This window comes from Sycon ciliatum, chromosome 1, assembly GCF_964019385.1.
Source record: "Sycon ciliatum chromosome 1, ocSycCili1.1, whole genome shotgun sequence".
NCBI lineage: Eukaryota > Metazoa > Porifera > Calcarea > Leucosolenida > Sycettidae > Sycon > Sycon ciliatum.
In genome coordinates, this window is record NC_088643.1 from 22,207,854 (window position 1) to 22,347,853 (window position 140,000).

General features: G+C 48.0%; 8 protein-coding genes and 1 pseudogene across 9 annotated transcripts in view; 6 read left to right on the forward strand and 3 right to left on the reverse strand.

Moving 5' to 3' along the window:
- Positions 1-3,832, forward strand: part of LOC135818139 (protein phosphatase methylesterase 1-like) — a 12,814-nt gene extending 8,982 nt beyond the window's left edge. The window contains exons 11-15 of the mRNA XM_065331478.1: positions 49-112; positions 425-490; positions 1,598-1,642; positions 2,245-2,309; positions 2,905-3,832. Coding sequence (XP_065187550.1) covers positions 49-112; positions 425-490; positions 1,598-1,642; positions 2,245-2,309; positions 2,905-3,003 — 339 coding nt within the window. The 3' untranslated portion in view covers positions 3,004-3,832. The remainder of the gene's footprint in view (positions 1-48; positions 113-424; positions 491-1,597; positions 1,643-2,244; positions 2,310-2,904) is intronic.
- Positions 3,833-5,690: 1,858 nt separating this feature from the next.
- Positions 5,691-13,273, reverse strand: LOC135818147 (cornifelin homolog A-like). Its single transcript, XM_065331489.1, has 3 exons — positions 12,856-13,273; positions 12,238-12,401; positions 5,691-6,707 (listed from the first exon to the last, which is right to left on the reverse strand). Exons 1-3 carry the CDS (start codon positions 12,923-12,925, stop codon positions 6,567-6,569), a joined length of 375 nt encoding a protein of 124 aa, XP_065187561.1. The 5' UTR covers positions 12,926-13,273; the 3' UTR covers positions 5,691-6,566.
- Positions 13,274-14,390: 1,117 nt separating this feature from the next.
- On the forward strand, positions 14,391-24,769 carry LOC135818156 (uncharacterized). Its single transcript, XM_065331501.1, has 5 exons — positions 14,391-15,232; positions 17,142-17,272; positions 17,939-18,020; positions 18,830-18,958; positions 23,132-24,769. Exons 1-5 carry the CDS (start codon positions 14,833-14,835, stop codon positions 23,626-23,628), a joined length of 1,239 nt encoding a protein of 412 aa, XP_065187573.1. The 5' UTR covers positions 14,391-14,832; the 3' UTR covers positions 23,629-24,769.
- A 4,940-nt stretch (positions 24,770-29,709) lies between these two features.
- LOC135818195 (A disintegrin and metalloproteinase with thrombospondin motifs 18-like) lies at positions 29,710-63,993 on the forward strand. Its single transcript, XM_065331547.1, has 23 exons — positions 29,710-30,513; positions 33,336-33,703; positions 34,568-34,736; positions 35,081-35,322; positions 36,415-36,623; positions 36,974-37,038; positions 37,484-37,589; positions 37,981-38,115; positions 38,478-38,646; positions 46,537-46,644; positions 52,356-52,495; positions 53,493-53,562; positions 53,861-53,939; positions 57,754-57,896; positions 58,447-58,600; positions 59,193-59,282; positions 59,765-59,937; positions 60,288-60,426; positions 60,738-60,873; positions 61,290-61,497; positions 61,770-61,970; positions 62,520-62,658; positions 63,225-63,993. The coding sequence occupies exons 1-23, from the start codon at positions 30,372-30,374 to the stop codon at positions 63,359-63,361; spliced, it is 3,522 nt and encodes a 1,173-aa protein (XP_065187619.1). The 5' UTR covers positions 29,710-30,371; the 3' UTR covers positions 63,362-63,993.
- LOC135806711 (pre-mRNA-processing factor 17-like) lies at positions 49,898-51,749 on the forward strand (annotated as a pseudogene).
- On the reverse strand, positions 63,529-94,863 carry LOC135818205 (E3 ubiquitin-protein ligase RNF14-like). Of its 2 annotated transcripts, none has more exons than XM_065331558.1 (12): positions 94,491-94,863; positions 90,829-90,903; positions 86,205-86,301; positions 85,703-85,930; positions 84,519-84,823; positions 84,223-84,350; positions 83,514-83,613; positions 77,027-77,167; positions 76,048-76,138; positions 73,966-74,116; positions 65,987-66,143; positions 63,529-64,490 (listed from the first exon to the last, which is right to left on the reverse strand). In XM_065331558.1, exons 1-12 carry the CDS (start codon positions 94,533-94,535, stop codon positions 64,269-64,271), a joined length of 1,740 nt encoding a protein of 579 aa, XP_065187630.1. In that variant the 5' UTR covers positions 94,536-94,863; the 3' UTR covers positions 63,529-64,268. The 2 variants fall into 2 exon arrangements, with proteins under 2 accessions (XP_065187630.1, XP_065187638.1); XM_065331566.1 differs by having other exon boundaries at positions 94,768-94,833.
- On the forward strand, positions 78,886-80,524 carry LOC135818218 (E3 SUMO-protein ligase ZBED1-like). The gene has a single exon (XM_065331578.1). It carries the CDS (start codon positions 78,940-78,942, stop codon positions 80,191-80,193), a length of 1,254 nt encoding a protein of 417 aa, XP_065187650.1. The 5' UTR covers positions 78,886-78,939; the 3' UTR covers positions 80,194-80,524.
- Positions 94,864-95,044: 181 nt separating the features above from the next.
- LOC135818239 (26S proteasome non-ATPase regulatory subunit 13-like) lies at positions 95,045-98,018 on the forward strand. The gene is made up of 2 exons (XM_065331601.1): positions 95,045-96,144; positions 97,348-98,018. The coding sequence occupies exons 1-2, from the start codon at positions 95,170-95,172 to the stop codon at positions 97,498-97,500; spliced, it is 1,128 nt and encodes a 375-aa protein (XP_065187673.1). The 5' UTR covers positions 95,045-95,169; the 3' UTR covers positions 97,501-98,018.
- Positions 98,019-100,655: 2,637 nt separating this feature from the next.
- Positions 100,656-103,313, reverse strand: LOC135818249 (uncharacterized). The gene is made up of 2 exons (XM_065331611.1): positions 102,225-103,313; positions 100,656-101,204 (listed from the first exon to the last, which is right to left on the reverse strand). The coding sequence occupies exons 1-2, from the start codon at positions 103,206-103,208 to the stop codon at positions 101,031-101,033; spliced, it is 1,158 nt and encodes a 385-aa protein (XP_065187683.1). The 5' UTR covers positions 103,209-103,313; the 3' UTR covers positions 100,656-101,030.
- Positions 103,314-140,000: the final 36,687 nt, after the last annotated feature.

Consider the following 140,000-nt stretch of genomic DNA (forward strand, 5'->3'; position numbering starts at 1 on the left):
TGCATGCGTGCGTGTGTGTGTGTGTGTGTGTTTGTTGGCGACCTGCAGAGTGTTCCGCCTAGTAGCTATGTGTGGCGAATCGACTTGACCAAAACTGAACCATATTGGCAAGGTAAATCACGCTTCTTAGTTTTTAGTACTTTTTACTTCACAATATAGGCCATAAACCCACCCTGCGGCTTATATCCAACCAGAGCATTCATTTGGTACAAAGATAGTTTAAGATTCATGAACTGGGATGTGATATTGCGCCTATGAAGGATCTACCTTATGCACCAGTTTGCCAGAAAATACGATATTGCCGTGTTGAGGATCACTCACTCACTCACTCACGCACGCACACAGCAAGGCATCACGTGCCAGTGTTTTCTGGCAGCCAAATATGCTCACAACAGTTGCCTGGCGTGTTCTGTGTGTCGAACAGGCTGGTTCAAGGGACTGTCATCGTATTTCCTCGACTCGGGTGTGCCATCCTTCCTTCTCCTCGCAGGTGAGCACACTTATTCTGCCGACTGTCTTTCTGTAGTATCTCATCACAATAGTGGGGGAATTCCCAGATTGCTGCTAGAGTGCTCAACACCACAAGGATGGAGCAATACCACAAAGGCAGATGAGAACAGTGACAACCGGTTAAATAACTTAAATCATAGTTGTAAGTTGTAAGTAATGTTCCGTTTCATGCACATAGCATGGCTAAGGTAACCCAGACAACGCATCGGGCATCACTGTTCTCTTCTGTCGTTATCTCATTTTATGTGTTCAGTATTCAGGGAGGAATGAAGATGTCACGATACTGGTGTGTTGTACGCAGCAGAAGTCGTTAGATGATTGGCCTTTGTGCCCGTGGAACTCTTTTTGACGACGAAGCAGCCTTGTTAACATTGCTGCCTTTTGGCGTGCAGCTTAGACTCGCCGCAGCTCGCCGCATTGTCCCAGCACCGCATGTGTTGGTAACTGTTATAGTTCAAGATGTTCTACATCACCCTAGCAATAGGCTGAAGGCCCACTTATTATACGAGTTACCTGAGTGCCGGGTAGCTGCCGTCAAAGTCAGTTCAGTCACAGAGTTGTAGCACACGGTAGTAACTAAGTTGTACTCGGTTGAAAAGTACGGGAGAGGGGGGGGGGGGGGGGGGTTCCGGCCCGATCCGCAAAAAAACAAACAGTATCACCGTTCCCTTTCTTTTATTTTCAACATAATCTTACTTCTTATCAATGTACTTCCCCCAGTGATGCTCCAGTCTCATCAATCCACCTCTGTAGAAGGTTTCATCTTGCTCATCCAAAAAGCTCGTATCCTGCAAGCCAATCTGAAACCAGTCATTTTGGGCAGTTTGAGTCGACTTTTTATGCATTCAATTGTGCATACCCTGAAATTGTACTGAAGCTGGCCTCCCTGGCCGGGGTGGGGTGGAGTATTTGTATGGCATTTTCATACTATGTTTTTTGCCCAGCTGATCATGTTCAAAATTTTATAAACATTCAGCTGCGAAAGGTACCCAGCCAGCACACATGGTGAAATGCCAGGCGAAATCACTTGTGTAAATGGACCCCCAATGTGTGCTACCCCTGCCTGCCTGTCTCCTTCCTTGTTCAGGTGTCGACCGTCTTGATAAGGAGATGACCATAGCCCACATGCAAGGTATGATGCACCATGGTTACCGTGGTTACCATGGTTTCTGCAGTATAGTGTGCACTGCGCTGTGCAAGTGCTCACATTGTCTCAGGATCAGTACCGGTATCCTGTGTGACTGTGCTCTATACTCCAGATACCGGTATGCAGCGCATGCTGTGAACATGTACTTGTATGATTTTCGATCGCAACCAGTGCAGCTTATTTCGTTTGCCTTCTGACACGAATGACTCCTGCCTTGCTGTAGGGTTGCTATTGCTCGCAACCACCTATATGCTAAGACCAACATTTGCATGTACTTCACCGAAGTATGTTATCTGATGACGATGTCGAGGCATTTGAGAACAAACTGAGGGGGGGGGGGCTATGTCAGCAAGGGAAAGGCAGTCTGTCCATAGATATACAGCCGCTATACATGTGAGCGCATGCAGAGAGGCAGAAGGGGTCCTGATGCCTTGTAATGCATGGTTGGAGACTACCGTATTTTCCGGAGTATAAGTCGCACTGTGCGGCTTATACTCCGAAAAAATCCCAGTAGTTATTCAGTTGTCTCGGTCTGTTTCTTTCTTGACGACTTTCTTGTGGCCATGTGTTGCGATGGTGTGTTGCAGGGAAGTTTCAGATGCAAGTGTTACCCGAGGTTGGGCATTGCGTTCATGAGGATGCTCCAGATAAGGTGAGAGGTGTGCTTTGCTCAGCATGCTGCATGATGTCACTACTGCAGTCTGGTAGAGTAAAACCTGTCAAGGCGACCACTCAGATCAGGTGACCACCTGTCCAAGAAGACCACTGAAATCAGGACCCAGGCATGCTATTTCCAGTCAAATGACCCTGTATAAGGAGACCACGTGGTAACATAGACCACGTTTTGGAGGTCCCTTTAGCGATCGTCTTAGACCGGTTTCACTGTACTAATATCAAGCCTACTGTGTGTGCTTTTCCCGTTATACGTCGACCTTATATTGCCTCAACACCGAATTAAACAGAGTTAGTCGATTTACGACCGAGGATTTACCACTATCGATCGTATTGATATTGAACCAGCAAGTCGAGGCCCCGTGTATTGGGGATTGACTTATAACAGGGGTTGGCTTATATAAACCTGTAAACTACGGTGTGCAACTGCACAGAGCTCTAGGTCACTGTGTGCGTGGTGTTGATTATGCCTGTGAAAAAGTGACTCCAATGTGTAGTAAGTCGATCAAGGACTCGGCCGATGAATTCCTTTCAGGATGCCGTGACGATGTGCCATGCGATGGTGTTGTGTTCAGGTTGCTGATGCAGTCGCCACTTTTCTCGTGCGCTACAAGCTGGCTGCAAGGGGCGAGAACTCCCGCGTCCCGGAGCAACGTTCGCCGTTTCGTATGTAGCCCACTCGCCTCCTCCATAACTGCTTCTCTTCGTCATGTCTGCCGTCTGTCTGGCCTTGCTACCCTAAGCTCTGCAAGTGGAACTTCACTCGCCTGGTTTTGCTGCCCTAAGAGACAAGTGGGACTTCACTCGTTGGCGGAAGTGTCCTTGTGCCGTTAATAGGCTCGTTATCGTAGTGCCTTTCCTGTCTTGTCCGTAACCACCATTGTCCCATTGACTGCCTTTTAACCATGCGTTGTACTTCATTTGTGCTGTCTCTTCTATTCTAGAATTATTCATGCTGTGAACAACCGTCGTCGCATAGCTTTTATAAAGATACTACTGATTCCGATCTTATTACTGACATTATGCAACACGTACATGAACACCCAATTCAGGTAGGTAGAGAAAGAAAGGGAGAGGGAGAGAGAGAGTCATATGTCCTATACACGATTTGCACTGCTAACGCATTTGCATCCATGCCCGGTTTTTTATTTTGTAATAATATTATTTGCCAACGTTTGCCAACGGGCAACGGCATACGAAATGTCTTATTATCTGTACAGAGCATACATGTCCAGTTCTCAAGTGCATGTCCTTGCTCTTCAGAGATTATTGTTATCAAAGAACTCCCCTTGTCCGGGCACGCTTGCACCGGGTACTACCTATAACTGGGAACTTCCCGTAACTCGGAACACACAAGGCACGGCATAAAAGTCGTTGCTTGACATACTGATTGCATGCAAGTAACGACTTTTATGCCAATCGATCTTTTTTTGATGCGATTTTTTCTGCCGAAAAGACTACTTTTGCCACAACATTTTTTGTAGGCTCCTGCCTGGATTTCAACTAGTGGTGTGCAAGGGTAGTCAGGTACCTGTGCTAACCGTGAGGACCTCGGGTAGACAGGTAGAGGATAGAGAGGTTAAGTTTCACGTAAAATTCTTACGTCCGTGCACTTTTACGTCGAAAAGTCAAAAAACTCACGTAAAATTTGACGTGTTTTACGTGAGTTGACTGTCCCGCACGTAAGTTCATGACGTGGGTTTTTGGAAGTTTCGCTTGGTTATCCCGATCGAATTTGTGTGAGTTTCCGGAGTTGTATCGAGTTTGTTGGAAAATTTGATGTGCGAACTAAACCCGAATCCTGCCAGGAAAAATTTCACGTCACGTCGCACGTGTAACTTAACCTCTAAAAATTACACGTAACGGGAGATTTGCACCGCGTTTTGAAAAAGGGCAAAAAACGTGCAACTTAACCTCTCTAATAGTACCCGAAAACCCGAAGTCGCAGATGACATCATGTGCAATGCACGTGTGCAAATAGTTCATGTAATACTCCGCATGTCGACCCAGTGTGTAAGGGAAGGGTGCATTGTGGTGTGAACATGGAAACATTTCCCGATCGGGTACCCGTGCTACCCGAACCCGATACCCGAAGAAAATGCTACGCGGCTCGGCCCTAATTTCAACTGCCCCTTCTGCATGGCATGGCAGACTGGCAGTGCATTTAGCTGTCCCTCCAGGAAATCGCGATTCCACGGATGCAACAAATTTCGCGATTTTCGCCCAAACCCGCGATTTTCAGCAAAATCCGGGATTTCCCGCGTTTTTTGTTGTTTTCTGCACTATATCTCACATTTTCTGCACTTTTCACGCAGTGCTTTCCATGATCCTGTAGGTTATTTGCACTCGTACTACTCCCGAGTAGATATACGATGCAACAAATTGCGTGATTTGGCCCAAATCTGCAATTTTCTGTAAATAATTCCGCGAATTCCTGGCAAGTTCTGCATCGTTCCGCACTTTTCGTCGCATTTTTTGTTGTTTTCTGCCGCAATTTCTTGCGCAAGTTTTCGAGAGTTTTTTCCGCAAATTCCCGCAGGGACAGATTTAATCAGGGAACAAATTATATACAAACCAGTACAGTAATAATGTCTGGTTCGCTGGCACTTCTAGAATTCTGGCGTATGCAGTGCATAAACCTGACAAGGCGCATGCAGGGTACGTCCGCCGACACTTTCTCATCGATTGCCAAATGCCCACAAACTACTGCCCCGTGGCCATGCAGCGTTGCAGACCGGGATGCACCGAGAATGTACACGCATGACAGGAAAGCACTGAGCATGGCGTATTGTGTACACACTGTATACAGTCAACTTCGTTTATAACGACACTCGGCGGGGCATCAAAAAAGTGTCGTTATTCGCGAAGTGTCGTTATACCCGAAGTCTCATTATATGTATTACAGTTGGATGGAACTTTGCTCTGGGCATGGACATTCTGTCGTTATTCGCGAATTGTCGTTATATCCGCAGTCGTTATTAGCGAAGTTGACCGTAGTGTATACTAGACTCACTCACAAACACCTCCCTGACAACTACAGTACTCTCACGAGATTTGTCACTCAAGTTTGAAGTCCTGATCAAGTGAATGACACGTGCAAGTAGCCAGCGATAACACAAACTTCAAGTTCACTACTGGTATTATTAATGAGGTAAATGAGTAAGCAACGCGGAGACAATAGTTTTATTCATGCGATGAATAATATCAGTGAGGCGAACATTATGAAAAAAACCCAAGGATATGGTGAATCTACATGAAAGTAGATTCAACATAATTATTCTGTTTTTTTTTTGTCGTAATGTCCGCCTCACTGATACTATTAGTATTCATCACATTAATTGAATATTATTGAAGCCTGAAATTGAATTGAATTTTGTACACCAGCAAGAGAAACACCACAGGAAAACTCATGAAAGCTGAGCAGGATATTATGATATTCGACAGTGAGGCCGTGCATATAGAAACCAGCAAGACGCAACACTAGCTGAACTTGGTTATTGAGTGACATTGCACTGTCGGCAAGCAGCCTTCACAGGCCTTCCTGAACGATTTGCATGTTGCCATTCTGGTGGGCGATTCCCTGCAAGCGCTACCTTCTCACATGGCTGTTTACATGATTCATCCCAATCTGGTTGGGGGTGGCGGTGGCGGTGGTGTTAGCACTGGTTACCATGTGCTGGTGTGTCATGTAGCATGTTCGTTATGACACCCAGTGGCACGATTGGAGCTCAGATGGACGCATGTACCCCGTAGCAGGTCCAGGAGCTCAGATGGACTCATTTACCCCGTAGCAGGTCCAGGAGCACAGATGGACTGGACTCATGTACCCCGTAGCCGGTCCAGGAGCTCAGATGGACTCATTTACTCCGTAGCAGGTCCAGGAGCTCAGATGCGTGATGCGACCCGTAGCTGATCCAGGAGCTCAGATGGCACGTGCACCCCGTAGCAGGTCCATAACATTCTGAACTGGGCATCAATAGTGTGCCGAGCTGAGCCAAGCTGAGCACCATCACGGATAGCAGCTGGAGCACACTTCCAGATATTATCACACTGTTCTACATTATAATATCTGACGTGTACAGCATTTGTCCAAGTCTGATGTTGTGATGAGGTTGCGAAGCCAGCTTGCATGCCATACCATACACAATGAGGTGTGCTCCACCTCATGCTCACTCAATGGGGATCAACGCATCACTTAGTATTGTCGTGTCGCCGTTGTGTTTTGCCGTGTGGCTATCTATCTCCGTTGCATCTGCGCCGTGGTTGCTGGTTGTGATGTTACGACCATGGGCACCGGTTGGCGCACCTGTCGCGCTTCCTGGCATGCGGCACACAGCGGGCAGCAGGTGATCGACCACATGTCCGACATGATGCTTCCCTGCAGTTAAGTGAACCCACACATCACACCCACACATCACACACACACACACATACACACACACACACACACACACACACACACACACACACACACACACACACACACACACACACACACACACACACACACACACACACACACACACACATAATACACACACACACAGTCATAGCATACACTGTACAATTTCAAACGAGAGAGCTTGGAAGCTCAGGGCCCTGCGCTACAGTAAGATCGGGCGCCGAAGAACACCTCGCCGAAGAACACCCAGGCTGGAAAACCGGCAAAATTTAAGAACAGCCCGGGCTAGAATTATCAGATTTAAGAATACTAGATCTACATTGTACGTAGATCTACATTGTACATGTATGGGAGGTGAGTACATGTCATGTACACGTGTAAACAGTAACTGCTACATGTACAGTCATTCCCATTTACGACACCCACTAGTTTAGAAGTACAGGTCGTCCCCCGTTAATACGAGTCCGGTTAGTACATAAACCCCGTTAATACATAAGAAATCTCAAGTCCCGGACGAAATGTGGTCACTTCCATACAAATTTTGTCAGTTAGTACATAATTCGTTAGTACATAAACCCCGTTAGTACATAACATTTCTCCGTACCCGCATGTCATCTACCTCAATAGTACATAATTTGTTGGTCTTTTGGCCTTCCAGTGGAGGCACATCGTGTTCTAGTTTCTACTTGTGGACGCAATTAACTCAGAAACCAGAGCGCACATCACAAACTGACAAAGCTCTGTTTTTTCCGAGTGACTGTACAGGCGCGGCTGGGCATGTATCATGTAAACTGTAGAATCTTCGCTAACTGTGACTGTTATAACATAATTTTTATGTTATATGGAGGGAATCAAGAATATCTCGCTGCCTAGTCGAGGTAGCAAGAAACACTCAGAAAAGTTGAAAAAAGTGAAAAATTCCGGTACACAAGCAAGTTATGTACACTTTTCACTCACAAAGCGACTGTTCAGTACATGGGGTAGTGGTCTACCAGAGCAATCACACTCAAGTGGTCTACCAGAGCAATCACACTCACCACCGTGGTGGTTTTCCAGAAATGAGTAGAAGCAAAAAACCACACTCGCAGCCACAGAATAGATAAATAGCCGAAAAACATCTAAATCCATCAAAGAACCGCCAGCAAGCGGGAGAAAAGGCCGTGAAATCAAGTGAAACAGCATGGCCAGTGGTGAGCATGGGTGACTGGGCAGCAGGGGAGCGCCTGAAAAACAATGACTCCCTACATTCCTAGCCGCGACCGCTCAACCGGGCTAGAGGAAAAACACGCCTTTCGGCCAAAAAACCTTTCTATTTTCATTAATTCCTGCCCCGCTGCCAGTCAGACCCAAGAATAGAGATAGCAAGAAATGGTATGTAATAACCGGTGTATGTCATAATCATAAGCCACACACATAGGCATAGATTGTCAAGAAGAACAGCGGACGACTCCCATGAAACCAGGGTGGGTGGGCGGGCAACTTCAACTACCACGAGGAAAAACAAAGACCACGATGGCAGGTTCAACGGAGTTGCGCAGAACAAGAGCAAATGCACGAAAATATTTGTGAGTGAAAAATACGTTTTTTGCACTCTTTCGCTACGCTCAGCCGTGAAAAAACAAAACTTTTCACTCACAAAGCGACTGTTCAGTACATGGGGTAGTGGTCTACCAGAGCAATCACACTCACGATGTAAAGGATAGTGAGGCCGATAGGAGAGCAGCACACATAGATTTGGACAAGGAAAACGAGCAGTTTGGCGCATAGCGCCAGTGTGCCAAAGTCTTGGGCACTGTGACCACCATCTGTGGCCAAGTGTATAGTTACTACGAACATTATGGAGACCCGGCCAGACCTGCCCTGGGATGCTCACTAGTAGGCCAGGTTGGGTCCGGTGGCAACCGGGCGAGCACACATCAGCCAGGATAACATGATCAGCAGTGCACTCCGAGCAGACAAAATCTCTGCGAAATGCCCGAAAGTTCCCGTGCTAGGTTGCGAGTGCTACATCCTGGAGTAGTACTGCCAGTAAATTCAATGTGAGGTGCTGTACTTCCGTAATTGGGCTGGACGTCCGTTCAGTTCCTGCAAGAGAAGGAATCCTGTATCGAATGCACACGTCCGCCCCTCACACATTTACTGCACACACATGCACCCTTACGCACATTCACTGTACACACACACACACACACATTCACTGTACACACACACACACACACGTACTGTACACACACACACACACGTACTGTACACACACTCACTGTACCCACACGTACTGCACACACACGTACTGTACACACACACACACGTACTGTACACACACATACTGTACACACACGTACTGCCAGTGCACGTACACTCCTCCGCGTGCCCCGACAAAAAACGGGGTGAAAAGCCGGTACCGAGACATAAAAACCCACATACCTCTATGTAAATCTCACTCTCTCTCTCTCTCTCTCTCTCTCTCTCTCTCTCTCTCTCTCTCTCACTCGGTTTCAACATATCTGTAATCATTCATAACCACATGATCGTTCATCAAGTCATACACCATCATGTGTCATCACTGACCATCGGGCTTCTCTCTCATCATAGCATCAAGCCATACACAACCATGTGCCATCACTGCCCATCGGGCTTCTCCCTCATCATGGCATCAAGCCATACACAACCATGTGTCATCACTGCCCATCGGGCTTCTCTCTCATCATGGCATTAAGCCATACACAACCATGTGTCATCACTGCCCATCGGGCTTCTCCCTCATCATGGCATCAAGCCATACACAACCATGTGTCATCACTGCCCATCGGGCTTCTCCCTCATCATGGCACCAAGCCATACTCATCACTGCCCATCGGGCTTCTCCCTCCCCCTCATCATGGCATCTAGCCATACACAATCATGTGTCATCACGGCCCATCGGGCTTCTCCCTCATCATGGCATCAAGCCATACACAATATTGTGTCCTCACTGCCCATTGGGCTTCTCCGTGATTATTGCATCAAGCCCTACGCAATCATGTGTCATCACTGCCCATCGGGCTTCTTACTCACTCCGTCATCACTCACATACACACTAAATAATGGCAAGCCGGGTTACCCATTTATACACCACACAAGGCCGTTCCCAATCGCTTGCATCATGTCCAGTCGTGGGTGATCCAGTGTCTGTTCCACGGCCTAGGTACTGGCTTGCTTTTCTCTCCGGTCCATGTGCGGTGCGAAAACTGGCTGGCTGTCCCAGTGAACTCCGGTTGGTGTTGTCAACAGACAGCTACGAACTTGCTGCCCTTCGCCACGATATCAGACAACTACTTCAGTATGACTGCGGTGTCAGCTCTGCCAGGAGCTTCGCCACCATTTGGGACACGATGTTGTGATCGACAGCGCTCATCACCGACTCCGTAGACTCTCGATCTCATCACTGCGCCCACGGAAAACTCTCAAGGACTCGCTGAAGCCTTTGAGGGGTATGGTTGCGGTAGAGGTAGGTGTCGACTCGACATGTCGGAACTGAGTGACCAATTGTTTTGTCAACTAAATTTTACTTCCACAATCTTTGCTGGTCGTCCGAAACGCCCTGATTTGTGTAGCTGTCAACGGTGACTCTGCTCCGCCTGGTACCAAACTTACTTGCTTGTGTGTGGCGGATTGCGCTCAGCTCGTTTTAGCTGTTTCCGCCTTTCGCAGATCGATCTGCAGCTCCCAAAAACGTCAGGTTACTGGTACATCAGCTTGCAGGCCCAATCAGGCGATGTGGACCTTTTGTAGGCTGGACCGATTCATTATAGACGGTGCACGGCACTGTCGTTTCTTTCTTCTGGACTATTACACTGTAGATCTACTCTGAAAAAATAATAAGATGAGTTGTGGTGTTGTGTGGCTGCGAGTGGAAACTAAAAACTGGAGCACTTGAAAACTTCAACTACCACGAGGAAAAACAAAGACCACGATGGCAGGTTCAACGGAGTTGCGCAGAACAAGAGCAAATGCACGAAAATATTTGTGAGTGAAAAATACGTTTTTTGCACTCTTTCGCTACGCTCAGCCGTGAAAAAACAAAACTTTCGTTTAGTACATAAACCCCGTTAATACATAACATTTGTCAAGTCCCAGAGATTATGTATTAACGAGGGACGACCTGTACTACATTGCACTACGTGTCATGTACATGTACATGACAAACGTCATGACGTCACTCGACTCGCCGCGCGCGTGTGAATAAGAACGGTCTGGCTAGAATCAAAAATTTAAGAACTTTCCTAGGCTGCGCTCGAGCCCCTGCGTTCTTCGGCGCCCGATCTTACTGTATGCTTTGTTTCCTAGCTCATCGTGTATGTTGTTAGAACTGATGGAAATGCTTTTTTCCTTTGATTAGCTACATCATTGTATTGCAAAAACGTTTCAATGAGATACTGAAGTAACGTCTTCTGCATAGCTATGGGACCGGCGCTGACTCTGCCGATCACGGGCGTTCTGGAGTCGACGGGATGTCTGTCCTGACGTTTCCTGGGACCGGCGCTGACTCTGCCGATCACGGGCGTTCTTCTTCTTCTTATTATTATACTGACGGCAACTAACATCCATTCTGGTTGCATTTACTCGTCTCCCTACTTCGTATTTCTTTCCAGAAAATCTCCCCATACAGCAGGGAGTCGTTTACATAATATGACACCCTGCTATACATCTACATGACTGTATATACGTTATAATTATTATGCTATCGGCCTACATGCGATTCCCGGGCTGGTTGACAGGCGGCCCAGCCAGCCAGCTAGTGGGATCTCGGCCTCGCACACAAATCCACACAAAATGTTACTGCACTGAATGCATTCCCCCGATACACTTTGCATATATACTCATTCTCTTGATGGTACCGTACTCTTGATGGTACGGGACAGGTACGGGATAGCGCCAGGCATGTCGATGGCACAAACAAACAAAAATATTGTGGCCAGCTGTCTTTGCTGGTACGGTACAGTACGGGACAGATACGGGATAGCGCCAGGCGTGACACAAACAAACAAACAAACACCAAATTAAAGCTGTGTGGACCCTGGCTAGCGCCAGACGTTACTGAAGTAACGTCTTCTGCATAGCTACGGGAATAAATAGTAAATACCGTGGAATTGCACACAAGCTTCGCAGAACCAGGGAAATCATTTAGTCCAGTTGGAGTCTTCTGTATGGCTGTAAGGTCCAAGAACCAACATAAATCGTGTCGCATAACTTTGACTGATCCGTGCAATTATGTAACACTGAGGTGGAGCATTCTGCTTGCTTATAATGTATTGCACATACTTATACACACACTGCAGTGAAGTACATGGACATGAAACAACTGGAACTACATGCACACTGGAACAATCTGCACGCCGTACAATGGTGATTTCACGAATGCGCTCCCAAAATCATCGCATTTTTTGCATGCAGAACCAAATAGCCGGGAACCCCTTCAAATGTATCTGGCCCCAGACTTGTTCCCAGCAACAGTACTTCAGCTCACCTGGATGTTGTATGTGTTGCGTATCGCCGTCCGTGTGGCCATGTGCGCCAGGCAGCACGTGATTGGTATGCAGAACGGCACGGCACAGCACGAGCACTTCTTCTCGCCCAGGTTGCGAGCCGTGTCGTCCAGCAGCAGTGGGTAGCAGAAGAGCCCAAACGTACCTGCCACCGCCGGGGTGCACGTATACACACATACACACACACACACCAGTCCATGTTGCTATTTGCCGGGTCGGGTTTCGCTTACCACCACTTTTCCAGGGGCGGATCCGGGGGGGGGGGGGGGGGCTGGGACCCCCTAAATTTTGCAAATATACTACTGGAAACCATATGCAATGCCATGTACATGACAGCTATTCAGTTCTGGCTAAGCTGGAATGAACTTAAGAGATCTTAGGATCCGCAGTTGTATTCTGTACATGGCCTGAGGTAGCTGCTGTCCTGGCAGAGCTGGTATTTACAGCAGTGGCTACCAGTGTACAATGTGGCATTCTAGTGCCATCTTTATCTTACCAGCAGAAAGTGAATATCATTTTAGTGATTGTCGTACTAGATATGTGAGGATGACCCCCCCCCCCCCCCCACACACACACACACACTGCGCTGAAGTTCTTACAGATTGACACATTGTCCGTGAAGTCGAATAATCCAGAGCTCCAGTATTCGCTGGACACCGGCTTGGCCATCTGTAGAACAGCTGCTTACCGCCGCTGCAGTCTACTAGTATTGTAGTCGGTTGTTGACTGAGAATGTGCTCTAGCTGAGGGTATGATACTGCGCTACGTAGCGATTACTTGCAGTACATGGCGAACGTTACGTTGTACTAACACTGGAAACTTCGTTCGCTGACTTTCCTCTGGCCAAGTTGTGTTATTCTTATTGTCTACACTACCTCGTCCCCTTCATTTATCGACTACAATGCAGTGCTGGTCATTTGCTTCAGTAGAAAAACAACTGAGCAGCTTCGGCTAGCTACAGACTCTCTTCAATAATAGTCTGATAGTGGTGTGCTGCCTTGGAGTTTGCTGTTTGGCCTTTCGGCCCTTCGGGTCCATTCAATCAGTCAAGACAAGAAAGAGCCTTGAAGTAACCATGGTAACTAATTACTTGAAGAGGGGATTTCGTTTCATTTGGATTCTCGTTGGCAGGGTTACTGTGGTTATGCCACCGTGTACCATGGACTGCGCAGCTGGTGTAGATCTTCCACCATGACCTGATGACCATGATGACTAGACTCAAGTCAAGAAAAGTCATCAATCAAGCTGCAAGACAAGACTCAAGAGTACAGGAAACCCGAGTTAGTGTCATGACATGATGACTCATGAGTCCTTGCCGCGCCGTTGTCCTAGCCTTGGCCTGTATCCAGGTACATGTATCCATGGCGATGTTACCTGCGGACGCCGCAGACTACAGAGTCAGTCTCCCAGAGTCCAGATGCATGATAACAAGAGTACATAACCCCCCAAGAGTGTGCAACTCCCACATACCCTGCTGTCCCGACAGAATTTCAAGTTGACGTCATTATTTATGACGCAATGCTCCTTGCACCAGTGATTTACAACATGTGTACGGGTGTCAACGCATCACACGTTTTTCTTTGTAATAATTTGTACAGGATCGATCGGCTTCGGTCAACCACAGGTTCCGGATTCGTCTGATAATCTGTGTACAGTGCGCATTGCATCATCAAAATGACGTCAACTTGAAATTCTGTCGGGACAGCACCCATAGTGGAGTTGCACACTCTGGGGGGTTATGTACTCTTGATGATAATGATGATGACTACGACTTACGAGTGCGAGTAGATCTACGACAGTACGAGGGAACCGGTATGGAGGTATGACTCGAGAACGCTGTCGTGTGGTGGCCGTGGGTATGTCACTTGTCAGTTTTGATACTCTCCACCTACTTTTTTTGTTTATCACGTGCATGCGATGCGGTAGACCAAGCAGCATGCACTGCACTGATGCAGTCACCACTAGCACTCTCAAGTCAAGATGTACCGGTACTGCGGTAGTCTAGCTAGCGATGATGATTATTGATACGAACTAAACTCATAGATCATGTCGATCTACAGCTGATCACGTTCTGCAACATTCCAGCCAGGTCCGTTCATCTGCTTGTTTTACTTTTACTTTTACTAAGTTTTAGGAATAAGTAAGTTTAGTTACTTCTCCACCCAAAAGCAGCAGCAGCAGCTAGCAGCGCCTACGCGCGTGACTGGTAACTCATGCTCTCAATCTCAACTCAAGTCGCCGTCGGGTCATCAGGCAGTAAAGTCGAATGAAGAGTTGAAGACGCAATGCGCGACAGCGGCAAGATCGCCAATCCTCAAGTACAGGTTGCATCAGCAGCGAAACGTTTTGGCTGCAAAGATTTTCGAGTGCCCAGCGGAGCCAAAGAGAGGATCTAGGAAGAACTACGGGTAAGGAGCCCGTCTTCCAGCTCCTACCGACCACCGAGCTCTCCAATATTGAACCCGCAGAGCTCTCTGACAGACGAGAAACAGAATCGACTTTCTCAGCAGCATCGTTTGACGATTCAGGTTAGGTGGAAGTCGACATTCAGCGAACAGCAACACCCAGGAAGGACTATGAGTATGTATAGTAAGGAGCTGGGCAAGACGACGCTCAAACCGCGTGGCATCCTGGACCATGAGGTGGGACCAACGTCGCTTCCAGGCTCGTATTATTCCTATTCGTACGCTCGTGAGCGTGGCGCTCGTCAACCGGACCGCGCGACACCAGCGCCGCCGCAAGGCCAGATGGTGTTCTTCAGAAACAACCCGCACCCGGTTCGAGTGAAGCACTTCAAGGGCCTGTGCGACGCGCCCATCTGTATGGTCCAGGACGCACGCACGGAGGGCCACAGGGTGCTGATGTCCGCACCGAGTGGCGACCAGCGACTGAAGCAGCCGCCGGCACGCGTCAGCTCCGGCCCGACCACTCGCTACGGTGCAAACACCAGCAAGATGACGCCCGCCGTCGGTGCTGGTGAGTCGTGCATAGCCATTGGGCGGTTCTTCATCGGGGCTACAGCTAGGGAAGTCATAGTCATTGCTACCCTGCTTTACGATAGAACGTCCCCTCCACCCAAAAATTGGCTATAATTATAAAGGTATTTACGTAAAGAGAAAAGGACCAATATGATTGTATAAGTTACAGTTGTGACTAACAGTTCACCAAGGTAAGACACAAGCTTTCCAACGGCCGAAGAGAGTTGGAAAGCTTGTGTCTTTGCGGATAACTCGAAACAATTTGCGCTAAGACGCTGCAAAATCGCTCCGATTTTGGCTTTCATTCCACAGAATGTGGTACATTGCCGAGCCACCGCGCTCTCAGCAGTGACTTCTGTGTGTTGGTGTTGTGAGAGTGTACCACAAAGACCGATACAGTCAGATAGTGCGACCACGAGGCACAACACTGACAAGGATTTCGAGATATTCGACAACCTGACACCTAGCTCCAACACATCTCCGAAACGCAAACCAACAACCTTCCAACTAACTTGGAAGGCTCAGGTGCAGAAAGTTCAAGTGAGGGGAAGGGATGCGCCACGAAGATGTGCACGAGCTATGCCCCTCGGCAACAAAGAATGTCGAACACTACGGGATGATACATAAAGAGGGGAAGCCAAGCGAAGACGAGCTGTCTCGTCATCATCATTCCGTAGTGTTCGACATTCTTTGTTGCCGAGGGACAAAGCTCGTGCACATCTTCGTGGCGCATCCCTTCCCCTCATTGGAACTTTCCGCATCTGAGCCTTCCAAGTTGGAAGGTTGTTGGTTTGCGCTTTGTAGATGTGTTGGAGCTAGGTGTCAGGTCGTCGAATGTATCAATATCCTTGTCAGTTTTGTGCCTTGTTGTCGCACTATCTGACTGTATATTATCTCGTTACTTGGTGGACTGTTAGTCTTAACTAGTAACTTATAGGTCCTTTTCTCTTTACATATTACTATTGGCTCAACATCCGAGTTTTTATAAAGGCATTTACATGACTTATTTTTCTGAAGTTAGTTGGATATCGACTAGACGATAAAAAGTAGGGCTGAGCCGGGTAGCATATTTCTTCGGATATCCGGTTCGGGTAGTTTTCCACGGGTAGCATGGGTACCCTATCCGTGATGTTTCCATGGTAACACCACAATGCACCCCTTCCCTTACACACTGGGTAGACATGTGGAGTATTACATGAATTTGTGCACGTGCACTATACATGATGTCATCTACGACTTTGGGTAAGTAAGTAAGTAAATTATCGTATCCGTTCCCGAAGGGAACTCAGGGAACGACTTTGGGTGGGGGTCAAGTAATCAGGTTAAAATAACAGCACATGAAGCTGATACCAGGGGCCCAAAACTTACTGTGCTATGCACTGCACATTGGCTTCCCTGATCCGGCCGTCAGGCAGGACACATCTGCCAACTAGCCTCCGAGTCACCGACGCTGTGGTGTGCATGTCTGCACTAGTGGCAGTAGTGTGTTCTCAAGCGGTCTCACACATGTGCTCTGTGCTCATGGCCATGGCTGCACCGGCGTGTGGCAGTGCATGTATGCCATGCCAGGTACTGAGCACACTATGATGAACAGGATGGGAACCGTCTACCAGTGTAAGGTGTCAATGCATGCTGTACGAGTACTGAGTCACACACAGCTAACTGTTACTGGTAGCTGCCAGTCACAGACACGGGGAAATGGGAGTTCGAGCACGTCTCGACGTGCTGGTAGATGCACCATACGTTGGCCCATCTTATGTTTGGTTACAATTAGTGACTTCTGCTCACAATGTAATAGTCACAGCAAGCGATTCCTTGGCAGACACCACTGCTTGTACTCCTAAATTTGAAGTTCATTGCATGGTCCCAGGTCTGAACTGCATGTCTTCTTTCCTCCACTGTCTCAGTTCCGGTCACATACGCATGGAAGGACGAACTGGAAAACATGGCAAAGGGCATAGTGGACAAGGCTGCATCCAACGAGCTTGACAAAGAGGACACTCTCAGAATGGTGTACGGCGAAGTGGATGAGTATAAGGTGAGTTTGGAATCTCGAGGCATGCTTGAACGGCACTTCCGGAGTTTCCAGATCTGTGGTTACCCCCCTGCAGGCACCATGTACTGTGTACCATAGCAACGATAGCGGATCTGATTCTGAATGAAACCGATCAAGACTAGCGCCAGATAACTGTCTAATCCACACAACTGGTGAAGCCATGTGCACGCACCCATCCACACACACACACACACACACACACACACACACACACACACACACACACACACACACACACACACACACCCATAGACACATGCTCCTGCATGACTATCCTTGCTTTATGGTTGCTGTATGCAGCTCAGTCTAGTCCAATAGAATTTACCCCTACTGGTTACCAGGTGCCTGCTAAATGATGAATGCACTCTCAGTCTCATGTCACCCAACATCAGTAGCATTGAAAGAAAAGCTCAGTTACTGAGTTAGCCTAACAAGGAAAGCACCTAAAAAATGGGTTGAAGTTTTTAAAAATGTTCCACACACACATGCTATATAATTATTTTACTTCAAGTAGCAGAATCCATCAACCAGTGTTCAGTGCGTACCTGTGGCACATGTAACTGACTGGCTATTTCCCCAAGGCTACACTTCATTGAGTTATATGTATACCTGTCGTCTTCATCATCTTCTTTGCCTGAATGCGTACAGATTTTGGCGATGCTGTGTCGCATTCTGCAAACGGACTCCATTCCCACGGTGCAAGAATGGCTGAAGGGCGCTTCGGAGACGGGTACGCCAGCATTGTCAGCATATTCTCTGTCTTTCCTTCCTCAGCGCAGTGTCTAGCTTGCTATGTACAGTGTGGATGTCACATGAAACAAGCACAGTAAAACCTGTGACTAAAGACCACCCCCTGGAGCCAGAGAAAGCGGTCTTAAGTGGCAGGTGGTCCTTAGTTAGAGGTTTGCCCCGCATAACCATAATATGAATGTGAGACCATCCGTGCCTGGCGAAGTGGTCGGTAGTAGCGGGCTGGTCGCTAATCACGCTGGTCTTTTGTTACATGTTTTACTCTGCATGTACTGGAGAGAGGCATGGTTCCGTTGCAACAGTCCAAGTGTTACATGTGTGCCTCAGTGCCGCCTAGAGTAGTCTTCAAGCAATGATCACTGTGCTTGTTGATAGTCCGGTTGGTCCGACTCTGGTCAGGCCAACTCTTTGGCCACCAGGGTGTGTTTAGTGCTGAGGAGGTCTGTGCACTCACCATCTAAAACACAACGTATGAAAGGCCAATGAGGCTGTGGTATGGCCGGTCGAACCAAAAATTGCTTCTGCCAGTCTTGGGTACTGTGTGTAGCTAACATACACTGCTGGAAACTGAAATCCGACCCCCTTGCCGGCGCACCCCCTTGCCGGCGACCCCCTTGCCGGCGACCCCCTTGCCAACGCACCGTGCCGGCAAGGGGGTCGGATTTCAGTTGCCAGCACTGTACTTAGAATATAATGTGATCTGTCTTGGATCATGTTCTTCGCAAGGTGCCCTGATACGAGTACTTATTGCGCAGTACAATATCCGCTGTTTGTGGTTGCTTGGTGCAGAGAAAGGCATCGTCCTGAACATGATTCGCATGGCTGCAACTGGAGAGGTGCGAATTGGTGACCTCAGAGCAAACCCGCAGATGACGTCAAGCGGTTCGTCACGGAAAAACTACAAGGAGGAATGTATTGGTAAGTATGGTCCCTCCTTCAACGTGGCAAATATTTTGAATTTGATAAGGAAAAGTTCAATGTTCATTAGTTGAGGGAATGGAAAAGGGAAAAAGTCTGAAGAAAAATTGATTGTCACTACCAAGACTTGAACCAGGGACCTTTTTCTTGAGCGAAGTTGAGGCCAGTGATGTCCTAACCACTGAGCTATGGTGTAGCTATGGTGTAGCTGTCATTTAATTCTCTGAGTTTTGTAACAATCTCTTAGCCTGTTACCAGGAACTCCTACAAAGGGTTTGACATAACGCTACACATAAGGACCCTATACATAGGATCAGGACCCCTAAACGAAGGGTTTGATCGGTCCTCACATCTGGGCACACAGTCCACACAGTTTGACTTGTTTTTTTTTGGTGTTGGTATTTTCATTGATGTCAGCAGGAGCGCTCCTATGAATTGCGCAAGTGTCGCCGCGCTTAATTTTAAAGATGGTTGTGCTACACACAGCTGTGAAATTCAGCACAAGATAATGAATAATAGATGAGAAACACGCATTCATACCCATAATTATTGGGAAAAAAGCAAGAATACAGACCAGAGAAGAAGTCAGGAATACAACGGGGGAGGGGAAGAGAGAGGACACTTACAATGTCCAGAGCTGGTCTGCAACATCGACCCCGTCCATAAAATGGTTGCAGTCGTTGACGGCGTTTAATCGTGTTGTAGGTGTTTCTATAGTCGTCCACTGGCGAGAAGCAGCATCATAGGCGGGGTGCTTCCGGCTGTACTCAACACTTTGTAGGGCGTGGTGGCAAGTTGTTATCATGTTGACGGGCTTGCTGTCAAAGCCGCTCAGTCCGACTACGTCTCCATGGGCCGTCCACTTCACCCCTCTGGGCAGTACGAGCTTGCGACTTGGCTGTGTCTTGCTTTACTTGATCACGCAGTCTGTTTGATCTTGCAGTGCAGGTGTATGCGTGGCCTCTGTTGGAGAGCTCTTGGGCAAGAGCAACACTCGAGTACAGGTTGTCCGCAAAGATATGGTAGCCAGCAGAAGGAAGCTTGGATGAAAGACAGAGCACGGCATTTAACGTCTTTGCCAAACCATGCTTCATTTCGGGTATGAACGGGTCGAATTGGAACACTGTTAAATACGCATATCCTTTCGCGGGATCACATATTGAAAAAGGTGAAGAAGCCGTCTCCAGCTCGCTTGAACTTGACACGTGATTTCAGAGACGACTGGCCTTTAAATGGAGTGTCCATTTCATCCATGGACACCATTCTTCTTCGTTGGTAAAGAGATGTCAAGTTGTTTTGCACTGCGTCCAGCAGAGGACCGTCGGAACCTTGTACAGTGGGTCATGATTTGGAGATCCCGAGGCACTTTCTTAGTCCGGTCAGCTAGATGCAAAAACCATTTGATTTGCTCAAACCTCGTGAGACTCATTGTTTCTCGCATCTGAGGCATGCTGTGAGCGAAGCTGTCCTTGTAATAGTGTTTCATGTATGGGTATGGATGCAGAGAGTTGCACACAATCATACACAATCATACCCAGGCAAGCGCACAGTTCTTGCGAAGTCAGTGGTAGCCATGGTCCTACATGCTCCGCAGCACTTTCTACAGCTAGCTGGCTCTGGTGGAGATTGGTTTGCTTGGCAATCTCTATTACCTTTTCTAATCGTCCGCAAACTCCGAAAATTTGGTGTAATGTAAATCTTAATTTGAATTTGAATTGCAGTGAAGAGACCGTTTTGGAGTTGAGAAGTGAAGTCTCCTAATGTCTATTACCATTTTATCTGTCACAAACAATTTGAATAGCCAAGAGGATTCATTAGCTCTTCAACCGACAAATATTTTCTTAGACTTGGCGACTGGCTCGCGACTGCTGGAGAAGCGCTGGCCGGAATTTCCTGCTTCCAGCCAGAATTGATCAAACCCATGAGTGGTCGATCAGCTGACCCGGAAACGGCAATGGTGAGAGCGGCAGCTGTGACAGCCACTGTCGATGTTTCGCTGCCTTCTTCAGGAGCATCCGACGCTGCTGGAACATCGACATCATCATCCTGAGTCGTCGCCGGGAACATTCTCATCGCCCGAGTTCGTCTCCACTAACTCAAGTTGCTGTTCCTCCATCGTGAAAAAAGCAAACCCTAGATATAGATCAATTGTGCACTCATAACAACAGCAAAAAAATGAAGAAAGTTAAGTTGCGAAGTCTGAAGAAAATGTTGAACGGTCTCTGCTGGGATGACGACTACACCATAGCTCAGTGGTAGCGCATCGCTGGCTACAAGCGAGGGTCCCTGGTTCGAGTCCTGGTGGCGACAGTCAATTTTTTCTTCAGACTTTTCCCGTTTGTGTCTTTCCCTCAAACCAGTGAAAAGTCAAGTTCCATAATGTTGTCTCGTGACTTTCATCAGTGGAACGCCGTCACATAAAAATGTAATACTAAAACACACACGTATATACATGTAGCTAATATGGTTGCAGGAAGAAATACAGCAGCCAGGAAGTACAAAAAGCGAAGTTTACACCTTTCCAGTGTGTCTTCTAGTGTGTGTGAGAAAGGTAGTAGCAGATGAATGTGATACTGTGTGGATGAACGTGATGCTGCGTGCGTATTGCTTGAAGACCGGCCCTAGATATAGGGTCTAGAAATTTTACGACGGCGCTGCACTAAAACTAACCTTACTCAAAGAAGACAACAACAATATGAACACTGTCTTCAGCAAGAGAACCTCTTGTACATTCCACGTACGTGGGCACAGGTGTCTAGTTGCTATAGCAGCCAAGTGCGCTCTCAAGAGAGCTCAAGATAGAACGCGTGGGTGAAACCCCTATAAATAGGGTTTGACAGGCTAAGAGATATACGTTAAGTTGACATCCAAGTACAAGTATGGTGCTGCTCAATGCAATCTGGTGTCAGATGATACATTAGTGCAGCTAATGTTTGACGGTCTAGGACTGAACAGCATGCGATACTTGCGCAATCGGATTTTATAGAGCACCGGTGTAGTTGAGGAGTTTCCGATGGCATGCCTGGCTGACTGGTTAGCGTTGTTCTTCTTGTGATAATACCTGGCAGTATCGTGACGGAACGCGAAATCGGACCAGGCGAATGGAGCAGACTTTTGACTGCGAAAGCCATTGCGCTTGTATGAATACATCACAACTTGAAGTGTGTTCTGTGGAGTGACATGCCAAGCACGGGTTTATCACACCGTACCAAGATTGTAAGAGATCCGGTTTATGAGGGATGCACCTCGTGCGCAAAGAGTGCTCGAAATGCCGGCGAGGCAGAGAGCGTAGAACAGTCAGACAGGTGATTGCACTGTGGCGCATGAGACTCTGAGTTACGAAAACCACACAGCCTTTCTGTCCACTTTTTGACTTTAAAAGAGATCATTTATACAAGCTATGTTGCTTAATACCTGCAAAAGTGTTCTATGCCGTGAGGGCAGAGCCAAATGACACAAGTCTGCGATGGAGCAAAACTACTAACATGTCAGTCTTGTTCCATTGCAAAATCATGTAAGTGCTCAAGTGTGTACCCTCAACTAGTATTCAAGGCAGGGTTCCTTCATTTCCCAAGATACTACACAGTAAAACCTGTCAAGGCGACCACTCGGATAAGGCGACCACCTGTCCCAGAAGACCATTGCAACCAGGACCAAGGAGGATGCTATTTCCAGGCAAATGACCCTGGATAAGGAGACCACCTGGTAACAGAGACCACGTTTTGAAGGTCCCTTGAGCGGTCGTATTAGACAGGTTTCACTGTAGTTATCCGGCTGACTATGATGTGTATGTGGGTATGTACATGGTTGCTTGAACTGGGACGCTGCTCTGAAAACTGGCTGCGACTATCTCAGGGCTTGTGCAGCACTCACTGACAACTGAGCTTCGCGAAGTAAAGAGTTCGAAGGGGTTGTCAACTCGTCACTGTCACTATTCAACCATGTAGGGAAATGTTTCCACCTTTCCATGTCATGGTCAAATCAAGGAAACACGTTCACTGCTTCCTTACCTCCGCATGGTAGTCTGCGGGCTCGGGTGGACACAACTTCCCTTAAATTGTGGTGGGGACAGTGTTTGGAGTTTTCCAGTGCTGAGGAAGGAGCCCACCAGAACATGAAGATTGTCTTTCACTCATCAAACCTCTGTCATTGTATATGGTTCTGTCCGTGCAGATGACGATGATCGCGACGAGGCACACCTCGCAAGAGTCGGTCTACGACCACAGGTGAAGCTCGGGTCGAGCAGAGTCCGCAGCCGCCACACTCTTCCTGGTGCAATGCCAGTCGGAGAGCTACGCCAGCGCAGCCAGCCAGGAATGATAAGGACGGCAATGGACGAGCGCGCTTATCTCGACAGTTCACATGCTCGTGGATTATCATTGCCAGTTGTAAACATGGATGGCCAATTGTCTATGCTGCCGACGATAAATAATGGCCTGTCACGAAAGCAGCAACGGTCAAGGCAGAAAATCGTCGATGCTCCGCGTAATGGCCATAGTGTTCCTAAAGCACAGCAAGTAGCTGGTGGTCATCTTTCTGTAAGCAACCACAGCGCCAATAGGAAGAGCAAGCGTCATGAAGACGAAGCAAGGAAGCGAGCGCAGGAGGCCAAGGCCAAGGCACAGAAAGTTGGTCGCATCGCCTATCCCGAGTACTGGACTCCGCAGTAAGATGCTCGAGATCTGCGGGCAGTGCTTGTGTGTGTGTGTGTGTGTGTGTGTGTGTGTGTGTGTGTATGTGTGTGTGTATGTGTGTGTGTGTACGAGATAGAGGGTGTGTGTGTGTGTGTGTGTGTGTGTGTGTGTGTGTGTATGTGCATGTGGATGTATATGAGTTTGTGTATGTGTCCACGCGTGCACTGCACACATGCACACGAGCGTGGAATATGGAACACATAATTGGAACAACCCCCACCTCACCCCCCCCCCCCCACACACACACAGCAATGGTGCTTCAGATTCTTCCTGCTTTGGATCCAGGCCACGGTCAGGTGAGCATCTTACGCTGGCTCCCGTATCAGGGCTGGGCTGGACCAAACATCATTCAAAGACCGCTATCTCATCGCTGGCTCCCCTATCAGGGCTGGGCTGGACCAAACATCATTCAAAGACCGCTATCTCATCGCTGGCTCCCGTATCAGGGCTGGGCTGGACCAAACATCATTCAAAGACCGCTATCTCATCAGACATCCCGTGCATAGTCTGCGATGTAAATTGAAAACCCAGTCACATGCTTGCATTTCAGCATTTTTTGGAACGCCTAGAAAAACGGATTCTGTCCATCGCCCGTCCATGCAATACATCGCCCGTCCATGCAATACCCAGTGCAGTGCCGTATCCCAATGTCTGATTCCCATCCACCTCCGTACTGCCTGTACACCTAGTGTATACGTACTGTACACTGCATGAATTGTCAGATGCGTTCATGTATATAGCAGCTCCGTTCTACCGACATGTACATGCAGGACGTCGTAGTTCGTTTTCAGGTACTTTGATCTAGTAATCAGCCATTTTTATCCTGCCTGTACACTGCCTGTATACGTACTGTACACTGCATGAATTGTCAGATGTGTTCATGTATATAGCAGCTCCGTTCTACGCACATGCACATGCAGGACGTCGTAGTTTGTTTTTCGGGTACCGTTTGAAGTGCAAATCTAGTATTCAGCTATCACTCTCGCTACACGTACAGTTCATTCTGTTCGTCTGGCTGCTGTCCAGTATGTATCGTAAGCCAGCCAGTAGCGCACATCGTCTGGCCTTCATTGAACTCGGCGTATTCTGCACAAAGATGAAGTTAAGTTTGCCGGTATTTTGCGCTGCGTGCTTGCGTCACTGCTTGCTGCGCACGTGTGAGCGTGTTTGCGTTCCAACCGCGAGCGCATGCTTTCTCTGTGCAAAGGAAGGGGGGGGGGGGCAATTATGAGCCATGGAAGTCCCTTGGCGGTCTCTGTGATGTGAGCGCCACCATGGTCACTGTGTTACGTGCTGCACCACTCTTTGCCTGTAATCTGCACTGCTCTGTTTACATCTAATAAGTAATCTGACCCTTGCCATCTTCAGGGCTATGCACGGAGAAGTAGTTACTAAAATTGCCCGCATTGTCGGGATTTGAGCTTTCCTTCCTCTGCGCTCAAGTGCTAGTCGTTCCCCATGTCCCTGGAACAGTGTGTACTCCAGGCTCGGTGTATGTGGTTCACTTAGTGGTGGTCATCGGACCTAGAGCACCGAGCCTCTAGCTGATGATCAGGTACAATGCGTGCTGAGCACATACACTGTACAAACATGCAGATCTTGTTGGCGCCATTTCCTGTGAAGCCTAGCGCTGACAAAGGCGATCGTTGATCAGTGTAGGCTGCTGGTAGCGCTACTAATTGGGCGAGCAGTATTCCTTCCTGGCCTGAAGTGTTGGCTCGGTTGTGTTTGCCCGGGATTAGGAGAATGCCTGCACTTGGCACTCGGTTCAGGTTACACACCCGGGGCTATGGTATTACAATACACACAGCCACTGACAAGGTACACTGGTCGACCAATGTTCTGTCAGTTATTAAAAATCATTTCAATCAGTGGCTTGTAACACTCATACACACAGTGTACTGTGAATTGTTGTCCGGTGAATGCGTGTTGACGTACATGTACATCAAAGTAAAACTAGATTGTAACAGTTACCCCTGGTTCCACTTTACCCACAGTGTTCACACCAGGGAGTAGTATTGTACTACTCCCTGATGTGCAAATCACCCACTTACATGCATGGCATTTTGTTACTGCTGCCTGTTGCAAATCACCCACATGCATGGCATTTTGTTACTGCTGCCTGATTTCGAAAGAGATTACTGAGTACTGTCACAGCTGGCCTAGGTGTAGCCGAGGCCACTGCCCAGGGGGGGGCATGGGATCACAACTAGTGGCATACTTCATGCATGATGGTACACATAGTTATGTCCATAGACAGTGGTATGGTATGCCTGCATAACAGCTTACATTGAATGTTAACAGTTAGTACATGGATGTACTACAGTGCTGGCAACTGAAATCCGACCCCTGAGCGGTGGGTTCACATTCTAGCGGTCTCTGTTTCGTAGTTTTACCATCCCGTGTTGGGTCTTTGCGATGTGAGCGCACCGCTCAGGGGGTCGGATTTCAGTTGCCAGTACTGTACATGCTGAAACACATACAGGTACTATCATTCAATGTAGGCTGTTGTGTAGATTGAATAGACCTTGAAATAAATAAAAACTCTTGTTCACTATCTCTTCCGGAGACATATTTTTCTAGATGATATCTGCAGGGGAGAGCTAGTGACAGTGTGCGCTGAGTGTGAGCTGAGGTGTCCACATTGCGTTGGTCCCCACCTTGTCTTGTTCCCTGGACCCTGGCACACATATTTGTCAACAGATTCTTATGTTTGCACAGCTTCCTGGTTGAGGCCGCGGGGCTCCAGGTTGGGCTCATTACCCGATCACCCCCAGGCTCTCCGTCTATGCATCATGGTTCTGAGCTTGACACACAGGAAGCAGTGCATTGTCTATAAAAATGACCTACAATGAGGCTTAGTACATGCGCATTGCATTGTTGTGTTGTGGCCCAGTCGTCCACTTGCAGTTGACTTGTGCTTTGTAGCCCAAATCTCCAGGTATTTGTAGTCGCATTCCGCAGATCTAGACACTGTGACATCAATTGCAATCTTCCGCACGCAGGGGAAATTTGCAACCCTAGTGAGTATAATCAGAGTGACTACAATGTCGCTCAGACGCAGAAGCAATCTTTTTGTCAACACATGCTGCACAAGCCAACAAGTGGTCGTCTCGGCTACAGCATAAACCTTGTCATTGGAGTTCTGCTGCAAGTACATGTACGAGCGAATGGTCATCCCCCAGACCCAGGCCATGGTCTGACTCTTCGTCGACGTGACCAAGACACGCGTCTCCGACAATATGCTTCCTTGCACGATTGCGGTCAGGCGCAGTCTTGAAGGACGCCTTCATCCCAGACACCATCATGGTTATCTAGTGCTCAGACAGGCCTACTCGCACTCGCACGTCAATTACACAAACTATTTCATTGGACCTGACTCAGCACAAGGTTCAGCGTGGATCTCAACGACCATCAGATCATGTACATCATGTACGAGACAATACGCAGAACTGACCTCTCCGTGATCGTGCATGTACATTGTACATCATATCAGGGAGCCCTATATATACAATGTACATGACTTGTACACACACACAACAACGGCGAAAGGCTGTATACTGCTCTGTACATTTGTGCATTGAGCACTTTACCTCGAGCTGCCTAGACCGGCCTTGTTTGTACATGACTTGTATATTATTATGATTGTGTAGGGCTCCCTGATCCCTGATGTACATAATTACAATCATGTGCATTCAGTGGCCTCTCTCATCAGGCTTGTACGGGCGATAATGGGCGATTTCCTTGGTAGTTATAACAAACTACCTTGCTAGCTCGATGGATAGGAAACCTGCTGCGCTTTAGCAGGTAATTGCTGCTACATTACAGAACGTCCGGCCGATGAAAATTCCATCGCCACACCGACAAGAACAAGAGCAAGAACAAGAACAAGAGAGTTCAAGCTGGACGTCTGCAGGACTGGGTTCGCGGCACTACAACTGTCCTGTGAACTGGTGGTACATTTCTACAACGATCATGTACTGTAGATTCTTATAATGCCTGTAGTGCCCTGTACTGGTCGACACAGACGTGCAGCTAGCTCTGCGGTGCAATCAGCCTCAATCAAGGAAAGCACCTCTGCATTCAGCAAATCTGTCCCGACAATTCTGAAAACCTGGTAGGTATCAAACATGCAAACAGAAATAGTCGCAATGGAAACCTGCCGATCACTTATTAGTGGATCAGCAATATGATCCGTTGCATCTGAACGGCGGCTATGGTCCTCTCCGAAGCTGTCGATGACATGTCGACAGGGTGGTTAGATGGTGGAGTTGTTGAGCTCCAAATCCAATGCTACATAAATACAACTCCTGCACTGGGCGCGAATGGTGGTGTTGGGCGTGCGTGTGTATGTGTGGGTGGGGGGGGGGGCGGGGGGGGGGGGGATGGGTAAAGAAATCTAATCCCGTTCAGAGTGTAGCGTCCAGCCTCCACGGCTCCAGGCGCTAGGCATGCTAGGCTGCAGGTAAGACCCTCAAACAGCAGCCATGGCAACAGCCTATAATAGGCTACATGCGTGTCCCCATAATTTGCATAAAGCGTCCTCTCACTTCATATTTTGTGCACGTGAGCGCATGGCGTAGTGATCGGATTTCGTTGGCCCAACAATACACGTGCAACGTAACCGTTACGTCTTACATGTAGATCAGGAATACCATATACGTAGTCTACTTCTGTTCTGATCGCCTGCTGTGCATGTGCGCGTAATTGAAAATCATTTGACTAGCAATCATAGTCAAGGTAAAGAGAACAGACATCAGTCGACGAACTCGATCTTTTCCCGGCTGTCCATCTCGTCATGTGATTAATCTAATCATTGGCCACAGTGACAGTGCAATGGGGAAACGGGGAGGCCAAGCAATATGCCATATGGACACCTGTGATGGTTCAAGGTTGGTTGGGGTATCTTGCTCGGTGTCTACAGCTACTCTGGAAGGGAATCACGACGGGCAATATGAATACCAGTAGCTAGGCTGTAGCTCTGATTACGGCGTACATCGCCATCAAGCATATGATTAGGTTTTAGGGTTATTGCTCAAACTCAAGCCACGGTCTTCGCAGTCTCGGTCGTACACGGCCATTTCCCGTCGTACTGCTGGACGTCGCTGCGCGTCCACTGTCAATCTCTTTTCGTATCCTGAAGGGATACGCAGCCGTTTCCAGTGGACCATCGGAGGAAACAAGGCCAGCACACGGCTGCACTGGGCAGTTCGCAGCACTAGACATGCTGGCACCCAAACAGGAAGACGAGGGAGTGTCCGCGTTGCATTTTCGCGTGCTGGCTAGCTGTGTCCTCTCGCTGTTAACATGTTGTTGGCGATCTGTACTGCCACAGCCAATCTAGCTAGCAAAACACGCAAACATGGCATGAGTGTGCTCCTGGCAGTGACTTGGCATTGGATCTATTGCTTGTGTGTTATTGCAGGTAGACCTACACAGTAACATTCCGGTAGTAGATCTACCAGTCGTGACTCTCCACAGACAAACAATGCTATCACAGCCTACGACCGTAGAGCATTCTATCGCAACTGCTGAGCGAATGGCCGTGGGACAAACGCCTCTGTGATACAGTAAAGACAAGCTGCAGGGCCGCACAGTGCAAAAGAAACGCGCACAGTTGCTCGGCTTCATCACCGGGTCAGGAATGTGGAGCTGCGGGCATTGCACCAGGGCTCGTTCAACACTGCGCTTCCAAGCCAACTCGCGCCATCACACCAGACCTGCGAAGAGGACGCTCGCCACTGAGAATTTCTCGGGATCAAGCAGCCCTCACTGCACTGCCTCAGTGCCGAATAGATCATGTATACATGTATGGTCCTGATGAACCTAGTACGAAGCAAAGGAGGCATGGCGCGAAGCGTGTCGTTTTCCGCGCTGGCATGTATGGCGGTCTCTCTCTTCCGGCCCCCATCCAGCCTATTTCAGGCTCTCAGCGGGGCTGCGAAAGGGTGAGAAGTAAAGTCTGACGCCTCTTTTTCTCTACCCTGGCGTGAACAGTCTCGGCCAACCGCCTCATCACATGCAAAGCGCGGCAAAGAATTCATCTCTGCTTATCTCGCCTATGAATCGGCTGGGTACGGAACGCAGACGGTTCATTTGTCCCCTCTCCATATCTCGCTCGGGTAAAAAATAGGAAGTTTCTTCGTTCAGTTTCTAAGTGCACCTGCTTTCTCCGTGGTTCAGTGGCGTTGTGGCGCTCAGCTTATCGAGACTATAACTACCTTTTGACTAACCCAAGAAGGACTGTTGACACACACACACAGAAAGCAAAAGTCGAAGCGGCGGTGAATGACATTATGTCAAATGGACCAGAGGACGTTCTGAAGAGCCCTGCGTCAGGTATCCAGTTCGCCTCGCTTGCTGGAGTACGAGTGCACCGTCCGCCCGTCCTGCCGCTCAAGTCTATGTATGTACCACAGCCAGTGGACCTGTATACTTAGCCGTTCCCCAAGCACTTTGTACCTTTGACTGCGTCCTGTTGTACCGTGTCATTTCTGAGTAGTTGTGTGGCCACCTAGCCATTTGACACCAGAGCGACCAATACGTCGTTATCAGTTGTCGCATCTCTGTAGTGTGAGCGAGGCGGATCCACCAGTTGACTATCCGACGAAACAGAGTGGCCGAGCAGATACAGGACGGCACGGACTAACACAGTAACAGTAGCGCCTGGTGACAGGAAGGACAAGTCCGTGCCAGTACTGGCCCCGTTGGCGGGAAAGATGACGTCTCGTTTCGACTCGGGTTCGAGGTTCGAAAGGAACTCGGTGCAGCTGGTCGCAAGAGAGTCGTCTGTGCGGGTTTGTGTTTTGCTGGCGGCGTGCCTGCTCAGTTTCTGTCAAGCCTTGGAGGAGCAACGGATAGGTAAGCTGGTGTGGATGTGCTATATTGTGCAGCCCAATAACTAATAATTTAGGATTGCGAGTACATGCTACATTCCAAGTCTTGAAGAAGGTACAGTTTTGTTCCAGGGAACGAGCAGTGATGAGAGATATGGAGCAGCCGGCGAAACTACATGATCTGCGCCAGACCCAGCGCTCTTTTGGAACGACTCGAGGCGCGCGGCGCAGCACAATGTACTCCAGAACAGCTGCTGAAGATGTCCACCCCTTTGTAGCAATAGACCTGCAGTGCTCGTGGTGTGCTTGGCTTGCGAGGGGTGCGGAGAGCAGAATCTTAGGCTATGACCCACAAACCCCCAACGGCCCAAGGCACGGAACAGGTACTGGACGATCGACGCAGCCATCACAGTCGGCATATTGTTCCACCGCAGAGGTCCCCATCAAAATGCAATGCAAAACTATAGTATGGGTGAACGTTAGCTTCACGTGAGTTGGTCGACTCACTGTTAGGATGCATAACTACAAAGGGCCACGCCACTTGACCAGGGAATGCATTTTGGTTAAATTCCTTTATGTCACCCCCGCTGCACTTGCAGCTCGAACGCAAACAAAGCGAAGGTTTGGCGTGTGCGGATGACTGAGGGAGCGAACTCCCCAAAAGCGACGTTCTCGTTTCCTCTGCAGACATACCTTATACAGCTTGTGCTACTAGTGTTTGCTGTCCAGCTAGGCGCGTGACGAGGAAGTTGATGTTGTAGCTGTGTAGGCAGCAGAGAGTTTCTGGAACGGAGCCTCGGAGGGTACCGATTGGTACAGTCTCGCAGGTCGCGACTCGACGAACAACGGAAAAAGCTCGACCAAAACGTCAACGTGTTGTAGAACAACAGTTGGGTGAATGATGGGAGTGTTGTGGGGCACTTTGGCAGCTGGGATACTGGTAACCTCTTTCGTGTAGACCGGTGGTACGGTGGAGGAGTGGCGAAGCTGCTTGAAATACTTCTGCCAGTTCAGTTTCTGGAGGCAGTTCTTGCCTTACAAGTTACATGCTCGGCTGACCAAACTACAGGGGTTAGAGAGGCACTCGTGCTGGAGCATTGCGGCGGACAGACAGTGATGATGATTGACAGTTACGAAGCCTTGGCAATGGCAGCGTATACATGTACATGTACATGCAATGGTCGACCGCCGTTGGGTGTCGGGTTGTTCTGTTGTACACGAAAACTGCGTATACCAGACTTCCTGTTCGCCCTGGGAGAAGCTCGTTCGCAACGCGTGACTGGAAAATGACGCTCGGTGATGGCGTTACATCGACGTCTGTTTGCGCCCACTCGCGTTGTATTAGAAACGGTCGGAACCAAGAATATTGTCTTGTAAGTTGTAGTTGTAGAAAAACTCAATTTTCTAACAATAACATGCATGTTTCATGCCACTCTTGGCACTGAGCTTCGCTGTGATTGTGTTTTTCGTGACACACCTCTCATTATTATGGTAATCCAGAAGGCAGTCGCGTCAGCTCACCGAGTTCTAATACTTGGTTATAGTATGAGTCGCAGACTCGCACTACCCAACATTGTATCAGGACCCAAACAGCTGGTGCCCTGAACTGTCTAGAAGTAGAACATCCCGGTATCATGTGTTGGAGAAAACCACACTATGAACACCAGAGGCGTCGGATGGTATAGGGCTTGAAAGTGATGACGTCAAAAACGGCCTGGGAGTAGTAAATTGACATCAGATTTCTATTTTGGATCCACTAAGGTGTGACTTTGCTATTGCCTCAGTATGTGGGTGCATAGCAACCCACTCGTGTCGTATGCAGGTGCAACTTTTACTTCGCCACCAGTTGTCACCCCGCCCGCACTAGCCAAATCAGTCAGTTTCACTGGCAACATCACCTTGCTGTGAGTGAGACCGCTTGAAATGTGCTTGGATCCATACAAAAACTGGATCCAGGTGGATCCAGTTTTCGAATTTTTCAAATTGTTGCTATGCCATTGCTATGGAGTGACGTAGCACTTTCAAGCCCTATTTAGTGTGGTACGGTCAGCCATTTGAAGTACAATAATTATTTACTCGTGGGGAGGGGTTGCTGAGCCGACATTTTTGGCAATTTAGAGCCCAGATCAGTGTGTATCCTATTGATTCCCGGGGTACCTGGGGCAAAAAGTGGTACGGTCAATACCGTAGTGACCGTACCATGTCCGACGCCCCTGATGAACACGATTTGATGCGAACTAAATCAATACTGAAGCAGCTACCCTACTGATAGTTATAGTGTACACTCCCAATCGGCCAATGTACAATGCTGCTCCATCATGATACAGTCCACATTCGGATATTGAAATGCTGGGCATTCAAAAAAAAAAAAAAAACTCTAGATGCAGCATTAGCACTGGCAAACAAGGAGACCGTGACTAGCTGAAATACAATTGAATTGTGATCTGCAGCTGACTATACCAGCAACATTCACCTGTCAGTGCTATTAATAGAGTCCATAGCCCCAAGAGTGTGCAACTGCCTGCGCTATCTCTGTCCATTGCTGCAACGGCAGATTTCACATCATGTCTTAACATGGTTCAATAGATTACGCTTTCAAACATTGCCACATGCCCACCAGAGAGTTGCAGCCGACGCAGCCCTGTAGGCATAGCTATCCTGCATGGTGTTGCAGACTGATGGGTTAGTGTATCATATTATGACTGCAGTGGGAACTCACTGTCGCATCACGGTTACCATGAATGGTCATGGGCGCTCCCGTGTCAATCGGAACGTATCCTTGACGCAATCCTATCCACCGTTACAAATCGATTGTATGTGTGTCTGTATGTCCTCATGATGCTGTAGCCACAGTTGAAGCCCATGCAAGATACGAGGAACTGGACAGATTTGTTCCGCGGCGAGTGGAACTGCCATCAGCTGACGACTCGAGTCTCACGCCGGAAGCTGCTCGCCAACTTCTCCACCACAAACTACGAAGAGCTGGAGCAGGAGAGCAATGGCAGGAGCCAACTCACGATCCCGTCATTCATTACCAATTCCGTGCGGTGAACACAACCTTCAGACTCCTGCTATGGCAACAGGATGAGCTACATGCACACATTGGCGACGGCGGAGAGCAACGGAATAATGTCAATGGCAACTGCCATTATGTTGGCATAGCAACCAGTCATCCTGGCTCCACTGCCACGCTTAGCACATGTGGTGGGGCATTGGTGAGGGATTCAGTGTGCATCATTGCAGCGCACTATACACACACAGCATAATTATGTATTCAGCCAATTCCACTTATAACAAACTGGCATTATAGCGAATCTCGTAGTATCGCGAACCGTTGTCCGTATCCCAGTTTGAACCCACTGGTGTAAGTGCATTTCTGTTACAACGAGCTTCGGCTATAAAGAACTAATTCTCCTGCACAATGGTGTTCGTTATATCAGGACTCGACTGGACAGTCAACTTCGCTAGTACCGACTGCGGATATAACGACAATTCACGAATAACGACAGAATTTCCATGCCCAGAGCAAAGTCCCTTCCAACTGTAATACATATAGTGAGACTTTGGGTATAAGGACACTTTTTGATGCCCCGCCGAGTGTCGTTATAAGCGAAGTTGACTGTATAATTATGAAAACAGAAGCCATACAGTTCATGTGAATTCGGATCGTTTTGGACATTGCCTAGTACCAAGGACATGCATGGATAGCTATTGTGAACTGTTATGACGGTGCCTTATAGCGCCATGGAATCTTTATGGGCTAGCATCAGTGACAGTAGCACCACCGCCTAGCCTTCAAATAGTCAAGACATGGTTTTTGGAAGAGCACAGTAAAGTCAGTGCAGTGAGCAGCAAGCAAATTATACAAAACGCATCGCGGTACTGAGAATGCACCCAATCTTGGGCAATGCGCCAGGTGAATACGTCTCCAGTATATTATTGTACACAGTACCACAGTGGAGAAAGGTGACGATAGTTTGTTCTCACCCCAAGCCTGTTGTAGTGTATGAAGCTAAAGAAGTACTATTGGCAATCTTGTCTCTTAGGGAATGTGTTGTGATGGATGTGTTCCAATACAGCAAGGCCGCATGCGGACAGCCACTGGTGATTTTCTGCTGGAGGCCAGCGCAGATCATGTTGGAGCCGAGCCCGTCCACAGGCTGTTGCGTCGGTCAGCAGCTCCACGTCTGGGCGGGCAAGAGCGTGCTGAGCAACGCCAGCAATCCGAGCGCTTCTGCGGCGTACCAGGTAGGCCGTGCAAAGCTGATCGTATCGCACATATACTGCATGTACAGTGAAAAGTGAAATCCAACCTCGTGAATACAACAGGTGCGGGGGCTGCACAGCCCTAGCACTGCGAATAATAGGCTATGCAGTGAATGTGACTTTAAAATGCACTCATGGGGTTGGATTTCATTTGCCACCACCGTACTTAAAACATTCTGGAAATGTGAGTGTGCTGTGTGTAGAAGAACATCCTGCTAGTGGTGTTGAACGATTGCCGTTGAACCAATGTGTGCTATACGTAACGATGCTACAAGTGTACCAAGCATGTTTTGAATTGTTTTCCATTGATTGATATTTTTGTGTAGATACTGTACCTCTCCGTGAAGGCACACAGCAGCAGGAGGATCAACAGCGTGAGCGGAGAGCTGCCGAAAGTCAGTTTGGTGACCTGGACAGTCAGCGTCACTGTGCCAAGATCCTGGTCGTCGTCGATCAGGAAATGATGCAGAGGCATGTGAAATCCTTGCCACGCAATTCTGGGGGCAGAGACGGGACTATGTCAGACATGCAACGGACACTGGATGTCACGGGCACAATTATGAATGTCGTAAGCTAAGTCAAGAGATTGTTGTTTGTAATCATCAAGAATTAGTAACGTTTGGATAACAACACTGTGCATCAGTGTGAACCTTTGACTTACAATAGAAAACTTGGTCTTGTTGTACTGTAGCGGACATGGAAATCCAGTCGATTGACCGGGGCCGGCGCCCTCAGCGCGTACAGAACGCTGCGCGCAGTGCACATGGTGATCTGGTGATCCGATGCGACCAGCGCCCTGCAGCGCATAAATGCATGACGATGTACATGTGTGTACCGCTTATCCACGGCTGCATGGCCAGCGCCCTGGGGCCACTAGACGTGCGACCTGATTTCCATGTCCACAACAGTATAACCACATTTGCAAGAGCAGTTCAGGACATTGAGCAAGCTTGCAGCGACAGTGCCTTCCTTTCTGTATGGTAACACTGGAAACCCTGGATCTCAGTACCGCATGGGAAACTTCCCTAAATTCACACTCTGTGCATCGTGGACCCTGAAGACTGTCTAGAGGAACCGCCCAATTATGCATAGCTAAGTCGTTTTTCTACCCAAGTCTGACTCAAGGATAAAGCATGGTTTTGGGCGTGGTAAGCTTGGTCTCTGAAGATAGGTGTTCTGTCACTGTACTGGTTGCTAAAGGCAGGTTTTACTCCAGTACAGCTATCGTTGGCAGCCACTATGCCAGGGTGCACAGGAAGCTGGTCTTTGGAGACAGGTGATATTTCTACACAAGTTTGACTGTAGGATAAAGCGTGGTATTGGGCCAGGCACGAGCGCCTTTCATGACAGGTGTGAGTGGTCTTTAGAGTCGTGCGGTCTCTCAGACAGGTCTTAGTGATAGTTGAAGCCTGGTCTCAGTGATAGTTGAAGCCTGGTCTTAGTGATAGTTCAAGTGAAGCCTGGTCTTAGTGATAGTTCAAGTGAAGCCCGGTCTTAGTGATTGTTGAAGCCTGCTCTTAGGCCTGAGGTCTGGCCTAAAGGCAGGTGTCTAGCAGGTTTCCTGCCACTGTAGGGGTTGCTAAAAGCAAGTTTTACTTTGTATCCCATTCCTGTACTCACCAATGCTCTCCTTGTGACCATTTTGTACTGTTGTGTACAGGTCAAGGGGTTGTTCCACGACAAGAGCCTTGGCAGCACGGTGGATTTCCACGTGATGAACATTGTGATCACAAACAGCAGCGGTCCCCATCGCCTGCACCTCTCCTCATCCATGTCTGCCTTCACCATGCTGGACACGTTCTGTGGCTGGCAGGACAGCTTGCCGATGCGGGTGCGCCGGGGAGCGGACCATGCCGTCTTGCTGACCGGGTATGTCCACCTTTTGTGTGCATTCTAAGCTGCTAAGGTGTGAATGAAAGCCAAACCTCCATCAGGGTAAAGGGAATGAGGCTTGTGAGGTGAGAGGATCTATGGATAGCAAACTTGTGGGTCTAATTCCGTGTAGCCTTGCCACAGAGGCATTGGATATAAAATTTAAATGGCTGCAAACATTGAGTTGTCGAGCTACCGGTGTTGTGTTTTGACTTCAGTATCCTCTGGTTATAAGCCACGTCCCGGCGGTCTGTGCATTTCCTGAGCTTGTGTCATCCTGTGTCTTTCTCATGAGTTCACTGTGTCTTTGTCATCCCATGTCTTTCTCTCAATTTCACTGGCTACAGGCTTGATTTGTGCTCAATGGAAGCTGACAATCGCCGACGAACGGACCGCAAATGCAACATTTTAGGTAAACGTGACTCTTGAGTAGTTGAACTTGCTCAGAACTTGCTCAGTCCCACGGCTGTGAGGATACTGTCATGTCTGCAGACAGTATGTATTGGCAGAAGACTGCACTGGGCATATGCGTCGGGAACGTACCCTTTCAATACGGTGTATGTTTACCATTCACTCCTCGTGTGCACACAGCTGGTAGGCATATCAATCGCCCGGGTGCGGTTCCTTTCACAGTGAACGGATTTGCGACTAGGAGCACTATCTATGTTGAGGCTGAGGCTCAGAATTTGTTGTAATGCTCCATAGTGCCTAGCTCTTGTGAGTTCTTCTGTCTGACTTCTCACTGCGTAGACCTCTGGTGATGGACCGGTATGTATCATGCATACCTAGCAACCAACAGACCTACTCCTCATTCTAATGCTCCCTTCTCCTTCTCCTCATCCTTCTACAATTGGCAGGTATGGCTGGAAGAGAGACGTGGTGTGATCGCAGTGATTCGTGCAGCATTGCCGAGTACAACGGGTTGGCCAGCGCCTTCACCGTGGCCCACGAGATTGGCCATGGGTAAGTCCGAAGTGTCATGCATGCCCTGAAGTTCTATTTTAGAGCAAACATATCTATGTACGCATGGGTTTTACTCACTGAACGAACACGCAGACTAGCAGTAGCAGCTATAGATAATAGTAGTAGTTATGAAGCCGGTCAGTTTGTGGTAGATACACGCCCCTACCCTCAAAAGTGTAGGTTTGCAGCGTACAGCAAACCGTAGTAAGGGATCCGCCACTTCCAGAGACCAGCGTTGACCGCAACAGGTTGGTTCCATTGGAAGTTGTGAGGAGCAAGTTACCCTGCACCATGGTTACCCTGCACCATGGTTACCCTGCACCATGGCCTTGTGCTCACTAATGTGGATGCTAGCGTCTGTCTTGCGCTCTGTTTTTTTGTCTACTTTTAGGCTTGCCATGAATCATGATGACGAGGCGTCTCGGTGCTCTGACAACCGTGGCATCATGGCGCCCAGTGCAACGGCGAGTACTGACTTCTTCCGCTGGTCTCAATGCAGTGCTGCGCATCTCCGGACCTTTCTAAGGTAGGCAGCACCATGGCTGAGACTGGGGAGAGAGTGACATAGGTAAACCCAGATGTCGATAAGGGAGACACCGGGCAGTTTTACAAGTTTCATCCACGTGTCTGCATCTGGACTCCCAAGACCTACATTTTTGGTATTGTATTGCATTATTTCTACTTTGGCATTCCAAACTAACCCTGCAGTCTTCCTCACATGACAGGGTGCCCCGAGGTGCAGTTCATGGAACCTGTGATTCTGCACCAGTGCTACCGGTATCCACGCACAGGCGTTCATTCCGTGTGTGTGTGTGTGTGTGTGTGTATACGTGTACGTATATGTGTGCATGTGGGCGTTTATGCGTGTATGTGTCCCCGTGTTTTCAGAATAAAGCGCCACTTGCCCAAGTTCTGCATGCTGAACTGCCCACGCCGGTCACCAGAGCAGCACGACATCCTGCCAGGAAGGGACTTCAACGTGGACGAGCAGTGTCAGATGCTGAGAGGCAACACCAGCAGATTCTGCAGAGTGCCTTCGCGAAGGGCGTTGAAGCAAGTAAGGGAACAAGTCGCAATGCTTTTTCAAAACGTATAGCAGTTTTGGCTCGGGAACGAGTGCTTTCTTTCTTTCATGCAGTTATCTACGTCGAATAGTAAGGAGGCTAACACGGAGCCGATGTGAGCAGTGTCGTGATTTCTTGAATTCCTTCATCATGCTGTCTAGTCCAATGCCACTGCGGCTTTGGATCATTCGGATCAGACTCTTATATATATTTATTACAACATCTCAAGACTCGGTGGAAACACCGGCCAATGTTAAGAGAGTGGGTGATTGCCAACCACGGCGATAAATAAAAGTAAGGGGAGGGAAAAGAAAGAGTAGCAAAATGAACAGCAACAACAACTCCGTAAAGAAAGATAATGTCAAATAAAAAACAGTGAAAAACACAGAGACGCAAAGGACATGTGGATAATGAGCTATTTATTTCGTAGTAAATAAGGGGCGGCACGGATCTAACCCTTTATGGACGGATTACTAGCACAGTATGCACCAGAATTACAAAATGTCAGTACAATTTTCAACTTTTCCATGTCATAACTTTGGTGTCCTTCACTTGATTTTCACAATCAAGGGCTCATTGGAAAGCTCTTGGCGAGAGCTACGTCAGGGTACCAATCTCCATTATCCGGCCGCCACAAATCAGTTGCGGTAACACAGCAAAGTCGTCTCCAAGCCTGATATGCAAGCGAATTCGTCCCATCAACGCCATTCCGCTCTCCTTCATCGCAGAACGCTCAAATCTGTTTGAGACGATTCAAACTTCAGCCGGCTACGTCATTATCATGTGCTCAGTCGCTCAAAGAGCACACGAAAAGGGATTTTCCCCCAAAATGGCGAAATGATCGATCAAAAATTTGAATTTGCCGAGGTAAGAATACGGGGTGCGGTATCTCTGGCGTCCGACATTGTAACTCTTCGGCAATTGTTGCATTGGACAGCTTGGAGTTCCAGCTACCACGTAGACCCTTCGATTGTGGAATTTGCTCAAGAAACGATGGAGTTACGAAGTTTCGATCTTATTAGATCGAAACTCGTACAGTCCGTCCACAAAGGGTTAAACAGGCGGAGTGAGGTCAGATCCTTAACTTCTCTGGGTAGAGTGAGCCAAAGAGAATAAGCAATGAAGAGAGGGGAGCGCAAAAGAGTGGATGAGTCACACTTAGGGAGTAAGAGCGAGTTTCTAGTTCTTAGAGAAGAGAACCAATTAAAACACATGAGATGAGGTGGGCACAACTCAAGCTTAATAGAATGGACAAGAGAAGCCAGGTGTGCACTGCGTCCATGTGATAACGGGGTTGTGTGAGCGATTTTATGAAGGGCGGATGATGAGAGCATGCGGGGTTGACGGAGGAGAATTTTAAGGATTTTCTTGTGGTGTATTTCAAGCTTTGCAGCAGGAAGAGGATAATCCAACCCAAGACGTATCGGCATAATCAGATATTGGGCGAAGGTAGGCTCTTCTGACGCAAAGAAGAGTGGTAATATGTTCTCCCTGTTAAGAATATAATGTGAGAAGCTGACTGATGCATAGTCTGTTTCCAGACCAAGCTCAACAATGAGCCGCCAATTGATTGCTGGGCTCCATGGCCTTTGGAAAGAGGCTCCTTGCTGCCATCTTACTAACTCCGTCACTGCAGAGAGGCGTCAAAAACGCATCCTGAGCACTGTCATCCCTGGTGGGTGCACCCCGCGTATCCTAGCCCCGGATGTCAGCTGGAACAAGCCATTCAAGAGCAGCATCCGGGACTTGTATGATGAATGGCTGGCAACAGGTGACAAAACTGACACCGCTGCAGGCACTAGATTACTGTCCAAGTGACAAGAGCTGCTGTTAGACTTGGTCAGATCAAAGTGAACCCGTCCTTGACCAGCAATTTTCGACTCTTCAATTGCCAGAAGGGAATGTCCAAGTTGCCGGATATTACATTGGCCAGGATTGAATCCACAGATTGTGACCCATTTCCCGTCAGCGCCGCAGCATGATGGATCACCCAGGACACTGGCTCAGAGCTGGTTGGTCATCAGGGCCCATTACAGCTGCTGAAGTGGCCACCTTCTCAAGAAACAGCCCGTGACCGATGTCATAGATATTTGTCAGGTTTTTCAGGCTTTCCACAGTTGCCGATGACAGAGTCTTCATGGCGAGTCCATCACGCATGGAGAATGAACAGAGTCTTCATGGCGGTGAGTCCATCACGCATGGACAATGAACAATCCAACAAGTAGTACAGATCCAACGAGTAGTCACGTGCTGGACTGGTGGATATCTCCATGCCTACGCTGCCATGTAGAAGGGAGACCAAGACAGTACACATGCCAAGTCTGTATTACCATAGGAGAAGATGCTGAGGAAGCCAAGCAAGGAGCCTTTAATATAGTCGACCTAGTATGCTGGTGCTTATGTACAGGTGTGACAGTGACAGTGTGGTGTGTAAGGTGAGACGCGCCGCTTAAGTGTGATCAACTGAATTATGGTTTAAAACACCTCCATTCATTTGCGTGTTCTAAAAAGCAGTTTTGATATTTCCAGTAACCACTCACAAAAAAACCTCTCGCTATAAAAACCTGTTAAAAACCTTGTTCTCTAAAAAACCTGTGTAATAAAACGCCTCGGTTTATTAACATTCGGGAGTCGGCTTATGTTCTATTACATATACCGCAAGAGAGTCCGGGTCATGCGACATATAAGCATAATACCGTATTATCCCCAGTAAACGTACAGATGGCCAGCCCGGTACTACTGGAGGAGACTTTACCAACCAGTATTGGGGACAGTTCTTTTATTGATTCTGGCAAGATTGATTGCCTGCCATGGGTGCCATACGACTCACAATAATGAAACATTTCGGTTGTAGATGCCTTCAATAGCACTCCAGCTAAGGTACCATGCAGTGTAGAAAAGCACAAAGATGATCACCATAATATATTTTCCGAAGTATATGCCGCACTTTGAACACTTTGAACACTTAAAATTCACCCAAAAAAGAGGTGCGGCAAATTAACGGTGATAAATAGGGTATATGTCTGTATGTGTCTATATATTGTAGGATTTGAGTTTTCGTTTCATTCAGAATTAAGCCACGCTGTCGTAGGTGTTGTACTGCACCGGACAGTCGCTGGGCTTATACTCAGGAAAATACGATGGGCAAGAAAAGAAAAGTCAGAGGGTCTAGGTACATGTAGTAAATATACAAAATTTCGGCGCTGCAAAATTTCGGCACTTCACGATTTTTGACATTTCGGCGGCGATTTATTTTCGGCGTGGGGTAGAGGGCATGGTATAGTGCGACAGATGCTGTGAAAAATTTCATCGGCGTTTTATTTTAGGCGTTTTGGGTCGGTGCGAAATTAAATAGCTGCCAAAAATTTGTATATTTACAGTACCCCAGTAATGCCCATGATATCATTCTGGCATGTACTACTGTAGTGCCTGGTTCACACTAGGCCGATTTTCCGACCGACATGGACTCGTACGAAAAATCCTCAAGACCGGGGCGAAAATTGCCTGGTGTGGACGGTGTTGTCGTACAGGTTTCCGACAGATCTGCGGCGATTTTCTGGTCGATATTTAGCCGAAAAGCCGGCCGACTGTCGGTGCTTGCACATGATGGAGCAGGCATCGGACAAATCACTGTAGGCTTTTCACCATGATAGCGGAGAGCGTCGGTGCAGACCGTGAACTGGCTGCACTGGATCGCTACTAGATGCAAGCCTTTTCACGCCTTTGGCCTTGTAGCTTGTATAAAAACTATCTCATTTCCACTTTCTAGCGTCTACTACGGTCTAGTGCAGCTGTGTACAGCATTACCAGCAATTATATGACATCCCACAGAGTCCGAAATTCCGTAAAATATTTGCGCATTTACTGCAGAGAGTGATCTTGGAAGGAAGAAAATTGCTCTGAACTATGGCCATGATCGAAATGTAAGGCATCAAACCAGTGAACCACGCCAACAAGACAAACAGTTACACAACGAAAAAAACGAAAGTGAAAAACATTGAACAACCGATGCGATCTCAACTCCTAAGAATCATGATTTTCTTCTCCACTGAAAAGTATCTGTTACCTTGGTGATCTTGAGGAAATAGCAAGAATTGACCTTCTTCATGGTCATTTCTGAAGCTTCCTCCAAATATTGTCAGCCAACAAACCACAGCATTGTCACCTGGCTAGTCTGATCTCTGTCCTCAAGAAGGACCAGTTCCAAAAGATTGCAGGTCCAGTGCGCTTTCTAGCTTCAAAGATCTGGGAAATCGCCTCATTCTGCACATTTCAAGCAGCTTCTCAATTGTTTCTGGCTTGACATTGAACAGCAAGAAGATGAAAAGCACTTCTTTCTCAGTTTTTTTCGAGTAAACTACCTCTCCAACCGCGTGGCTTTCTCTGAAGGCCATGTTGTAGGGGCTTTCCCATGGCCATGTGCTGGATGCATGCCATGTCGATGTACTGATGATCTGATGCATGCTGTCATGTACAAGGACGTAGACTACTCAGTGACTACAGTCAGTACTCTGTACGACTCGTATGAGTCGTAGTCTAGAGTGACTGAGTCAGGGAGTCGAATTTTATGACTGCCTGTTGACAAATAGCAACTTGTTTGGTGTAAATTTCGTTTAGAGTGGCTGACAGCTTTGCCAGCTTGATACTTGGTTTCATTCTGCAGCTCACTGGTTTGAGAATACAGTGTTTTTTTGCGGCTTCTTCAACGGATATTGTGCACCATCATCAAGGTGGTTACCTATTTGTGATGCAGCTTCAACTAAAAGTACAACAACAAAAGCAACAGCCTACATTCAACAGCCACAGCCCATGACAACCAGAACAACAACAACAACGACTACAACAACAACAACACCAATTCTCGTTCCTCATATACTGGCACACACAGAGACATAGACAGCAATAGCGGCAACACACAAATTAAAGGGTAGTTGGCCGCAGCCAGATGTGACACGTGCGCAGCTAGTGGGGAAGCACTAGCCATCGGTATTCGGTATGAAAAGATAGAATCTTGCGGCCTACGTATATTGAATGCCTTGAAAAACGCGTCAATATGTTGAAGGTATGACCAGCATCAGCCAAGGACTGATGGTCAAAGCAAATACCAAAATACACTGCTATAAAAAACACACGATCCTTGAAGGGTGGTGGCGTTCCTACGGATGCGGAAAACTCGGCCTTTAGCCGAGTTTGACGCGAACAGTGAAATATACAAGTAATAATAAACAGAACTACAAGGACACATTATGTCACCATAATGTCGGCTGCGCAACCAGTCACTCATCTGACATAAGAATTTTTGAAGCAGCTAGTTGTCTGGAAACTGGGCATGCTTCCAGTTTGTGTCGGTACTTTCAAACTCTGGTTGCTGCAGGTGAAAAGAGATTCTCGCAAACCTATTAAAATGCACGGTTGCAGGCAGCGGTGTACAAGAATAAAAAGAAACGGAAAGAAATAACAAGGGTGCTTCAACGTTGACTGGGTTCGATCACTGAACACTAGACAAGAATGTTTGCAAAACAAAGGTAGAAGAACTGGTCGGCCTCAAATGCTACCTCAAGGACACACAGCGTATCCAAAAAGTAAAGAAAAAATGGAAAATGGTGAGCTGGAGGCGACTGTCGCCGACATCACTGAGCAGTGCAAATGGTATGGGCAGACAAAAACCAATAGGAGAAGACCTACACAGTACTGAAGGAGATGTCAAGCATGAATGCCAAACCTACAAGTGAACCTGAAGGAGAGGAGGATGTGGGTGATGCCATCTTGGCTACCCTGGCCAAAGATTTCTCTGAGCTACGGCAGCACATACCTGCACAGGAAAACCAGCAGAAGCATAACGGAGAGCCTCATCATATCGTTGGGAAACGGCAACAGCAGCGCAACATGAAGAAATAGAAAATGTGTGCTGAAGCTGCATTCTGGTTTACAAGGATGTTTGGGTCTCACTGCTAAATTACCTCGTACGCATGGCCTGTGTAATTGCTTTAGTCTTTTCTCTGCTCTTTCCGGTTGCACAGATGTTTAGCTTGTACAAGTGCTTTCACTTACTCCCACCCACTCTCACCTCTCTTTCCGGGTATATACGGATATCATTGCTTTTTCTTCTATCTTTCACACTAGTAATGTACTGCGTCCGGACTTCGCTAAAGCTTAGATAAATATTGATACCTAAATCTATAACTTGCACTGCTTCCAGGAATACAATGCTGGTGATGCTATGCTTTACCTCCATTAGCCGTCTGTGCCATTGTGCAGATTTGTATTCAGACAAATTAGTTTCATGCTACAATGCTTTCGTTGTGCTCTGCGGTAAGCTCATGATTAATCAATGCCCTTTTCTGTGGAAGAGACAAACTGCCGGGCAGCACGATCCCCTCCTGTCAAGGTAATCAGGTAGTGAGCCCGTGGGCCTTGTCCATGTACGTTCATGCAAGCATCCCAACCTGGAGGAAAGAACTTCACAGGGAAATTCTTCGGTCCCAACCCCCTTTGTCCAGTTTCTGATTCGAAAGTCAGGAATAGACTATTTCGTTTCAAGGAGGAAAACTTCCTTCTGCCAGCGGAGAGGGCTCGACACAATAATGTGGAGCACTATTACACGTAAAACTCCATTGTGCCTTTTGTGACTATTTCACTTCTATTTTTCACTGCACAGCAGTGCAAGCTCCATCAGCAGCCTCAAACATTCGTCATCTGAGAAAGGGCCCAACATTCCCCGAACCATCAAAATATCTACAGCAAACAAAAGGGAGATTTTCAAATTCATGCATTCAAGAATACATTCAATAAATTCACCCAAAATGAAATGAAATCACCTGATAGATCGTCACTGATATCTGATATCTTCATACTCCCAAGCTCATAGAGGATAAAGTTCCATTTCACAAGGTACTGCACGCTGCCACCCTAAAGCAACAAAATTCACAGTGCAACGAACAGCTCAATTGTGTCGACCTCGCGACCTGATTTATTACAATAAAATAAACGTACCTTCTTTCCCACTGTCGATCCGGTAAGAAGCAGCAAAAACTTCAGGCCCCTAAGACTGCTTGAATTTTCTCCACATCGGACTGCTGCTGAAAACATCAGCTTGGCGTAAAAACCAGGCTCATTCTGTCTATGAGATACCTAGCGTAAATGAGAGCCTTCTCGTCGCCAGCCACAACAATAACAACAACAAAAATCACCTCCACCGAAAAAGACATGCAGATCAGATAGCTTGTTGTTGTGTACAGCGTGAGTTCAAAAAAATCCTTTTTCATTGAGATCACAAAAAAACTTCACACTCGATCGATCGCGCGAGCTCAGCACCAGCAGTGACGTTTGGGTGGAAATATTTTATTTGAAAAACTTTTGTCAGGCGCGATGTCGCTGATTGCTGGTGATGGCGTGTACGTGTGTAACAGACAGGCCTACAACTATAGTACAATCGAAATTGGCCACCGTTGTGTGTGAACAGCTAGTCTGACTCGTCCGACACAGTCGGTTGATTTCTTGTCAGAGTCTGTGTGGGAGCATGGGCCGGAAAATCGGCCTAGTTTGAACCAGGCATTATTAGAGACGCGTCCTTTTGTATTTTCAATCCACGCTCAACATGTACTAATATTGGAGACGAACTAGTCTTGTGGAGACGTGTATGTTTAGTGTTTAATAGGAAAATACGGTATGTTACAGGTGCCACTTTCCAGCAGTATGAACACACATTGACGATTAAGCATCAGCATGTGGATGTAAGCGTGATTTGCAGAACGATATTGGATTTTCGGAACACAACTAGCTAAACAGCTAGGACGAGGGAGCAAACTCGGTCCAGCGTTGATTTATTCAACTGCATGCCTGCCTGTTGCCTTTCTCTCCCTCTTTCCACGGCATGCGTCCAGGTCTGTAAGCAGCTTCTATGTCAGCACGGTGTGCGAGGCACAGCATGCAAGGGTAGCTATACACCAGCGGCGGATGGTACCCCATGCGACAGGCGCAATCCAAAGAAGGTATACTAGAAACACACCTTAGCTTAGGAGATAAGGGATGGAGCCAGCGTGATCATAGTATGTAATGCATATGCAGAAGTAATATGTAAATCTTAAAAACAATAGTGTGGTGGACCTGCGCAGAGGAAAGGCATCATGGACATGATCTACATGTACGTGTATAACTTATAAGTGAGCTAGGGCACATCATACACTCACATATGCGCATGTTCAAATAGGAGATCATAGGTGATATTTCAGAGGAAGCAATCCGGATACGGCGATGAATCTTTTTCGTAACGCTGCAGCACTAAAGCAGCCAACCGAGGAGTGTTGATAATGCTGAACCGGGAGCTCAGTTTGCTCACGACAAAACTCGCAGCTATTTATCTTTCAAAGGATCAGTCGGAGAAGTGAACTGCATGAAAAGAGAAAAATGCCAGACCCACCAGAACTCAATCCCGGGACCTTGCTTGTCATGTGCAATGCTCTACCCATCTGAGCTATGGGTTCGGCCTGGTCCCATAGCTCAGAATTGCTCATGACAAGCAAGGCCCCGGGTTTTCAGGCAGTTCACTTCCCCGACTGATTCTTTGAAATTTGAAGTCCTCCCAACCCTTTTATTACCATTAGGCCACCTAGAATTAATTCGTTGTTTCGGGTCACTTCACTCATCCGTACCAGGGTCGGTCAGTTGGGATTTATTATTTTAGTTTGGTTATGGCCATGTGCATACATGTACAATTGTGCATATCGAATAGCTTTTGTCAATCAAGCCAGTCGATCAAATCTGACTGTAGACGATCCAGCGCAGCCATGGTCCCATCAGATCCAGGTCCCCTCCAGGACCAGATCTTGACCTCGCTGACAAACGAGTAGCTCTCACCTTGAAAACTTCTGTCAATGAGGCGGTGGCGGAGCTGATGCTGTTTCAGGACCGGATCGGAGATGCATGTAGAAGACAACGTCGTCAACAAGCGCTGCATCCTGTAATTTGGCTGCTTCTGAGGTCGATGTCTGGACTGCTATTATTAGGGTCGCGTGTGTACATAGTCTAGTCATGTACATTTGAATGCACTATAAAAAAAATAAAAAAAATTGCGGTCGGGTGAAAAAAGACGGTCGGGTGACCCGAAACAACGAATTAATTCTGGGTGGCCTTACTATACAGTTTTCTTCTCACTGGCAGACTCCAGTGCAGCCACTCGTACATTAGGATACAGTAAAACCTTTAACTAAAGACCACTGTGACTAGCGACCAGCCTGCTACTACAGACCACTTTGCCAGGCACGGACGGTCTCACATTCATAATTATATGGTTGTGCGGTGCAAACCTCTAACTAAGGACCACCTGCCACTAAAGACCGCTTTTTCTGGCGCCAAGGGGTGGTTGTTCGTCACAGGTTTTACTGCACCTCTACTAACGTTGAATGTTTTCCCTCTGAGGATTGGTCAGGCCTGAAAATTTGGTGAATTCAATTATCTGGACCTATATTATTATTTGGAAAGTTCGAGTTGAGGTACCCTCATTGTTATACAGGTTTGCGTATTAGAGATACTAGTTTAATCTGTTGTGTAACAAAAGTGTGGAGTGTACACGTGCGTGTGGTGTCTATTGTGTCTGTTGTGAATGGTCCGTGCGCTGGAGTACTGCCGCCGTACGAGTTCACTGCCTTTCAATTCAGGCAGTGAACATCATGTACGGTGGCAATGCCGTAGCGTACGTACCGCGCACCGGGATTTATATTCGATATAAATCCCGCGCGGGATTTATACTGGCCAATAATTATAACCATGGCTAGACGAGCACTGATTGGCTGAAAACAGGCCCTCCGTACCGTACCATGGTATAAATATTATTATGAACAGGTTGGCAGGTCCATGTACTACGTGGACTGCCCTCAGGTTCCTAGTACGAGCAGGATATCAAAGAACAGGTTGGCAGGTCTATGTACTACGTGGACTGCCTTCACATTTCTACTACTAGTGGACTGCCCTCACGTTTCTAGTATGTCGAGCAGGATATCAAAGAACAGGGTGGCATGTACTAAGTGGACTGCCCTCGCGTTTCTACTGTACAATCATCCATGGGTCGAGCTGAAAATCAACTAATTACTTGAACAGATACATTCACCACCGTAGGCCTATACTATAGGTGACCCTAGCCAATTATAACTTATAAGGTATTATTACCGTGTGCCAGCGCCTTTAAGTCATGGCCTTATATTCGGAAAACCGCTGCTTTTCTAGATATTTTAGATGCAAAATGGCTCACCCACTACGCCATGCCATAAAAGTCATAGTCCACACAGAAATTTCAATCTTAATCCACTTGTACACCCTTCCTGCTGGGCTGTAAGTGTGTTAGCATTGTACTTATTCCTTCATTTTTGCAAAACACACTTCAAATGTCATTTCATTTACGAAGCCCATGGCTTTATAACTGAGACTGGCTTTATAATCGAATATACCGCCATGGCTTTAAAGGTGCGGACATACGGTATCTATCCTCTGACTGGGTTACACTTGACAATACTCAATAGCAGCTAGCTGTCTATCAGTGCAGTACAGATGGGGAGTGCGCATGCGATCTTCATCATGCTATCAAGCGGGTGACCACTCGTACTCGTAGTAGAGTACAAAGCCATGCCCGACTCATTGCTACTCAGCCAAGGCCCACGCGCTGTCGTCATTAGCACTTAGTACATTACTGTACTCGTACTACAATGATTGTACGTCTACCTAAACTTAACTAACTACTGTCTGCTGGAGAGCCGGGCCAGCCGGGTCACGCGCCCGGCTGGGGAACTGCACGACCCGGCTGAACAGATAACACCGGGTCCAGTCTGACCCGGTTGAAAAATGTGTCAAACTGACAATGGATTCCTAAAATACCGGTAGTTTACGACTCGCGGACCCCATCTGTTGCAAATCTAGTGCAACCGTACACACTACAGTCTACAAGCGACAGAAACTCGGCTAGGGTCAACTGGGGTCAACTGGTTCGAGCGCGATCTGGCCAGCGGCGAGCAGGAAGTCAGGACATTCAAAGTCGATGGGGCAGGCAGTCAAAAGCGTAACTAAGTTACTTTGGCTATAGCTTTTGACACAGTTGCAAGTTTTCAGCCGACTGGTGATTTGGACGATGGAGACCGCAGCGAAGAGAAAAAGAACTCGTGCTTTCCATGACTCTTGGAAGAAAGGTAGACCCTGGCTGAAGCTTGTGAAGATGGCGATGCGGAACTCGCTGTCGACGAGGAATCTGGAGATATCATGGCAACCAAGCTCGACGTTCCTGCCGTCGCCGACTTCAACTACGACAAAGCTATGGCTGCATGGTATTTTGAGGTGACTCGGCGCACTACGACTGCCACGTCAACCTCGTCTGAACGGAGGGACCTGGCCCGCACACCCAGAGCAGCAGCGGCAGCAGCAACGCCATTTGATACTGGCGAACCTGTTGCAATGGCGAGTGCAGCAAGTGCTTCTTTCTCCGCAGCTGCTTCCATGCGTGTAGTTGCTGCGCCAGAAGTTGCAGTCAAGGAGGATGTCGCTACCGGGTCCTTTCTGCAGCCAGACACGAAAGAGATTTTGTACAACCCTCGCTATGAAGAGATGTATGGGCCTGAGGTTGGTCCAGAGAATCCGTTCAAGACGCGACAGCAGAAGGCGCATATAAACATGTTGGCTGGTTATGTGGAGCCAGCACACGTAAATGCTTTTCAGTTTGAAACGCAGTGTCGTACCTATCACTCTTATGGTTATGCTGTGGATCCAACTGTTGACAACGCTGCTGGTGTTCCTGGATTTTATTGGTGAGGTCGAGGCGGCCGCTGCCACCAAAGGATTGACAGCTTTCGAAAGCAGCAAAGCGAGGCCAGGTGACCAACAAGCGAAAGCGTTCCGATCGTGGCGATCCGTCCAAGATTGATGGCTATCATGGACCCTGGGCAGGCTATGTGGATGACGTGACAGTCTCTCGTCCATCAGAGGGACAACAAGTACTCGGCAAAAACTATAATATATATGTACACACAAAAAGGCACAGCGGAGGTTTACAGAATTGTCGCAACTCAGAGTTTCTTGCTCAATGCAATCATCAGGTGACTTATATATATTTATATCAGTAGGAGTGATCCCGTCCGCGTATATTTATATCAGTAGGGGTGATCCCGTCCGACGCGAATAGTGCTCAATAGTACCGGGGTACTGGAGCCAATACAAATAACATATATAATCAGTTTGTTTCTATTGCCTGATGATTGATTCATTTCATGAAACTCGGAGTTGCAAAGAACGATGATGTATCTCTGGTGTGGACCTGATCGTGCAGTGTTTATATATATTTATATATGTATTACATCTCAAGACTCGGTGGAAACACCGGCCAATATTAAGAGAGTGGGTGATTGCCAACCACGGCAAAAAATAAAAGTAAAGAGAGGGAAAACAAAAGACGCCAAAGTGGCTAGTCGTCAGAAAGACGACAAGACCATTGATGAGAAGACACAGCTAGCTGCATATCGACGATCCTCTCGACTACCAGGGTAGATCATTTCTGCATGCACCTCGTGACCTGGATGTTGACCTTCACTCCGAAGATGGTCCCGCAGCGACAAGTGCTTCCTGCCCAAGCACTGCATACACACATGGACTGGCCACACAAAAGGCTTATCGGCAATCCGACTATTTCCCCAACTCCGGCCACTTGCTCCTCTCGCCAGTATGGATAGTAAAGTCAAGCTTTGGGAAGTATACAACGATCGTCGGCTGGTACGTACATACACAGGCCACAGCAAGGCTGTACGTGACATCTCATTCAACAACGATGGACGCGATTCCTCGCGGCATCTTATGACCGCTATGTGAAGATGTCGGTCAGTGCATAGGTCGCTACACAACAAAGAAAATCCCGTACTGCGTCAAGTTCAACCCAGATGAGGACAAGGAACACATCTTGTGTGGAACTTCAGACAAGAAGATAGTCCAGTGGGACACGAGAAGTGGTGACATCATGCAGGAGTATGACCGTCATTTGGGTGCAGTCAACACCATCTCGTTTATTGATGACAACAAACGAATTGTCTCAACATCCGATGACCAGAGTGTGCGAGTGCGCGTATAAGCAACTCGCAAGATTCATGGCCCACTGTTTGTACTGTGCTTGTCCTGAGGTGTGACTCATGGGTCACGGGTCACACGTGTTACTCTCAACTGCACATGACGACTGCAGGAGTCCATATGGACGGGAATGTAAATAAACAAACGGTCGATATCCAAAATATGAAGCGTTCGTCATGGAAATTCGAAATAAATCTCACTCTCCAAACGAAAACAATTCCAAAAAATATTCGGTGTACCCGTTTCACCTCTGCATCAATGCCGAACAAAATTCACCAAATTTGAGGGCTAAAAAAATCACGGTCTGCGTGACTCAGCTGGAGGCCGGATTTTCCCCATCCGCCGAGACGCCAGCACCCTCTGTAGATCATTTGAGGGCTAGGTAGTGATCAATCAAGTCGAAATCCTGGTATGCCACCTGGAAAGTACCTGACCCGCCTTCTTCATCCGAATCAGCACTTCAAGTTCCCATACTGCCATAGTATTAAAAGAAGAATAGAATGCTGTACAACCCAAGTTCAATGTACTGCCGCTCTTCCTGGTCCTTCCTTTCTTGTTTCCTGACTGCGTGCCGTGCCCTGTGTACATCTGCCGTGCTGTGCTTGACTAGCAATGTTTCCGTGGGGAGTGCAAAGTCATGGAGCTGCCCGAGGTTGATGGCAACTGGTCCAGCTGGGGAACGTGGACACGCTGCTCTCGAACATGCGGAGCTGGCGTCTCTGTTAGGAGGCGGACGTGCACTAACCCCAGGTGAGAGTAAGCTGCTTGCACAAGGTGTGCATTTGTGTGTTTGTGCAAGTTTCGCGGTGACATAATGTTTTCACAGTATGCTGATGTCTATCATGTGTGTGTTCATGTGCGTATTTCAGCAGCCCTCGTGCCTGACTCTCGTTGTGAGTTGCATTGGCTTGCGTGACTCTTGCCCCGTCTTTTCACCCACCCACCCACACCGATTTCATTGTGTTACAAGTCTCCTTCTGTAGCACCCTGTTCTCCATATACTACTCACCTCATTCGTCTTGCAAACTCACTAACAAGCAGGGATTGAGCACTGAACTCTCAGTAGCTGGCAGCATTCTCTCTACTCGCCCGAATCACTCTATTCGGTTACTGCCCTTGGCAGGTCAGCCGCCATTTCGGTCTCACTCTCGGTCTCTCGGTCCCTTCTCTGTCGAGTCGGCCGCCTCCATGGTTACACACTGCCAGCTCCTTCGCCCAGTTACCCTATAGTGCCAACCAACACTTGCTGTGTCTGGGTGTGGGTCGTGTATGGCTCCGCGTACGGAGCATGCGTTAATGTGTTTGTGTGCGAGTGTGTGTATTTGTGTGTGGGTGTATTTGTGTGTGGGTGTATTTGTGTGTGGGTGAATTTGTGTGTGGGTGTGCGTGTGTGTGTGTTTGTTCGAAGGAGGTTGGGTCGGCGGGTTTGCCTGAAGGGACATGAAGAACACTAGTGATATCACCATAGATGTAATCTGCACACGAATCCACCGCTGTTTGCTCGTGTGTGTGTGTGTTTGTGTGTGCATGCATGCGTGTGCATGCGTGTGTGTGCATGCATGCGTGTGCATGTGTGTGTGTGCATGCGCGTGCGTGTGCATGCGCGTGCGTGTGCATGCGCGTGCGTGTGCATGCGCGTGTGTGCGTGCGTGCGCGTGTGTGTGCATGCGCGTGCGTGTGTGTGCATGCGTGCGCGTGTGGGCGGGCGTTTGGATGTGTGCGTGTGCATGCATGTATGGGCATGTAGACCGCGTAACGGTGGTAGCAGCTGTCCAGCAAGTGACAAGGATGAAGAAGCTGTAATTTGCAATAGAATGGTGAGTGTGCTCCAATACTGGACCAATACTTCAAATAAGGTTTCACGCCGAGTACCAAGGTTTGCTCGAGCAGTTGCTGTAGCATTCCAAAATGGCTGCACCAAAGTGTAATATGTAGGCGTTATTAGGGTATGCAGTCCGTGAACTACAAGTCATCACAGATGTGTTCAAGGTATGATGGTACACATGGTGTTTCACATCACAGACGGAGAACATGTTCATGTATAGTGGTAGTATATGTATAGTGGTAGTATCCTGACCTACGTGTACGTGCTTTGTCTTTCTTCCCTTGCTGTAGCCTTGTCCCCTTCACAGCATTGACTTCAGGGAGCACCAGTGCAAGCCGGCCAAGATGGCACTGTTTCCACCAAATAGAGGTCAGCCGATGTACATGTATACAGTATACACACAAGTACACAGTCATGCCCATGCACACATGCACCCATGCATACGCAAACACATACCCTCCCCTCCTCCTCCCCCCCCCCCCTGAATGCCCTGCTATTAGGCCATGGTAAAAAATATAGTTGATTCTCAGGTCATGAGCCTGTGAAAATCGGTGCGAGCGAGTGATTTGTTATTTTATTTCCCACAATTTTGTTATTTCCAAAGATAGGGTCACACATATGTACATGGTCATGACGTCACATGTTCAAAATAATTCAGGCCAGGAAGTAGAAAAATACCGGTATTTTACTACTCCCTGATTCATGCCTTTCGCATTGACCGTTTTCATGCGCGCATGCATAGAAATAATAATAAATCGTCGGTGCGCGCGTACTTGAGAATCAAAGATAATTTTACCATGGCCTTACCACAGTAGGTACCATGATGACCTCACTGGTACCATAGTCACTCATCTGGTCCTACTGACTGGTCCACGTCGACTCCATGTATGGTCACGCGTGGGTAGCATTGCAATATGCGTGTGATAATTGTTATATCGTGAACACAGCATTCTGCCAGGACATTCTCACTACCTTTAATGAACTGAATGGTGTAATCATACTCTGACATAGTCACCGCCCACCTTTGTAGTCGAGAAGCAGCCATACCACTGACAGAAGATGACGGACCAAAGATCTTCAACAACGGCTTGTGATCTGTGCGCAGTGTAAAACGTCGTCCGTAGATGTATTGATGCAGCCGACGCACCGCAAAGACAATGGCTAGCGCTTCGCGCTCTATCTGGCTGTAGTGGGACTCTGCCTTGGACAAAGCTCTAGAGACAAACACAACTGGACGAGAAGAACCATCTGGATAGACATGAAGCAAGCTAGCACCTATACCGTACGGGGATGCATCACATTCCACAACCACCGGCAGTGTGACATCATAATGAGCAGCAATCGGATGGGCTGCCAAACACTGCTTAATAGCCACAAATGCACTCGCACATCCTGCTGACCACAGAAATTCAACATCTTTTTGCAACAGATGATTCAGAGGGTGCAACATGGTAGAGCAGTTGGGGATGAAACGCCCGTAAAAGTTCACTAAACCCAAGAACGAGCGTAATGAACTTACATCAGCTGGCTGAGGTGCATTGACGATGGCGTCGATCTTGCTACCATCGGGCTTCAGTCCGGCTTCGGAGACGATGAAGCCCAAGTAGCTGACCTCACTGCGGCGCAGCATACATTTGTCTCGCCCCAGGCGGAGACCTGCTGCCGCGAAGCGCTTCAGGACTTCCCCGAGGCGCTGGTCGTGCTCCTGTGCAGAGCAACCACAAATCAGTATATCGTCAAAATACACTACCACTCCGGGGATGCCTTGGAGAACCTGCTCAATGGTGCGCTGCCAGATGGCGGGAGCGCTGCTCACTCCAAACGGCAACCGGGTGTATGCGTACAGGCCTCGGTGCGTTGCGATCACACACAGCTTCTTGCTGGCGTCGTCCAATCGGAGTTGTGCATACGCCTGGCTGAGGTCTAGCTTCGAGAATGTCTTTCCACCAGAGAGTTGGGCAAGAAGATCAGTCGGGTTTGGTATCGGGTGCTGATTGGCCTCAATGTGCTTATTCAGCGTCACCTTGAAATCGGCACAGAGTCGGATGGTGTCGTTCTTCTTGCGCACCACGACAACCGGAGACGCCCAATTAGCTTGCTGTACTGGCTCGATGATGCCTTCACGTTCCAGTCTATCCAATTCGGCATCCACCTTCTCGCGCATGGCATACGGGACTGGTCTTGCAGAGCAACATTTCGGCTGTGGGTCGCCCTGAAGGCGGATGGATGCAGTGTGCCCTGTGACAGTGCCTAGCCCTGCCTCGAATACAGACGGATATTCGGACAGCACAGCAGCACATGCATGGATCGAGCCAAACAATTCTGCCCAGTTCAGCTTAACTTCCCTCAGCCAGTTGCGACCAAACAGGGGACGATTCCCTCCCTCAACAATGATCAGGCGCTGTTGGCAGCGCTGGGCTTCATACGTGACATCTACAACTGCTTCGCCTACGACAGGTAGAGGGGTACCCCCAAACGCAAATAACGAGACACTAGAGGGCTGGAGGGGAATATCAGACCAGGATTCCTTCCATAAGGACATGGGCATGATGGACAGCTGGGCCCCCGTATCGACTTCCATGCGGCATGGTTTTCCGCACAACTCAACGGGCACAAATACACTGGTGTTCTTGTCACCTACAGCTCCAATTGAGTATGCCCCAAATAGTGGACTACTAACATCTGTCGTACTGAAAGACAACGGGTTATGACTATCTGATGCACTCACAGTATTTGTGGCCATCGGACTATCTGACGCACTCACGGTGTGTGTGTCTGCGACGCGACTCCTGCAACAGATAGCTAAGTGACCCTTCTTCCTGCATCGTGTGCACGTTTGGTCTCGCGCCGGGCATGATGGTGAACGGGCGTAGTGACCTGGCCTGTTGCACCTGAAACAAAGACGCTCAGAGACACGAGCGGAAAGAACAGCAGAATCATTAGCAGTAGTACCAGAACCACCACGGTGTGGCGCGGATGTTGCAAACGTCTTACGTCCAGATGCTGAGACAGCGTGGATAGGTTCATTCGACATAGCTGATGCTTGTTGTCTGGTTGCTTCGAACACCCTACCCAGATCCAAACAATTTGCCAAAGTTAGATTCTCCTTCTCGAGCAGCTTTCTTTTCAAATCTGCGTTCGGCACACAAGCAACAATCTGATCACGTATCATATCATCCGCGTCATGAAAATCACACATGCGAGCCTGGTGACGTAACCTTACTGTGAACTGCGTCATGGACTCACCGGCTTCGAATGTCATCGATCGAAACACGTGACGCTCAAAACTGGTGTTCGGCTTTGCTTCGAAATGTTTGTTCAGAACACGGATACATTTCTTGAATTCGTCGTCGTCCCGTGGAGGTGAGTCGGCAGCGGGATCAGGTAGATCGAGGTAAAGATCTTGAACGCCAGGACCTGCATAATGCAGGAGCATGTTCATTAGCCGGTCGGCGTCGGTTATGTCCTTCGAGGCTGCCAGGTATTGGAAAGAACGCAGCCATTTCTTCCACCTCGTGGAAACCTCACTCGCTGTGCCAGTTGTCTGAAAGACTCGTAGCTTGTGGCTCTCTCCCTCAAGCGGCATGATCTACGGCGAGGTAGCTGAACAATTAGGTTTATCTTCGTCGCCAATGTTATATCGTGAACACACGAGGTCGAACCTCTTCTATACACTCACGAGGTCGAACCTCTCGTTCACACTCAGCTCACAACGATAACCAGTTTGTGGAACAGTGATAATTAGAATGAACCAATTACGTGGAGCATGCGCCAATAAGAACAAGGAGCCAGCAGGGCAAGAGAGAAGAAGAGAACAGGGCTAGAGAGACGTAAGTCGACGTGTGCTTCATGTACTCACTATGTAATGAATTACTAACCATTGAAGCATTATGTCAACCACATTCAAAATGACAAGTGTTCCAAATATTCAAAACTCTCAGTGAGTGAGAACGTCTCAAGAAAAGATACAGAAGTGTAATGCAATGAAACTACCTCAATGAATAACTGATACTCTGTTTACTGTGATATACAACAATAATACAAGATGACTTGTAGATTTGGTTTCTGATTTCAGGGACAGGGTGTAATTCATGATCCTACTGATTTCAGGGACAGGGGGTAGTAATTCATGACCCTACTAAAGACTTCTGTTGACTGTGATTGTGATTGTGTATTGTTGCAGGTGCATGTGACCTGGTGTGCTCGGGAGACCCGACGGAGCGGGAAGACCAGCGTGACGATGTGCGCTACGTGGGAGAGGTTGAGGATGGCACACCATGCAATCACTCACTGGGACAGGACATCTGCATTGCTGGACAGTGCGTGGTAAGATATTATTACCCAGCATTTGTGATACAGCTTCGGCACCGGGGACTGTCAGGGACTGAGTCTCTGGACTACTGTAATTTCACAAATGTTCAGTGTACTTTTATTTTCGGTACTTTCGGTGCGTCTGTTTCATACCTAAAATTTCAAGACAACGAACAAACACTAACACACATAATCCAATAGGGAATTGCTTCTCTGTACCGAAACTTTCTGTTCACCTAACCTAGCCTGTTGCCCTCATACCGAAAATATTGAGCACCGAAAATTTCTGAAATTAGAGTATTTATTATATTGGCTGAGTAGAACCTGTGGTAGCTGCTACCTGCTACCTCTATCCACCGCAAGGGCGAGGATTTTGAGCGCATTGAAGATAGGTGTACCGGGTATGTACAGCCTGTGGACATGGTGCATGGTAACTTATACTGTCACTAGACGTGGTGCATAGGTATACAGCCATTGGATATGGTGCTCATGTACTGTCAGTGTACATTCTGTACTGTCATTGTACATGCTGTATTGTCACTGGACATCCTGCTGTACTGTTCAGGCTATTGGCTGTGATCAGCAGCTGAGCTCCACGCGCAGGTTTGATCGGTGCATGGTCTGCGGTGGCAATGGCACGTCCTGCACGGCGGTGTCCGGTGGGGCGCACATCAACATGAAGAAGTCCCAGTCGCGCTACAAGAATATCCAGAATCACGGTAAGACCTAGCTGTTGAAGAATGTGTCTGGGATACATGTAATGACCTGCATTCCATACAGTCAGACCTCGCTTATCTGCACACATCCGTTTTCCACAAAAAATCCAGACAGGCGAGGGAACCAGATAACCGAACACCGGGTTATGTTGGATGCATCACGTATGCTGTAAATCTGTAACCGGCCATTTTCTTCCGGGTGGCGAGGGATCTGGATAAAAGAGGACTGGATAAGCGAGGTCTGACTGTATACCCCTCTCACTGTCTCAGCCTCTACTATAACTTGAGATCATGTTGCTTGTGTGGCGAGTTAGGTCGACTGGACAGTGCACGCGGTGGGAGTTTGAAAGTCTCTGTCAAGTCCTTAAAAAGTCGCCTGGAGTAAGAAACTCGAATTCTGTTGCATGTATAGTTTGCCAGACAGCAAAGATACCCATATTGTGATTTGAACGCAACCAAGTACTGCATGAACTGAATGGGCACACTGAGGACAGGGCTGTGCCCGGCTGATAATCCTGGAAGGGTAACAGCTCGACACATCTATCATTTCATTAATTTTCCAGTCTTCTAATCCTACACGTATTTCTTCTCTCAGTTTACGAGAGTCTGCAGATGTTACCAATCGGGACGGTTAACGTTATCTTCAAGGAAACCAGTTCTCCCAAGGACGATGACTTCGTGTTGGGTGAGCATCTTCTTTACTGTTCACGCATGCAAAATGCCAGCAAAACAACGAAGGAGTGTCTTCGTGATCTATCCATGTAGCACGCCACAGAGCAACTCCGAGCAGCAGAGCTTGTGGCTGGTAATGGCAAAGTACAGTTCACTGGCTGTTCGGCTGGACGTTCAGTTCACCGGCTCTTCTGAGCAGGAAAAGTAGGCTACTGCAAAGCGAAGCAGCCATATTGGACTGTCTGCTTAGCGCAGACTTGCACGGGACGACCTGATCATTGTCATAATTATGTACAAAGACACTGCTATCTTGTGGCCGTTGAAAAGCGTAACGTGGGTGCCATAATTATGATCTCCTCCCCATCCTCCCCATCCTGACTATCCTCCTCCTCCTGTTCCTCCCATTCTCCTCCTCACCATCTCTTCAACTCAAATGTAGTTGGCAGACTAACAGACTATCCCCATTGTTGCGGCTTTGTCTGTGTTTCTGAGCAGAGGCGGTCAGCAACCGTACGCACGCAGAACTCATTGCCCTTCACCAGCGACCACCACGTCATTCCTGCCGCTGGTTCCACGGCGCTGGCACTCGCATGAGCCTCTGTGTGGATGGCGCTGGTCGACAGACTCTGCACATCGTCGGACCGTTGCGTGAGCCCGTCATGCTCAAGGTAATTCAGTTCGGCGAATGGTCTTGCACGATGGCTTGGTGTGAGGTTGATAAGCCCACTGTGCATAGCCAAATATGGCATGTATTAGCAGTGCATGCGAGTATGCTGGAAGCAGAAGAATGCACTGTTGAAACCCTGTGCACAACCATGCTGGGTAGGCTGTTACTGGTACAAACGGTGTCAAGGCACAATGGGCTTATCCAAGACCATCAGTTTCACAAGTGCACGCAACAAGTACAGTTAGTAATGCTGACCTGCATTCATCAAGTACTAAACATATAACTATGTGCTTGAGTGAAACTGCTGCGTTTCTCTCCGGCCCTTCTGTTCTCCTGCTGTGAATTGTCTAGATTCGCATGCCGAAAAAGCTCCGCAAGCGCATTTCCGTGACATACGTCTTCCACGGCGCCAGTGTGGTGCTGGAGTGCCGTGAGCGTTACTTCTGGAAAGACGAGGAGCCAGGTCCGTGCTCCAAGCAATGCGGGCAAGGTGGGTGAAGCCGAGCCTTCCAGAAAAGCAGTGCAGTCAGGGCTGTTGGAATACCAGATAGCTGTATACAGCCTACAGTGGTTTGATACTTAGAAGTGCTCATCTCAGCACGGCTGGTCAGTGTGTGTGTTTTATGAGACACTATTCCCTGTATACAGTCAGTGCAAGAACTGTTTGGATTCGCCTTGATTCACAGTGTGTGCCAGAACCATTGCCTCTCCAGGATCCTGGTGTGTTGTCCGCTAACTGGCTTGTGTTTGTACATGGCTGTTTTTTTGTGTGTGCACGTGCGTGCGTGTGCGTGTGTGCAGGTCTGCAGGTAGTGTCTACACATTGCGTACAGGACTGCGGTGCCTGGTCCAAGCCAGTCAAGAGTAGCAAGTGCTTCCCACAGCCACGGCCCAATGTCACGTTCAAACTGTGCAACACACACCCGTGCAAGCCCAGGTACACACAACCTTGTGCATAAATCTAGACTCGGCTCTACAGTCAGGCTTGTGTGCATGTATGTAGACAGCACGGTTTGAGAATCTGGTCCATTCCGGAAAGTGTGCAGAATACTTTTGAAGCACACTGTAGAGCATGTGCAGCACAGTTTGTAACTTTGTGAGCCATGCGTGTGCCTGCTACTCATAGAGAATGCTAGTTTGAGAATCTGTGTGCTCCTAGTGAGGAAGTGCTCGGAAATGTATCTTGTCTAGGACTCCTTGATCTTGCATGAACTGTCGCATGTTGTTTTAGGGATGATCGTCCAAGAGTCCTACAATATTCAACTACCTCAAACTAATGGATATATCACAGAGTTGTTTGCTTTTTGTACCAATGTCCATGATAGATGGGTTTGTTGATCCGATTTCATACAGGTGGACAGCCTTGCGGCAGATGCCGTGCAATGCAACCTGCGGTGGAGGTTGGGAGCGTTACAACGTCCTGTGCAGGCAGAGGATCTCGGGCAGCATTGACCGCACAGTACCGCCGGGCAGCTGCCCATCGCGCAAGAAGCCGAGTGACATAGTCGCTTGCAACGTCCATAACTGCATTGGTTCATGGGTGGTTGACAAATGGACTGAGGTAATTGTCTGTGCTCCAGGACTAAAAAGCTTCCTTTTCACAAAAAATCACAGCTGTTAGTAATTGTGATCGATTTGCAGCAGATTGGGCAGTATCACACTTGTTTTCAGTCTCAACGTAGCTGGAATATTGCTGTGTTGATGAACAAATGAGCGTGGCTCTCTCCGCTAATTCCATTCCACTGTTACCTGTACATACAGCAAGTACAAGATTACTCACTACTCACTACTCACTACTCACTAGTCAGTGCACTTGTGCCTGTACTTGTACAGTGCGAGATGGCGGAGAGAAACTGCGGACAGGGCGTGCGCCGTCCCATCGTGCGATGCGTGAACTTCGGCAATGGCCGACCATTTTCTGACGTGCAGTGTGGCCCACTGCCCAGCAATCTGCAAGCACAGGTCTGCTTCGGACCGCCGTGCGATAATCTACACGAGACACCACGATGGAGGGTAGCATCGATCTGGACGGATGTAAGTACTTTGAAACTTCTGAAACCACTTGCTGTGCTGGTAGGGCTGGTGTGTGGTAGTTGGGTGTGTGTGTCTTTAGGAAGGCATGCTGCTTGTCATGTCCGCATATAGTCGCACCAGGGAAATCTCTGTGTTCTGTCTGATTTGTTGGTCTGTCTGATTGTCTGATTTGTTGGTCTGTCTATGTGGTTGTTTGTCTGTATGTATGTATATCTGTCTGTATATATGTCTGTCTGTCTGTCTGTGTGCCTGTCTGTCTGTCTGTCTGTCTGTCTGTCTGTCTGTCTGTCTGTCTGTCTGTCTGTCTGTCTGTGTGCCTGTCTGCTTGTCTGTATGCATGTGCAGTAGTATCTGTTTGTGTATCTGTCCCTGTCACTGCTTCACTATTACATTGTACTCTTTCTGTTGACTTCTCTCCTCCGCATGCCTGCCGTCTCCGCTACATGACTGTACTCTTTCTGTTGACTTCTCTCCTCCGCATGCCTGCCGTCTCCGCTACATGACTGTACTCTTTCTGTTGACTTCTCCGCATGCCTGCCCTCTGTGCAGTGTGATGCTGACTGTGGACGCGGACACCAGACACGCAACATCACCTGCATGCATCACAACGGTGTACTGGGACTACCAGACAGGGCGTGCACCTATCACAAGCCCAGCAGCATACGCGGCTGCATCGGCACTAACTGCAGTAAGTCACCACCACCAAGTGTACATCTATTCTCTACACTATAGAGTGGTGTTCACATCTTTGTCACGTGACTTCTTTTGTGTAGAAAGTGATCACGGCTTGCAGACTGTGGAACCAACATGGCCGACGTCATGTGACCCTGGATGTAGGGGTTGACTGGAGTTGGAACCAGCATGGTCGACATGTGACCATAGATGCAGTAGGCCGCAGTAACACCGATCAAGTCGTGTCAGGCTTTTGTTGCTGAAAGCGGCTTGTGCTTCATGGAGAACGTACAGGCAACGATTTATTTTAGCGATGGAAGAATTCAACTGCACGTGCAGTACACTCGAGATTCGAAGCACGTCCTAACATTAGCGAGTTTGACCCATTGGCTAAATTTGCTAGAATTTCTGTGTCTTTGGGGGCCACAATCCAGTATTCAGCCGTTTCAATTAAAACGTGAGGGCTTCTCAGACTGAATTGCCTTGATGAAGAATTTCACGTTTATTGCGGAAAATCACCGAGGCCACTCCGAAACAAGCGTCTACTGCAAGGTAGTCTTCCTGTTTCTGGTGTTCATGCAGGTCCTAATGAGTGTCGAGACACCATGGGAACACTGTGTGCTGAGGCGTTCAAGAAAGGCCGCTGCACCAGCAACTACTGGAGTACCCAGTGCTGCAGGACGTGCGGACGGCTGAAAACCTCGCCGCCGTTGACTTGAACGGGAAAGCGACTGCGACCATCCATCTTTCTCATTCACAATGCATAGATAGCAATTTGCCGTCCTCGTCAAGAATGGACCTAACTCCTTGTCATTTGCAAAACTAATGAGAATAATAACTAACACTAGCTGCTTTCCCAAATTGATTAACCCAGCTAACACTGTGCTAATGTTCAAAATTGATAACTGATCTTCTTAAGTGTTAATTTGCACCATCCTGGTCTTGACAGTGGAGGATAAAAATAGCGGCATTCAGAAATAACGACCCACGAATGTGTACCTTTATAATCATCCAGCCATTATAATCATTGAACAAGATCCCGGATCACTTGACACAGCTCATATAGTGCATTATTTGCATGCGCATTGTTTGCATGACCTTGAAATATCTTGGGACTCAGTGGGCACATTGAAAAAAGACTCCACATATTGTGTCTGTCGTCCACCACAATATTATCATAAAGCCATGGTACTACTAACTATTTTTTAAGATAAAACATCTACTTCGAAGTAAGAAAGTTACCATATGTAATTTTCGATTCATTTTTTAACTAAAATCACATTGCAAATTACCTATGTGCATCAAGATATTCACAGATACTCTCATTGACATGACTGCACGGTGGAGACAACTAGGTGTGGTGAGGTTAACCAGCCTGCTGGTGGATACAATTAGGGGTGGGGTGTGAGGGGTTAACCAGCCTGCTCAGGGTAGACTCAGCAATCCCATCAAGCTGGGTTTCAGCAGAAAATAAAATGCCTGAACATTTTCTGTAGGGGAGAAGGATACAGGACCTGTGTGGAGAGGGGAGGGATGGTGCTCAGCTGGTGGGTGCTGATTTTGAGGGCGAGAGGGAAATGGTGCTTGCGAGTGGGAGAAAGGAGGCGGAATGGCACTGGCGGGTGTTTATTTTGAGTGCTGTGGACAAGCACCAACAGTAAAGTGTGCCATGATGCGGCCAACAATGGGTTTCTTGCACATGTAGCAGAAGTGCTGCTGGCATGCCCAGCAGCAGATGTGGTTGTTGTTCTCGCGCTTCAAGTTGTCACGCCGGCACCTTGGACAACGTATTATGTTCTGCTTGGCGTTCGGGTCATTTCCGGCATCCTCCTGGAACTGACGTAAGCCCTGACAAGCATGACAAACACAATTATCCCAGAAATCAACGCCGTGATGTGAAGGCACCGACCGAATTTGGATTTTCGGCATCCTGCCAGAACTGAAGGAAGCCCTGACAAATACGGCAGACACTCCTCTGTGGCCTTCTCATGATTCGTGGATTTCAACCGCACCCAGCTGCACCAAGTCCTTGTGTAGCCTATATCCCTGAAGATGCCCTTTTGGGTGCAAATTCGGAAAGAATTTGAAGTTTTTTGGAGAGGCTCGGAGATGTTAAAAAAAAATATTTTGTGTAGCCAAGGACTTGGTGCTGCTGTGTGCGGTAGAAATTCAAATCATAAAAATATGTACTTGCAAGATTGTCCAATAATAGTTATTTACGTGCAACAATGTTGCGGTACGATTGAAGGGTCCTTTTGTACGGTGTACAGATGCACGTACTCCCATAGGTGTGTGCATACCCGGTTGGGTGTTCATTGCGTGTGATGCATGCGCATTTGACCAATTTACGAGCCCAACAATGAATGGAAGACAATTGCTTTTCCAGCTTCATCATTTAGCTAACTGTTAAACACTAGCTAAATCTTGTTCAATTTTTTACCGAATGCCTTTCAGGACGTATTTTGTAGCGGAAATAGCAATAAACACAATAGGGTCCTGGGCCGGTACATACATTCAACACCCAACCGGGTCTATGGGATTTCACGAGATTCCACAAGATTTTGTACATCTGCACAACGTGCACGCGGCTTATACACGCATGATACTCGAGAACATACTCGAGAACATGAGGAAAATTGACCAAGCAGTCAATAAATATTGGGCGTCTGCGAAGGGTGTCCGATTCACGGTGAACCATATTCGGTAGCTCGACAAGTACCAGAGGACGGTAGACATCAGTCAGTAGCCATGACAACAGATATTTTTGCCTTGGTTTTGAAATGGGTAGCGGCACTTGCTGTCCACTCCAGCTCTGCCAGGCTGTGCAACTACCAAGTACATACATACAACCTGCAACACACTCGTGTATTTCAGCTTATCAACATCAAGCCTTGGCACGAATAACAGCAGAGACGAGTGAAATTCGACCACTGGTTTTCTGCATCTGAGAACTGGACCACGCATGCACACAAACACACGAGGCCTGCATGACTCCACACGGCGTGGGGGGCTATTTTTTTACTTCTTTCAGCATAGAAACATCAGCTGATACATTGAGTAACCTACCGAGCAAGCTGGCCTGCGTCTGCACTGAACGTCGACAACCCAGGGTATGGATTTAATTTGCCAACACGGCGTACAATTATGAACCCGAGAATGGCAGTTACTACAAGAATAGTAGTGGCGGTCGCCGAAGAACTGGGGGGTCAGCTTCCTAGCCTAGACCGTTCTTATTTTCATGTAGTACAGTCTATGCACGGTTGACGGTCACGGTATGTTGTGCTTGGTTAAATTCTAGGCTGGCCGTTCTTCGGCGCTACCCGACAATACTGTACAGTTCTTACCTCGTGTACTGGTTGTTTGGGACGTGCCATCATCTGTGGAGCGTTGTTGATAGTGAAGAGCTGGCAGTAGCCACTGGTGAAATGAGAGTAGTCGCCACGCTTCCCGCAAATATAGCAGAAAGTGGCACGGCATTGGCAGCACGTCATCTTGTTACAGCTATTCCAGAATTACAGTAGCACAGAGCACATGAACACACACACACACACACACACACACACACACACACACACACACACACACACACACACACACACACACACACACACACACACACACACACACACACACACACACACACACACACACACACACACACACACACACACACACACACACACACACACACACACACACACACACACACACACACACACACACACACACACACACACACACACACACACACACACACACACACACACACACACACACACACACACACACACACACACACACACACACACACACACACACACACACATGTTATGCATGTACAATGTACAATGTACATGCATAACATTACACGTGACAGCAAGAGTAAAATTACTAGCTAGATCTTCTCCCAAAAATTGTTTTAAATCTCAGTTTATGAGTAGTATTAAGTTTTTGATAAATGCAGAGGCTGAGTTTTTATGGGAAATAAAAACGTGTATAAATCACGAGGCGAAGCCGAGGGATTTATAACTTGTTTTTATTTTCCATAAAAACGAAGCCGAGGCATTTATCCTATGTAAATTGAACTTTCATACAAACTGACACTTAAACACACTCCGAAATCCTTTCACATCAGCCAAGTGATCAATGGGAAGCCGCACACAGCCCATCTTCTTTCCCGGCTGGTTGGTAGTCGTAATTTTTCTACTTCTGAAAGCGCATGCGCACCTTTTGTTCATTGAGCTGCTAAAAGCGCATGCACACCTTTCGCACGGTCTCTATTTTCAGTCAGCCACATGGAGTCGGAAGCAAAACGATCCTTTGGCACGTCGACTGCTGAAGAACGTCGTTCTCTGGTTGAGAATGCCGTCCCGAAGGCTACCAAGGTAGCCACATCGTTCTGGATTGGCCTCGTACAGACCTACTACCAAAGCAAGAAGAAAACTACGGACGACCTCAACTGGAAAACCGTTTCTCCGGCTGACCTTGCAGAGATTATTGAAGGATTTTACGCTGACGCGAAGAAAAAGGATCGCAGCCAGTACTCGCGCAGTAGCTTGCTTAACGCTCGGAGTGCGATTCCGGCATTTATCATCTTTGAAAAGAATTCGGGTGGACACACCCATTCCCATAGCGCTGCACATCACATCCGAACCAGTTCCGTTATTTTTACAACGTTTCGGCACTTGGCCATCGTCAGGTAATAGCAATGAATACCGTGGAAGCCACACAAGAGCAGTATATACGCAGAGTGCAGCGCCAAAAAAGATGCGAATTATGTCACCTAGTGTGCAGAAGGGGGGGGGGGGGACAGAGAGAGAGAAAAGGCGCAACTAGCACATCACGGAGGAGAAGCAACAGAAGGTAGCGCGCATTGTGCTCTGTGAATGGCAAAAAATAAAATGATGCGAGTTATGTCACCTCTATACAGAGGGGGGGGGAGAGAGAAGGTGCAACTGTGCACATCACGGAGAAGAAGAGCGCGCCGTTGTGCTCTACGAAGTGAGGGCACATGCCAAATAATTATGGTGTTAATTCTAGCACAGGAGGGGAGCACGGAGCCCCATGTGTCAATGCACAATGAGGTTAAACTTCCATGCCAAACTGTTACCACCAGGGACGCGACGAGGCATCAGGAACAGAATGGATTTGAGTGACCCGCCTCATATTATAATTATTCAGTGATATTGAAGTAGCAGCAGGGGAAGGTGAGAAAAATTCACAACAAATCCCATCCGGTGCTTATGTTCACATGGGGCTTGGCATCACGAATCTCAATCGCCTCGCGCAGTTTGCGACGGGCTCGATCAGGCTCTCTTCCTATCACTTCAACTGCAGAGAATGCACTTTGCCCATAGTTAAGCTTACATCCAGGGTGAGTGGTACGAAAATGTTGGCCCCATGGCTTGTCGAGTTCCTTTCGTCTTGCCTCACCATTCTGTTCTTCCAGGCGAGTTTCCAGAAAGCGGCCAGTCTCACCAACATATTGTTCCGGACATTCTTTGCACTTCAGCTGATATACAACATTCTTCTGCATACATACATCCTGTCCCCCGGATATACACGAGATACACGGCCCCTTTGGGCGACCTCTCTTTTTCGGTTGTAGCGGATTTGCAGCCTTGACACATAGAGGAGGAACGAGGGCGGAGCGACACAATGTGCGCCTCAGGCTACCAGTGTGCTCATATACGACTCTAACCGGAATTTTATACTTTCTGATTGCTTTATTCACTGCTTGATGTACTTTATCTGACTTATATGGAAGCTTTAGAAATGCGCAGCATGGGTTGGCATGGCGACGACGCTTTGGCCTTATGGAGGCAGTGCGTGCCTCTTCAATGATTCTCTCTGGGTAATTGTTCAATCTTAATTGTTCATGAACCCTCGCTTCACTTTCTGCACGCATTCTGGTATTCGATGAGAGCCTCTGAGCTCTTAGGAATTGTGACGAAGCAACTGCCAATTTGATATGGTGGGGAACTGCCGAAGTATAATCAATGAGTAGACCACTAGCACATGCCTTCTGGTACAGCTTGTATGCCAGCTTGCCTTCCTGGATCATAATTGTGATATCCATATAATTTATGGAGCCACTCACCTCGCTGAGCTCATATGTGAAGTTGATACTTGGGTGTGCAGAGTTGAAATGCTGCACGCTGCTATGGACCCACGGCAGAGACAGCTTGATGCGGTTTGTGCAGCATTTCTCCAGCACTCGCTTGAAAAAAGCTGGTGTTGAGGACCGTAAAATCATGTCAGTATCTGGACACAAAAATGTTCAGAGCTTGCAGTCCTATGATCGCACCACTGCTGTTGATGCTGTTGTTATGTTGCATGCAATGATGATCCTGCTGTTGCTACTGCCAGTGTTCCCGCTGCTTGCACTGCTGTTCTATCAATCCCGATTCTTCTGCTGATCCCTCGAGATCTGCTGCTGCTAGCTCTGCTGTTTCTCCTTCGCATGTCAGCCCACCCAGCTGCAGCGCTGAATCACCAATGCCGCCTGTGCCTTCTCAAACTGATGCCCGTGCATTCATGCCAAACAATGCGATGGTGTTAGTCCCGCCGGCAGGAAAGCGGAGCTTCTTTCCCGGTTGATGCAGTCCGAAGTCGGACCCCACGTGGAGTCCTCTGAGTTCCCCGTCGAAGCTGTCCGACAAACTGTCGAGAACAGGGAGACCCGCGAACCCACTATGCCTGTCGCCTCCGTGTCTGCGGCAATCGCGGCGGCCCTAAAACAGTTCATGGACAGGCTGGACCGCTTGGAAGATTCAGCGCAAACAGCAATCTCAGTCCCAGGTAGGTCCACTGTGCATTCGTCTAGTGTTTCCTGCACCATGCTGCATGACGACGGGCCGGTAAAAATCCAGGCAAGTGCGCCCCAGAGCGTGATAGACAAAATCATCATGCATCAATTTGTTGACTTACAACAACAACTGTTGCCCCCGACCTCCACGGACGTGCCAAGCCCCCACGCTCTGGTGTTGGGCGAGGAGGCACCCGGAAAATTCACGCTGTCCTCCCAGCCACGGATGTCCCGACGCATTTCGGACATCGAAAATTGGCTGGAAGCATGGACAATATTCGCAGCCGTCTATCTAGATGCGCATCCGGGCAGAGCAGTATAACTGTTGGCGTATCAGCACCATATTCTGAACGCCAGCAAGAAATTCACGTTTTCCGCAGCTGCGGAGTACGACCGCGCCTTCTGCCACAGCATCGCGTCTCAGCCGTCACGTCGTTGGGACACAACACCACAAACACTGTACACTACCGTGCTTGATGCCCGTGTCGTACGGCCCTTTTCGCCAAGCTCCGCGGCAGCCCCCGGCGCCGCACGCTCGTCAGCCGAGCAGTGTCGACTCTTCAACCGGGGCTTGTGTCGCTGAAACCCCTGTCCTTACGTTCACCAATGCAGCACCTGCAACGTCTCCGGACACAGCGCACAAGATTGTCGCACAAGGCAACCAGCTGGCAGGCGTTCCGTTACACCAACAGTCGCCCTGGACGCCCGTTCACTTGGATCGGCTTGAGTAGACTCTGGCCAGGCACCCTGACCGCGCATTCCCTTTATGTATGACATGCGTCATGGTGCTGTAATCGGTTACTCCGGTGATCGCTCTCATTTTGTTGCTCCCAATTTAGTCTCTGCATGTCAGAACCCCCAAGCCGTCTCTAATTACCTGTCTGATGAAAGCATCGAGGGTCGTATGGCTGGCCCGTACACTCACTTGCCTCATTCAGACCTGCGCTGCTCTGGTGTAGGTGTGGTCCCCAAGAAGTCGCGGAAACTCTTCTTGATTATGCATTTATCTGCGCCTGAGCGCACTAGAATTAATGATGGTATAAGCCAAGACGAATTTTCGCTGCACTATATGGCTGTTGATGATGCGGTCCGGTTGCTGCACCGGCATGGCAAAGGGGCCCTGTTGTCCAAAGTTGATATACGCAATGCATTCCGTCTATGTCCCGTGGCTCCGTCTGACTGGCCATTCATTGGGACAACGCATTCTACGTTGACAATTCCTCCCCTTCGGCTTGCGGTCCTCTCCATTTCTGTTCAACAGGCTCGCCGACACCCTTTGCTGGATAGCCATGAATAGATTCAATGTGCATGACCTGCTGCACCACCTCGATGATTTCCTCACCGTTCAACCCCCACAGCCGCCAAACTATGCTCGTGGGCAGTTTCACACGTTACTCGCAGTCATGGAGCACCTGCAAGTCCCGTTAGCCGAGGGCCCTGACAAAGAGTCCCACCGTCCACAATTGTCACATTTTTGGGCATAGAGTTAGACTCTCAAGCATGGGAGATACGGCTGCCAGCCTCAAAGCTCCCTTGACTCCTCGGTACACCGAGTACAGTGCATCAAACGGGAATTGCTCTCGTTGGCAGGCTCTTTGTCATTGCCGCCAAAGTAGTACTGCCTGGGCGCACTTTCTGCCGCCGGTTCTTCGACAAGGCCAGCCAGTTCACATCCCTTGACAGGACCCAGAGCCCGAACCAAGAGGCTCTAAATGATATAATTATCCTGGTGGCACGGTTGCATTGAGTCATGGAACGGTCGATCGCTACTACTAAACCCATCACGGTGCAAACCCACCGAGATGCAGCTTTTCACAGATGCCTCTGACGGTGGCTATGGCTTGGTCTGTGGCAAAGAATGGGCGTATGGCCAGTGGGAAGCATGCCACAAGGATCTGTCCTTAGAATGGCGCTAATTGTTTCCCATCGCCCATATTCAGGTGACACCAGGCAAACGACTGTGCAATCGTCGACTGTTAGTACACTGTGATAACGAAGCGGTCTGAACAATCTGGTGCACAGGAACCTCTAGGTGCCCAGAGATCATGACATTTGTCAGGATTGCATTGCTAGCGGTTGCCAAGCATAACATGGTCGTGTATTTAGCACACATACGTGGTGTTGATAACGTTCTTGCTGACCGTTCGTCCCGGCTGCAGGTCGAGAGCTTCCGGAAGCTACATCCCCAGGAGTCTCCTGGCCCCATGTCACTAGACGTCCGGCAGTAGACACACCTGCTGACCGCACCATGGAGCTCATCCTTGCGGGAGTGGCAACAAGTACCGCCCGGTTGTATGCTGCCGTGTGACAGCATACGAGAGGTACGCCAGCCTGTACCGTGTCGCGCCATACCCAATTCAGGCCACCCGCCTACTGGACTTCTTAGCATACATGTCGTCCAAGTGCCGGCTGGCAACTATCAAGGTCTACCTCCATGGCCTCCGGCAATACTACGCGGTCAACCACCTGCCGTTGTCCTCGTTCCAGGACGGGCGACTGGACCTGCTGCTCCAGGGTATCGCCCGCAACCAGTGCACGAGCAGCCAGGTGCAGGAACGCTGTGCTGTCACGCAGCAATAACTCCATGCAATCTGGGGCTTCCTGCAGCACTCCGGTCTATCACCGGCCGACCAAGCCATGCTCTGGAGCGCTATCACACTCGCCTACTACGGGTTCCTGCGAGTCAGTGAGTGCACCTCCACCGATCCGCAGAAGATGATAACGTGGGAACGCATCTGAATCCGGGAGAACACAGTGAGGCTGGCTATCCCGCTCTCTAAGAAAACGCAGCGGGGAGAGGGCAGCGATGTGACGGTTTGCGCCACCAACGATATCACCTGCCCGGTAGCCTCATTAGGGAAGTATGCACGACTACGTCCCCAAGTGGCAGGAGCGTATTTCCGCTACCAGTGTGGCCAGCCGCTTCGCCTCACAGACGTGAATAGCCTACTCCGCTGAGCTCTCCCTGGCCAGAAGATCTCCAGCCACAGCCTGCGTATTGGTGCAGCCACTGCTGCCGAAAGGAATGGCCTGCCACCTTACGTCATCCAAAGGGCTGGGTGATGGCGGAGCAACGCCTACCTCCGGTATGTCCGCCTGTCAGAATCGGACATGGAGCCAATTGCCAAGGCACTGGCGACAGCGTGAGCACATGCACCGCCCTCCTAGCACTATCAGCTGCCTGAGTGACGGCACTGCCCCCTTGACACTGTCTGCTGTATGAGTGACAGCACTGCCCCCTAACACTACTCGCTATAGGGCTTGGTGACCACCCCCCCCCCCTCCCCTCCCTAAGCACTGCTGGCTGCAGGAGCGTCCGCACTGCCCTCCTAGCACTGCTGCTGCTGGCTGCAGGAGCGTCTGCACTGCCCTCCTAGCACTGCTGCTGCTGCTGGCTGCAGGAGCGTCCGCACTGCCCTCCTAGCACTGCTGCTGCTGGCTGCAGGAGCGTCCGCACTGCCCTCCTAGCACTCCTCTTTGTATAAGGGCTCTTGCTCTCCTGCACTGCTCACTGCATAGGTGATGGCACCTGTCCTCCGCGCTAATTGCATGTATGTCATTGAATGTCACTGTGCGCTTGCATGTAGTTCCCATGTTAAGGCCAGCTAAATTAGGGCTCACGCCTTCCCCAGCAATCTCATTTTTGGGTGGCATTCACATGGAGTGGGTGACTGCAAAGCACCCCGTAAGCCTTTGAGCTGACACCCAACTCCAGGTTATCAGCCCCTCTGCATTCGTCCTACCATGCAGATGTCCGTGTGTAAGCGTAACCCCTTTAGCAGCCTACTTTCATATCTGTCCTACCATGTGGAAGTGCGGTGTAAGCCTAACCTCGTTAGCGGCTCCTCCACATTCGTCCTACCGTGTGGTGGCCTGGGTGTAAGCCTAACTCCCTTTCCCAGCGTGAGTTCCAGTCTAGCCCAAGCCTTGTCTTCCATGTCTGTGGGTGCAGTTAATCCCTTTCAGAGCACGCTTTGTAGTGGAAATAGCAATACTGATTTTTAATTAAATAAGTTCCCAAGAGTGTGCAAAATCTCTCCGACGGTGAAAGCTCACATCATGTGTTCCAAGTTCAATTCGTACTACGTACAAGGAAGGCTAGCATGTGCGCAGCCCAAATATCTCCCAGACCATGACTGATGACTCGCATGAGCTGAGTGGGTTTCTGCCGGAAGTGCAAGTATTTTTCAACCCCAACAGTCACTAAAACTGGCTGGAAATGTACAATGGCGACACTACACCACGTGATGTGAGTTTTCGCCGTCGGCGGACCCCAGAGAAAGGGTATCCACGCTCTTGGGAGGTTATGTACTCTTGGTGACTGAACTATCATACAGCAAGGAAAGAGAATATTTCCTTTCCTATGACCACTGAGTGCAGTAGTGTGATCTGGTGTCATCAGAGAACACCCGTCGCTACAACACACCATTCTGACGCTCATCGGCACAGGCACAGCAAGACCGACACCACAGTACACCACAGCGCACGCACACTCGAACCAAACCAAACACCTACCCCGAGGACTTCTCCACGGGCACCCGGCAGCCAGGGCATCTCCTCGCCGTCTTCATGTACTGCTTGCTCTCTCGCTCTGCCCGCTTGCGACGCATCATCTCGCGGCGCATATCCTTACTCACACCGGAGATGTCCTCTTCGGACGAGGAGTCTGCACGACAACGGGACATACATGTGCAGCAGAATTTACTCACAATGCAGTAACCATGGTTACGAACAGTCCACCAACATGTTAGGTAATGGACATGTACAGCACTAGTACCATACTACAGAGGTGTTATCGAGTAGAATGCCCAGATATGCTCAATTGCTTCACAAATTCAAATTGAAGTCCCGTATTAATGATTAGATGTTCATGCTCGGAAAAGGTGGCATGCATCGTGAAGGGTGAAGAGGGGAAATTTGAGCGAGATCGGTAAATGCATCGAGGTATCTGGGCTGGCCTCATGCATCGCTGCTTGACGGATGAAAATGCACAGCACAATTTTTTGTCCTGAAGGTTCTGACACCTGGTGCAAGTACCGCCGAGTGGAAGCTGGTATCAGGGAGTCCTATGCTCATCGAAGGGCCATTCCTAAAGCTGTGTTTGAGTTTGTAAAGCCTATTTACATCCAGCTAGCGGAAAGGAAACTGCTTGAGCGATGCTTGATGGGTGCCACGCAGAATGCTAATGAGAGCTACAACAATAATCGTGTGGAGCATGCGTCCGAAGGAAGGCTTCTGCAGTGCTGATCATACCGTAGCCACAGCTGCAAATCTTGCAGTTCTTACATACAACCACGGTGCAATTAGCCTTCTGCAAGTTCTGAGGGAGTTTGGCTGCACAACATGCTACGACACTGAGAGTGCTGTTCAGTCCGAGTATGCACTCAGGATCAAGAAATCTGAGCACAAGGTATCCACAGAAGATACAGAGAGGAGGAAGAAGAGGAGGAGACGCAGAAGAGGATGGGAGGAGGCTATTGTTGAGCAAGAAGGAGTATCTCATGGAGCAGAACAGTCTTGAGAAGTATTTACCAAGTCCTGGTGATGGCATACTCTTTTCATGTCGTGATACGTGTGTATTTTGAGCGACTTTTTTGTGACGTTTTACTACGTTTTTAGCCATGTTTCCATACTCTGCGCAGTTTCCTGTGCAGGTCTTTCATTTCAGACATATAAAAGTATGCATTTTCTGTATCTGCATGTTAAGCCGCAGTGCATATGCTTATTCCTGCAGGGATATTTGAAGGCTGGTTCTCCTTAGCCGTGCCTGAATCGGTGCAAATTTACCGCATGCAGGCCTTGCAGTGTTTTCTTTGCTGTTTGCTGCTCTGGGGTGCATACAAGGATAACAATTTTAGGCAGGTGCACTACAGGTATGCAAGTGGAGCACACTGCAATGGATTTCTTTACTTGTACTGTCCTGTGGAGTGCCCACTTTTGCCCAGTATGGTTTCATTTTCATCATGCATTGATCACAGAACTAAATCTTCATTATTGTTGCTTTGACATGCATCAGAATACTCTAGTGTGTTGTTTCTAATGTAGGCTCATGCCGGAACATGCACAGGAAATTTGGTGAAGAAAGCATGAGCCACTCCAAAGTTATGACAAAATTGATATGCTCCGGTCGGCTTTGCTGGCGCGAAATCAGTGTCCCCCCCCCCCCTAAGGTTTTGCAAGAATGTATGTATGTGTATGTGTGTGTGTTTGTGGAGATTGCTAATGTGCAAAACAGCTGTGTTGGAGCAAGGCATGATTCCAACATATACACACACACACACACACACACACACACACACACGGACATGCATACACACACACACACACACACACACACACACACACACACACACACACACACACACACACACACACACACACACACACACACACACACACACACACACACACACACACACACACACACACACACACACACACACACACACACACACACACACACATGCATACACACACACAAACACACACAAACGTGCGCACGCATGTATATGCACACACACACACACACACACACACACACACACACACACACACACACACACACACACACACACACACACACACACATTTTCCTACCAGACTTGCCATCACGAGGACCATTCTTTTTACGTTTCTTCTTCTTCTTGTTTCTGTCTTGGGAATCATGAAAGTCATTAAAACATTCGCCCTAAACAAGAAAGAAAGATGCCAGTATGCAGGTTATGAACGTCTAGCTAAGTCAAGTATATTGGTAAATGAAAAAATAAAGTTTATAGAAAAGAAAAGGACCAAGGAACTACAAGTTACGCAATAATGTCCCCTAACACCACCAGTGCAATGTTATCGCATGAGCTGATTGTTAAGTAACTGTTGGTCTCAGTGGACACTATAGTGTAACTTGTAGTTCCTTGGTCCCTTTCTTTTCTATAAAGTTATCCTTGGCTCTCCATCCGAAATAACAAAGCATTATCTTAAAATGTATAAGAAAGAAAAAGGACCAAGGAACTACAAGTTACGCTATAATGTCCACTAACACCACCAGTTACTAAACAATCCGCTCATGCGATAACATTACACGACACTGACCGACGGTACTGACCGACGGTACTGACCGACGGTACTGACGTTCTACAACTAACTGGCTAACAGCTAACAGCTCTAGTTCCTTGGTCCTTTTTCTTTCTTATCTTAAAATTGCAATGAATAAGATACAGTGCAGGGCTGTGCACAAGTGTGTGTCCTGGTAAACAAATCAAAGTAAGAATGCTGCAGCCTGCTATCTCCCCCTGCTATCTCCCCCTGCTATCTCCCCCTGCTATCTCCCCCTGCTATCTCCCCCTGCTATCTCCCCCTGCTATCTCCCCCTGCTATTTCCCCCTGCTATCTCACCAGTACTATCTTACAGTAAGGATACAGCAGCCTATCAGCAGCAGCAGCAGCAGCAGCAGCAGCATCAGTAGCAGCAGCAGCAGCAGCAGCAGCAGCAGCAGCAGCAGCAGCAGCAGCAGCAGCAGCAGCAGCAGCAGCAGCAGCAGCAGCAGCAGCAGCATCAGTAGTAGCAGCAGCAGCAGCTTACCTGGTGCCAGGCTTCACCGCACTCGCGACAGAAGTTGTAGTAGCAGTGAGCGCACTGTCCATGGTCGCCGCTGCCATCGCACACCACCGGCGCCTGGCAGCGCGGGCAGTACTCCACATCTGCCATGGTGTCCAGAGTGCGCTGTGGAACACATGGGCAGCCCACCGCCAAAACAGCATCACAAAACAGCACCGCAAAACAGCACCGATCAGATAGATACACGTGAATAGGGTTCAAGCCCAGCTGAATCACAGCGGGGGTGGTCACTGGGAGCCGCGGGTGGCGAGTGGTAGCCGCGGCTCCTAGTAACCACCTCAAGATGAAAAATGAACGAGCTAGAGTGTACAACTCATGTGGATTCATCCATGGCAGACATCTTGGATTCATCCATGGCAGACATCTTGTTTGTTTGCTATATTTACAGTAGGGGTGAAACGGGTGATCCGGGTACCCGGGTACCCGTTCGTTTAGCTGCCGATCCGTTAGCAAACGAGTACCCGTTAGTCGTGTACGACAGTACGGTGCGGTGCTGACTTGCACAGTCGTACATCGCACAGTTCGGTGTACAGTTTGAGCGGGTTGTTCTTGATCGATCTTGCTACATGTGACCGTTTTGCATGTAGCGCAGTGCATGCAGTGTACTTGTCACTCGTACTTGCATGTCATCCTGGCGCGAAATCCGGAAGGTACTAGTAACTGTCGTCTCTAAAAATAGTTTCCAACCGCTGCTGGAACCGTACCGTCGAGACTCACCCGGATAAGATTCGTTGTTGTGAGAAATACTCTTCAGTGTTGCCTGTTGGAGCAAGTTTTGAACAAGTCGAGTCGTCTCCTTGTTTGTTTGTTTGAACTGAAGTGTTTAGGTTGTCTTTGCAAGTAACAGTTTGCGATGTCGAACTCTGTGACTCTGTCCCAAGCTCCTTCGAGCGCATCGACTCCGTTCAGTCGCCAGGCACGTTCCGCAGTGTGGAAATTCTTCACTCGCGATGTCGAGGGCCATCAAGCGAAGTGTTTATTGTGTGAGGATGTGCTGAAGTACGATGGCTCCTCGACATCGAACTTGCAGAGGCACCTGAAAAATCGCCACCCCTCTGACTTCGTGGAGCAGACCAGCACTGCCAAGAAAGTGGACTCTCAGCCGACCATCGCGAAGTTCGCTCAGGCGAAAGCGGCCAAAGTGCGGGTTGTGTCGGTTCCTCGTGCAATGGCCATCACCAAGATCCTGGCACGGTGGACCTGGCTAGATGGGCGGCCGCTCAGCCTAGTCACGGACTCTGGCCTAAAGGAGCTGATGGATTTTGTTGAGCCCGGATATGTGCTTCCTTCGAGAACCCATATTGCTAAACTTGTCCGCAAGGATCACGCCGACGGTGTGACTCTTTTGAAGGGGAAGCTGGCCGACGTAAGCTATGTTGCATTGACCACCGACATTTGGACGTCCAAGGCAACGCATGCATTCGCCACGACTACAGCGCATTTCGTGGACGCAAGCTGGAAAATGGCATCATGCACGTTGGAGACAACTGAGTTCCCTGGTTCCCACACAGGTGTTCGCATCAGTGAGCAGATAGAGTCCGCTGTGCGCAAATATGACGTCGATCCAGCCAAAATCTGTGGCATCGTGCATGACCAGGCGGCGAACGTGGAATATGCAGGTAAGCATGGAACTACAACCATTATAGTTACTAATTAATTTTATAGAATTGCATTTTAGAGATGAGTGCCAGGTAACTAGAATGATAGTAGTGCATTTGACTTGGTGGACAGAGTGTGCAGTTTGAAAAAGTCACGCTGCTAAACAAATGTATCCTTTGCACATACATACATACATACATACCAGACACAAACACACACACACACATACCATGCATGCATGCATGTGGCAAGGGAACCAACAAATAAAGTGTTGAAATATGAAAATTCATTCGCTTACCGTAGCAAAAATGGAGCTCTTTGTCCTTTGTTTTTGTGCAACTCCAGGCCGTATCTTGTGGGAAGAGTTGAAATGGCCATCCCTTGTCTGTGCTGCTCACCGAATTCAAAATGCGTTACGAGACGCCCTGGATAAGAAGACCTTATCAAGCCTGTTTGCAAAGTGCCGCCACTTAGTTGGACATTTCAAGCATTCCGCCTTGAAAACTGGCCAGCTTGAAGATAAGCAACGTCTGGTTGGTGCGAAGGAAGTGAAGCACCTGGTTCAGGATTGTGCAACAAGATGGAACAGTGTGTACCTGATGTTAGATCGTCTTGTCCAGCTCAAAGTGCCTGTGCAGTTGGTCCTTGCGGATATGCCAGACAAAGATCGCCGCTCCATGGACTTGTCCGCAGACCAGTGGGCCACTGCTGAACATCTCCTCGATTTCCTGAGGTCGGTGGACCAGGTGACGACATCTTTGGGCGGTGAGCAGTACTCAACCCTGTCCTGGCTTCTTCCCCTACCGACGGCACTGAAGTCCCATTGCCAGACCGGAGATGATGACGACCTGCTGGTAGTGGCATGCGTGAAGCAGGCATTTGCGGATAGTATAACTAGGCGCTTTCATTTGGATGGCTTAGATGTTCACGGAGAGGCGGTGCTTGCTGCTGCGTTGGACCCTCGGTTTCGGGCTCTAAAGTTCTTCGACTTGGAGCAGCAACATGAAGTGCAGCAAACGCTCATCAGCTATGCAAGTGTCGGCTGCTCGCCCTGCACGGAATCTTCAAGCTCTAGCTCCGAGCCACCAGCAAAACGCCGCTGCCTCCTGGATCAGCTGCTTTGCGACGACGGTGAGGATGAGGATAGCGAGGGATCCATCGAAGCAGAGGTAGCAGCTTATCTGGCTGAAAAGCCAGTCAAGCGCTCTGTTGACCCTCTGTTGTGGTGGAGCACAAATGCTGCCCGATTTCCCCGCCTGGCTCCACTCGCACGGAAGTACTTGTGCATTCCAGCAACTTCTGTTGCATCTGAGCGCGTGTTTTCCTTTGCTGGGCAGATCGTCGACAAGCGCCGGAGCAAGTTGTCTGCAGAAATGATCGATGCACAAGTCTTTCTGCACAAGAACGCCCACATCATCGATGTACGAGTTCCTGCGCCACCGAAGCCGGCCATGCCACTTGTCTTGGCTGCAGTCGAAGACGATGATGAACCTTCACTGCCAGATCTTCCTTCTCAGCCAATTGAATTATAGATAGTTCATGCTCTCTCTCCCTGTGTGTGTGTGCGTGTATGTGCATGTGCGTGCGTGTATGTGTGTGTGTGTGTGCCTGCCTCTCTCTCTCTCTCTCTCTCTCTCTCTCTCTCTCTCTCTCTCTTTCTCTCTCTGTTTCTTTTTTTCTGAAGAAGAAGAATCATTCTGGTTAGAAATGCTTCCAGAATGCCCGTAAAAGAGGCGTTGTGCTTACGATCATAACCAGTGGCAATGCAGTGGCAATGTTCTTGTAAAAAGTGTATGGCTTGCTAAAGGGTACCCGATAACCCGCCCGTTAAGCCAGGTACCCGTTTGTTAGCTTAAAGGGTAACCGTTTCACCCCTAATTTACAGTAATTTTCTGCTCACCTTAAGCACGTAAAAAATCTCAAAAACACAAGACATTTGCCAAAGTAAACTTGTATTCTGAGCAGCTGAGTTCATTATGAAACGCTCAAGATTTCAATCCAAATCCCAACAATACCGAGGTTCAGCAACTCGTAAAACGAGCACAAAACGAATCGATTTGTTTTCGCATCCCAGGTCAGGCCCGAATGATCAAGCATTCCAATGTGTGTGACGAGTCCATCCCGATTCGCACGCGTTGTGCATTCGTTTTGAACTCGTTCTGTACTCATTATGAACCACCGATAGTTACCACTGTACTTCTAGAATATCTCCCGAGTTGACAGCAGGGGCGTCGGATACGGTACGGTCACACAGGACTGACCGTACCACTTTTTGCCCCAGATACCCTGTAAATCAATAAAATACACTGATCTGGGCTCTAAATTTCCAAAAATGTCGGCTTAGCAACCCTCCCCCCCCCCATGAGTAAATTGTACTTCAAATGGCTGACCGTACCACACTAAAATACCTTTCGACACCCCTGGACAGTACTCCCCGAGTTTCCGTATAGTGTGGTATGGCACAGCACAGCACAGCGCAGCGCAGCGCAGCACAGCACAGCACCACACAGCACAGTACAGTACAGTACAGTACAGTGCAGTACAGTACAGTGCAGTGCAGTGCAGTACAGCACAGTACAGTACAGCACAGTGCAGTGCAGCACAGTGCAGTGCAGTGCAGTGCAGTGCAGTGCAGTGCAGTGCAGTGCAGTGCAGTGCAGTGCAGTGCAGTACAGTTCAGCACAGTACAGTACAGTGCATTACAGTACAGTACACCCTCCGGGAGAGCCACTCCATGAGGCAGTGCTCATACCGGGAATACCACCCGAACAACCACAGGTCATCATTTTCTCAGCCATCAAGAGAGAGGCCATCATGAAATCAGTTCTCAACACCAACGGCGCGGCCGGACCCTCAGGCATGGATGCCAATGGCGGGCGAAGAATCTCGTCGTCTTCATAGTGCCTCTGATGCTCTCTGCGATGCACTTGCCCTGTGTGCCCGTGGCATAGCGACCACTGCCATCGACCCTTCCTCCCTTGAGGCCTATACTGCTTTCAGGCTGATCCCTTTAGACAAGCAACCCGGAGTTCGGCCCATTGGAATTGGTGAGGTCGTTCGACGCGTTATTGATGGTAGTAGGCCTGGCAATTCAGCAAGCTACAGGGTGCCTCCAAATGCGTGCAGGCCAACAGAGTGGCATCGAAGCAGCCATCCACGCCATGCGGTCCGCGTTCGCGCAGGATGACACCGAGGCTGTGCTTCTAGCCGATGCATCAAATGCGTTCAATCGTATCAACCACAACGTATGCATTCGCAACATCCAGCATCTGTGCCCAGAATTCTCCACCACCATCGTCAACACGTACCGGTCCCCATCTCGGTAGTTCGTCGGTAGCGAGATCATTCTCTCCTGCGAAGGAACTACGCAAGGCGATCCGCTCGCAATGGCGATGTATGCGTTAGGCACCGGGCCTCTCATCCGCCGTGCAGTCTCTAGCAAGGCCGTACAAGCGTGGTTCGCGGATGATTCCACAGCAGCAAGCACTCTCACCAAGCTTCACTGGTAAGTGGTGGTCCATCCTGGAAGAACAAGGTCCACCCTATGGTTACTACATCAACGCCAAAAAGTCGATACTCTTGATGAAGCCTGAGCGCTTAGATCGGGCCAGGAAAATCTTCCACGACTCCAGCATAGACATCCGGTCGGATGGGTGTTGCCACCTAGGTGCCGTCCTCGGATCACCAACATTCTGTTCAGCATATGTGTCGGGCAAGGTGGACGAGTGGTGTCGCGAAGTGGATGTTCTGGCTGAGTTCGCCCGCACCCATCCACAAGCGGCATTTGCTGCCTTCGGCCAGGGAGTTCGCCACAAGTGGTCCTTTGTCGCCCGGACAGTGCCAAATACGGCCGACCTGCTTGCACCCTTGGAGGAAACAATCCGTAGCAAACTCATCCCTGCTATCATCAACCGCGTCCCACCAGGAGACTTCGAGCGTGCCATGCTGGCCCTACCGTGCAGGGATGGAGGGCTGGGGATCATCAACCCATCCTCCCTTGCCTCCCAGTTCCAGGACTCCATGCATATCATCAAGTCTCTCGTGCAGAGGATCATCCACCAAGATCAGTCCGCAGAAGGCGTCCCGGCTGCCACCATCACAGCTGCCGCCTGGCGAAGGAAGCTGTTGCCTCGGGCATTGCCCACCAGAGAGTCATTGATTCTGATGCTCCTGTGGACCTTGCTGCTGCAGAGTGCTTTCGGTAACTATCCGTGGTGTGTTTGGCTACTGTTCTGCTTCATTCTCCCCCCCCCCCTTTTTATGATTTAGGATGTTATTATTTTCTCGGATTCCGGTTTTCCCCTCCATATAATTGAACCCTTTAGGAGCTGACTGGAATTTTCAAAATTCTGCATATTTTCATGTTCTTTGTATCTTAACTTCAGTTCTACTAAAAAAAATAAAAATAAAAATAAAGCAGGGCAAAATAATAATTGGGCGTCTGCTGCATGCTGCAGAGCAAGCCAAACTATAGTATAATGTATAATGTTCTTCTATGCACGCTGCTAGTTTGACCTGCACATGATCATTGCGTCTTTCTCCCCTGTCACGAGTCTTGCATATTCATTTAGTGTGTAGCTCAGCGTTGCGATTACTCCCCGCCACCAAATTTCCCAGCAGTTTCAAAACTGGTAACAATTGTACGATTGTTTACGATTGTTTACCCAGCTCACATTTGCTGCTGGGAAAAGTTTGACAGTAAGCACGTACATCAAGATTTGTTCGAAAATGTAACATCAGTAACAAGAGACATTGAAGAAATGGTGAGAATCGGAAAGAATCCAGAAGCAAAAAGGAAGAAGAAAGGGAAGAAAGGAAGCAGTGCAGCACAACACAGTACAGCGCGGCATACCTGTAGCGTGAGCCGCTCCCAGCGCTCAAACTCCTCGTCGTTGAGCACAGTGCGCATCAGCTCCAGCGGTAAACAGCTATCGCATTCCGTCTCCGGACATCTACCAACCATCACACGAAAACACAACAACACCACTATGGTATAGAGGTACAGAAGTAGCAAAAGAAGCAACAGTAGTGGCAGAAACAGAAGCAATACTGAAAACTAAATGTACATTGCACTATGGGACCTATTCAAAATCTTCCCGCCGTTTGATTTCGTGGGCCAAGACCACTTCAGCCATACACACTGTGATACCAGCCCTGCATAAAAGGTCATGAACTGCGTACAGGCACGCTTACACGCGTACTAGAGCTGGTTGCACCTACCAAATACATGTATTGAACAAGTTGCCCCGCAAAAACGACTGCAGCCATGTTTTATGCATATCTGCCATTGCTAGAGAACTGTTAGAATTAGCGCCAGCGACAAGCAAAGGAGGCTAACATTCAGCTATACCAACAGTCGTTCCACAAGCCTGCACACACCGCACTCCACACCATGGGGGACTATGGACGATTCTACTATACACAAGGGTACGTCTCAAGTTCTCAACACATTCGCTCGTGCATGGGGCAAAAAAAGAAGTAAAAGAGGCCTTTTTTCTTTCTTTTTTCTTCTTTTTTTGCGCATGGGGGCATAAGGAATGTACATGTACAAGCGTGCATACCGAAGCTGCTGTACAGTGCCTTCGCGGACGTGCTGCCGACAATACTCATTAGCGCAGGCTCGGCAGAAATGATGCCAGCATCCCGGCACGCGGGCAAAGTCGCGTCCGGGCTGCTCGTCGTAGCAAATCTGAAGAAATTGATAGAAAAGAGTTGAATGTTAGTGGCGGGAATGATTGCGGCATTCGATACTTGCATGAAGTACATTACACTCTACGCGCTAAATCAGGCATTCTGCACGAGAGGGTGCGGCGTTTGAACTATACAATGTGCAAGGTAGAGGCTTCTCACAACCTACCTGGCAGGTTTGCATGCCCTGCGCAAACTCCTCCGCACACCTCTCATGGTTATGCATCACAAGGCAGTCGACAGTCTCCTCGATGGACGCCATGGTGGAATACGCACCAGCATCAGCAGGAGTAGCAGCAGCAGCAGTAGCAGCACCACCATCACTGCCATCTGTTTCCTCTTCTTCCCCGAGAGCAGGCATCGTGTGGAGTTGCGGAGGCGCGAGCACAAGACGAGTGTCCAGGCCGAGGAATCGGAGTGTGTTGTTCTGGAGCCAGTCACTCCAGGAGAATAGGATTGGCAAGCCAACACATTCTGCGGTGCATTAGAATTATGGGTACAAGCACGCACAAACACACACACACACACACACACACACACACACATGCATACACAAACACACATGTACACATGCACGCACACACACATGCACATGCATACACAAACACACACATGCACAAACAAAGAATAAACCAACCAAGAGGTGTAGAATGGCATAGCGACTTTTGGTTCCATGTCCAGAAAAAAACCCACGCAGACACGTGCACTCCTAAAGGATGATGTCCATCCATATAATCTACTTCGAAGTACCACATTGTCAATTCACTTGCGGGCAGGATAGAAAAAGTAGGAAAGCCTGCATATCGGTATTGGTCTGCTGTTGTCATTTTGCTATTGTTCAGCCACTTGTTTACCTCAGTGGCCACTGACTCTTAACGTGGTAAGGGCGAAGATTTTACCAGACAGCCGAGCAATGGTGCACAAATTGATCAACACTGCATTGCTAATCTTGGACTGGCACTCAACTACAGTCAACTTCGCTAATAACGACTGCGGATATAACGACAATTCGCGAATAACGGCAGAATGTTCATGCCCAGAGCAAAGTCACGTCCCACTGTAATACATAATAATGAGACTTCGGGTATAACGACACTTCGCGAATAAGGACACTTTTCTGATGCCCCGCCGGTTGTCGTTATGAGCGAAGTTGACTGTACTCATAGGCTGCAATCAGTACGAAAGTGGTGCAGAACAGGTCTGCTCTTTCCCAATTACACTGCCTTCGTCCAACTCCCTTTCTTCGTACAGTTACTAGGAACAACGTTTCGGCAAAATTGCCCTCATCAGGTTTGCAATATCAGTGATGGTGTGCAAGAGGCCTAGTGTACAATATACATGGCTACACTGTACCTTCCCAGAGGGTTCTGAGCTGCTTGGACAGTGCTCCAAGCTGCACTTTGGTCAGCCACAGGCAGTGCAGGTTGAACTCTGGTGCGGACTCGGACGGGTAGTTGTCAGGAAAGGACGCCTGCAGACGAAGCGGCAGAAGGTGCTTGAGTGGAAAGCAGGCTAGGTTGCGATGACCAGAGTCGGAACGTTGGAACAAGGCTGACTGTGGCGACGTTGGCGTTGAGGCATCTGCAAGGAACATATGGTATATAAACGGAGCAATAAAGCAAAGGCATGCCAATCTTAGACAATACAATTATTCATGAGTTGAGGGAGTTGAAAAGGGAAATGCCTGAAGAAAAATTGACTGTCACCACCAGTACTTGAACCAGTAGCCTTCTCTAACGTAGTCAAAGACCCCGTAAAGTAAAACCGGAATGCATGTGCATCCTTAATACCAGGCCTTATGACCAGGCCTTATGAACTGCTCAACAGAATACGGTCACACGCTCAGCAAATGTACCTTCCTGAGTAGGTGCACTTTCCTCGCTGGGGACCTCAATGGGTACCCACGCTTCAATCTCCACACCGTCCTCTGGACAGTCTACGGGAACACGGACCTGAATAAGTGCATACATGCATGTATGCACATATATTTACACACACACACACACACACACACACACACGCGCGCGCACACGTGCGCGCACACGTGCGCACACGCACGCACACACACACACACACACACACACACACGCGCACACACACACACACACACGCATACACACAAACACACACACACACGCACACACACACACACACACACACACGCACGCACGCACACACACACACACGCACGCACACACACACACGCACACACACACACATGCACACATATGCATTACGCACAAAAGAAGTGGAGAGGTTAATTAAGACCACATATATGAGCACCAAGGATGTAAAAGATGCCAGTCCAACAGTTACCAGGTACATGATGATCACTTAGAAGACAATCATCATAGACTCTCAGAGTTTTAAGATCCCCGTGACGTCCGTAAACAACACAATAATTTTCACAGTCAAACAGTGGACAGAAAGGCTCTGTGATTGTAAGCATTTCATGCACAAGCGTACAATCATCAGACCGCATCGTTGTGCATGAAACTATGTGTTTACAGTCACAAAACCTTTCTGTCCACTGTTTGACTGTTCGATGCTCTGCCTGCACTGCATTTTTAGCACTCTTTGCACACCAGGCGCATCCCTCGCAATCTTTTCAAAACAAAATTTCGAAATCTTGGGAGTGGTGGTGGTGGGTAATTAAGTGATGTTCGCTTCATCAGTGGGTTGAACAATATCGATGAACAATGTATCTAGCAAAAAGGTTGATGCAACGGTCAGCCTACAGGTGTATTCGTTACGGGGAGAGCTGACATGAGGATGAAAAACAACATTTTGACTTTGAGAAAAAACTTCAATATCTACGGATGATCCCTAATCTAAAATCCCCCTCCACCTTCTCTCTCTCTCTCTCTCTCTCTCTCTCTCTCTCTCTCTCTCACTCTCTCTCTCTCTCTCTCTCTCTCTCTCTCTCTCCCTCTCTCTCCCTCTCTCTCTCCCTCTCTCTCCGTCTGCCTTGGCTAGCTCACTGTCGTACAGTGCCGGTAGCTTCCTTTTCTGGACGCGTTTTAGTCTGCTGCTTTTCTTGCCTTTGGTGCTTTTTAGTTTTAGTGTGTTCTCTGTTCGAAGCGATACAGCTTCGGTTATATTTATAGTTTCTTCTTCTTCTTCTTCGTATCATGCATGTATTGCAGTTTATTCAAGTGATCCAGTGCTCTTCGAGCCAACACCAAATCAAGTCCCAACCATGAGAGTGTCAATCCTTGCCGAAGTGCATGATCTGGACCTAGCCGTCTAGACAATTACATTCTTTACACTTTACAGGCTATGTTGACGATGATTCCCAAGCTTTCCTCTTTCCTCTTTTCTCTTGTTGTCATGTATCATCACAACAATGGTATTGTGTTGAATGGTAAATAGAAGAAACAAAATGCGGAACATCTCCGCGATTCCTTGAGGTCGGTGGGCCAGGTGATGACACCTCTGGGCGGTGAGAACTACTCAACCCTGTCCTGGCTTCTTCCCCTGAAGTCGCATTGCCAGACAGGAGAGGACAATGATCTCCTGGTAGAGGCATGCGTAAAGCAGGCATTTGCTGAGAGTATCACTAAGCGTTGTCCTTTGGATCGCTTAGATGTCAGCAGCGAGGAGGTGCTTGCTGCTGCTGTTTGGACCCTCGGTTTTGGGCACTAAAATTTCTCGACAGCGCTGGGGTATTGAAGCCACTCGTCCAGGAGCAATTGCTGTCTGCAGGAGATGCTTGTTCCTGCCTGCCGAACCTTTCGCTGGAGGAGATCTCCCATAAAGATGCATTACTTTGGACCAACGATGTACAGGTTAGGGGAGGTGACAGATGTGTTGTTCGAGTGATGCGGCTCACTCCCACAGCATCCAGGAGCTATAATCAACTCGTTCGAACCAGTGTTGACCGCACTCATGCCTTGCGTTTACCGCTCGCGGAGGCCGGTGGAACTTGGAAAAAGCCTCCACAGAGTTGTTGCACAGAAAGATGCAACGTTGTTACAATTTGTGGGACATGGTGATTTGATCGAATTTCCACCTAGCCTATGCCTGATGGGTGGACCTATAACCCTTATTTCCACTTTGCTCTCGAGTATCGGAAAAGTGACAGTCCAGGATTTGAAACAGTTGGCGCCGGAGATTGGATAAACGTGGCCGCAATGCTCGCAAGCCATCACTCAGTTGTGAGGTGTCTGATTACGGGCACTCTACAGACATCGAAGGTGAAGAACTACTTCATAGCTATCATAGAGTGTGAAGAGCTTTGGAAGGTCTTGCCGCTGTCAAGGCGCCCCTGTCGGAAAGCTCTGCGCCACGGCCTGGGACGCTATCTACGTTTGTCATCATCAGGGTCGCCTTATCACAAGAAACAGACGAAAGTGGAGCTTTCGAACGCCATGCAACAGTATAGCAATGCGCTTGTTCGCAATGCGTCCTTCAAAGCTGCCACTTGCAGAGTAGGAAGTGAGAAAACAGTAAGCGAATGAGAAGAGGACCATGAATGAGATATAGTTTTCTGTTGCTGGTGCTCTGCTGTGGAACGCTTTCCCTGGTGAGGCATGGTACGTGGACGTGAATACAAATGACTCTGCGATCCTCTTCAAAGTGGACACTGGCGCGGAGGTCACAGTTATTCCCAGCTCCATTTATGAGTGCATGACGGTTCGACCACCGTTGACACTGTGCCATAGTGGCTTGTTCAGTGCTGCCAATGACCAGCTAAGATGATGTCGAATGCTGGCCTTGCACGAAACCCGCAAGCTCCAGCTCCGAGCCACCGAAGCAGAGGTCACGGCTTATCTGTCCGAAAATCCAGTCAAGCACTCTGCTAACCCGCTGATGTGGTGGAGCACAATTAATGCTGCCCGGTTCCCCTGCCCGGCCTGTGTTGCGTGTCCTTACTCTGTGATTGGCTTCAGTTTTATTTGATGTGGCTGCAATGCTACAACATGCACATTCCCATGTGTTTTCGGGGTGCTGAGTCGAATGGTCTTGGGCCGAGGAAGCTGAGACGCTCCCTTCCTTCTTTATTTCCAATCGAACTCACGTGCTTCCACCGAAACTGGGTGACTGCGCCCTACTAGATGGGGATTTGTATGCAAAATGTCACTAAAAGGGCCATGTTGTTCTTATAAAAGCACGGATGACCGTGATTAGCCCATATGTTGTAGTCTTTTGGACGCGGAGTCGATTGGTTTTGGTCCGAAAAGGCTGCGATGTAGTGTTCGGCCCTTATTCCCAATTGAACATGGTTGAACAAGTGGTCACGTGCACCTGCGTACGCCAGTTACCTGGTCACCGTGCCTGCAGGCTACAACTTACAGCATGTTTGGGCGAGTTTCTGTCACTCGAGTTGAACCTTTGAGTTGAATCTTGGTGTGAAAGTTGTAGCCTGGTGGCGTGGTGACCAGGTGACTGGTGTATGCAGGAGCACGGGACCGCTTGTTTAACCATGTTCGATTGGGAATAAGGGCCGAACGCTACATCGCAGCCTTTTCGGACCAAAACCAGTCGACTCAGCGTCCAAAAGACTACAACATTTGGGCCAATCGCGGTCATCCGTGCTTTTATAAGAACGAAATGGCGCTTTTAGTGACATTTTGCATACAAATCCCCATCTAGTAGGGCACAGTCACCCAGTTTCGGTGGAAGTGCGCGAGTTCGATTGGGAATAAAGGAGGAAGGGAGCGTCTCAGCTTCCTTGGACCGCGACCATTCGACTCAGCACCCCGAAGACTACAACCGGTGAAAATTTGATTTTAGGCTTAACTTCCCCTTTAATTCCCTGCAGTCTTCAATCCTACACACCAGTACTTCAGTGCTGCTGGTGAGAAATCTGCAAAGCTCATCTTTGTCCCCTTCACTTTAGCGTGTAGTGGACGTTAGGATACCGTATTTCCCCGTAAGTTAGTTCTCCCCAATGACTTAGTACCCCCCTATAAAAAATACACTTTCCACTGCCGAGGTTATCACCTCGAAAGACAGTTCCCCCCGAAAGATAGTCAGTTCGTACCCGTCCTACATGTACAGACACCGTACAGTACATACATCATATGCACGGACACTAGAGTTGCGCAGGCTTCCCACTGCGTGTCATTTACCCCCGACAAAAAAGTACTCCCCGAAAGATAGTACCACCCCGAAAGTTAGTACTCATGTGGCTGCTAAGTTCGAAAGTTAGTACGTACCAACTTACGGGGAAATACGGTAATTGGCATTCTCCGCACACAGATTACAAGTACAAGTGTGGCAAATGAACCTGTTCTCGTAACCAGTGCCTGCTGCTTCACTGCACAGCCCAGCAGCATTGGTGGCAGCAGAGCTGTGCAGCAACCAGACCTGCTATATTCACGAGGTTCACATGCCATTACTGTGCCTGTGTCTTGCATGCATGCAAGTGCATGATTCTACTCTCTGTTACCTGCCTACAAGAAGCTGCCACCAGCAACCTGGACTATCCCCCCCCCCCCCTTAAAAAAAAACACCAAACACGCACACATACTCACCTCGCAACTTATTCTTCCTGCAGCTGGCTTATTATAACTGAAACTCTCCTCCATTATTGATTCCAGGGCCAGTAGCTGGATACACACAAAAACACACACACACACACGCATACACACGTGCACACACACATGCAGACATGAACACACACACACACACACACACACACGCACACACACACACGCACGCACGCACACACACACACACACACACACACACACACACACACACACACGCACGCACACACACACACACACACACGCACGCACGCACGCACGCGCACACACACACACACACACACACAATGTAAATGGGCGTCAGCGTCCATTCGGCCGGTTTCTGCCGGGCTACGGAAGGTGCTGGATTAGGAGAGCCGATGCAGTTTTAACAGCAATGTGCGTATGCTCTTTCCATCAGAGGGGAGTTGGTGCTGGTCTCAAGCAATGTACATGTACCGTAACGCAGGGTTCTAGCCAAAGGGGGGTAGGGGGGGGGGGGGGGGGGCGCAGCGCCCCCCCCCCCTACTCTGTTTGCGCGCCCCCCTGTGAAAAATTGCCGCCCCCCTACTCATTTTCCGATTTTCGTGTTTTTCATGCAGATGGTTCATAAAGGCACATTTGTCTGGGGTGAAGTCAGGGATTCGCCCCGTACGTTGCATTTGGCGTGGCAAGACAATATTGGAAAGTGGAAAAATGGGATATAGGGTAACTGTCTCCCATGCCCACCCCTACTATTTTGACCTGGCTAGAACCCTGGTAACGTCTTGTATAAAAGCCGCACTTGAATAGAAGCCGCCCTCGAATAGAAACCGCAATTTTGGGCCCATCAAATCACGTACAAGCCTGGTTTTAGTGCTGACATACATAGAAATACCTGTCTTGTATAGAAGCCTGTCTCATATAGAAGCCTGCAAAATTTCACCAAGAAAGTCATAGAAGCCGCGGCTTTTATACAAGACCTTACGGTACTTGTGTGTTGAAAACACACTGGTATGCCAACTGCGAAACTCTAGTCTTGTCTACAGTGGTCTACTGTAGCCAGGCATTTATCAGTGGACTCGCGTGCACTGTAGTCTGTAGCCTACATTATAAACCCGCAGGTGCCACATAAACAAGCTCGATGCACACACATTTTAACCATTCGTTCGGAAAAGCCTGTTGAAAACGGGATCTAGTCGTGCATGCTGGATTAACGTGGTAAATTTCATTGGCAACAATCTACTTCTTGAGAAGCTCTGCCAGAAATCGAGAGTGCCGGGTAAAAGAGATCAGACCGTCCTACCCTAGTTATCCAATCACCTCGATTATCCGAACACACAGGTCGCAGAACTATGAATGCACATTGAAATGAAGTCAATTTTTATTCCATCACATAGTTAGGCGAGACCAAAAAAAAGAAAGAAATCCCTGGGTCCTCCCGCGCCAAAATCGAGCCGAAGTCAATTTTTTGGAACAGTTCATATCCATGTACACTACTGATCGTGCGAGTAGATCTGTGATAGGAAGTTACAGAAACCCGGACTTGAACGACTCCCTGATGTACGACTCAGGGCCGTCGTTGGCCGAAATACAAAACGGGTAAGCCGTTAAAAAAATCAAAAAATAACCAGAAAATACTGTAAAAAGAGAGTTCAGCATACCATGCATACATACTTGCACAAAGGACAAATAAATAAATAAATAAAAATTCGCCCGCCCGGCCCGCACCAATTATTATTTCACATGGGTCCTGCCTGGGAATCTCGATTTTATTTTGGTCTCGCCTTAGCATAATTTTTTTGGATTGTCAGAGCATAACAGTAAAACTGCTCACCCAAAGTGATCGGATTACTAGTCAGGGGCGTCGGACACGGTACGGTCACTACGGTATTGACCGTACCACTTTTTGCCCCCAGGTACCCCATGAATCAATAAAATACACTAATCTGGACTCTAAATTTGCAAAATTTTCGCCTCCGCCATCCCTCCCCCACAAGTAAAGTGTAGCTCAGATGACTGATCGTGCCACCCTAAAATACCTTCCCACGCCCCTGCTAGTACTGGGGTAGGACTGTACGTACTGCTCGTCAAATATGGTATTGGCTACCATGTACCAAAACGCGAATGACTGTTGGGACATTCTTCCAAAACATGACGTCACATAATTCGTAAAAAAAAGACAACTTTTGTCGCAAGCGGCTAGCCTGTCGCAAGCGCGAGACTCATCTTGGGCGCGCTCGAGCTGCGAAGCGCGACACACGAGCGCGACCCAAGCTGTGTCACGTCACGTGTAGGCCTCCGCGGAATATGCTCGTATTTTTACCGATAATTCTTTTCAGCATTGCTCAAAATTTCGACCGATTATTCCCGTAATTCCACCAATAATTCTCACAATAATTCTTTTTTTCTTCCCTTTTTTGCAGATACCGTGCCGCGTACGGGTTTTTTGCCACTTGTACGGGCAAAAAAAATCACGGTTCGCGTGAAACTCGGCTGGAAGCTTTTTTTCTTAGGGCGCGCTCACACTGCGACCAAAACCAGCGTCCATGCGGCCATGCGGCCAAGTTGCATGGCAACGGCATGAACTTGACCAAAACGTCGCGGCCACGTTTCAAATCGTGACCGCGACCTCCGGAGGGGGGTGCCACGACTTGGCGGCAACATGATCGTAGACGTGAAGCGTATTTGTGTACAACCTGGCCTGAAGTATGTTCAATTTCTCAAATTCCGGTGTGTTGATTCATGAAAATCGGCGGTTGTCGATGCCACCTCGACATTTGCACATTTTTAAAATATTGTAGTTGTGGTCCTGCACGCACGCACCGCCATATATGCATTCTTTGCCCTTTTTGGACGATGTCGATTTTGTTTTTGTAGTTGCTTCGTTGCAGGGAGTCGTAAAATAGTGGTATTTTACGACTCCCTGCTTCGTTGTGATCGGGTCAGTGACCAATTTCTACAGTGTACTCGTTGAATACGATGGCAGCTTGGTCTGGCTTTTCGGTTTCGGAAATTATCTTTCTCTACTTTTCTGCGATGATGGAATGCCATACCCCAAGACATTTCAGTTACATATCATCGGAAAATACAGTTCTCATCTCGGCAACAGACGAAAGAAACCACTACCGGAATTTCCACTGCACTGGCACTTGCTCTGACCACGAGGTCAGGAAAGCGAAAGCGCTTGGGAGTCAGCGGCAGTCCCTCAAGAGTCCAAACCTACCTGATTGTATGAATTTTTTTCGTTGACTTCAAGAATACGAGCCACGAGGCACTTCCTCCAACATGCAACATGCGAAAAATTACATCCAAAACGGGCCACAACTTTATTAGGAAACGCACGAACTCTTTTGGATACGAACTGCAATTCGTAAAGTTTGTGTGACAACTTCACGTCTACGCGTGTACGAAGCCTAGTGTGAGCACGACTGCCACGTTTCTGCGTTTTGCTGACGCATGGACGTGTCCTAGATCCTCATGATCGCAGTGTGAGCGCGCCCTTAGCTCGAGCGCGCCCAAGATGAGTCTCGCGCTTGCGACAGGCTAGCCGCTTGCGACAAAAGTTGTCTTTTTTTACGAATTCTGTGACGTCATGTTTTGGAAGAATGTCCCAACAGTCATTCGCGTACCAAAACTTCACTATCCTTCACTATTCACAAAAAAATAACCTTCTAAATCGCACCCACCTCTTCTTCCTGGCTCTGGCGATCTTCAGATAACATGTCATCCATTTTATCAAAATATTCTACCTTCTTGTACTATTCAATTCAGTGAAGATTATTAAAGTCTGCTCCGAACAGTGGAACCTAGCTGAAAATCTTGGTCCTCCACCACGACAAGTTTCGCTCCCAGTGGTATTCGAGGTGCTCAGGTGGCCTCATCAAGTAACATTAGTTATTAGTTCCATTACCTGTCTGCACCATATCAGCTGTCGACCTGTCTATTATTACAACTAACACTTACTTTTCTCGTACTGGCAGGTGGGTGAACTAATTACTTTTTGATTGATTTCATCCAGGGAATGGTATTTGACGACTCCCTGATTTCATCATTCTCTGGCAATGCGACACGCGCTGCACGACGTCGTCCGATTTTTCACTTTTTTTCGAAGGACAGTTTTTGAAAATGAAAGTACAAAAATGCGTAGCGTCATCATTTGAAAGCGACGCCATGTCGTGTTGTCATGACCACAATCCAGCTTTCAGCGCACAGTTCAGTGATGTTTCTTGTCATTTTGCTTTCTTCAAAGTTTTCTAGAATCTCTGTGCTGGAACTTTTTTTGAACTGTTTGAAGATAGAGGAGAAACATTGTTGAATACTCGTGAACTTAGAGCTGATTAGTGGAGGGGAAGTTGTTTAGGCACCATGGCGCAACCGATGGATTATCTGGCTAGCTTCAGAAGTCACACTGACGCCACTGTCCGCGATACATTCGAGTCGCTGGAGCAATTTTACCGAAAAAAACTTTGGCATCAGTTGACGCTGGTCTTGACCGAGTTTATTAAACACAGCTTCTTCACGGAGGGAACCAATATGTTGGATCTATATAGTAACTTCATCAAGGACTTCGAGCATAGGATAAACCCTCTGTCGCACGTTCACCTCTCGGTTGCTGTCATGACCAAAATGTCGCAGGAAGATGCCATTGAATTCCTGACCGAGACCAACAAGAAGGTGAAGACGCACCAGGAGGCCAGCCTTCTGTGCAGGACGCATATAGCTCGTCTACGTGTAGACACGGAGGGCCTGGAGCCACTGAAGCGCACCATTGAGGATTTGAACACTGAGCTAGACCAGCTCGATCACGTCACACCTACGCACGGCGAGTACTACAGGCTCTCATCGCGGTACTATCAGCGTCTTGGCGATCACGCACAGTTCTACCGCGACACACTACGCTACCTGGGCTGCATCAACATTGACGACTTGCCGAAAGAGGAGCTGACGGATTGTGCGTTTGCCCTTGGCATCGCAGCACTGCTGGGTGAGGGGCTTTATAATTTTGGTGAAATGCTGGAGCATCCCATTGTCAAATGTCTGGAGGGCACCGACCGAGAGTGGATGTATACACTTCTGCAGCGGGCTAATGCCGGTGTGTTAGCGCATCTTGATCAGACGGCGGAATGGAAAACCCAGAAAGACTTAGCCTCAGCCGAGCAAAAGCTGCGCGCCAAGATCTCTCTGCTCGCGCTCATGGAGATGGTCTTCGCTCATCCGGCGTCGGAGCGGACGATAGCGTTTGGCGACATTGCCACGCGCGTCGGCGTGTCCCTAGAACAAGTGGAGCTGCTGGTGATGAAAGCGCTGTCGCTTGGACTGGTGAAGGGATCGTTAGATGAGGTAGGTGATACGCTGGTCATTTATTCTGCTGCGCAAGCAGTGGGGACAATTTTTTGACACATAGTGCAACACTCGTGTAGCTTGTATGCAATTGTTGTTGTTATTTCGTTGTTGTTTTTTTGGGGGGGGGGGGGGACATAGAACAAGGAGCAAGCTGCCTAGCCAGTGGCCTTGGTATGTTGTACAGTACGTGTATGCAGTGTCTGCTCCAGCGCCGGGTGAGCCGGGTAATCCACCCGGTTGGGCGGCGCTTGCACCCGGTTGAAAAGATAGTACCGGGTCACCTGTGACCCGGCTGGTACTTTACACTTTCGAACTTTGAAAGGACTAACTACATGGCTTGTATGTGTCAGATACTTCTTCTTCTTTCGTAATTTTCTAATTCCTGTCCTCTCTTTTTCTAAATGCGGCTTATCCATTCGCCTTTATATCATTGGGCCTAGTTCCCGTTTATTGTCCGAATTAAAATAAACCAACCAACCAGTTAAAGCATGTGACTCGGCTGGTGAGACAGCGCCAGGTGCATGTGTACCCGGCTCCAACCCGGTTGAAATGGTTGCACCAGGTACACGTGTACCCGGTTGTCCTACAATCCTAGAGCAGACACTGGTATGTACTCTTAATATACTCGTAGGTAGTTTAGTTCATTGGCCGGTGCTGTGGGATATGAACCTTTGTTTGCCAGAGCTGTACAGGTTTTATATCCTGCTGAGAACAGGAAGTTAGAAACGTTTAGTAGTTGGCTGACACGTGACCTGAGCGTCTTTCTCTTTGCTGGTATGCAACTGCCCATACTGACAGCCAGGGCCAGCTGTTGTTCTGTGGGTAGGGAGGCCACTTGGGTGTATGCAATGTACTGCAGCAGTTCATGAGAGAGAGATAGTACTTGAAACCATCCCTGAATCCTGTGGGTCACCGCGTTTCTTGCAAATGCAGTCAATGTTCCCGGCCGAGCTGGGCTGCTGGAGTTCGGGGTGGCTGCTAAGAGGGGATTGCCTGGATTGCCGTAGCATCTCATCACATAGCATTGGCACTATTCACTATCTGTTGGACTGGCCTCAGTTGTAGTACATGTACCACAATACCTACTGATCAGCTCCAGGAAGTGATGCTTGTCTTTGGCCTCTGCTCTCTTGCATTGGTCATCATCCTTGTGTGACCGCCTTCCCTTGCTGTCTGCTGTGTGTTGCTATGTGCGTGCAGGTACAGCAAGTAGTCCAGTTCACCTGGGTACAGCCTCGCGTGCTCGATCGCTCCCAGATTGCCGTGATGACGGACCGGTTGACGACATGGTGCAAGAAAGTGGAACAAACAGCCACCCGCGTTGAGAACCACGCGCCTGAGCTGATCGTATGAGCGTGAGTGCGTACGAGGACAGCTTTCGCTTGTGTTGTACATAGTGACATAGTTTGGATACATGTGTGTGTGTGTGTGTGTGTGTGTGTGTGTGTGTGTGTGTGTGTGTGTGTGTGTGTGTGTGTGTGTGTGTGTACATGTGTACTTGTGAGATAGCTGTTCATGGTGTTTTCTTCTTCTTTTTTTCTTGACCATGGCAGTGCCATTTCAATCTGTGTGAACTATGAACGGCCAAAAATATCTCTCCCTTCTCCCTTGTATGATGATTCTGTTGTAAGTTAGCATCTCTTTCCTTTTTTCTTTCTTTGCCGTGTTACCTCATCTCCGTGTACACTACAGCGTGCCATCAGCGCATTTTTAGAATCTTTTATTTCCGCATTGTATTTCACCGCTCCGCTCCGATGCCGCAACAAGAAATATTCCCATGACATCATTTGCTCTTGTGTTTGGACTAGTGTACCATGTGTACTAAGAACAAAATTTAATGTTATTCTTCTCAATAAAAGTACTTTGAAGTATATTCTGCCCTATGCTCCGCTAGGGTACTCGCGAGTGCCTTTCCACTGTGGGCATGCATGCTTGTTCACGAAATTCACGTCCAAAAAGATATAATTTATCGCCTTCAAGGAACTGTACGTGCTTGTCGATATTTTTCTCGAAAAGGTGACCATATTTGTATAAATAAGCCATGGTATGCAAATAATAATTGAGTACCGATAATACACGAAAATAGTGTGCACACTCAAGTCTCAAACATGGCAGCCAAAAGTGTGTTCCAGTGTCCATTTCCGTCACAATCATCATGAAATAACTACTACAAGTATGTGTACTCGTACGGTGCTGCTCAATGATTTCCGATCAAGCGAGTGTGAATGCCACGCCGGTCGCTGAGCAGCTATACACCTGCGAACACTGGGATGTGTTGATCTGCTGGTGCAGGGCGTAAGCTTGACTCGCGTGATTGTATTTCGTTGAGCAGCACTGGACTTGCACGTGCTCGTTTTGTCACCCCAGGCGTACTGGTCTATCTCGGTACTGTGCACTCTCTTGGACAGCCTGGAACCTTTTCTAAGCACTCGCAGACTCCATTTGAGGTACCCTGTAATGTGTGAGTAGCCTGGAACCTCTCTGTTTTAAAAAGTTTAATTAAAATAGTCACGAAATTCTAGGATTGATAAGTACGCAAGGCCGTCACAGCCGGGGCGGCTGAGGCCGCCCCACTTTTTCGGCCATTTTTTTGTTTGTTTTGTTTTTGAGCACATTACGGTACATGTACAACAAAGCACAATGATCGCAGCTTAGCGCAAACGTGACAAATCCTTGTCCCCGATCGTGGTTTGTTGCAGAAAAAAGTCTTTCATTGCAGTTTTACACTGAAATGGCACCAAATGCCTGGAAATGCTTGCAATTGGCTTCAATTTTTGAATTTTTTCCCGGGGAGGGTAATGTTTGTCCCCGATCGTAGCGTCTTCTTCGTTTGTTGCAGAATCAAAAAGACTTTCATTGTAGTTACCGTACACTGAAATGGCACCAAATACCCGGAAATGCTTGCAATTGGCTTCAACTTTTGAAATTTTTTCCCGGGGGACGACCCCCGGACCCCCCTTCCATGGCCGCCCCACCTCCAAAGTCGGTGCGACGGGCCTGGTATGACGAGAAATTGTTCTGGAACAGTACACGGTTACAATGTTAGCGCCGTGACGAGTTCACACATTTAGTAGTTTTAATATTCATAGGTTTATCAACAGCTGGGGTTTGGTAACTCCAAAATAAACTCCCGTTTCGTTTCGAGAACACATTAGGGGCCGTCCAAGGTTACCAATAATATTTTCAAAACGAAAAGTTTTCGTTTGGGGGTGGGTGGGTTTGATGGAGTTTCGTTTTGATAATAATAATGAATGCAGATGGAGAATATCCAGTTACTTTTGTGTGTCGAAAATTGACATCAATATTTTATTGGAATTTGTTTTACCTGCAGAAAAGATGGGTGGGTGGGCGGGGGCTGAGAAAATACTAAAACGTTTCGTTTTGTAAAAACAATCGGTAACCCCGGACGGCCCCTTACTGTTGCACTGTGTATAAAATGGCTATACAGCTCTCAAACGATGTTTTGCCCTTTTGTTAGATTCTATGGCCTGTTCACCCCAGAGAAATGACTGAAGTATGGGACTCGTACCACTCTTGATTCGCTTGAACTCCAATGTGCCTGTATAATTATTTTGATCAACTGCAGTAGTTTAAGTTCCATCTCCGGTGTGCTGTTCTCATACCGGTACTAAGTCAGGGAAAGGAGGGACACTCCCTACAGTCCATTCATCGGAAACTGGCCCGCTGGCTTTTGAAAGTCAGATTTGGGCCGAATTGAGGATCAAAAACCCACTTTAAATCTCAAAAATCTGGGTTTTGGATCTGCTTCTCCATACATTTTGCCATGGCATACCTGTCCTAATTTTATAAAACCTGGCTGAATTTCTATTTCCCTGTTCTTGGACTTTTCTGGCCTCGAATGTGGCAAGGAGTAATTGCATGGGTCACACAATGCAGGATGTACTCTTGTTTTCACGATATCTACAACTATGTGAGAGAGACACCAAAAAGTTAGGGTGCCAGTTTCCAATGAATGGACTGTAGCTTTAAAGCATCTTGATGTTGCCAGGACAACGCATGCATCAACATATCGGTGGCGAGTGGCATGGGTATTCAACGACATTGGTGTACTACGTGGAGGAGTTAGCAGTCTCAAGAGGAGATGCAGAATACAGCAAAACTTAGGTTTGCCGGACCCTGTACCAAGCGGAATCCTGTATCGACCGGACAAGTTTTCTTGCACCAAAGTGCTGTGGATCGAACTAACTTGCATCCCTGGATCAAGCCGAATCCCGTCATATCAGGACAGTTTCCGCTGCACCAAGGGCGTCCGGTGACGGAACTGTTTGAAGCCAGATTGAGTGTGTGGTGTTCAACATGTGTTGACCGCCGCTTTACAGACTGGATTCACTCTCACCGTATAAATCCGGAATAGACCTGCCGAATGCATTCCATGCCGACAAACTAGGCCGCGAGCCCACACCGAAACTACACGATTGATGCATGTTCCCGCACGGCCGCAGATCAGAGCACCACACACAGGAGAGAGCGAGGGAAACCAACGGGTATATGGTAGGCCGGAACATCATTACCGGAATGATGCCCAGCTGTAGGTGTGTCTTCAACTTCCCGTTCATGAAATTTGGAGGAAATAAGAAAAGAGAACAGATGTGCTAGCTGACCAGCAGCAGATATGCAGCAGTATTAGTATGCAGTAGGCAGATAAAGCAGATAAAGGTTAGAATTGACACCAGCTGGCGATCTAAGCGTCATAGAGCCGACTGCTGGACTCGAAGTCCTAATAAAATCTCGTGAAAATATATCTCCGGTTTTAATTCTCGAATTCCTGGTGCGCCGTTACTGCAGCTCGGAATCATAGATTTGATAGAATTTATAATTTGCAAATTGAAAAGCCTAAAAAGAAGAGTGCTGCTCAGAGAGGATCATAGTCCGGGTAGGGTTTGAACACCGGCGCCATTAGCTACGGGGATGAACGTTGGCTGCAGCAGTGCTCTGTCGAGCAAGCTCAGGGCCTTCTCCTCACCTGACGGTGGTGGTACAGCATTGAATAGGGTGTCTAGAGAAGCGGACGTGGATAGCTCGCTCAGGAGCGTGGTCTGGGAAGAACACACATAGTGAACGCAGAGTCATTAGGTTTGTGAAATGTTGTTGCGTAATATTGCTTAACGACCGGGAGGTTTGTTTGGCACTGCGAGTACACAGAAGGCATGCAGAATGACGTACATACACAGCCCACTACCAACCCCGAAACATCAACATTCTCTGATGTACATACACCCAGACCGACGCAGGGTGGCTGCTGACAGCCAGGAATGGCAGCACTGCCTGCATGCTATCAAAGCAATGAAATGATTTTTTGACAAGAGGGCCTGGCACTCCCTGCAGCCAGTCATGAGCCAAAGACTGTCAAAGTGACTATCAGCTCATGTCAAGATGCGCTTTTAGAACTTCGAAAGCAAACTGAAGGCGCACACTGGTGCCCATACACCTGGGATCTGCTATCAAACATTCTGCAGGTAGCAATCGTGGACAGGCTGCACGCGTTTGCAGTCTATTTCCGAGGGCTGCGATCACAGGTTTGCTGTATTGTACACAAACTGGGTGGATGTGATACATGGCAGTAGGCTACTTGGGCTATTGAGTACTGTCCTAAGTCACACTGACTCACAGTACAGTTCACCTGTCCAACGGGTTGTCAGACATGTGACCAGCAATGGGAATCTGACAGGGGTGTCAAGAATGGGGCAGTTAGGAATAGCTGCGGCCAACTCCACCCAAATCCATCTGTAATAATGGGGCATGGCTGGCTGATTGGCAGGAAAACAAGATCACTGAGCCGCCATGCCTGACTTCTATTTACTTATCCTATTCGAAAGCCAACCCCTGACAATTATTTTTGGAGACCGATTGAAATCGGAGATAATCCAGGTATTCTGGATACCATTCATATCACCAGTTGGCCGCAGTTACATGTAGCATTCTACAATACACTACAAGCACGCACACACAGACATACGCACACACAGACATACGCACACGCACATAATACAGACGCACAGACACACGCAGCATGCACACAAAAATGCAACATAATTACATCCAATCCGCTCACTCACCATCTGTGCTTCGCTCAAGTCCTGCAGTAGGCTGTTCTCGTTCAGGTGAGCTGTGGACCACGGATCCCGTGCAGCCACTTGATGTCGATAGGACATTGCCGATGCCAAGCTTGAATCCACTGTTGTTGACTCGGTGGTCATTTGTGGTATTGTGTACGGAACGGACACGCTAACTGGAAAGGTTGCTAAGGTGGTTGGTCTAAAATGAGGCAGTGGGGGTGGGGAGCACGGCGTTGGTGTGGTGGCCGCACTTTCTGGCGCTGACACCACCCGACGTTGCTGGAATTGGCTATGCGACTGGTCAGCCGAATGCCCCGTCGCGCAAGAGGTCGTATGGGTAATGAAATGGGTTAGGGCGGATGGAACGGGTGGTCGATACAGCAGTGGTTCACATGAAGACGACGAAGAAGCGCTAGATCTTGATGGAGACCGGCTGGCGGAGGCGTTGCTGGACGCTGCTACATCTTCCAACACTCCATTGCTGCTAACTCCTTCCGAAGCTTTGTCGTCTTCGAACACACTAGAATCAGAGGTTAGGTAGGATTCCACATCTCCTAACGATTCGTCGTTCTCTAGGGTGTCTTTCAACTCCGCGATGTATTCCATGGCCAGGCGAAGAGTTTGAATCTTGGACGGCTTCTCGCTGCACGGCAGGGTCTGAACCTTGGCGCGAAGGTCGTCGTAGGCATCGTTCAGCTGGTGCATACGGTTGCGCTCCCGCTCCGTGGCGCGCTCACGGCGCGACGGACCGCTGCCGCCAAGTGTGCTGCCACTTGCCGGGGACGAGGGTGGCGACGAGAATGGAGAGGAAGATAGGGACCGATAGCCGCGGGTTAGACCTTCCAGCAAAGCCAAACCCATGCTGGGCGACTCTTTGGATGCTGGGTGACTTCGGCAGCGCTCCTTTCTTGTTGCAGATGACTTGGAGCGTCGCTCGATACAGGATACGCCAAGGGTGTCCTTGCTCTTGCGTCTGGCGGGCATAGTGAGTTTGTGTTGTCTTTTTGAGGGTCTAAACGGGGAAATTATTTGGTTCCTAAGTCAACAGTCTTTTCAACCTTGTTTCAAGGATAGTTGTTTGGGACTGAGCACCGTCTCCCGTTTCACAGCGCTGTTTTATAATGTCGTCCAGGATCTGGGTGGGACGCTCGTGGTCACCCTGGATGTCAAAACGAGCCAGGCCCTCATCACGAGATGCACCTCAAACGGCCCGAGGAACACACGCACGCCAAGGCCGCTCAAGCGGGCACAGTGACAGGCTGTCATAACGCGGCACCCAGGAATACGCTGTCGCTGTCCTCACACGCTCAGTGCCCAGTCAGCGCCTCCTCCCTGATCTGTTTGCCAGTCCGGGTGTATGGACGAACTCAGGAGATATGCATTCAGTCCAGGCTCGCCCTGTCATGACTGTTCAGTTTCTGACGGGGAGCATGTCATGGAATGGTTACATACTGATACTGATAGGCTCTCATGCTGTGAGATGTGGCTGAAGCTATTAGTATTACCATCCAACTCAACTGAATGCAGAACAAAATTTGTCTCACAGTTTAGCGGTCATGAGTTCAGTGGCTGACGCAGCAATGTGCCACGATAAAGCTGGAACTGCAGAAAGATAAGAGAGGCTTCATGTGTCTGCCCTTGCCTGCGGGACTTATCCCGAGAAAACATTGGCCGTCGCCGCAGCCCTCCTGGTGATCTTGTCGCCAGGATTCAACAACGGTGATTCTGCCTTATTTAGCGCACTTCACTACAGGAAACGCTGGGCAAAGCAAACACATCTGCACAAGAGAGACATGCTTCGAAAGTCACGAGCGGAGTTATCATTCTATCCCGGCATGGTGAAGCAGTAAACCTGAGGCAGAGGGTACCATCACACGCGTCACATACACTACTGTATCCCAGTGTTGTTATGAAAATAGGATGTTTGATGTTTGTTCTCGTACTGGACACCTGCATAGCTAGTGTACTACAGTGTTGCTACAAACACAAATTGTAGATTCTATGATAAGCACGCACCCTGGCCTGGTAGCATTGGTTACTCAGCAGAGGAGGTTATCTTGTATTGTCCCTAGGGACCGGCGGATTCTGCTCGAAAAGCAGTAAAATTAGCAGAACCATACAAACCTTATGGCGGGCGATTCCTCGAATTCTGCTCCATTTCTTTATCCACATACCAAACATGCATGAAACTTACCAGAAAAAGTACCGATTCTGCCAATTTTTCTGCCGGCAGAATCCTCTGGACCCTAATTGTCCCGGGTTGAGAATCCGCTTGAGATTCAGGACTGCGCCGCCGCTTGAATGCAATAGGTGTGTACTGCTTACTTGAGTCTTGGCAGAATGCACATTGCGTGTCTCCTTGCAGGGGTATGAAAAGATAGTCGTATAATTGTACAGCAATGTGTGTGCTATGGTCTGGAACATACATGTACATGAATTCATGTGATTTCATAAAATCATAATGGGTCTGTCCTTGGTTACCCCAGTTAGGTATACAGTGAAACCTGCCTAAGACGACCGCTCAAGGGACCTTCAAAATGTGGTCTCTATTACCAGGTGGTCTCCTTATCCAGGGTCAATTGACTGGAAATAGCATCCCTTGGTCGTGGTTTCAGTGGTCTTCAAGGACAGGTGGTCGCCTTATCCGAGTGGTCGCCTTGACAGGTTTTACTGCAATAAAAAACTTAACTAAACTGCCTACGTATGCAGTGCTGGTTGGGTGTTGTGCAACCGGATTCTCCACCATGAAGACCTGTTTCCGCAGCGGAATTTATTTCTACCAATAGACTGTGGTTTGATGACAAGCGTAACGTTAGTTGAAATCAAAGAGACATGATTTGTTCTTCCAGGTAAACATGCAAACAGGCATGTTTCTAGAAAGGCATGTAACTTACTACTACTTGAGAGACGGTACCATGTAAAAAGCTACATTGCCATACCGATACGTTGGATTTAGCATTACTAGTCTGGGCCGCCAGGGCAGACTGGAGCTAGCATATTAGTGATCTAGTTTCGGCGTTTAGAGCGAGACACCTGGTGCAGGTGTCCGCAGCTCATGACATGCCTAGATAAATATTCTCAATGGTTATCTGGCACGTTGCTCTCATAGCACAGCTCCACCACCGCCACCATCACAACCACCACCACAACCAGCGGGACGCTGGAAGGGTTGAAAGGGGAAAGACTGCTCCAATTTAACAGTACCATTACGCCCCTCCGAACCGTCCTTGTGCGTGAGAAATCCTCGGATAGCATGATGGCAGTACATGTACGTGTACTTCGACTCGCGGCTTGCCGACCAGACGACATTCCTTAACCGCTTTTAGGAGTATTTACTGCGAGGACTCAGAAGTTTGACCAGTGTCTCCCGTCCCAGCATATCCCAGAGCTGCCCTGAGGGCATGGGTGGAGCAAGCAGTCACGCTCAGTAGTCCTGTCAGTCAAAGTGTCTGGCCTGTCATCATCTTGCTGGGCAGTATTGCAACTGCTCAGCTGTATACCTATTCGCATTCACACATCAACTCCTTTTCCAGCCATATTGTCACATGACAGCCTGCCAATTTGAGAATGCACTCGCATCCTATAGGGATGAAACCATAATAATATTATACGCGCGAAAGACTTTGGATTTTGATGTTCGCTGTGAAACCCGCAGTGAGTAACGTTTTCGATTGTTCATGGCAGTTGTAAATGATAGTGTTAGGCAGTGTGAGAGTCTCCGGTTTATCACCATGTGATACCCGCAGTGAGTAACGTTTTCGATTGTTCATGGCAGTTGTAAATGATAGTGTTAGGCAGTGTGAGAGTCTCCGGTTTATCACCATCGAAACACCGTTTGTGGAACTAAATCTTTCGAAGCCTAAGAACGGCTTTCATTTTGAAGTGTTTGCGTTCCGCTCCGGGTCCCACCGGACTCTTTTTTCCTTCCTTGGTTGACCTGCTCCCAAGCCAGGATACAGTTCATTTTTTTCAAGTGGTTTCTTCTGAGCATTCACGGCAGAGAGAGAAAGAGAGAGATAGATAGATAGATAGATAGAGAGCATGCGAGCGAGCGAGCGAGAGAGAGAGAGAGAGAGAGAGAGAGAGAGAGAGAGAGAGAGAGATAGAGCGAGAGAGAGCGAGAGAGAGAGAGCGAGAGAGAGCGAGAGAGAGCGAGAGCGAGAGCGAGAGAGAGCGAGAGAGAGAGCGAGAGAGAGAGCGAGAGAGAGCGAGCGAGAGAGAGAGAGAGAGAGAGAGAGAGAGAGAGAGAGAGAGAGAGAGAAAAGAGAGAGAGAGAAAAGAGAGAGAGGACGTTGCTCTGCGTAGAAAGTACACCGAGTCCCGATATTCCCATTCCTTTAACTAGTGAATATTATAGGAAGAGGTTGAACAGACTCGCAGTGAATATTAGTCCCGATAACGTTATTCACGTATCGCTAGTGCCGTTGTATGGCCAGATGAGCTCAGCTAGGCTAGCCATACATGTAGATGGTGCTGCATTGGTACTGTACAATCTATTGGAACATTGGCTTACATGTAATCCAGCACCAGCACTGTAGCACACCCAGCAAAGTACGCCACTAACCGATGGGGAACACAACACTGGGAATCTATCCACGCAGCCCGTCCAGCTGCTGGAGTGCAGATATTCTCTCAGCACGTGTACGTGTACGAATGATGACCAGCAGATTTTGTTTTAAACAACAAAAAAGGAGAAGCAAAATTAATGTTTGTCTATAACAAACACTGCTGCGCTTGAGTGTTTGATTGGCCACCATTCCCATACACTGACTGTAGATACAATGTAGCTAGCTGGTGTCGGACGGAAATGAAGTTCCTTGTACAGTTACATGATTGTACATGTTGTTAGATAAACCTTTAACCCTGTACTAACAGTTCACTTCTGTACATGGCTGACAGGAGGATTGACAGCTGTAGATTGACAGGCGGTGACATGACATGTTTACCTGTCACTCTAGCTCGACGACGCCCGCAACTCTCCACTGACTCCCATCCAGCCAGGCACAGCCCGGCACGTGGCCGCTCACTCTCAGCTGAATTCCTGAGCTGCCCATCCCATTGCATGCGTGACGTAGACGGCCAAGCTGCTTTGGACGGGTTCATGAGGACAGCGTCAGGACTGACAGACAGAAGGCACCCATCCGATGCACAGTTCAGCTGCTCAGGCTCAGTGTGCACTGAGAGGACGCTCAAACTTCAAAGCTTGGAAGTCCTACTGACCGCCCGCTGGCGCATCCGAGAAGGTGTTCAGGCGGTCGAACAACTCTACCCTGGCCTAGGGTCTAGTCTACAGCCACTGACAATGACATAGCGAAGCTGGTAGCTATTTACCTGTCACTCAAGCGCCAGTGCAGTGGCAAGTCCACGATGTACGTCACGCATGGGTATGCATGGGGGGACTTGGGGCGGGTAAGCTGCTTGGAGCCCTGACACATTATCATGTCATGGTGCAGGGCCTGAATGCCACAATTTTGCCACATAATGGACGCACGCCTATAATTACAGTGTAGTATTTTACTAATTACTGAACAAATGTAGAATACAATGCAAACAACATTCTCTGCATGCATGACGACGCACGTCGTAGTGGCAGAGGGCCAGGCGATATCAGGTGCACAGGTTGCTATTCAATTCTGCTTCGACGGCAATACGCAACCCCGGTTCCAAGTACCCTCAGTGGATGATAATTAATTATGATGGTGATATATTATTTGCCACACATTCATGGAGTGATTGTCAAGGCTCATCATATTCACCGTTCTATGGATTGCCCAGAGCACAGAGGTGGTACTTATGTCGAGTGGAAAGGGGACTGATCTGAGCTACTTTCACTGCTGGGCATTATATTCTGGGAACATTCTAACTGCTCCGATCATTATGAGTCAGCGTTATAGTGATACAGAGTACATGTATTACAGATTCCAAAAAAGAACACAATTGGAGCAAATCTTGTGGAAGCGCGCTCCGTACCAGTCATTGGTACACTACGTCGGGAGCCCGACATATTTGTGTGCCCGCGAGAGAGGTATGCGGAAGAGATGGCATTTTTTGGAGCACAGTTATCTACCAACGAGTGGCTAGCTGTTGGTTGGTCAAACACTTTCCACAACTGCTTGTAGGGTCATGGCTCAAAGCATGACGCAACAGTACCATAGCAGTGCCCGTCCAAGGTTTAACAAGATTCCATACCTGGATCGCAATGTCAATGCCTCTTATTGCTAGTCTTGTACTTCGAAGTAATGCCATACTGCCCTATAGCTTAGTGGTAGAGAATCGTTGGCCACCAGCGATTGGGTCGAGTCCTGGTGGGGACAGTCAATTAATTATCTGTTCTTCAGACTTTTCTTTCCCTCAAACCAAGGGTCGCTACTTTCACTCTTGGACATTATATTCTGGGAACATTCTAACTGCTCCGATCATTATGAGTCAGCATATTGACCTTTGACGCCCATCACCGGAGGCGATGATAGCAATGCTACGGCAGAAGCCATAGCAACTTGTGCTGGGATTGCACCATTCAACAGCTTGCAAGGCTGAAGAATTGACCGTCACTATTCAGCCTGGTCTACACCATACAGTTATTTGAAGTGACTTTTTCTGGCCAGTGAATCCCGGTCTTTTCATTTTTTTTCCCGCACACACATCACACCACATACTCCGGCATGCACTGGCTGTTAGTAACCACCCAGGAGAATGAAAGAAAAGTCAGGAAGAGTCTGAGAAAGAGAAGAAAGACGTGTGTGACCATAATCGTCGGGAATCGAACCCGCAACCTATCGATTGGAAATCGCTGCACACACCACTGCACCATATGGGACACACACAGCATATTATAGTGATAGAGACAGAGTATTACAGACTCCACAAAGAACATAATTGGAGCAAGTCTTGTGGAAGCGTGGTGACAGTCAATTTGATCTTCAGACTTTTCCCGTTTGCAACTTTCCCTCAAACCGACGAATATTCGAAGCAATAATCGATAATTGAGCACTGGTTTGGTTTTGGTTTGGTTTTTATTATTTCAGTTCGTTGCCTCAACAGTACAAAGTACAAATATCAAGAGGGACGAACGAAAAGAGAAAATAAAACAGAGCAGAGAGGAAGATGCAACTGAAAGGAAAGAAAAACGGAGAGAAAAGGAGAAGGAATGTGGACTGGGCGGATTCATGAACCATTACTAGAGAGAAACGGAGAAGGAATGTGGACTGGGCGGATTCATGAAACATTACTAGAGCAGAGCAATGCATGAACAGAAGGGGCAAGTCCGTCGATATTCATGTTTAAAATATTCCAAGCCTTATTTTATTGGTGAAATACATTCTCAAAAAGGAGGGGATACAGGGCACTGAGTTCGCGTCCGGTAGAATAGCTCAAACAACATCGGTTCTGCTTCTGTCTTGTAGACATCCATGTACATGTACAGTCATGTAGGTTGTACCCAAGTGCCGTCACTGGTGAGTGTTTATTTCAGACACTAAACTCTGAGTAACGGCAAGGAAGGACTTGGTTGCACTGTTGCAGCTTGTGCATTGTAGGTTCTACCCGTATGTTTTTAGTTTTTTCAGGCATTCTTGCAATTGGCTTTGTCCGAGGCATGCAAGGCATCATCGTTGCTCTTTGATAGGTCATTCAAGTAGTTACTGAGTTTCCTGTTCATTCTACTCATTGCTCAGTTGTGCAATACAAGAGCCGTGGCCAGTGTCATCTTGGGTTGGAGATGTCCATAGGATGCTTTGTTCGGATGATCAAAGTACATGTACCCTGTTTTGGCTGATGGACTAACTCTGTAAGTTACTGAGGCGGTGGGTATTGGTATCCATGTGGAACACGTGTTACAGTTATACAATAACACCCGGTACGTAAAATCGCCCTCAGGTCCTCCGGGAACATGAGATACGCAAAACGTCCCTGCCCTCTTGGTTGATCAAATGTTAAATAAACCAATATTGGTCATGTACGGTAGGTCTACATTGTACATGTAGCTAATGGAGACTGCGAGAAGAGGGCAATCTAAAGTCACCCTCTCCTCTTGGTCTCTCCAAAAGCATGTGCCAATGGCTTCAGTGATGCCTCCGGGTTTTGAGGAAGGAATTACGTCACAGTGGTGCATCATGGATACAACAACAGAGAGTCACCCTCTTCTCGCAGTCTCTCCAAAAGCATGTGCCAATAGCTTCAGTGATGCCTCCGGGTTTTGAGGAAGGAATTACGTCACAGTGGTGCATCATGGATACAACAACAGAGAAGAAGTAAGTTGGGATAGACTCGACCATTGTGTATGTAACTTACATGTACCTGGTGGCTTCGCTACCATTGTCCTCCACCCTTCATTGCGCTCTTGGCTCACCAACTAAATGCCGACAGCCCCGTCTGGTAGCTGTTCGGGACACAGCGTACACAGTCACTGCTGTTGTTGTAGAAGTATACTTAAGTTACAGTCGCACCACAAACAGGCGGTTTCGCCTCCTTTGATACATGTGGACGACAGAGGGAATGAGAGACAGACATACGGAGAGAGGGAGGGTAGAAAATAAATAAATGAGTCAACCTCAGGGCTACACTAAAGAAAACACGGAATGGGAATACATGCATACTACAGTCAAACCTCTTTAGAACGAACATCAAGGGACCGATGATATTTGTTCGCAATAACGGGAGTTCTTCTTATCCATATGTTTTACACAGTGAATATACAGGGTTTTATCCAGTACAGTTACCAGAATACTAGTTCTTCTTAGGCAAACATCCTAACGAGGTTTCACTGTATATACAAAAAAATAATAGCATCATACAAAATTTTAATATTGCGAAACACGTTTCCTATTCTTCAGTCCGCTATACCACAGACTGCTCTTACTGCACACAGGTAATGATACTTACCCCGACCGTCACGTCCTTCTTTATTGGTCATGAGGGATTTCTGGTCCATACGCATACCGCTGTAGTAATACCTATGTGAATGCTACAGAGGTCAGAAAGTCGTCTTGCATGGCCAGGTCAAACCACCCTCGTGATGCGGTTCACAAGCGAGCTAGCCTAAAGCCAACCTTTTTACTGACTTTGATCTCATCAGCGGAGCTCCGAAAGTGACTGTCCAAACCGTTCGCAATCACGTCTCTGAGCCAACAACAAAGACTTTTCTAAATCGGCTCAAAGCAATCAACGTCAGTGTGCTATAGCTGCGAGAAACAGCGCTAGCTTTGCACCAGGGCAGATAACTTACACCAGGGCAGATAACTTTAGAGTGCCCATCCCGGGCGAAGTGAGACAGTCTAATAACGGACCTCCAGACAGCTAGGTGATTCGGTATGCGGATACATACAAATCCTGCACAATGTTGTTGTTTGACAGCATGTTACAAGGCGGAGGACCACTGAGTCTGTGTTCGGAAACAGTGCCCTTATTACAACCATCCACGGTCGGCACATGTACAGTCATGCACTTTGTCTTGCTGCGTGAAGATGATTCCGTGGCACATTGGGTAATACAGTTACCACGCGAAAGCCCAGTACTTTCTTCAGCTTCAATTGGTTCATGTATCTCTCCCATTCGGCCACACGCAGACACTCGTCACGGCATGTGATGGTATGTGCCAAGAAAACTGTAGACTCAGTAATTCGTGGACGTGCTAAATAGGCGACAATGTTGTTGCGAGGCAAAAGGGGAAAACTTCAATCGTTTGTTGGTGACGAAGGTGGTGCGGTAAGTACAATTATGTAAGACACAACAATCGCCTGTTTGTGGTGCGACGTTAAATAAACTTCTACAACAACAACAACAACAACGTGAAAATAAAATCAGAAGCAAATCGTCAGGCTAGTATGCGGTAATAGTACTACCGTGTAGTACCAGTAAGCAGGGTAAGTCGGTCGAACGGTCATCATCACATCATGCATGCTGTACGTCCAACACTCACGTCACACGCTCAATCTACAAGAATGTAGCTACAATAATAAGTTAGTTAGTTCAAACAGTTCAGCCTGTCACATGTAAACGTGTTACGGTGTATCTTGCAAATCCTCCTCCTCCTCCTCCCACCATCACCATCAGTCATCCGTAAAGTTAGTTCGCGCCACCTGGCGTCTACGTCTTGTTGTCGATGGGCGGCCTTTGTCATGCCTGGCACACCGGTACGGTGCAGAGTCGATGGCACACAGCACTCGCTAGTACAGTCATGTGTATTAGAATACACTGTACTTGTACAAGTAGTATCAGTTACATGTATCAACACAGACAGAAGAACGAGCAGTTGTGGATGCGTCGACGAAACCACAACTGCTCGTTCTTCTGTCTGTGTCCCGCTCTTTGCCTTCGGATGCTGTCAACCAAACAACCTGCGAACTAGTACACTGTACTAGGATTTTCACTTTTCTCCTCTCATGCAGCAGGGCTCATAGCTATCCGGCTCACATCATCGGATTTCATTGAGCAGCACAGTAGATAACTGATACCATGTGAACTTGAAGTTCATCAATCGTCCGTAGAGGGCTCAATTTGCTCGTTCTTGGATTTCTGTTCTGCGTAAATCCTCTGTATCCTTAGTCATTCTTTTTTTAAACCTTTCAGCGTTCGTTCTTTTATTGTTTCTGTTATGAAAAATGCTTGTTCTTCTTTCTTTTCTTTGTCTTCATTTCTCCAACTTCTGCCCATGGCGTCCTTTCCGTCAGCTCGTCAGCTGACAACAGTCACCGTCACCACCATGACACTGACACTCTCGTGAGCAGGTGCTCGCTGCAGACAAGGTTGGTGATGTTCCAAACGCCGCGTCGGGACATCACCACTAAAGACTAAGTGTGTAGCTGCATGGCAGATTATGATCAAACTGTTTAGGCTTTACCTTGGCTCTCCCCTGTTATTGATCGGCATTGGGTCGGATACTGTGAAGGGTAAGGTCTGATTCAGGGAACTCTTAAAATAAAAACAGGAGAATAATAAGAGCAATGAAAAGTAGGAGAGATGAAGACATTTCCACATAACAACAACTGAGCCTCTGATCGCATTCCGACAAACAACGGACTGTAAACAAATACTATCTTCTACGCTGTAAAGCACCAGTTAAAGGCTAGTGCTCACATTTAGAAAAAGGCCCCGGGGACACGGGACAGTCCTCAGTAGCAGATAAACGAGAGAGCTTGGAAGCTCAGGGCCCTACGCTATGCTTTTTTTGCCTAGCTCATCAGGCATATTAGAAGTGATGGCATTCGAGGGTAATACGACACCGTCTACCATCTTGATGACCAAGGCAAAAAAAGCATAGGGATGTTATCAGGGAGTCGTCAAATACCGGTATTTGACGACTCCCTGGATGTTATACATTTTTCATTTCTCCTATTTTTTTCAAGACATAACCTTGGATTATAACCCGCACCATCGCCCTGCATCAAGACAAGAGTACATAACCCCCAAGAGTACATAACCAGTCACCTGGTCACCGTGCCTGCAGGGTACAACTTACTAGCCTGTTTGACCTTTTTTGGGTGCAGTCCTGTCACTCGAGTTGAACCTTGGTGTGAAAGTTGTCGCCTGCTGGCGTGGTGACCAGGTGATTTGGGCACCCAGGAGCACGTGACCGCTTGTTCAACCATGTTCGATTGGGAATAAAGGAGGAACGCTGCTTCGCAGCCTTTTCGGATCAAAACCAGTCGACTCAGCGTCCAAAAGACTACAACATATGGGCCAATCGCGGTCATCCGTGCTTTTATAAGAACGAAATGGCGGTTTTAGTGACATTTTGCATACAAATCCCCATCTAGTAGGGCGCAGTCACCCAGTTTCGGTGGAAGTGCGCGAGTTCGATTGGGATTCAAGTAGGAAGGGAGCGTCTCAGCTTTCTCGGACCAAGACCATTCGACTCAGCACTCCGAAGACTGCAACTGGTGAAATTTTAATTTTTGCCTTAACTTCCCCTTTAAACTGAACATTGTCCCTGAACATCTCACCAAGTATAATTGGTTTACTTTCGCACGGGACACTCGCAATGGCATAGTACTTCCCAGAGCTTTGTCAACTATGTTTACCAAATCTCCTATCTTCTCTGCATACTCGTATTGGCTCAAGCTGCCCATGGAAATGAAGACAATATCCAATGTTAGACAGTTCGTAGACCATGTTAAATGTCATGCCACGTTGTAGGCTCGCTCGCCTCTTCTGCTACCTTACATGTATCTCGCCGCTCTCCGCCATGGTCAACATAGTGATACATTTCACCCCGCTGATGCATTATTTTCTTCCGATTATCATCTTTTTTCCTTCATTTTTTTTCTTCTCTTGCCATGGCTGGCTAACGCCCCCTCCTTTGCATTGGCTTCTGCCATTGGACGGTGAAATAAATAAAACCGTTCCAAGTGGCAGGTCGATCGACACGATGTCGTATGTCGCGGAGGAGCTTCTCCGCGTCCCTGATCGTCTTCGCTGTTACCTGAATGCCTTCTCCAACATCTCGGCGGAGACCAAGATGGCGCTGCAGTGCTAGTACTCAAAACCGCCTCCGCTCTCGCTCGAGGATGCCCCGGAACAACAAACACAGGCAAAGCCGAACATTTCAAAATTTCCTCGTACCAGCACTTCCAGACTGCCCCGATCAGATCTCGCCTGTTCTCCTTTGCGACCAAGGACACATCGGCGAGGCTGCTGGAAAAGGCGAGATCATCCACGTAACGTTGAGGTCTGGGCTCTGCAGTGACTAGTGGCGGAACGACACTTCTATTTTGAACTTACTTGTTCATCTTGCTCTGCTGCGCGAAGTGACGATTGTCACCATGGTCACATCTCTGCGTTTTGGAGTTTTGACACCTTGCCGACCTGTTCGCATGCGCGTATACGGTATATGCCGACAGGCGTTTCGAGGATGGCGAAGATTTCAAAACGCTAGCTGCTATTGCTATTCATTTTCCGCTCTTCTTGCCCCTGTGTGCCATTGTCCTGCTCTCTCAAGGTCTGAACTAAAAAATAGCAACGACGGACAGTGAGCGCAGTGCTTTTCTTCGCATTGCGCCTGGTGGACGAAAATGAAAAACATGTTCGCTTTGCTTTGTTTGCAGCGTCGACACCCTTGCTCTGCGACGACTGTCGGCTCTCCAGAATATGAATCATGCTTTCCTACGATTCCGAAATGTCATGTCAGTGTTTCAGGCTGACAGAAACAGAGAGAAAGAGAGAAATAACAGCAGCGAAAAGTAGTGAAAAAAGTCACGAAGTTTTTGTTTCCGGAGGAAGTACAGTGCGTATCGGTTATAGCGTGGTCGTTTTAAAGAAAATACTGCCTACAAGAATGAACTCTCATGTTTTCATAATCATAACATGGATTTCAAGTGCACATTTATTCCTACAAGCAATTTTATCCCATAGTAGAATATCGATCCTAAGAATGGACTTTGTGTAGCGAAACATGCCAGATTAGTACAAAGTGTATCGCCTGTAGTAATAGCATCTGTCCAATTCCGTTCTGATCTGACTCTCGTTGCGTCGTAGTGCTGCAGATTCAACTGTTGTGGTCATGTAACTCATTTTGCATAGCCACATGGTAAGCCTATGGCCAGTATGGGACTATGACCAGCCACATGCACAGAAGTACTGCGTTGCATGTACGATGATCCTCTTGCCCCTGCGCACATGCATGTGATATGCCACACTTGATTTATCGTGTGTAAGAAATATCGGAAATAAGAATAGAAAGTCGTTTTTCAAACACCCACGCTATAACCGAAACCTACTGTATCTGCAACGACTTACGTCACGAGGGTGCTGGCAAAAGTCCTGCTGCACAGCGGCGGGCGAAGCCCGCCGCCGTGAAGCCCAATACGTGGCTAAAAAACGTGATTTTTGGACTTTTTTGGACTTGGAGCAAAATTATGCACACTTTCGCGTCTTTCCATGATACGACAAGTTGCGCACGGTCTGCTCACATTCAAATACAGTGCTGCCAAAAAATGACAGGGTGCAACAAAAAAATCTTTCCTTGCAAGGGCACATTTTCGGCCATAACTCTTGAACGGCTGGTCAGATCGAGACAACATTTTCAGAGATTTTGCAGCTGTTCATGCTCTTCCAACTAGTGTAGCACTCGATACGAATTTTTCAAATTCGATTTTTCAGGGATTTTACGACCAGGCTGCCCCCTTAAAAGGTATAGGTATCTATCCTCTCCCTGGGTTACACTTGACAACAGCAGCTGTCCAGCACGGCATCAGTGCAATACAGCAAGGGAGTGCGCGGGCGATCTGCATCATGCTATCAAACGGGGAGACTAGACTACCGGTAGTCTAGAGTACAAGGCCATGCCCGACTCATTGCTACTCAGCCAAGGCCCACGCGCTGTGGTCATTAGCACTTAGTACATTACTGTACTCGTACTACAATGATTGTACTCCTACGCTAAACTAAACTAACTACTGTCTGACTGTGCTAGATCTAGACAATAGTCGACAATAGACATGGTTTAGCTGTAACCGGGAGATCCAACTAGGGTTACGTCACAAGTGGATCGTTGCATCAGGACTCAGGAGGGAGGACTAGTACTTAGTAGTAATAGTAATAAATGCTAACCATGTCTACTAATAATAACGATCGCTACACTTCGCCAACCTTCTCCAGGCTACTGCGCGGAAAAAAACACGTCATGCACTGCATTGCGGTACTGCGTGAACTACTTGCTGGCGTCTTTGATTTTGTCCACTGTCACATAACTAGCCTCTGACATGTTTCTGCGTCGTCAGAATACTAAGTGCTGCGCTAGGGGTAAGGTTGAGAAAATAATCGTCTCGTCGAGTAGTGTAGCTTGCTTGCAGTGAACAGCGCGCCGACATTAGTGCAACATCCGTTCAATGGCGGACATTTTGCTTGACAAAAGACGTCACCTCCTCCTCTCTAGACGTTCGTTGACTATGGCAACATGCCGTTATGATAGTCGCAGTTCTGGTGTTGCTGGTTTGTGAAGGTAACTAACCCATTGCCACGTAGTCTTGAATGTTTTCCCTGTGAGCAGGCTTGGTGAAATGGATTTTCTCCAACAATAGGTACTACTACCAGTACTAGTCGTGAATTGTGCAATAAGAGGTGGTGAGTATCTGAGTAAGTAAATGCATTCGGACATCGTAAGTAACCACACTATCACGTAAATGTAAGTACAGTGGTGGATAGAGTAATGATGAAATCAAAACAGCTTTTTTTCTTCTTCTACACCAACAGTGGTACATATAACAGACAAAGATAGAATTTTTTACGCATGTCAATATCCATTGCCTTACTCTTTCGCGCGAGCCGTGTAACACACACACTAACACACACACACACACACACACACACACACACACACACACACACACACACACACACACACACACACACGCAAATACTTGCTATGTTGGAGTTTTGGTTGTCTGAATGTTTATGCATTAAGACATCGCAAGTAACTGGTAGCAGATGGAGAAATTGGTCGTGCTGGTTATCTGAGTGTTTATGCATTCGGACATCTCAAGTAGCTGGTAGCAGATGGAGAAATTGGTCGTGCTGGTTATCTGAATGTTTATGCATTCGGACATCGCAAGTAGCTCGTAGCAGATGGAGGAATTGGTCGTGCTGGTTATCTGAATGTTTATGCATTCGGACATCGCAAGTAGCTGGTAGCAGATGGAGAAATTGGTCGTGCTGGTTATCTGAATGTTTATGCATTCGGACATCGCAAGTAGCTGGTAGCAGATGGAGAAATTGCACGTGCTGGTTATCCGAATGTTTATGCATTCCGACATCACAAGTATCCAGTAGCAGATGGAGCAGCTGCACAAATACGCATGCGCATACCCATGCATGCTCATGCACACACACACACACACACACACACACACACACACACACACACACACACACACACACACAAACACATACACACACATACACGAACAGGCCCGCATACATGCATACACACACACATGCACACACACACACACACACACACACACACACATATGCACACACACACACGCACACAAACACACACACACACGCACACACACACGCACACACAAATTCTTTGCTTACATGCAGTGCAAGAAATCAATATTGTAGATATTTCTCATGGCCTACAGAGAGCATGCTCAGCAAAATGCCGGAGAGTACACTCCGTTAATAAACCTTGGAGGGGATGTAGGACGTCTTTTATGGCCTTGGTTTCAAACTGTGTTCAATCCACTTTTAGCTTGTTTGTTCAGGAGCTACAAAGTGGACTTGTTTCAAAAGGAAGGCCATGACTTTTAACTCTTTTTAAGATGACTGATATCGTCCCCTCCAAGTGGACATAGATGGTGGCACCTCCTCGCGGTTATGTCTGGTAACTGTCGCATTCAAGTCCCCTTACTCTGTATTGGGTAGAATGCAACAGGCTGAGCCCACCAAGCAAAACTTCACCCTCACTCAACCAACCAGCAAGCTATAGTAGTCAGATAAGTCTTTATTTAACTGCTACTTACCTGTGCCTGTTGTTAGATTGACAGCATGTTACCTGTGCCTCCAGCTGGCTTTTTTCTTAACGTGAACACTTGCATTTAGCTGATGCTTTAGAAGATATTATTCGTTAAGGCGTTTACAGCCCATTGTTTGTCGGAATGCGATCAGAGGCTCATTTGTTGTTATGCGGAAATGTCTTCATCCTTCCTACTTTTCATTGCTTTTATAATTCTACTGTGTGTGTGTGTGTGTGTGTTTTTAATAAGAGTTCCTTGAATCAGGCCTTGCATTTCAGACTATCCAACCCGATGCAATCGGGCGAACTCATTCAAATCTGTGAGGATCACAAACCCAGCGTAATATGCATTACAGAGACCTGACTTAAAAGGTAGCAGCCTGGTCGTAAATTTCATATGGCATTCAATTGACCGTAACTTTGGTGTCTCTCAATGGATTTGAGTGAAATGTCCCCCAGATACTCCTGCCACTATGCTGGCCCTCTGGACATGATTTCAAAGTTCTTGCGCCTCACTGACAGGCTTTCCAGGCCGGAAAAACTCAAAATTCCGGCAAAGTGCCACGGTGTGCGAGTCACCCAGGAGCCAAACAAATGCATTTACAAATTTTTCACAATTTCTTGCCCATTCTGTCCGTGCGCGGGATCCAAACCTAAAAACAAGTCCAGAAGCAGCCATGGGTGGTGGCATAGGGCCCCTCAACGTGGCCCTGGAATCTGCCACAATGGCACAAGTGGGCGTTCTCTCACAGACTCCCACAGACCCAAGTCAATTTTTGAATTTGTTTAGGTTTAGGGCGTGCTATGAGGTCGTACCTTTGATACAACATCCAGTGCTGGGACCTCCACAGCTAGCCATTTCCACAGCGCTGCAGACCATATCCAGGATACCCTCAACAATCGGCAAAGACTATCACTCACGTTCCACTACTGCTTAGTGCTGAATCCTACCTGACTTCTTGACACGACTCAAACTTGCCAAAGTCACTAAATCAACGTCAACTACAATACTCAAGCCACATACTTCCTCCGGAAACAAAAAACTTCCTGACTTTTTTACATGACATTTCACGGAGTTACTGTGCTCAACAGAAGTGTTCTTTTGGAGGAGAAACACTTCAACACAATATTTCAATCCACATATCCACAACAACAAGATATCTACAGGATCGATTAGTGGGAGTAGAGTCTCAGTCTGGGTCGCCATCGCTCGACTCATCACCGCTCAAACCGTTCCAAGTGGCAGGTCGATCGACACGATGTCGTATGTCGCGGAGGAGCTTCTCCGCGTCCCTGATCGTCTTCGCTGTTACCTGAATGCCTTCTCCAACATCTCGGCGGAGACCAAGATGGCGCTGCAGTGCTGGTACTCAAAACCGCCTCCGCTCTCGCTCGAGGATGCCCCGGAACAACAAACACAGGCAAAGCCGAACATTTCAAAATGTCCTCGTACCAGCACTTCCAGACTGCCCCGATCAGATCTCGCCCGTTCTCCTTTGCGACCAAGGACACATCGTCGAGGCTGCTGGAAAAGGCGAGATCATCCACGTAACGTTGAGGTCTGGGCTCTGCAGTGACTAGTGGCGGAACGACACTTCTATTTTGAACTTGTTCATCTTGCTCTGCTGCGCGAAGTGACGATTGTCACATCTCTGCGTTTTGGAGTTTTGACACCTTGCCGACCTGTTCGCATGCGCGTATACGGTATAATTATGCCGACAGGCGTTTCGGGGATGGCGAAGATTTCAAAACGCTAGCTGCTATTGCTATTCATTTCCCGCTCTTCTTGCCCCTGTGTGCCATTGTCCTGCTCTCTCAAGGTCTGAACTAAAAAATAGCAACGACGGGCAGTGAGCGCAGTGCTTTTCTTCGCATTGCGCCTGGTGGACGAAAATGAAAAACATGTTCGCTTTGCTTTGTTTGCAGCGTCGACACCCTTGCTCTGCGACGACTGTCGGCTCTCCAGAATATGAATCACGCCTTCCTACGATTCCGAAATGTCACGTCAGTGTTTCAGGCTGACAGAACCAGAGAGAAAGAGCGAAATAACAGCAGCGAAAAGTAGTGAAAAAAGTCACGAAGTTTTTGTTTCCGGAGGAAGTATCTGCAACGACTTACGTCACGAGGGTGCTGGCAAAAGTCCTGCTGCACGGCGGCGGGCGAAGCCCGCCGCCGTGCAGCCCAATACGTGGCTAAAAAACGTGATTTTTTGGACTTTTTTGGACTTTTTTGGACTTGGAGCAAAATTATGCACACTTTCGCGTCTTTCCATGATACGACAAGTTGCGCACGGTCTGCTCACATTCAAATACAGTGCTGCCAAAAAATGACAGGGTGCAACAAAAAAATCTTTCCTTGCAAGGGCACATTTTCGGCCATAACTCTTGAACGGCTGGTCAGATCGAGACAACATTTTCAGAGATTTTGCAGCTGTTCATGCTCTTCCAACTAGTGTAGCACTCGATACGAATTTTTCAAATTCGATTTTTCAGGGATTTTACGACCAGGCTGCCCCCTTAAAAGGTATAGGTATCTATCCTCTCCCTGGGTTACACTTGACAACAGCAGCTGTCCAGCACGGCATCAGTGCAATACAGCAAGGGAGTGCGCGGGCGATCTGCATCATGCTATCAAACGGGGAGACTAGACTACCGGTAGTCTAGAGTACAAGGCCATGCCCGACTCATTGCTACTCAGCCAAGGCCCACGCGCTGTGGTCATTAGCACTTAGTACATTACTGTACTCGTACTACAATGATTGTACTCCTACGCTAAACTAAACTAACTACTGTCTGACTGTGCTAGATCTAGACAATAGTCGACAATAGACATGGTTTAGCTGTAACCGGGAGATCCAACTAGGGTTACGTCACAAGTGGATCGTTGCATCAGGACTCAGGAGGGAGGACTAGTACTTAGTAGTAATAGTAATAAATGCTAACCATGTCTACTAATAATAACGATCGCTACACTTCGCCAACCTTCTCCAGGCTACTGCGCGAAAAAAAAACACGTCATGCACTGCATTGCGGTACTGCGTGAACTACTTGCTGGCGTCTTTGATTTTGTCCACTGTCACATAACTAGCCTCTGACATGTTTCTGCGTCGTCAGAATACTAAGTGCTGCGCTAGGGGTAAGGTTGAGAAAATAATCGTCTCGTCGAGTAGTGTAGCTTGCTTGCAGTGAACAGCGCGCCGACATTAGTGCAACATCCGTTCAATGGCGGACATTTTGCTTGACAAAAGACGTCACCTCCTCCTCTCTAGACGTTCGTTGACTATGGCAACATGCCGTTATGATAGTCGCAGTTCTGGTGTTGCTGGTTTGTGAAGGTAACTAACCCATTGCCACGTAGTCTTGAATGTTTTCCCTGTGAGCAGGCTTGGTGAAATGGATTTTCTCCAACAATAGGTACTACTACCAGTACTAGTCGTGAATTGTGCAATAAGAGGTGGTGAGTATCTGAGTAAGTAAATGCATTCGGACATCGTAAGTAACCACACTATCACGTAAATGTAAGTACAGTGGTGGATAGAGTAATGATGAAATCAAAACAGCTTTTTTTCTTCTTCTACACCAACAGTGGTACATATAACAGACAAAGATAGAATTTTTTACGCATGTCAATATCCATTGCCTTACTCTTTCGCGCGAGCCGTGTAACACACACACTAACACACACACACACACACACACACACACACACACACACACACACACACACGCAAATACTTGCTATGTTGGAGTTTTGGTTGTCTGAATGTTTATGCATTAAGACATCGCAAGTAACTGGTAGCAGATGGAGAAATTGGTCGTGCTGGTTATCTGAGTGTTTATGCATTCGGACATCTCAAGTAGCTGGTAGCAGATGGAGAAATTGGTCGTGCTGGTTATCTGAATGTTTATGCATTCGGACATCGCAAGTAGCTCGTAGCAGATGGAGGAATTGGTCGTGCTGGTTATCTGAATGTTTATGCATTCGGACATCGCAAGTAGCTGGTAGCAGATGGAGAAATTGGTCGTGCTGGTTATCTGAATGTTTATGCATTCGGACATCGCAAGTAGCTGGTAGCAGATGGAGAAATTGCACGTGCTGGTTATCCGAATGTTTATGCATTCCGACATCACAAGTATCCAGTAGCAGATGGAGCAGCTGCACAAATACGCATGCGCATACCCATGCATGCTCATGCACACACACACACACACACACACACACACACACACACACACACACACACACACACACACACACACACACACACACACACACACACACACACACAAACACATACACACACATACACGAACAGGCCCGCATACATGCATACACACACACATGCACACACACACACACACACACACACATATGCACACACACACACGCACACAAACACACACACACACGCACACACACACGCACACACAAATTCTTTGCTTACATGCAGTGCAAGAAATCAATATTGTAGATATTTCTCATGGCCTACAGAGAGCATGCTCAGCAAAATGCCGGAGAGTACACTCCGTTAATAAACCTTGGAGGGGATGTAGGACGTCTTTTATGGCCTTGGTTTCAAACTGTGTTCAATCCACTTTTAGCTTGTTTGTTCAGGAGCTACAAAGTGGACTTGTTTCAAAAGGAAGGCCATGACTTTTAACTCTTTTTAAGATGACTGATATCGTCCCCTCCAAGTGGACATAGATGGTGGCACCTCCTCGCGGTTATGTCTGGTAACTGTCGCATTCAAGTCCCCTTACTCTGTATTGGGTAGAATGCAACAGGCTGAGCCCACCAAGCAAAACTTCACCTTCACTCAACCAACCAGCAAGCTATAGTAGTCAGATAAGTCTTTATTTAACTGCTACTTACCTGTGCCTGTTGTTAGATTGACAGCATGTTACCTGTGCCTCCAGCTGGCTTTTTTCTTAACGTGAACACTTGCATTTAGCTGATGCTTTAGAAGATATTATTCGTTAAGGCGTTTACAGCCCATTGTTTGTCGGAATGCGATCAGAGGCTCATTTGTTGTTATGCGGAAATGTCTTCATCCTTCCTACTTTTCATTGCTTTTATAATTCTACTGTGTGTGTGTGTGTGTGTTTTTAATAAGAGTTCCTTGAATCAGGCCTTGCATTTCAGACTATCCAACCCGATGCAATCGGGCGAACTCATTCAAATCTGTGAGGATCACAAACCCAGCGTAATATGCATTACAGAGACCTGACTTAAAAGGTAGCAGCCTGGTCGTAAATTTCATATGGCATTCAATTGACCGTAACTTTGGTGTCTCTCAATGGATTTGAGTGAAATGTCCACCAGATACTCCTGCCACTATGCTGGCCCTCTGGACATGATTTCAAAGTTCTTGCGCCTCACTGACAGGCTTTCCAGGCCGGAAAAACTCAAAATTCCGGCAAAGTGCCACGGTGTGCGAGTCACCCAGGAGCCAAACAAATGCATTTACAAATTTTTCACAATTTCTTGCCCATTCTGTCCGTGCGCGGGATCCAAACCTAAAAACAAGTCCAGAAGCAGCCATGGGTGGTGGCATAGGGCCCCTCAACGTGGCCCTGGAATCTGCCACAATGGCACAAGTGGGCGTTCTCTCACAGACTCCCACAGACCCAAGTCAATTTTTGAATTTGTTTAGGTTTAGGGCGTGCTATGAGGTCGTACCTTTGATACAACATCCAGTGCTGGGACCTCCACAGCTAGCCATTTCCACAGCGCTGCAGACCATATCCAGGATACCCTCAACAATCGGCAAAGACTATCACTCACGTTCCACTACTGCTTAGTGCTGAATCCTACCTGACTTCTTGACACGACTCAAACTTGCCAAAGTCACTAAATCAACGTCAACTACAATACTCAAGCCACATACTTCCTCCGGAAACAAAAAACTTCCTGACTTTTTTACATGACATTTCACGGAGTTACTGTGCTCAACAGAAGTGTTCTTTTGGAGGAGAAACACTTCAACACAATATTTCAATCCACATATCCACAACAACAAGATATCTACAGGATCGATTAGTGGGAGTAGAGTCTCAGTCTGGGTCGCCATCGCTCGACTCATCACCGCTCAAACCGTTCCAAGTGGCAGGTCGATCGACACGATGTCGTATGTCGCGGAGGAGCTTCTCCGCGTCCCTGATCGTCTTCGCTGTTACCTGAATGCCTTCTCCAACATCTCGGCGGAGACCAAGATGGCGCTGCAGTGCTGGTACTCAAAACCGCCTCCGCTCTCGCTCGAGGATGCCCCGGAACAACAAACACAGGCAAAGCCGAACATTTCAAAATGTCCTCGTACCAGCACTTCCAGACTGCCCCGATCAGATCTCGCCCGTTCTCCTTTGCGACCAAGGACACATCGTCGAGGCTGCTGGAAAAGGCGAGATCATCCACGTAACGTTGAGGTCTGGGCTCTGCAGTGACTAGTGGCGGAACGACACTTCTATTTTGAACTTGTTCATCTTGCTCTGCTGCGCGAAGTGACGATTGTCACATCTCTGCGTTTTGGAGTTTTGACACCTTGCCGACCTGTTCGCATGCGCGTATACGGTATAATTATGCCGACAGGCGTTTCGGGGATGGCGAAGATTTCAAAACGCTAGCTGCTATTGCTATTCATTTCCCGCTCTTCTTGCCCCTGTGTGCCATTGTCCTGCTCTCTCAAGGTCTGAACTAAAAAATAGCAACGACGGGCAGTGAGCGCAGTGCTTTTCTTCGCATTGCGCCTGGTGGACGAAAATGAAAAACATGTTCGCTTTGCTTTGTTTGCAGCGTCGACACCCTTGCTCTGCGACGACTGTCGGCTCTCCAGAATATGAATCACGCCTTCCTACGATTCCGAAATGTCACGTCAGTGTTTCAGGCTGACAGAACCAGAGAGAAAGAGCGAAATAACAGCAGCGAAAAGTAGTGAAAAAAGTCACGAAGTTTTTGTTTCCGGAGGAAGTATCTGCAACGACTTACGTCACGAGGGTGCTGGCAAAAGTCCTGCTGCACGGCGGCGGGCGAAGCCCGCCGCCGTGCAGCCCAATACGTGGCTAAAAAACGTGATTTTTTGGACTTTTTTGGACTTTTTTGGACTTGGAGCAAAATTATGCACACTTTCGCGTCTTTCCATGATACGACAAGTTGCGCACGGTCTGCTCACATTCAAATACAGTGCTGCCAAAAAATGACAGGGTGCAACAAAAAAATCTTTCCTTGCAAGGGCACATTTTCGGCCATAACTCTTGAACGGCTGGTCAGATCGAGACAACATTTTCAGAGATTTTGCAGCTGTTCATGCTCTTCCAACTAGTGTAGCACTCGATACGAATTTTTCAAATTCGATTTTTCAGGGATTTTACGACCAGGCTGCCCCCTTAAAAGGTATAGGTATCTATCCTCTCCCTGGGTTACACTTGACAACAGCAGCTGTCCAGCACGGCATCAGTGCAATACAGCAAGGGAGTGCGCGGGCGATCTGCATCATGCTATCAAACGGGGAGACTAGACTACCGGTAGTCTAGAGTACAAGGCCATGCCCGACTCATTGCTACTCAGCCAAGGCCCACGCGCTGTGGTCATTAGCACTTAGTACATTACTGTACTCGTACTACAATGATTGTACTCCTACGCTAAACTAAACTAACTACTGTCTGACTGTGCTAGATCTAGACAATAGTCGACAATAGACATGGTTTAGCTGTAACCGGGAGATCCAACTAGGGTTACGTCACAAGTGGATCGTTGCATCAGGACTCAGGAGGGAGGACTAGTACTTAGTAGTAATAGTAATAAATGCTAACCATGTCTACTAATAATAACGATCGCTACACTTCGCCAACCTTCTCCAGGCTACTGCGCGGAAAAAAACACGTCATGCACTGCATTGCGGTACTGCGTGAACTACTTGCTGGCGTCTTTGATTTTGTCCACTGTCACATAACTAGCCTCTGACATGTTTCTGCGTCGTCAGAATACTAAGTGCTGCGCTAGGGGTAAGGTTGAGAAAATAATCGTCTCGTCGAGTAGTGTAGCTTGCTTGCAGTGAACAGCGCGCCGACATTAGTGCAACATCCGTTCAATGGCGGACATTTTGCTTGACAAAAGACGTCACCTCCTCCTCTCTAGACGTTCGTTGACTATGGCAACATGCCGTTATGATAGTCGCAGTTCTGGTGTTGCTGGTTTGTGAAGGTAACTAACCCATTGCCACGTAGTCTTGAATGTTTTCCCTGTGAGCAGGCTTGGTGAAATGGATTTTCTCCAACAATAGGTACTACTACCAGTACTAGTCGTGAATTGTGCAATAAGAGGTGGTGAGTATCTGAGTAAGTAAATGCATTCGGACATCGTAAGTAACCACACTATCACGTAAATGTAAGTACAGTGGTGGATAGAGTAATGATGAAATCAAAACAGCTTTTTTTCTTCTTCTACACCAACAGTGGTACATATAACAGACAAAGATAGAATTTTTTACGCATGTCAATATCCATTGCCTTACTCTTTCGCGCGAGCCGTGTAACACACACACTAACACACACACACACACACACACACACACACACACACACACACACACACACACACACACACGCAAATACTTGCTATGTTGGAGTTTTGGTTGTCTGAATGTTTATGCATTAAGACATCGCAAGTAACTGGTAGCAGATGGAGAAATTGGTCGTGCTGGTTATCTGAGTGTTTATGCATTCGGACATCTCAAGTAGCTGGTAGCAGATGGAGAAATTGGTCGTGCTGGTTATCTGAATGTTTATGCATTCGGACATCGCAAGTAGCTCGTAGCAGATGGAGGAATTGGTCGTGCTGCTTATCTGAATGTTTATGCATTCGGACATCGCAAGTAGCTGGTAGCAGATGGAGAAATTGGTCGTGCTGGTTATCTGAATGTTTATGCATTCGGACATCGCAAGTAGCTGGTAGCAGATGGAGAAATTGCACGTGCTGGTTATCCGAATGTTTATGCATTCCGACATCACAAGTATCCAGTAGCAGATGGAGCAGCTGCACAAATACGCATGCGCATACCCATGCATGCTCATGCACACACACACACACACACACACACACACACACACACACACACACACACACACACACACACACACACACACACACACACAAACACATACACACACATACACGAACAGGCCCGCATACATGCATACACACACACATGCACACACACACACACACACACACACACATATGCACACACACACACGCACACAAACACACACACACACGCACACACACACGCACACACAAATTCTTTGCTTACATGCAGTGCAAGAAATCAATATTGTAGATATTTCTCATGGCCTACAGAGAGCATGCTCAGCAAAATGCCGGAGAGTACACTCCGTTAATAAACCTTGGAGGGGATGTAGGACGTCTTTTATGGCCTTGGTTTCAAACTGTGTTCAATCCACTTTTAGCTTGTTTGTTCAGGAGCTACAAAGTGGACTTGTTTCAAAAGGAAGGCCATGACTTTTAACTCTTTTTAAGATGACTGATATCGTCCCCTCCAAGTGGACATAGATGGTGGCACCTCCTCGCGGTTATGTCTGGTAACTGTCGCATTCAAGTCCCCTTACTCTGTATTGGGTAGAATGCAACAGGCTGAGCCCACCAAGCAAAACTTCACCCTCACTCAACCAACCAGCAAGCTATAGTAGTCAGATAAGTCTTTATTTAACTGCTACTTACCTGTGCCTGTTGTTAGATTGACAGCATGTTACCTGTGCCTCCAGCTGGCTTTTTTCTTAACGTGAACACTTGCATTTAGCTGATGCTTTAGAAGATATTATTCGTTAAGGCGTTTACAGCCCATTGTTTGTCGGAATGCGATCAGAGGCTCATTTGTTGTTATGCGGAAATGTCTTCATCCTTCCTACTTTTCATTGCTTTTATAATTCTACTGTGTGTGTGTGTGTGTGTTTTTAATAAGAGTTCCTTGAATCAGGCCTTGCATTTCAGACTATCCAACCCGATGCAATCGGGCGAACTCATTCAAATCTGTGAGGATCACAAACCCAGCGTAATATGCATTACAGAGACCTGACTTAAAAGGTAGCAGCCTGGTCGTAAATTTCATATGGCATTCAATTGACCGTAACTTTGGTGTCTCTCAATGGATTTGAGTGAAATGTCCACCAGATACTCCTGCCACTATGCTGGCCCTCTGGACATGATTTCAAAGTTCTTGCGCCTCACTGACAGGCTTTCCAGGCCGGAAAAACTCAAAATTCCGGCAAAGTGCCACGGTGTGCGAGTCACCCAGGAGCCAAACAAATGCATTTACAAATTTTTCACAATTTCTTGCCCATTCTGTCCGTGCGCGGGATCCAAACCTAAAAACAAGTCCAGAAGCAGCCATGGGTGGTGGCATAGGGCCCCTCAACGTGGCCCTGGAATCTGCCACAATGGCACAAGTGGGCGTTCTCTCACAGACTCCCACAGACCCAAGTCAATTTTTGAATTTGTTTAGGTTTAGGGCGTGCTATGAGGTCGTACCTTTGATACAACATCCAGTGCTGGGACCTCCACAGCTAGCCATTTCCACAGCGCTGCAGACCATATCCAGGATACCCTCAACAATCGGCAAAGACTATCACTCACGTTCCACTACTGCTTAGTGCTGAATCCTACCTGACTTCTTGACACGACTCAAACTTGCCAAAGTCACTAAATCAACGTCAACTACAATACTCAAGCCACATACTTCCTCCGGAAACAAAAAACTTCCTGACTTTTTTACATGACATTTCACGGAGTTACTGTGCTCAACAGAAGTGTTCTTTTGGAGGAGAAACACTTCAACACAATATTTCAATCCACATATCCACAACAACAAGATATCTACAGGATCGATTAGTGGGAGTAGAGTCTCAGTCTGGGTCGCCATCGCTCGACTCATCACCGCTCAAACCGTTCCAAGTGGCAGGTCGATCGACACGATGTCGTATGTCGCGGAGGAGCTTCTCCGCGTCCCTGATCGTCTTCGCTGTTACCTGAATGCCTTCTCCAACATCTCGGCGGAGACCAAGATGGCGCTGCAGTGCTGGTACTCAAAACCGCCTCCGCTCTCGCTCGAGGATGCCCCGGAACAACAAACACAGGCAAAGCCGAACATTTCAAAATGTCCTCGTACCAGCACTTCCAGACTGCCCCGATCAGATCTCGCCCGTTCTCCTTTGCGACCAAGGACACATCGTCGAGGCTGCTGGAAAAGGCGAGATCATCCACGTAACGTTGAGGTCTGGGCTCTGCAGTGACTAGTGGCGGAACGACACTTCTATTTTGAACTTGTTCATCTTGCTCTGCTGCGCGAAGTGACGATTGTCACATCTCTGCGTTTTGGAGTTTTGACACCTTGCCGACCTGTTCGCATGCGCGTATACGGTATAATTATGCCGACAGGCGTTTCGGGGATGGCGAAGATTTCAAAACGCTAGCTGCTATTGCTATTCATTTCCCGCTCTTCTTGCCCCTGTGTGCCATTGTCCTGCTCTCTCAAGGTCTGAACTAAAAAATAGCAACGACGGGCAGTGAGCGCAGTGCTTTTCTTCGCATTGCGCCTGGTGGACGAAAATGAAAAACATGTTCGCTTTGCTTTGTTTGCAGCGTCGACACCCTTGCTCTGCGACGACTGTCGGCTCTCCAGAATATGAATCACGCCTTCCTACGATTCCGAAATGTCACGTCAGTGTTTCAGGCTGACAGAATTACCAGAGGAGAGAAAGAGCGAAATAACAGCAGCGAAAAGTAGTGAAAAAAGTCACGAAGTTTTTGTTTCCGGAGGAAGTATCTGCAACGACTTACGGCACGTCACGAGGGTGCTGGCAAAAGTCCTGCTGCACGGCGGCGGGCGAAGCCCGCCGCCGTGCAGCCCAATACGTGGCTAAAAAACGTGATTTTTTGGACTTTTTTGGACTTTTTTGGACTTGGAGCAAAATTATGCACACTTTCGCGTCTTTCCATGATACGACAAGTTGCGCACGGTCTGCTCACATTCAAATACAGTGCTGCCAAAAAATGACAGGGTGCAACAAAAAAATCTTTCCTTGCAAGGGCACATTTTCGGCCATAACTCTTGAACGGCTGGTCAGATCGAGACAACATTTTCAGAGATTTTGCAGCTGTTCATGCTCTTCCAACTAGTGTAGCACTCGATACGAATTTTTCAAATTCGATTTTTCAGGGATTTTACGACCAGGCTGCCCCCTTAAAAGGTATAGGTATCTATCCTCTCCCTGGGTTACACTTGACAACAGCAGCTGTCCAGCACGGCATCAGTGCAATACAGCAAGGGAGTGCGCGGGCGATCTGCATCATGCTATCAAACGGGGAGACTAGACTACCGGTAGTCTAGAGTACAAGGCCATGCCCGACTCATTGCTACTCAGCCAAGGCCCACGCGCTGTGGTCATTAGCACTTAGTACATTACTGTACTCGTACTACAATGATTGTACTCCTACGCTAAACTAAACTAACTACTGTCTGACTGTGCTAGATCTAGACAATAGTCGACAATAGACATGGTTTAGCTGTAACCGGGAGATCCAACTAGGGTTACGTTACAAGTGGATCGTTGCATCAGGACTCAGGAGGGAGGACTAGTACTTAGTAGTAATAGTAATAAATGCTAACCATGTCTACTAATAATAACGATCGCTACACTTCGCCAACCTTCTCCAGGCTACTGCGCGGAAAAAAACACGTCATGCACTGCATTGCGGTACTGCGTGAACTACTTGCTGGCGTCTTTGATTTTGTCCACTGTCACATAACTAGCCTCTGACATGTTTCTGCGTCGTCAGAATACTAAGTGCTGCGCTAGGGGTAAGGTTGAGAAAATAATCGTCTCGTCGAGTAGTGTAGCTTGCTTGCAGTGAACAGCGCGCCGACATTAGTGCAACATCCGTTCAATGGCGGACATTTTGCTTGACAAAAGACGTCACCTCCTCCTCTCTAGACGTTCGTTGACTATGGCAACATGCCGTTATGATAGTCGCAGTTCTGGTGTTGCTGGTTTGTGAAGGTAACTAACCCATTGCCACGTAGTCTTGAATGTTTTCCCTGTGAGCAGGCTTGGTGAAATGGATTTTCTCCAACAATAGGTACTACTACCAGTACTAGTCGTGAATTGTGCAATAAGAGGTGGTGAGTATCTGAGTAAGTAAATGCATTCGGACATCGTAAGTAACCACACTATCACGTAAATGTAAGTACAGTGGTGGATAGAGTAATGATGAAATCAAAACAGCTTTTTTTCTTCTTCTACACCAACAGTGGTACATATAACAGACAAAGATAGAATTTTTTACGCATGTCAATATCCATTGCCTTACTCTTTCGCGCGAGCCGTGTAACACACACACTAACACACACACACACACACACACACACACACACACACACACACACACACACACACACGCAAATACTTGCTATGTTGGAGTTTTGGTTGTCTGAATGTTTATGCATTAAGACATCGCAAGTAACTGGTAGCAGATGGAGAAATTGGTCGTGCTGGTTATCTGAGTGTTTATGCATTCGGACATCTCAAGTAGCTGGTAGCAGATGGAGAAATTGGTCGTGCTGGTTATCTGAATGTTTATGCATTCGGACATCGCAAGTAGCTCGTAGCAGATGGAGGAATTGGTCGTGCTGCTTATCTGAATGTTTATGCATTCGGACATCGCAAGTAGCTGGTAGCAGATGGAGAAATTGGTCGTGCTGGTTATCTGAATGTTTATGCATTCGGACATCGCAAGTAGCTGGTAGCAGATGGAGAAATTGCACGTGCTGGTTATCCGAATGTTTATGCATTCCGACATCACAAGTATCCAGTAGCAGATGGAGCAGCTGCACAAATACGCATGCGCATACCCATGCATGCTCATGCACACACACACACACACACACACACACACACACACACACACACACACACACACACACACACACACACACACACACACAAACACATACACACACATACACGAACAGGCCCGCATACATGCATACACACACACATGCACACGCACACACACACACACACACACACACACACACATATGCACACACACACACACGCACAGAAACACACACACACGCACACACACACGCACACACAAATTCTTTGCTTACATGCAGTGCAAGAAATCAATATTGTAGATATTTCTCATGGCCTACAGAGAGCATGCTCAGCAAAATGCCGGAGAGTACACTCCGTTAATAAACCTTGGAGGGGATGTAGGACGTCTTTTATGGCCTTGGTTTCAAACTGTGTTCAATCCACTTTTAGCTTGTTTGTTCAGGTGCTACAAAGTGGACTTGTTTCAAAAGGAAGGCCATGACTTTTAACTCTTTTTAAGATGACTGATATCGTCCCCTCCAAGTGGACATAGATGGTTGCACCTCCTCGCGGTTATGTCTGGTAACTGTCGCACTCAAGTCCCCTTACTCTGTATTGGGTAGAATGCAACAGGCTGAGCCCACCAAGCAAAACTTCACCCTCACTCAACCAACCAGCAAGCTATAGTAGTCAGATAAGTCTTTATTTAACTGCTACTTACCTGTGCCTGTTGTTAGATTGACAGCATGTTACCTGTGCCTCCAGCTGGCTTTTTTCTTAACGTGAACACTTGCATTTAGCTGATGCTTTAGAAGATATTATTCGTTAAGGCGTTTACAGCCCATTGTTTGTCGGAATGCGATCAGAGGCTCATTTGTTGTTATGCGGAAATGTCTTCATCCTTCCTACTTTTCATTGCTTTTATAATTCTACTGTGTGTGTGTGTGTGTGTTTTTAATAAGAGTTCCTTGAATCAGGCCTTGCATTTCAGACTATCCAACCCGATGCAATCGGGCGAACTCATTCAAATCTGTGAGGATCACAAACCCAGCGTAATATGCATTACAGAGACCTGACTTAAAAGGTAGCAGCCTGGTCGTAAATTTCATATGGCATTCAATTGACCGTAACTTTGGTGTCTCTCAATGGATTTGAGTGAAATGTCCACCAGATACTCCTGCCACTATGCTGGCCCTCTGGACATGATTTCAAAGTTCTTGCGCCTCACTGACAGGCTTTCCAGGCCGGAAAAACTCAAAATTCCGGCAAAGTGCCACGGTGTGCGAGTCACCCAGGAGCCAAACAAATGCATTTACAAATTTTTCACAATTTCTTGCCCATTCTGTCCGTGCGCGGGATCCAAACCTAAAAACAAGTCCAGAAGCAGCCATGGGTGGTGGCATAGGGCCCCTCAACGTGGCCCTGGAATCTGCCACAATGGCACAAGTGGGCGTTCTCTCACAGACTCCCACAGACCCAAGTCAATTTTTGAATTTGTTTAGGTTTAGGGCGTGCTATGAGGTCGTACCTTTGATACAACATCCAGTGCTGGGACCTCCACAGCTAGCCATTTCCACAGCGCTGCAGACCATATCCAGGATACCCTCAACAATCGGCAAAGACTATCACTCACGTTCCACTACTGCTTAGTGCTGAATCCTACCTGACTTCTTGACACGACTCAAACTTGCCAAAGTCACTAAATCAACGTCAACTACAATACTCAAGCCACATACTTCCTCCGGAAACAAAAAACTTCCTGACTTTTTTACATGACATTTCACGGAGTTACTGTGCTCAACAGAAGTGTTCTTTTGGAGGAGAAACACTTCAACACAATATTTCAATCCACATATCCACAACAACAAGATATCTACAGGATCGATTAGTGGGAGTAGAGTCTCAGTCTGGGTCGCCATCGCTCGACTCATCACCGCTCAAACCGTTCCAAGTGGCAGGTCGATCGACACGATGTCGTATGTCGCGGAGGAGCTTCTCCGCGTCCCTGATCGTCTTCGCTGTTACCTGAATGCCTTCTCCAACATCTCGGCGGAGACCAAGATGGCGCTGCAGTGCTGGTACTCAAAACCGCCTCCGCTCTCGCTCGAGGATGCCCCGGAACAACAAACACAGGCAAAGCCGAACATTTCAAAATGTCCTCGTACCAGCACTTCCAGACTGCCCCGATCAGATCTCGCCCGTTCTCCTTTGCGACCAAGGACACATCGTCGAGGCTGCTGGAAAAGGCGAGATCATCCACGTAACGTTGAGGTCTGGGCTCTGCAGTGACTAGTGGCGGAACGACACTTCTATTTTGAACTTGTTCATCTTGCTCTGCTGCGCGAAGTGACGATTGTCACATCTCTGCGTTTTGGAGTTTTGACACCTTGCCGACCTGTTCGCATGCGCGTATACGGTATAATTATGCCGACAGGCGTTTCGGGGATGGCGAAGATTTCAAAACGCTAGCTGCTATTGCTATTCATTTCCCGCTCTTCTTGCCCCTGTGTGCCATTGTCCTGCTCTCTCAAGGTCTGAACTAAAAAATAGCAACGACGGGCAGTGAGCGCAGTGCTTTTCTTCGCATTGCGCCTGGTGGACGAAAATGAAAAACATGTTCGCTTTGCTTTGTTTGCAGCGTCGACACCCTTGCTCTGCGACGACTGTCGGCTCTCCAGAATATGAATCACGCCTTCCTACGATTCCGAAATGTCACGTCAGTGTTTCAGGCTGACAGAACCAGAGAGAAAGAGCGAAATAACAGCAGCGAAAAGTAGTGAAAAAAGTCACGAAGTTTTTGTTTCCGGAGGAAGTATCTGCAACGACTTACGGCACGAGGGTGCTGGCAAAAGTCCTGCTGCACGGCGGCGGGCGAAGCCCGCCGCCGTGCAGCCCAATACGTGGCTAAAAAACGTGATTTTTTGGACTTTTTTGGACTTTTTTGGACTTGGAGCAAAATTATGCACACTTTCGCGTCTTTCCATGATACGACAAGTTGCGCACGGTCTGCTCACATTCAAATACAGTGCTGCCAAAAAATGACAGGGTGCAACAAAAAAATCTTTCCTTGCAAGGGCACATTTTCGGCCATAACTCTTGAACGGCTGGTCAGATCGAGACAACATTTTCAGAGATTTTGCAGCTGTTCATGCTCTTCCAACTAGTGTAGCACTCGATACGAATTTTTCAAATTCGATTTTTCAGGGATTTTACGACCAGGCTGCCCCCTTAAAAGGTATAGGTATCTATCCTCTCCCTGGGTTACACTTGACAACAGCAGCTGTCCAGCACGGCATCAGTGCAATACAGCAAGGGAGTGCGCGGGCGATCTGCATCATGCTATCAAACGGGGAGACTAGACTACCGGTAGTCTAGAGTACAAGGCCATGCCCGACTCATTGCTACTCAGCCAAGGCCCACGCGCTGTGGTCATTAGCACTTAGTACATTACTGTACTCGTACTACAATGATTGTACTCCTACGCTAAACTAAACTAACTACTGTCTGACTGTGCTAGATCTAGACAATAGTCGACAATAGACATGGTTTAGCTGTAACCGGGAGATCCAACTAGGGTTACGTCACAAGTGGATCGTTGCATCAGGACTCAGGAGGGAGGACTAGTACTTAGTAGTAATAGTAATAAATGCTAACCATGTCTACTAATAATAACGATCGCTACACTTCGCCAACCTTCTCCAGGCTACTGCGCGGAAAAAAACACGTCATGCACTGCATTGCGGTACTGCGTGAACTACTTGCTGGCGTCTTTGATTTTGTCCACTGTCACATAACTAGCCTCTGACATGTTTCTGCGTCGTCAGAATACTAAGTGCTGCGCTAGGGGTAAGGTTGAGAAAATAATCGTCTCGTCGAGTAGTGTAGCTTGCTTGCAGTGAACAGCGCGCCGACATTAGTGCAACATCCGTTCAATGGCGGACATTTTGCTTGACAAAAGACGTCACCTCCTCCTCTCTAGACGTTCGTTGACTATGGCAACATGCCGTTATGATAGTCGCAGTTCTGGTGTTGCTGGTTTGTGAAGGTAACTAACCCATTGCCACGTAGTCTTGAATGTTTTCCCTGTGAGCAGGCTTGGTGAAATGGATTTTCTCCAACAATAGGTACTACTACCAGTACTAGTCGTGAATTGTGCAATAAGAGGTGGTGAGTATCTGAGTAAGTAAATGCATTCGGACATCGTAAGTAACCACACTATCACGTAAATGTAAGTACAGTGGTGGATAGAGTAATGATGAAATCAAAACAGCTTTTTTTCTTCTTCTACACCAACAGTGGTACATATAACAGACAAAGATAGAATTTTTTACGCATGTCAATATCCATTGCCTTACTCTTTCGCGCGAGCCGTGTAACACACACACTAACACACACACACACACACACACACACACACACACACACACACACACACACACACGCAAATACTTGCTATGTTGGAGTTTTGGTTGTCTGAATGTTTATGCATTAAGACATCGCAAGTAACTGGTAGCAGATGGAGAAATTGGTCGTGCTGGTTATCTGAGTGTTTATGCATTCGGACATCTCAAGTAGCTGGTAGCAGATGGAGAAATTGGTCGTGCTGGTTATCTGAATGTTTATGCATTCGGACATCGCAAGTAGCTCGTAGCAGATGGAGGAATTGGTCGTGCTGGTTATCTGAATGTTTATGCATTCGGACATCGCAAGTAGCTGGTAGCAGATGGAGAAATTGGTCGTGCTGGTTATCTGAATGTTTATGCATTCGGACATCGCAAGTAGCTGGTAGCAGATGGAGAAATTGCACGTGCTGGTTATCCGAATGTTTATGCATTCCGACATCACAAGTATCCAGTAGCAGATGGAGCAGCTGCACAAATACGCATGCGCATACCCATGCATGCTCATGCACACACACACACACACACACACACACACACACACACACACACACACACACACACACACACACACAAACACATACACACACATACACGAACAGGCCCGCATACATGCATACACACACACATGCACACACACACACACACACACATATGCACACACACACACGCACACAAACACACACACACACGCACACACACACGCACACACAAATTCTTTGCTTACATGCAGTGCAAGAAATCAATATTGTAGATATTTCTCATGGCCTACAGAGAGCATGCTCAGCAAAATGCCGGAGAGTACACTCCGTTAATAAACCTTGGAGGGGATGTAGGACGTCTTTTATGGCCTTGGTTTCAAACTGTGTTCAATCCACTTTTAGCTTGTTTGTTCAGGAGCTACAAAGTGGACTTGTTTCAAAAGGAAGGCCATGACTTTTAACTCTTTTTAAGATGACTGATATCGTCCCCTCCAAGTGGACATAGATGGTGGCACCTCCTCGCGGTTATGTCTGGTAACTGTCGCACTCAAGTCCCCTTACTCTGTATTGGGTAGAATGCAACAGGCTGAGCCCACCAAGCAAAACTTCACCCTCACTCAACCAACCAGCAAGCTATAGTAGTCAGATAAGTCTTTATTTAACTGCTACTTACCTGTGCCTGTTGTTAGATTGACAGCATGTTACCTGTGCCTCCAGCTGGCTTTTTTCTTAACGTGAACACTTGCATTTAGCTGATGCTTTAGAAGATATTATTCGTTAAGGCGTTTACAGCCCATTGTTTGTCGGAATGCGATCAGAGGCTCATTTGTTGTTATGCGGAAATGTCTTCATCCTTCCTACTTTTCATTGCTTTTATAATTCTACTGTGTGTGTGTGTGTGTTTTTTTAATAAGAGTTCCTTGAATCAGGCCTTGCATTTCAGACTATCCAACCCGATGCAATCGGGCGAACTCATTCAAATCTGTGAGGATCACAAACCCAGCGTAATATGCATTACAGAGACCTGACTTAAAAGGTAGCAGCCTGGTCGTAAATTTCATATGGCATTCAATTGACCGTAACTTTGGTGTCTCTCAATGGATTTGAGTGAAATGTCCACCAGATACTCCTGCCACTATGCTGGCCCTCTGGACATGATTTCAAAGTTCTTGCGCCTCACTGACAGGCTTTCCAGGCCGGAAAAACTCAAAATTCCGGCAAAGTGCCACGGTGTGCGAGTCACCCAGGAGCCAAACAAATGCATTTACAAATTTTTCACAATTTCTTGCCCATTCTGTCCGTGCGCGGGATCCAAACCTAAAAACAAGTCCAGAAGCAGCCATGGGTGGTGGCATAGGGCCCCTCAACGTGGCCCTGGAATCTGCCACAATGGCACAAGTGGGCGTTCTCTCACAGACTCCCACAGACCCAAGTCAATTTTTGAATTTGTTTAGGTTTAGGGCGTGCTATGAGGTCGTACCTTTGATACAACATCCAGTGCTGGGACCTCCACAGCTAGCCATTTCCACAGCGCTGCAGACCATATCCAGGATACCCTCAACAATCGGCAAAGACTATCACTCACGTTCCACTACTGCTTAGTGCTGAATCCTACCTGACTTCTTGACACGACTCAAACTTGCCAAAGTCACTAAATCAACGTCAACTACAATACTCAAGCCACATACTTCCTCCGGAAACAAAAAACTTCCTGACTTTTTTACATGACATTTCACGGAGTTACTGTGCTCAACAGAAGTGTTCTTTTGGAGGAGAAACACTTCAACACAATATTTCAATCCACATATCCACAACAACAAGATATCTACAGGATCGATTAGTGGGAGTAGAGTCTCAGTCTGGGTCGCCATCGCTCGACTCATCACCGCTCAAACCGTTCCAAGTGGCAGGTCGATCGACACGATGTCGTATGTCGCGGAGGAGCTTCTCCGCGTCCCTGATCGTCTTCGCTGTTACCTGAATGCCTTCTCCAACATCTCGGCGGAGACCAAGATGGCGCTGCAGTGCTGGTACTCAAAACCGCCTCCGCTCTCGCTCGAGGATGCCCCGGAACAACAAACACAGGCAAAGCCGAACATTTCAAAATGTCCTCGTACCAGCACTTCCAGACTGCCCCGATCAGATCTCGCCCGTTCTCCTTTGCGACCAAGGACACATCGTCGAGGCTGCTGGAAAAGGCGAGATCATCCACGTAACGTTGAGGTCTGGGCTCTGCAGTGACTAGTGGCGGAACGACACTTCTATTTTGAACTTGTTCATCTTGCTCTGCTGCGCGAAGTGACGATTGTCACATCTCTGCGTTTTGGAGTTTTGACACCTTGCCGACCTGTTCGCATGCGCGTATACGGTATAATTATGCCGACAGGCGTTTCGGGGATGGCGAAGATTTCAAAACGCTAGCTGCTATTGCTATTCATTTCCCGCTCTTCTTGCCCCTGTGTGCCATTGTCCTGCTCTCTCAAGGTCTGAACTAAAAAATAGCAACGACGGGCAGTGAGCGCAGTGCTTTTCTTCGCATTGCGCCTGGTGGA

Excerpts from the sequence above, each read along its gene's own strand:
- LOC135818147 (XM_065331489.1), bottom strand. The coding sequence starts at position 12,925 with ATGGCCAAGCCGGTGTCCAGCGAATACTGGAGCTCTGGATTATTCGAC. Across the intron at positions 12,402-12,855 it reads CACGGACAATGTGTCAATCT|GTACGTTTGGGCTCTTCTGC; the intron begins GTAAGAACTTCA and ends CGGCGGTGGCAG. Across the intron at positions 6,708-12,237 it reads GCAACACATACAACATCCAG|GGAAGCATCATGTCGGACAT; the intron begins GTGAGCTGAAGT and ends ACTTAACTGCAG.
- LOC135818156 (XM_065331501.1), top strand. The coding sequence starts at position 14,833 with ATGAGTATGTATAGTAAGGAGCTGGGCAAGACGACGCTCAAACCGCGT. Across the intron at positions 15,233-17,141 it reads GACGCCCGCCGTCGGTGCTG|TTCCGGTCACATACGCATGG; the intron begins GTGAGTCGTGCA and ends CCACTGTCTCAG. Across the intron at positions 18,021-18,829 it reads GAAGGGCGCTTCGGAGACGG|AGAAAGGCATCGTCCTGAAC; the intron begins GTACGCCAGCAT and ends TGCTTGGTGCAG.
- LOC135818195 (XM_065331547.1), top strand. The coding sequence starts at position 30,372 with ATGACGTCTCGTTTCGACTCGGGTTCGAGGTTCGAAAGGAACTCGGTG. Across the intron at positions 60,874-61,289 it reads ACACACCCGTGCAAGCCCAG|GTGGACAGCCTTGCGGCAGA; the intron begins GTACACACAACC and ends GATTTCATACAG. Across the intron at positions 61,498-61,769 it reads TGGTTGACAAATGGACTGAG|TGCGAGATGGCGGAGAGAAA; the intron begins GTAATTGTCTGT and ends GTACTTGTACAG.
- LOC135818218 (XM_065331578.1), top strand. The coding sequence starts at position 78,940 with ATGAAAATTCATTCGCTTACCGTAGCAAAAATGGAGCTCTTTGTCCTT.
- LOC135818205 (XM_065331558.1), bottom strand. The coding sequence starts at position 94,535 with ATGGATGACATGTTATCTGAAGATCGCCAGAGCCAGGAAGAAGAG. Across the intron at positions 85,931-86,204 it reads AAGTGCACCTACTCAGGAAG|ATGCCTCAACGCCAACGTCG; the intron begins GTACATTTGCTG and ends TGTTCCTTGCAG. Across the intron at positions 76,139-77,026 it reads GCGGTGAAGCCTGGCACCAG|GGCGAATGTTTTAATGACTT; the intron begins GTAAGCTGCTGC and ends TTTCTTGTTTAG.
- LOC135818239 (XM_065331601.1), top strand. The coding sequence starts at position 95,170 with ATGGCGCAACCGATGGATTATCTGGCTAGCTTCAGAAGTCACACTGAC. Across the intron at positions 96,145-97,347 it reads TGAAGGGATCGTTAGATGAG|GTACAGCAAGTAGTCCAGTT; the intron begins GTAGGTGATACG and ends ATGTGCGTGCAG.
- LOC135818249 (XM_065331611.1), bottom strand. The coding sequence starts at position 103,208 with ATGCCCGCCAGACGCAAGAGCAAGGACACCCTTGGCGTATCCTGTATC. Across the intron at positions 101,205-102,224 it reads ACTTGAGCGAAGCACAGATG|ACCACGCTCCTGAGCGAGCT; the intron begins GTGAGTGAGCGG and ends TGTTCTTCCCAG.